Source organism: Mobula birostris, chromosome X (genome assembly GCF_030028105.1).
Source record: "Mobula birostris isolate sMobBir1 chromosome X, sMobBir1.hap1, whole genome shotgun sequence".
NCBI classification, from domain to species: domain Eukaryota; kingdom Metazoa; phylum Chordata; class Chondrichthyes; order Myliobatiformes; family Myliobatidae; genus Mobula; species Mobula birostris.
The window spans coordinates 48,148,589-48,290,329 of NC_092402.1; the positions used below are offsets into that span (position 1 = coordinate 48,148,589).

At 42.0% G+C, this 141,741-nt stretch overlaps 2 protein-coding genes across 3 annotated transcripts; one reads left to right on the forward strand and one right to left on the reverse strand.

The window, feature by feature from the left end:
• The first annotated feature begins 3,866 nt into the window (after positions 1-3,866).
• med1 (mediator complex subunit 1) lies at positions 3,867-121,331 on the forward strand. 2 transcript variants are annotated; one of them, XM_072249607.1, is made up of 21 exons: positions 3,867-4,655; positions 43,696-43,795; positions 44,186-44,323; positions 46,624-47,077; positions 66,995-67,231; positions 72,547-72,653; positions 73,845-73,923; positions 77,054-77,108; positions 77,216-77,348; positions 79,484-79,512; positions 82,303-82,374; positions 84,229-84,303; positions 86,954-87,027; positions 88,413-88,502; positions 93,830-93,941; positions 98,580-98,704; positions 100,165-100,286; positions 101,101-101,302; positions 109,787-109,882; positions 111,197-111,302; positions 112,301-121,331. In XM_072249607.1, exons 5-21 carry the CDS (start codon positions 67,114-67,116, stop codon positions 115,533-115,535), a joined length of 4,830 nt encoding a protein of 1,609 aa, XP_072105708.1. In that variant the 5' UTR covers positions 3,867-4,655; positions 43,696-43,795; positions 44,186-44,323; positions 46,624-47,077; positions 66,995-67,113; the 3' UTR covers positions 115,536-121,331. The 2 variants fall into 2 exon arrangements, with proteins under 2 accessions (XP_072105708.1, XP_072105709.1); XM_072249608.1 differs by lacking the exon at positions 46,624-47,077.
• LOC140191503 (gasdermin-E-like) lies at positions 15,259-45,298 on the reverse strand. The gene is made up of 9 exons (XM_072248956.1): positions 45,085-45,298; positions 43,632-43,824; positions 41,318-41,468; positions 39,045-39,153; positions 38,878-38,907; positions 33,701-33,849; positions 24,867-25,065; positions 16,371-16,444; positions 15,259-16,266 (listed from the first exon to the last, which is right to left on the reverse strand). The coding sequence occupies exons 1-9, from the start codon at positions 45,296-45,298 to the stop codon at positions 16,009-16,011; spliced, it is 1,377 nt and encodes a 458-aa protein (XP_072105057.1). The 3' UTR covers positions 15,259-16,008.
• Positions 121,332-141,741: the final 20,410 nt, after the last annotated feature.

Consider the following 141,741-nt stretch of genomic DNA (forward strand, 5'->3'; position numbering starts at 1 on the left):
TCCTCCACCCCTTTGTCTTTCAAATTACTGGTCTTTCAACTGAAGCTACAAGCATTCTTCAAATCCTTCCCCATCTTTCATTCTTCAGTCCTGACGAAGGGTTCTGGCCCGAAACGTCGACTCATCATTTCTAACTGATGCTGCCCGACCTGCTGAGTTCATCCAACGTACTGAAAGTGTTGCTTTGATCACAGCATCTGCAGATTATTTTGTGTTTAAAAAACCTATTTAAGACACTGCCTAGAATTTCCCTACTGCATAGCCCTCTATTTTTCTAAGCTCCGTGTACCTATCAAAGAGTCTCTTAAAAAACCCTATTGTATCGCCTCCACGGTATAATTCCAGTGCAGGAATTATAACGAGGTGGATTGAGGAATTTCAATGGGACAACAACATTACTCACAGGAATACACCTGTATTTGGAAGGTCCAACTGCTGACAAAGGTAATAATCTCTGGATTACTACCAGTGCCACGTGCTAGTCAGAGTAGAAATAGGAGGATATATCAGATGAATACATGGCTTGAAAAATAGTGCAAGGGGGAGGGATTCAAATTTCTGGGGCATTGGAACCAGTTCTGGAGGAGGTGGGACCGGTACAAACAGGACGGTCTGCACCTGGGCTAGACTGGAACCAATGTCCTAGGGGGAGCGTTTGCTACTGTTGTTCAGGAGGATTTAAACTAATGTGGCAGGGGGATGGGAACAAGTGCAGAGAGACAGAGGGGTGTAAAATGAGGGTAGAAGCAAAAAAGTAGTAAGGTGAAAAGTAAAACTGGCAGACAGGCAAATCCAGGGCAAAAATCAAAAAGGGCCAGTTTTCAACATAATTGTATAAGGGCTAAGAGTGTTGTAAAAGCAAGCCTGAAGGCTTTGTGTGTCAATGCAAGGAGCATTCATAACAAGGTGGATGAAGTGAATGTGCAGATAGTTATTAATGAATATGATATAGTTGGGATCACAGAGACATGGCTCCAGGGTGACCAAGGATGGGAGCTCAACATTCAGGGATATTCAATATTCAGGAGGGATAGACATGAAAGAAAAGGAGGTGGGGTAGCATTGCTGGCTAGAGAGGAGATTAACGCAATAGAAAGGAAGGACATTAGCTGGGAGGATATGGAATCGATATGGGTAGAGCTGCATAACACTAAGGGGCAGAAAACGCTGGTGGGAGTTGTGTACAGGCCACCTAACAGTAGTAGTGAGGTTGGGGATGGTATTAAACAGGAAATTAGAAATGTGTGCAATAAAGGAACAGCAGTTATAACGGGTGACTTCAATCTACATATAGATTGGGTGAACCAACTTGGTAAGGGTGCTGAGGAAGAGTTAACAATCTTGTCGTGCGAGGCTCCTTGGGTAAGAGTGACCATAATATGGTGGAATTCTTCATTAAGACGGAGAGTGACATAGTTAATTCAGAAACGAAGGTTCTGAACTTAAAGAGGGGTAACTTTGAAGGTATGAGACGTGAATTAGCTAAGATAGACTGGCAAATGATACTTAAGGAGCTGACAATGGATATGCAATGGCAAGCATTTAAAGATCGCATGGATGAACTACAATAATTGTTCATCCCAGTTTGGCAAAAGAATAAACCAGGGAAGGTAGTGCACCCATGGCTGGCAAGGGAAATTAGGGATAGTATCAATTCCAAAGAAGAAACATACAAATTAACCAGAAAAAGTGGCACACCTGAGGACGGGGAGAAATTCAGAGTCCAGCAGAGGAGGACAAATTAGGAAAGGGAAAAAAGATTATGAGAGAAAGCTGGCAGGGAACATAAAAACTGACTGTAAAAGCTTTTATAGATATGTGAAAAGAAAAAGCTTGGTTAAGACAAATGTAGGTCCCCTACAGACAGAAACAGGTGAATTGATCATGGGGAGCAAGGACATGGCAGACCAATTGAATAACTACTTTGGTTCTGTCTTCAGTAAGGAGTACATAAATAATCTTCTGGAAATAGTAGGGGACACTATTAGTAGGGAAGTGGTGTTAGGTAAATTGAAGGGATTAAAGGCAAATAAATCCCCAGGGCCAGAAGGTCTGCACCCAGAGTGCTTAAGGAAGTAGCCCAAGAAATAGTGGATGCATTAATGATAATTTTTCAAAACTCTTTAGATTCTGGATTAGTTCCTGAGGATTGGAGGGTGGCTAATGTAACCCCACTTTTTAAAAAAGGAGGGAGAGAGAAACCGGGGAATTATACACCAGTTAGCCTGACATCGGTGGTGGGGAAAATGCTAGAGTCAGTTATCAAAGATGTGAAAACAGCACATTTGGAAAGCAGTGAAATCATCGGACAAAGTCAGCATGGATTTGTGAAAGGAAAATCATGTCTGACGAATCTCATAGAATTTTTTGAGGATGTAACTAGTAGAGTGGTTAGGGGAGAACCAGTGGATGTGGTATATTTGGATTTTCAAAAGGCTTTTGACAAGGTCCCACACAGGAGATTAGTGTGCAAACTTAAAGCACACAGTATTGGGGGTAAGGTATTGATGTGTATGGAGAATTGGTTAGCAGACAGGAAGCAAAGAGTGGGAATAAACGGGACCTTTTCAGAATGGCAGGTGGTGACTAGTGGGGTACCCGCAAGGCTCAGTGCTGGGACCCCAGTTGTTTACAATATATATTAATGACTTGGATGAGGGAATTAAATGCAGCATCTCCAAGTTTGCGGATGACACGAAGCTGGGTGGCAGTGTTAGCTGTGAGGAGGATGCTAAGAGGATGCAGAGTGACTTGGATAGGTTGGGTGAGTGGGCAAATTCATGGCAGATGCAATTTAATGTGGATAAATGTGAAGTTATCCACTTTGGTGGCAAAAATAGGAAAACAGATTATTATCTGAATGGTGGCCGATTAGGAAAAGGGGAGGTGCAACGAGACCTGGGTGTCATTATACACCAGTCATTGAAAGTGGGCATGCAGGTACAGCAGGCGGTGAAAAAGCCGAATGGTATGCTGGCATTTATAGCCAGAGGATTCGAGTACAGGAGCAGGGAGGTACTACTGCAGTTGTACAAGGCCTTGGTGAGACCACACCTGGAGTATTGTGTGCAGTTTTGGTCCCCTTATCTGAGGAAAGACATCCTTGCCATAGAGGGAGTACAAAGAAGGTTCACCAGATTGAGTCCTGGGATGGCAGGACTTTTATATGAAGAAAGACTGGATGAACTGGGCTTGTACTCGTTGGAATTTAGAAGATTGAGGGGGGATCTGATTGAAACGTATAAGATCCTAAAGGGATTGGACAGGCTAGATGCAGGAAGATTGTTCCCGATGTTGGGGAAGTCCAGAACGAGGGGTCACAGTTTGAGGATAAAGGGGAAGCCTTTTAGGACCGAGATTAGGAAAAACTTCTTCACACAGAGAGTGGTGAATCTGTGGAATTCTCTGCCACAGGAAACAGTTGAGGCCAGTTCATTGGCTGTATTTAAGAGGGAGTTAGATATGGCCCTTGGGGCTACGGGGATCAGGGGGTATGGAGGGAAGGCTAGGGCGGGGTTCTGATTTGGATGATCAGCCATGATCATAATAAATGGCGGTGCAGGCTCAAAGGGCCGAATGGCCTACTCCTGCACCTATTTTCTATGTTTCTAATCACAACCATGTGCCAGCTGATGCTATGACTGGAAAGAGGAAGAAAACTACATTGTTCATTACAGCAGGGAATGTCCTTAACGGGGGATATGAATATTTTGTCTCTATGTGTGCACCCAGTGTCAGTACCAACCACAACATGGTCAGAGTTGAGGTCTCCTTTTTAAACTCTCCGCACGGTCCTGTTGACATCACACGCCTGCGCAGTCTCGCCCTTCTTGCACTCGTAGTTTTTTAAAAAAACTGCCTTCCTTCAGAATTCAGGTCCCATGACGCTCTGTAGTCCCGATGCAAACAAGCGAATTAATTAGGTGCTGCCTGGCACGTAAATGTCGGCTCAGATCAGATGCGACGCAGTCAGCAATTGCTCGTGATATCCTGATAGCGTGGCGGGGGCTCCACGAAAGAAGGCGAAAACATACAAATTCCATCCAGAATGGGAAGAGGAATTTCTACTTGCCTTGGTGAAAGACAAGTGTATATGTATGTTGTGCCACCAAACACAAGCACTGACTGAAAGAGGGAATCTGGAGCGGCACCGCAACACCAACCACCAGAAATTTAAAGACACCTACCCCCCCCCCCCCCCGCCAAAGAGCGCAATTCGTGCCTGGAAAATTGAGGAGCTGAAATCGGGGTTGAAGGCCCAGCAATCGTTTTTCACAAAACACGCTGCTCAAGATAAGTCTACTATTGAAGCATCATTTCGTGTAAGTCACCTTTTGGCTGAACACAAGAAGCCTTTTACGGATGGCGATTTATTCAAGGAAGTAATGGTCATTACCACAGAGACTGTTTTTAATGACTTTAAAAACAAAAACAGCATCACAACCGCAATACGTAATATACTGCTTGGTCCTGCAACAGTGACAAGGAGGGTAGAGTCACTGTCAGAGGACGTGAATATTTTTCACTACAGTTCGATGAATCCCTGGATGTAATGGAAACAGCTCAGCATGTTGTATTTGTCAGAATGGCTTTCTAGGATTGTACAACAAGGGAGGACTTCCTCACTCTTTTGCAATTAAAGGAAAGAACAAGAGGTGAGGATATTTACAATGAGTTTAAAAAATATGTCCGTGAAAATAACATCCCCATTCATAAACTGGTGGCAATTACTACTGATGGGGCTGAGCAATGCGTGATGTGCGTGTTGGTTTTATACCATTAAAAGTCAGTGCCTACATCGGATCAATTTATCTATGTGAAATTGCATTTTCACAGATGAAAATTATTAATTCTAAGTACAGGAGCTGACTTACTGACAGACACCTCACTAGGGTTGTCAGCTTTCTCACTCCCAGATAAGGGACAAAAGTAGCAGTCAAATCCCGGGACATTTGTGTTTACCCCGAGAAAGACTACCATGACCATGAAGCCTTGCGCGGGCACCTGTGTGCGCATGCGCGTACTTGCGGATTTCTTTTCTTTACCCCCACGAATCGGTTTTGGCTTAATTTTCATTATTTCTACTTTATATAGGCTGTGTAGTTATCATATCATTCCTGCTTTTACTATATGTTAGTGTTATTTTAGGTTTTATGTGTTATTTGGTATGATGATTTGGTAGGTTATTTTTTTGGGTCTGGGAACGTTCAAAAATTTTTTCCATATAAATTAATGGTAATTGCTTCTTCGGCGTAAAGCATTTCGGCACAAAAGGTTTCATAGGAACGTTCTACCTTAGTGGGGGGAATGCAGGACAGTTGACAACCCTACACCTCACAGACTGTCTCAGACTGGCTGTCTGTAGTTATGAGCCAAATTTCTGGGAACTAGCAGAAAGTATTCAGCCCCAGTCATCTCACTGAGTGCAACAGTCAATTTTTATTCATTTACTTTTCGTGTTGAAATAAAATTAAATAATGAAACTTAGAATTAAAGGTGTGAAGTGTTGTAATATTCTTAAAGAAAGACATCTATGGCCTGTTTGATATGCTAGTCACAGTGTTTTCTTGTTTGAATTAATTTGAAAGTTTGACAAAAGTATTTTGTGTAATTCAAATACAATTCGCCCAAATAAAAGGCCTCAAATTGGAAGTACAATCTGAGCTGTTTTTTCTCTAAACGATTTAGTAGGTAGATCTTGCCTTTCACTGAGGTTGAGGTAGGGGATCTTGGGCTTAAAAAGGTTGGTGACCACTAGCCTACCAGATGGGAGGAGAGTAAAAAGTCCATGGTTAGGGTGAGATGCATCCTCGATAATGCTTTTCGCCATGCCCAGGCAGCATTTATGGTAGATGTTCTCAATGGTGGACAATTGGGTGCCGATAATCTGCTGGGCAGTTTTCACCACATACTGGACTGCTTTGCGGTCCAATACGGGACAATTGCCATACCACACTGAGATGCAGTTGGTGAGTATGCTCTCAATGGTACAGCAGTAAAAGTCCGTCAGTATCCTGGGACAGAGGTGAGCTTTCTTGATGCTCCGCAGGAAATAAAGGCACTGTTGTGCCTTTTTGATCAGGATGGAGGAGTTCAGGGACCAGGTGAAATCCTCAGAAATGTGGCCACCAAGGAATTTGAAGCTTGATACATGCTCCACTACAACTCCATTGATGTAGATGGGGACGTGAGTGTGACTCCTAGCATGCCTGAAGTCTACAATGATTTCCTTGGTCTTCTGGGTTGTTAAGGGCCAGGTTGTTGTCGGCACACCACGCAGCCAGGTGCTGGACCTCGTCCCTGTAGGCCATCTCGTCATCCGCTCTGATCAGGCCAACCACCGTGGTGTTGTCTGCGAACTTGATTACGGAGTTAGAACCATGTACAGGAACACAGTCATAGGTGAAAAGGGAATACAGAAGAGGGCTCAGCACACAGCCTTGAGGCACGCCGGTGTTCAGGGTGAGAGTGGAGGAGGAGAGGTTGTCTCAGTTAACTGTTTGGGGTCTGTCAGTCAGAAAGTCCAAGGTCCAATTGCAGAGGGATGAGCTGATACCAAGCTGGCGAAGTTTGGCGATCAGCTTGGAGGGGATCACAGTATTGAATGCTGAACTAAAGTCAATGAACAGCATTCTGATGTAAGAGTTGGGGCTGTCCAGATGGGTCAGGGCAGAGTGAAGTGCCGTGGAGATGGCATCCTCTGTTGACCTGTTGGTGCGATAGGCAAATTGATGGGGGTCCAGGGTAGTGGGTAGACAGGATTTCAGATGTGATAGAACCAGTCTCTCAAAGCACTTTGCAATGATGGGTGTGAGTGCAACTGGACAGAAGTCATTCAGGCCCGTGGCAGTGGAATGCTTCGGCACTGACACGATGGTGGCGATCTTGAAGCTTGTGGGGACAACTGCCTGGGACAGGGACAGATTAAAAACGTCCGTGAAAACCCCGGCCAACTGCCCTGCACAGACTCTGAGCACACGGCCAGGTATTCGATCCAGACCAGCTGCCTTCCGTACATTCACCCTGCTCAGGGTGGCGCAAACATCGGAGGTGGAAAGTGAGAGAGGCAGTTCACCAGGCGGGAGATCTGCTTTGAGGGTGACCTCCTTGTTCTCTCGGTCAAAGTGAGCGTAGAAGTAATTGAGCTCATCAGGGAGGGAAGCAGAGGTGGAAGGGGGCACAGTACTAGGTGGTTTGAAGTCTGTAATGACCTGTATGCCATGCCACATGCACCACGGGTCCGAGGAGTTGAAATGCTCCTCGATTCTCTGTTTGTATATGTGTTTATCCTGAGAGGTTCCCCTCCTCAGGTTGGCCCTGGCTGAGCTGTAAGCCTCCCGGTCTCCAGACCTGAAGACTGAATCTCTGGCTTTGAGCAGGAGGTGAACTTCTCTGTTCATCCATGGTTTCTGATTGGGGAAAATTTTTATTTGTTTTTCTGATGTCACTCTATCTACACACTTGTTGATGTGCTCAGGGACAGAGTTGGTATATAAATCAACGTTAATCTGAGAGTCTGTGGTGGCACGGGCAGCAAACGCACTCCAGTCTGTGTGCCGGAATTGGTGCTGAAGAGCAGAGTCAGCACCCTCCAGCCAGATATTAATAGTCTTCATTGTGGGTTTCACATGTTTAATGACTGGGCTATACTGGGGAAGCAGGAACAATGAAAGAAATTCCTCCATTTTTCCAATCCCTTTTCCAACTCACAGTTGTTCTGATTGAGTACTTCAATTTCTTGTTGGAGTTCTTCACATTTACCCTGGGTTTCAACCATGTTTCTTGTATACGTAAAATCAAAGGATTTCCCTTAAGTTCTGATACATATTTCTTAAATTCTTGACCATTTGCGTTAAGACTCCTTGCATTCCCTTGTAATATATATATACTGCCATTAATTTCCCGTCTCCCCTGCCTGTGAACTGTTTGATCCTCCATTCAGCGTTTCTTTGACCGCTTCCCTTTTCAGCAAATGCTTTCACTGCCTCCGTGTAACTGATTCCTTGAGTTACTTTTACATATTGTATCTCAGCCACCTTCTTGCTATAAATGCACCCTCGATAAGCTGCGCTGTGTTCCTTGCCACAATTGCAGCATTTCAGCCTAGCTCCCGCTTCACATTTCCCATATTCATGTTCTCCAGCGCATCACCCACATCTTTGTTTTCCTCTGCAGACCGCCGCAATGTGCCCGAATTTCTGACATTTAAAGCATCTTAAAGGTGGTGGTATATATATTCTGACCTCATAACACATATACCCTAAATGAACTTTAATCGGCAATCTCTCTTCATCAAAGTTAATCATAACCAATAAACTATCACTTTTTTTTCCATTTCTTGTAACTTTCAAACGTTTGGCCTCAATAATTTTTGCTCCTTTTATGTTCTGTTTAATCTCATCAATAGCAACTTTTGTTGGTATCCCTGAAATAGCTCCTCTAGTCCACTTTCTGTTGTTGGGTATTGAGCATTGTATTTCTTTGCTGTCTATTTTATTTAATCTTATCACTTTGCCTTGCTGAGCACTATCCGACAAATCACTAATAGCAATCCATTTCATAAAATCTTTGCTGTTTTGACCTCACCTATAAGTTGGTTGATTATCTTCGTCAAACGAATCGGGTTCCAATCAGCAAAAGTCTTCGTTCAGTTTTATAATTGCTTTGATATCATCTTCTTTCCATTGTTTTGCTGTCCTGTTTTGATCATCCCCTGACTCCTCAGAGCTTGACATCTCATACCTCTGTTTTCTTTTCTTACTCTTTCCACTCCATTCCTCTTTCCTGCCAACCTCCATCTCTAACTCACTTCCACTATCCGGTTCACCTCCGACCAAAACTCTCCGCGCTGTCTTTCTCATCTTCATCACACACTTCCCCAAGTTAGAAACATAGAAAATAGGTGCGGGAGTAGGCTGTTCGGCCCTCGAGCCTGCAGCGCCATTCAGTATGATCATGGCTGATCATCCAACTCAGAACCCTGCACCTACCTTCTCTCTATAGCCCCTGATCCCTTTAGCCACAAGGGCCATATCTAACTCCCTCTTAAGTATAGCCAATGAACTGGCCTCAACTGTTTCCTGTGGCAGAGAATTCCACAGATTCACCACTCTCTGTGTGAAGAAGTTTTTCCTCATCTCGGTCCTAAAAGGCTTCCCCTTTATCCTTAAACTGTGACCCCTCGTTCTGGACTTCCCCAACATTGGGAACAATCTTCCTGCATCTAGCCTGTCCAATCCCTTTAGAATTTTATACGTTTCAATAAGATCCCCCCTCAATCTTCTAAATTCCAACGAGTATAAGCCTAGCCGATCCAGTCTTTCATCATATAAAAGTCCTGCCATCCCAGGAATCAATCTGGTGAACCTTCTTTGTACTCCTTCTATAGCAAGGATGTCTTTCCTCAGATTAGGGGACCGAAACTGCACAGAATACTCCAGGTGTGGTCTCACCAAGGCCTTGCACAACTGCAGTAGTACCTCCCTGCTCCTGTACTCGAATCCTCTTGCTATGAATGCCAGCATACCATTCACCTTTTTCACAGCCTGCTGTACCTTAATGACTGGTGTACAATGACTGGTGTATAATGACACCCAGGTCTTGTTGCAACTCTCCTTTTCCTAATTGGCCACCATTCAGATAATAATCTGTTTTCCTGTTCTTGCCACCAAAGTGGATAACCTCACATTTATCCACATTAAATTGCATCTGCCATGAATTTGCCCACTCAGCTAACCTATCCAAGTCACCCTGCATCCTCTTAGCATCCTCCTCACAGCTAACACTGCCGCCCAGCTTCGTGTCATCCGCAAACTTTGAGATGCTGCATTTAATTCCCTCGTCTAAGTCATTAATATATATTGTAAACAACCGGGGTCCCAGCACTGAGCCTTGCGGTACCCCACTAGTCACTGCCTGCCATTTTGAAAAGGTTCCATTAATTCCCACTCTTTGCTTCCTGTCTGCTAACCAATTCTCTATCCACATCAATACCGTACCCCCAATACCATGTGCTTTAAGTTTGCACACTAATCTCTTGTGTGGGACCTTGTCATAAGCCTTTTGAAAATCCAAATATACCACATCCACTGGTTCTCCCCTAACCACTCTACTAGTTACATCCTCAAAAAATTCTATGAGATTCGTCAGACATGATTTTCCTTTCACAAATCCATGCTGACTTTGTCCGATGATTTCACTGCTTTCCAAATGTGCTGTTTTCACATCTTTGATAACTGACTCTAGCATTTTCCCCACCACCGATGTCAGGCTAACTGGTGTATAATTCCCCGGTTTCTCTCTCCCTCCTTTTTTAAAAAGTGGGGTTACATTAGCCACCCTCCAATCCTCAGGAACTAATCCAGAATCTAAAGAGTTTTGAAAAATTATCATTAATGCATCCACTATTTCTTGGGCTACTTCCTTAAGCACTCTGGGTGCAGACCTTCTGGCCCTGGGGATTTATTTGCCTTTAATCCCTTCAATTTACCTAACACCACTTCCCTACTAACATGTCTTTCCATCAGTTCCTCCATCTTACTAGACCCTCGGTCCCCTACTATTTCCAGAAGATTATTTATGTACTCCTTACTGAAGACAGAACCAAAGTAGTTATTCAATTGGTCTGCCATGTCCTTGCTCCCCATGATCAATTCACCTGTTTCTGTCTGTAGGGGACCTACATTTGTCTTAACCAAGCTTTTTCTTTTCACATATCTATAAAAGCTTTTACAGTCAGTTTTTATGTTCCCTGCCAGCTTTCTCACATAATCTGTTTTCTCTTTCCTAATTTGTCCTCCTCTGCTGGACTCTGAATTTCTCCCCGTCCTCAGGTGTGCCACTTTTTCTGGTTAATTTGTATGTTTCTTCTTTGGAATTGATACTATCCCTAATTTCCCTTGCCAGCCATGGGTGCACTACCTTCCCTGGTTTATTCTTTTGCCAAACTGGGATGAACAATTATTGTAGTTCATCCATGCGATCTTTAAATGCTTGCCATTGCATATCCATTGTCAGCTCTTTAAGTATCATTTGCCAGTCTATCTTAGCTAATTCACGTCTCATACCTTCAAAGTTACCCCTCTTTAAGTTCAGAACCTTCGTTTCTGAATTAACTATGTCACTCTCCGTCTTAATGAAGAATTCCACCATATTATGGTCACTCTTACCCAAGGAGCCTCGCACGACAAGATTGTTAACTCTTCCTCAGCACCCTTACCAAGTTGGTTCACCCAATCTATATGTAGATTGAAGTCACCCGTTATAACTGCTGTTCCTTTATTGCACACATTTCTAATTTCCTGTTTAATACCATCCCCAACCTCACTACTACTGTTAGGTGGCCTGTACACAACTCCCACCAGCGTTTTCTGCCCCTTAGTGTTATGCAGCTCTACCCATATCGATTCCATATCCTCCCAGCTAATGTCCTTCCTTTCTATTGCGTTAATCTCCTCTCTAGCCAGCAATGCTACCCCACCTCCTTTTCTTTCATGTCTATCCCTCCTGAATATTGAATATCCCTGAATGTTGAGCTCCCATCCTTGGTCACCCTGGAGCCATGTCTCTGTGATCCCAACTATATCATATTCATTAATAACTATCTGCACATTCACTTCATCCACCTTGTTATGAATGCTCCTTGCATTGACACACAAAGCCTTCAGGCTTGCTTTTACAACACTCTTAGCCCTTATACAATTATGTTGAAAACTGGCCCTTTTTGATTTTTGCCCTGGATTTGCCTGTCTGCCAGTTTTACTTTTCACCTTACTACTTTTTTGCTTCTACCCTCATTTTACACCCCTCTGTCTCTCTGCACTTGTTCCCATCCCCCTGCCACATTAGTTTAAATCCTCCTGAACAACAGTAGCAAACGCTCCCCCTAGGACATTGGTTCCAGTCTAGCCCAGGTGCAGACCGTCCTGTTTGTACCGGTCCCACCTCCTCCAGAACTGGTTCCAATGCCCCAGAAATTTGAATCCCTCCCCCTTGCACTATTTTTCAAGCCATGTATTCATCTGATATATCCTCCTATTTCTACTCTGACTAGCACGTGGCACTGGTAGTAATCCAGAGATTATTACCTTTGTCAGCAGTTGGACCTTCCAAATACAGGTGTATTCCTGTGAGTAATGTTGTTGTCCCATTGAAATTCCTCAATCCACCTCGTTATAATTCCTGCACTGGAATTATACCGTGGAGGCGATACAATAGGGTTTTTTAAGAGACTCTTTGATAGGTACACGGAGCTTAGAAAAATAGAGGGCTATGCAGTAGGGAAATTCTAGGCAGTGTCTTAAATAGGTTTTTTAAACACAAAATAATCTGCAGATGCTGTGATCAAAGCAACACTTTCAGTACGTTGGATGAACTCAGCAGGTCGGGCAGCATCAGTTAGAAATGATGAGTCGACGTTTCGGGCCAGAACCCTTCGTCAGGACTGAAGAATGAAAGATGGGGAAGGATTTGAAGAATGCTTGTAGCTTCAGTTGAAAGACCAGTAATTTGAAAGACAAAGGGGTGGAGGAGGGGAAATATTGACATCATAGCCATTGAAAACAATGGGTGGTAGAAGAAGGAAGTGGAACCATGAGGGAGCTGGGGGAGGGGGAAGAGTGAAATAGAGATAGAGGAAGGGAGGGGGAGGGAATTACCGGAAGTTGGAGAATTCTATGTTCATACCAAGGAGCTGGAGACTACCTAGGTGGTATATGAGGTGTTACTCCTCCAACCTGAGTTTAGCCTCATCATGGCAGTAGAGGAGGCCACGTATGGACATATCTGAATGGGAGTGGGAAGCAGAGTTGAAGTGGGTGGCCACCGGGAGATCCTGTCTGTTGTGGCAGACGGAGTGGAGGTGCTCGACGAAGCAGTCCCCCAATTTGCATCAGGTTTCACCGATGTAGAGGAGGCTGCACCGGGAGCACCGGATGCAATAGATGACCCCAACAGACTCACAAGTGAAGTGTTGTCTCACCTGGAAGGACTGTTTGGGGCCCTGACTGGTGGCAAGAGATGAGGTGTAGGGACAGGTGTAGCACTTAAGCTTACAGGGGTAAGTACCGGGTGGGAGATCAGTGGGGATGGACGTGCGGATAAGGGAGTGGCGGAGGGACCGATCCCTGCGGAAAGCGGAGAGGGAAAGATGTGCTTAGTGGGTTACATGGTCGGCACAACATTGTGGGCTGAACGGTGCTGTAGATTTCTATGTTTTATGTAATACTGAAGCGTTATAAAGCATTAGTCAGACTGTGTTTGCAGTAGTGTGAGCAGTTTTGGGCCCCTTATCTAAGGAAGGATGTGCTGGCATTGGAGAGGGATCAGAGACAAGAATGATCACAGGAATGAAAGGGTTAACACATGAGGAGTGTTTGATGGCCCTGGGCCTGTACTCACTACGGCTAAGGAGGATGGGGGGGTGGGGGTGGTTTCTCATTGAGACCTATCAAATATTGAAAGGCCTAGATAGTGGACATGGAGAGGAAGTTTCGTAGAGGAAAGAGATTGTGAACTTCTGGAAGGTTCAGAATCCTTAATAGTTAATAATAATATTGTATTATGATATTGTAAATAGCATAATATTATATATTATTATATAATCAATATTATTTTAATTTGCAGTGTTTTCTTTTGCACATTGGTGTTTGTCAGTCTTTATTTACTTCTAGTTTCTTTGTAAAATTCTATTGTATTTCTTTTTTCCTGTAAATGCCTGCAAAAAAATGAATCTCAAGATAATAGATACAGACTTCAATAATAAATTGACTTTTGAACTTCAAACTTCCTTTCATCTCATCTGCTTCAATCACCTGTGCTCCTCTAAAACTTGCAAATTTCCTGAACTGAATTGACTTTATTTCTTACATCCTTCACATACATGAGTAAAAATCTTTATGTTACATCTCTATCCAAATGTGTAAGGTGCAATCATAGTAATATATAATAAATAGAACAGTCAATGTAACATAGAAATACACTCAGATCGGCGTGAGTTAATCAGTCTGACGCCCTGGTGGAAGAAGCTGTCCGGGAGCCTGTTGGTCCTGGCTTTTATGCTGTGGTACCATTTCCTAGATGGTAGCAGATGGAATAGATTGTGGTTGGGGTGACTCGGGTCCCCAGTGATCCTACGGGCCCTTTTTACACACCTGTCTTTGTAAATGTCCTGAATAGTGGGAAGTTCACATCTACAGATGCACTGGGCTGTCCGCACCACTCTCTGCAGAGTCCTGCGATTGAGGGAAGTACAGTCCCCATAGCGGGCAGTGATGCAGCCAGTCAGGATGCTCTCAATTGTGCCCAACACCACCAAAGTCCCGAAAGAGCCAGATTGATGGAGATTTTTTTGTAGTGCGATCACTTGACCTGAATGTGAGGGTTGTCTATTTGTGGGTCTTTAGGTGGCTGCAGCGGCTAACCTTGTCAGGAAATGTAGAGGAGGCTTGACCCAAAAGCAGAGCCATGAAGACTATTCAGCAGTAAATGGTACTTTACTAATAAACTGCAAAATAACAAGCCACAAGGGGCTACAAAACTGGAGAGAACAGATATTTAACATGACAAACAACAAGTTAACCAAAGGCTAGGAGCAACTGGATGAGGCTGGCTTGTTCAATGGTTGAACAAAGGGCTGTGGATGAGAGCTGGGTTTAAAGAGGCTGCAGGTGATGAGTTGGAAATGAGTGGCAGGCAACTCCTATTGGAGACAGGAAAGTGCCTGCCTGTGCAGGCCTGAGAGATCTGGGATCCACATCTTCTGGGATGTTTGGATGGATTCCCTCAAAGGAGAACGCCTGTGTGTGACTTTGTTTAACGTGGAGAGGCTGATGCACAGGAAGCTACCACGTGGTCCTTGACAGATCAGGGTCAGGGTCCAGTGGGATGGAATTCAAGACAAGTGGGGACCCTTCCCTGCTGCAGCTTTCCTCAGTCTTCATTGCCGTTGTGATGTGTCATCATCTTCTGCCAGCTCCACTGTTGAGGTCTTGGTTTGATTGCTGTTTATCTGGAACCTCCCTCTTGATCTTATCGCCACAACTGAACTTACCAGGAGCTAAAGACCAGATGGTGTCGCTCGAGGGATGGCAGGAACTCACAAGCCTCTCTGCCATGAAGATGATCCTAGGAGGAGAAAGCTTTATTGTTCTTCAAATACACAAAGAGAGACCTCAGGAGGAAGTTCCTGTTGAGGTCTGTAAAGGAATGACAAGCAGGTTTCGACCATTCGAATCAATAAGTGAGAAGAAACACTCCAAAGTTGCTACAGATATTTTATTAGAGTATAGTAAGTGAGAACAAAAAAAAGAACCACAGAGATAGATAAAACACTAAGTTTAAAACAATGTGTAAAACAGTTGATAAAAGAACAAGTCCCATACCCTTCTACCAAGTGATGCAAAGGATTAACAAAATAACAAGTCTAAAACAGAGTACAGAATAATTGATACAGTAGCAAATCTCATGCCCTTCTGCTCATCAAGGACTCCGATTAAATGTCCTTGGCACTCATCGCAATTCCAGTCCGAGAACAGAAGTCCGATGAGCTAGCGCATTGTTCATACTTACTCATGTATATAATCGAGAAAGCCTGTGTTTGTTTTCTAACCTCCACATACAGTCATCTACTATTCTAAAACAATTTCTTAATGATAGATAGGGAGGATTTTACATTTCCATTGACCTAGTCTCACTTGTTTCTGAAAATCTAGTCAGTCAAAACTATGCAAACTGAGAAAGGAAACAAGTTGTTATGTTCCTTAATAGTTTACTCTATATACTTCAAGGCCTCATTGACCTCATGAACCAAGACATAATGTCTTATTCATCTGTCTAACTTGCTCATTATAAGTACTGTGAGCAGAAAACTCCATTCCAAGTAAAAAAAAAATCTGTTTTTAACCCTCCCATTGCAAGGTCACAGAAAAATGAAAGGAAGAGGGTGCGTTCTCCAAAGGGAAAATGTCGGGAAAGGACCATGCAGATAGGTGTAAATCACATCACGATTGTTTAGGCAGATAAAATACAGAGAGCAAACAGAGCAGCAAAGAGGGGAAGTATGCTTTTCTGTCTACGGCCATCAATGGCTGAAACTGAAGAGCTTTCCCTATCCATTTGAAATCCATATCCATCCAAAATCTGCTGGGTTATTTCAAATTCCTCGTCCGTCAGCTGAGCTATCAGAGTCTTCTCCGGATCCTCCACAGCTTCCACCGGCAGGCATCCAAATCTAGGCTTCAGGTTCCTTTTGTCATCAATTATTCTGACCTGCAGAACCAATTAGGATCAAAGAGTTATAAAATTCTAACAGTCCAGGGAGCCTTTACCTGAAATTTTATTTCTTTACCTGCTGTATGGATTTTAATTCTTACCAGATCTCGTTGTTTGGATATAATCTTTGCCTCAACACAGTATGCCAACAGAATTAAAGTTTCAGGATCTATTTCTGAAAAGGAAGCAGAAATTAGAGGTGGCACGGTAGTGTGGTAATTAGCATAACGCTTTATAGCACCAGTGATCAGGGTTCAATTCCCACCACTGTCTGTAAGGGGTTTGTGAATTCCCTTGCGACTGCACAGGGCATCCATAAGAGATAGGAGCAGAATTAGACCATTCAGCCCATCGAGTCTGCTCCATCATTCCATCATGGCTGATTTATTATCCCTCTCAACACTCTTTTCCACCTTCTCCCTGCAACCTTTGACAGCCTGACTAATCAAATACATATCAACCTCCACTTTAAATATACCCATGACTTGGCCTCCACAGCCGTCTGTGACAATTAATAGTAGAAACTGTTACACCGAAAGCTCATGAGGTCATGAACGTTCAGCTACGAAAAATATTTATGTATGATTCAGAAACTGGAGTTATCCGTTTGTATTGTCGTGATACGAAAGCTGCTGGAGAATTTGCGAGTGGAAAGAACTGGGATGATATTTGGAAACTTGACTTTTTGAAGCATCATTTGGCAAGTAAATTGCCTTTGGACTGTGTACAAAAGCTCAGGCAACAGAACCCGTCATTACCCGTTACAGGAGTGCTACGCATGTTACGGTTGAGTGCAGATGAGCGAGAGCGAAAATGATCAAACCCAGACGAGATCAAAGTTGAGGTACAAGAATGGTCAGCTTTTGATTTCTCTGCAATTGCAGATTGTGACTTCACATTTGGCAATGAAGAAGTTAATGCCTTATGTCTAAAATATCATGAGTTTCTAGCTGAAAATATTGTAATAGTTAGACAGTTTAATGATTTCAAATTTTCCATGCAAGAAAAAATTAAATCCAAACTGATTTCAAACTTTGCTCAAATGCTGGCATTTGTACTTCAAAATGAACAGTTTTGCGACCTTGCACAGTTGATGGACATTGGGGGAAACTTTCTTGCGTCTAGTGTGGACTGTGAGCGAGGTTTTAGCCTAATGAATCAACTCAAAAACAAGCTGAGAAACCGTTTAGATGAATGTCATTTGGATATGTTAATGAGAATGAAAAGCTATCAATGGGGTGGAAGTTGTATTAGGCAAAATAGAGTTTACGAAAAATGGGTAAATGCCAAAGACAGGAGAGAAACAAAAATAACTGAGTGACTTAAATACGATAAAAATTAAATCTCTCCAAACCGATGGCATGAACATTGACTTCTCTAACCCGTTAATGCCCCTCCTCCCCTTCGTACCCCATCCCTTATTTATTTATTTACTTATTTATTATTATGTTTTTTTTCTTTCCCCTTTGTTTCTCTCTTTTTTTCTCCCTCTGTTCCTCTCACTATAACTCCTTGCCCATCCTCTGGGCTCCCCTCCCCCTTTCTTTCTCCCTAGGCCTCCCGTCCCATGATCCTCTCCCTTCTCCAGCCTCGTATCCCTTTTGCCAATCAACTTTCCAGCTCTTGGCTCCATCCCTCCCCCTCCTGTCTTCTCTTATCATTTCGGATCTCCCCCTCCCCCTCCCACTTTCAAATCTCTTACTATCCCTTCTTTCAGTTAGTCCTGACGAAGGGTCTCAGCCCGAGACGTCGACTGTACCTCTTCTTATAGATGCTGTCTGGCCTGCTGTGTTCACCAGCATTTTGTGTATGTGTGACTTAAATATGTAGTTTTTTTGTTCTTATTCTGTGCAGTTTTATGTCAAATATTTTGTAAACCTACATAAACTGTCCCATGTGTGCATTCAATGTGCACATACTTTTGTCACAGGAAAAAAATTTGCACAACATAAGATTTTTGCGCACACTGAAAACAAAAAATTAGAGGGAACATTGCCTGTGAAGCATTATTTGTCATCAGAACCCCTTTATCCCCACTCTTTGCCTCCTCCCAGTCAGCCAATCTTCTGTCCATGCTAGTACCTTTCCCGTAATACCATGGGCTCTTACCTTGTTAAGCAACATCATGTGTAGCACCTTGTCAAAGGCCTTCTGAAAATCCAAGTAAACAAGTATACAACATCCACTGACTCTCTTTTGTCTCTCCTGCCTGTTATTTCCTCAAAGGATTCCAACAGATTTGTCAGCAACTCCCTGGGTACAGTCAGGGTGACCCCCAAACACACATGCGAATAACTGTCCTTTGTTATTCAAAGAACAAGCCATGGGTGGCAAAGGACATCCTGATCACTAAAAAGAGGGCGTTTAGAGATGGAAATAGGGAGGAGCTGAGGGCAATACAGAGGGACCTGAAAGCCAGGATCAGGGAGGCTAAAGACAGGTACAGGAGGAAGCTTGAGTGGAAACTCCAGCAGATCAACATGAGAGAGGTCTGGAGGGGGATGAGGACCATCACTGGGTTCCGGCAAACTAGCAACAGAGGAGCTGAAGACAGTGTGGACAGGGCCAATGAACTTAACCTGTTCTTTAACAGATTTGACATTGTGGCCCCTGCCCATCCCCCACATGAGCCATCTGTTGTCGGCCCCCAACCAACACATATTCCACTCTCCCCTCCTACCCCTCCTCACAGTCCCCCACCCTGCTCTCATGACTATACACCTTCCCCACACGAAACCACCACGGTGGGCTTCACAGCTGAACAGGTGAGAAGACAGCTGAAATGTCTCAACCCAAGCAAGGCTGCAGGACCGGATGGTGTCAGTACCAGGGTGCTCAAAGCCTGTGCCCCTCAGCTATGTGGAGTACTTTGTCATGTATTCAACCTGAGCCTGAGGCTCCGGAGGGTTCCTGTGCTATGGAAAACATCCTGCCTCGTCCCTGTGCCGAAGACGCCGCGCCCCAGCGGCCTCAATGACTACAGACCGGTGGCATTGACCTCCCACATCATGAAGACCCTGGAGAGACTTGTTCTGGAGCTGCTCTGGCCTATGGTCAGGCCACACTTAGATCCCCTCCAGTTCGCCTACCAGCCCCGACTAGGAGTTGAGGATGCCATCATCTACCTGCTGAACCGTGTCTATGCCCACCTGGACAAGCCAGCGAGCACTGTGAGGGTCATGTTTTTTGACTTCTCCAGTGCGTTCAATGCCATCCGCCCTGCTCTGCTGGGGGAGAAGCTGACAGTGATGCAGGTGGATGCTTCCCTGGTGTCATGGATTCTTGATTACCTGACTGGCAGACCACAGTACGTGTGCTTGCAACACTGTGTGTCCGACAGAGTGATCAGCAGCACTGGGGCTCCACAGGGGACTGTCTTGTCTCCCTTTCTCTTCACCATTTACACCTTGGACTTCAACTACTGCACAGAGTCCTGTCATCTTCAGAAGTTTTCGGATGACTCTGCCATAGTTGGATGCATCAGCAAGGGAGATGAGGCTGAGTACGGGGCTACGGTAGGAAACTTTGTCACATGGTGTGAGCAGAATTATCTGCAGCTTAATGTGAAAAAGACTAAGGAGCTGGTGGTAGACCTGAGGAGAGCTAAGGTACCGGTGACCCCTGTTTCCATCCAGGGGGTCAGCGTGGACATGGTGGAGGATTACAAATACCTGGGGATACGAATTGACAATAAACTGGACTGGTCAAAGAACACTGAGGCTGTCTACAAGAAGGGTCAGAGCTGTCTCTATTTCCTGAGCAGACTGAGGTCCTTTAACACCTGCCGGACGATGCTGAGGATGTTCTACGAGTCTGTGGTGGCCAGTGCTGTCATGTTTGCTGTTGTGTGCTGGGGCAGCAGGCTGAGGGTAGCAGACACCAACAGGATCAACAAACTCATTCATAGGGCCAACAAAGTTGTGGGGATGGAACTGGACTCTCTGACGGTGGTGTCTGAAAAGAGGATGCTGTCCAAGTTGCATGCCATCTTGGTCAATGTCTCCCATCCACTACATAATATACTGGGTGGGCACAGGAGTACATTCAGCCAGAGACTCATTCCACCGAGATGCAACACAGAGCGTCATAGGAAGTCATTCCTGCCTGTGGCCATCAAACTTTACAACTCCTCCCTTGGAGGGTCAGACACCCTGAGCCGATAGGCTGGTCCTGGACTTATTTCATAATTTACTGGCATAATTTACATATTACTATTTAACTATTTATGGTTCTATTACTATTTATTATTTATGGTGCAACTGTAACAAAAACCAAAATCCCCCGGGATCAATAAAGTATGACTATGATTATAACTGTGTAACCCAAGCTAAAATGTAACAATAAGTGAACTTGTACATACCACACGAAAGCATTTAAGCACAAGAACAATAAATAGCACTGGTCATTAGGAATGCTGGGACAGGCTGTCAACAGTCCCACCCCCCCCCCCCCCCATCCGAGTGCACAATATGATCTCTCTTTATGGCTTTTCAGTTGCCTACTGCTGAGTTTTAAAGGTTCGCAATCCTCTAACTTCCCACTAATCTTTTGCTATATAATATGCCCTCTCTTTTCCTGTTTTCCTGTCTTTGACTTCCCTTGTCAGCCATGGTTGCCTCATCCTCCCTTTAGAATACCCTTTCTTCCTTGGGTTGCATCCTTCCTGTCCTTCCAAATTTCCCCCAGAAACTCCAGCCATTGCTGTTCTGCCATCATCCCTGCTTGTGTCTCCTTCCAATCAACTCCCTCTCAAACTGCATGGTGAATCCTATCATATTATGATCACCGTCTCTTAAAGGTTCCTTTACCATAAGCTCCTTAATCAAATCTGGTTCATTGCATAACACCGAATCCAGAGTTGCCTTTCCCCTGGTGGGTTCAACCACAAGCTGCTCTAAAAAGCCATTCATAGACATTCAACAAATTCACTCTCTGGGGATCCGGCACCAACCTGATTTTTGCAATCTACCTGCGTATTGAAATTCACCATGACTATCCTACCATTGTCCTCTTTACATGTCTCTTTTATTTCTTGTTGAAATTCATATCTCAAATCCTGGCTATTGTTCAGAGGCCTGTAAATAACTCTCATCAAGGTCTTTTTAATCTTGCAGTTTCTTAACTCAACTCACAAGGATTCTACATCTTCCAATCCTATGTCACCTCATTCTAATGATTTGATTTCAACTTTTACCAATCGAGCCATCCACTCCCTCTGCCTACCTGCCTGTCCTTTTGATACAATGTACATCCTTTGATCTTCAGCTCCCAGCTATAATCTTCTTTCAGCCACAACGCAGTGATGCCCACGACATCATACCTGCCAATCTCCAGCTGCAATACGAGGTCATCTACCTTATTCCATATACTGCGTGCATTGAAATATGACACCTTCAGTCCTGTATTCATCACTCTTTTCCATTTTGCCCCCATGTTACACTTTAACTCTTCTCGCGAACTGCAATTTTGCTCTATCATTTGCCTGTCCTTCCTCACAGTCTCACTACACATTGCATTGGCTTGTATACCAACTGCACCAGCCTTAGCCCTATCACTCTCATTCCCATTCCCTCTGCCAACTTTGTTTGAACCCTCCCCAACAGCAAACTTTCTCGCTAGGATATTGGTCCCCCTTCGGTTCAGGTGTAACCCATCCTTTCTGTACATGTCATACCTTCCCCAGAAGAGATCCCAAAGATCCAGAAATCTGAAACATTGCCCCGTGCACCACTTCCTCAGCCACTCTATCATCTGTACCATCATCCTATTCCTGTCCTGACTGGCACATGGTACTGGGAGTAATCCAGAGATCACTACCTTGGAAGTCCTGTTCTTCAGCCTCTTCTCTAATTCCCCATATTCACTGTGCAGGACCTCTTCCCCCTTTCTACCCATTTCAGTGGTGCCAATGTGCACCAGGAAATTTGGTTGTTCGCCCTCCCTCTTGAGAATCTTCTGCAGCTGCTCTGAGACATCCTGGACCCTAACACTTCAGAGACATCACACCATCCTGACTTCTCTTTCGTGGCACAGGGGAATAGCCACGGGGGAATCCTGTACTAACTGCTTACTCCCCTTACTTTTCCTGGTAGTTACCCACCTACTACCTGAAGCCTGCACTCTGGGTGTGAGCACCTCAGTAAAAGTCTCATCTGTGAGGCTCTCAGCCTCCCGGATGGTCCTGTGTACGTCCAGCTCCAGTTCCAGCTCCTAGACTTTGTTAGAGGGAGTTAGATATGGCCCTTGTGGCTAAAGGGATCAGGGGGTATGGAGGGAAGGCAGGTACAGGGTTCTGAGTTGGATGATCAGCCATGATCATACTGAATGGCGGTGCAGGCTTGAAGGGCCGAATGGCCTACTCCTGCACCTATTTTCTATGTTTCAATCCTGAGCTGAGGTTAGGTGTACTTCCAACAGATGTGGTCATTAGGGAAACCATTATGTACCCTGCAATCCCACATTTTACAGGAAGAGCATTCCACTTTCCTTCGGGTGCACTGGTTTGCTCCCACATTTCAAAGTTTTACAGGTTAGTTAGTTAATTGATCAAATGGGTGTAATTGGGTTTCAAATGCTCATTGGGGATGGAAGGGCCTGTCACTGTGTTGTACCTCTAAATTTAAAAAAAATTACAATTCAGACTGCCCTACAATGTGCTATCCCTCACCTCTCAAGGAGAATTCCTCAAATTCAGGCCATTCTACCAACACTTTTCTGCACTACAATGGCTTTCACTTAAAGTGTAGTGACCAACATCAGAGGCAACTCTCGAATTAAAATTGAGCTGGTACTTACAGAGATTTACCTTGAATTCCTTACACCAAAAATCACTCTTAACATTTCTACTTTCTGTGTCCAATATTAAAGCTCTGGATCCAATTTCCTTTTTAATCACTTACTCAGTATATCCCATTGGTAAACACACATACACAGTCTTCTGTCAATGGTCAGGAACAGGAAAAGGACTGAAATTCAAAGATTCACAACCATCCAGACAAAGACATTTCTTCTCATATGTCCTGAATGACTAATATTTTATCCGGAGACTGTGACCCTCATGCCAGGGAAAACAATGATCCGGCCAAGCCCCAGAAGAATTTTCTCTGTTTCAAAGAGATGCCCTCCCATTTCCATAAACTCCAGAGTACAGACTCTGTCTGCTTAATCCTATGAACACATCAAACGGATGATATCTTGTCCTGGGTCTGAACAACAGAGTGTTTATTATGCTCTGGCAATGAATCATGTTGCCATTCACTCCAGGTCAGGTGGAGGTCTCCTGGTACAATATGGAAATCCCTCTCTGACATTGCACACTGAGAGGTTTAGGTCTATAATCATGCTGTGACACAACACCACTGCACCACAAGACAAATGAAATAGTGGAGTCAGTAATCTGTCCTTAATTGGAATGGACATCCCATATTTATTCAGTCAATTTTCCAGTTTCCCTGCTATGTCCATTTCCCTGGCTTACTAACATTTGACAAGGGGATTCAAAGAGACAAGAGATTCTGCAGATGCTGGAAATCCAGAGCAACACACACAAATTGTTGGAGGAACTCAGCAGGTCAGGAATAAATAATTGACATTTCTGGCCAAGACCCTTCATCAGGAATTGGCCCCATTTAGGGATATGTATTCAAACACCAATAAGTGTCGACTGTTTTACCAGTCTATACGGAATGATTGTTTCTGCGATGCTGCACTCCCTCGCATCAGATATCAGATACTATGTACCCGTGATACTCCTGCAAGTCAGTTCTTCATTGCACCTGTACAAACGTTTGTACTTATGCATGCGACAATAAACTTGACTTTGGCATTTTTTTGGATACACCACAGGGTAAGAGGCCCTTCCAGGCCAATGAGCCTGTACAGCTCAGTTACACCCATGTGGCCTCTGGTTATGGTGCAAATCAATACAGAGGCAACCGTCAGCTATTTCACAGTGCAACCAGGTGCATTTACATAGCACCTTAATGTGACAGATCCCCCAAGATAATTTACAGGTTTGCTGTCAAAATGTATTGACATTTAGACAATGAGGAAATATTGGGACAAGTGAACATGTTCATGGAAGTGTTAAAGGACACAGAGAATATAGACACAGTAACAGGCCCTTCAGCTTATCTTGTCTATACTGCCCTGATCTGCTGCCTAGTTTAATCCAACTCTAACTGAACTGTATCCCTCCATAAGACCATGAGACATAGGAGCAGATTACACTATTAAGGTCCCCTTGATTCTCACTCATTGCCTCCTGCCAGTTGGCCAATCTTCTCTCCATGCTAGTATGTTTCCTGTAATACCATGGGCTCTTATTCTGCTAAGCAGCCTCATGTGCCGCACCATGTCAAAGACCTTCAAACCCCTCCCATTCAGTTACCTATGCAAACTTATCTTAGAAGTTACATTTGAACCCCCATCTACCACTTCCACTGGCATCACTTGTCTTCAGAGTCCTCGAGGGAGATCAGTGAGGTAGTGAGGGGGACAGGTTGAAGGAGGGACTTTCACAGATCAGTGCTGAGACTGCTGAAGGCAAGGGTTGATACTTTTTGCTGAGTGGGATTAAACTTGACCTCAAAACTTACCACTGAGTGACTGGATGAGAAAGCTTACTGCTTGGATGATACTGTTCTGATCCTGAGTTAAGGTGAGGGGCTGTCCAGGTGGATCAGCCTTCTTAATTCCCAACAGATTCAGCACCTTCTCCACACTGGCTCTGCTCCTTCCCTCCATCGCATCCAGCATTTGAAGATCAGGTTGCAGCCCTTCACGCATCTGGTCAAGCTGCAAACATGTGACAAGGTCAGGACAACAGAATAATTTCCAAGTCTTCTATTCATTACAGAAATGGAATTCATGCTAAGCAGTAGAACATTTTCCCTTTTCTGATCTACCCTCAGTGGCCATTTTATTAGGTACATCTGTACCTCAATGAAAATATCTAATCAGCCAATCATGTCACAGCAACTCAATGCATAAAAGCATGCAGACATGGTCAAGGTGTTGTTCAGACCAAACATCAGAATGGGGAAGAAATGTGATCTAAGTGACTTTGACCGTGGAATGATTGTTGGTGTCACACAGGGTAATTTGAGTGTCTCAGAGATTCTGCATACAAAACACATCGAACCTTGAAGTGGATGGGCTACAACAGCAGATGACCAGAAACGTACGCTCAGTGGCCGTTGTATTAGGTAGTGGAGCTATCTAATAAAGTAGCCACTGAGTGTACAATGCAGGGATCTAGTATATTCTTCTGAGCTGTTCAGTGGCTGAAAGTGAACACAAATTCCCATTCTGCATCAGTGAAGAATTCCACTCTCACCATAGCTGTTCTTGTTAATACACCTCCTCTCTGCTAACAGCAAGAAGTCTATGTGATATTAATTTGGCCTTGTCATTTGTATGTGAGACAATGTGACACAGTTATTACGCACAGACCTTGTGCTGAGCAATGGAACATTTTCCCTCTTCTGAGCTGTTAACAGCAAGGGGTCTTTGTGATATTAATTTGGCTTTAACTTTAAACAAACAACAAAAATTACCTCCTTTAATCTTGCTATAACACCGGGCCAGGTGGATGGAAGAGCAAACCTCCGCTGATGTTAGGGGCCTTCTTTTGAAATTGATTTAGAAGATGAAACACACCCAAAATGCCAGAGGAACTCAGCAGGCCAGGCAGCATCTATAGTTTCTCCAGCATTTTATGTTTCCAAAGATGCTGCCTGGCCTGCTGAGTTGCTCCAGCATTTTGCATGTTGCTTGGATGTCCAGCATCTGCTGGCCACTTTATTAGGTACATCTGCTTGTTAATTCAAATATCTAATCAGCCAATCATGTGGCCACAACTCAATGCATTAAAGTGGTTCAATTATCAAGAGGTTCAGTTGTTGTTCAGACCAAACATCAGAATGAGGAAGAAAATCGGTTGGCAGACAGGAAACAGAGAGTAGGGATGAACGGGTCCCTTTCAGAATGGCAGGCAGTGACTAGTGGGGTACCGCAAGGCTCAGTGCTGGGACCTCAGCTATTTACAATATACATTAATGATTTAGATGAAGGGATTAAAAGTAACTTTAGCAAGTTTGCAGATGACACAAAGCTGGATGGCAGTGTGAAATGTGAGGAGGATGTTATGAGAATGCAGGGTGAATTGGACAGGTTGGGTGAGTGGGCAGATGCAGTTTAATGTGGATAAATGTGAGGTTATCCACTTTGGTGGCAAGAACAGGAAGGCAGATTAGGAGAAGGGAAAGTACATTGAGATCTGAGTGTCCTTGTTCATCAGTCACTGAAGTAAGTTTGCAGGTACAGCAGACAGTGAAGAAAGCTAATGGCATGTTGGCCTTCATAGTAGTCATAGACATAGTCATACTTTATTGATCCTGGGGGAAATTGGTTTTTGTTCCAGTTGCACCATAAATAATAAATAGTAATAGAACCATAAATAGTTAAATAGTAATATGTAAATTATGCCAGTAAATTATGAAATAAGTCCAGGACCAGCCTATCGGCACAGGGTGTCTGACTCTCCAGGGGAGGAGTTGTAAAGTTTGATGACCACAGGCAGGAATGACTTCCTATGACGCTCTGTGTTGCATCTCGGTGGGATGAGTCTCTGGCTGAATGTACTCCTGCGCCCAACCAGTACATTATGTAGTGGATGGGAAACATTGACCAAGATGGCATGCAACTTAGACAGCATCCTCTTTTCAGACGCCACCATGAGAGAGTCCAGTTCCATCCCTACAACATCACTGGCCTTACGAATGAGTTTGTTGATTCTGTTGGTGTCTGCTACCCTCAGCCTGCTGCCCCAGCACACAACAGCAAACATGACAGCACTGGCCACCACAGACTCGTAGAACATCCTCAGCATCGTCCTGCAGATGTTAAAGGACCTCGGTCTCCTCAGGAAATAGAGACGACTCTGACCCTTCTTGTAGACAGCCTCAGTGTTCTTTGACCAGTCCAGTTTATTGTCAATTCGTATCCCCAGGTATTTGTAATCCTCCACCATGTCCACACTGACCCCCTGGTTGGAAACAGGGGTCACCGGTACCTTAGCTCTCCTCAGGTCTACCACCAGCTCCTTAGTCTTTTTCAGATTAAGCTGCAGATAATTCTGCTCACACCATGTGACAAAGTTTCCTTCATAACAAGGGGAGTTGAGTATAGGAGCAAAGACGTCTTTCTGCAGTTGTACAGGGCCTTGGTGAGACCACACCTGGAGTATTGTGTGCAGTTTTGGTCTCCAAATTTGAGGAAGAACACTCTTGCTATTGAGGGAGTGCAGCGTGGGTTCACGAGGTTAATTCCCAGGATGGCGAGACTGTCATATGTTGAAAGACTGGAGCAACTGGGTTTGTATACACTGGAACTTAGAAGGATGAGAGGGGATCTGATTGAAACGTATAAGATTATTAAGGGATTGGACACGCTAGAGGCAGGAAGCATGTTCCCGATGTTGGGGGAGTTCAGAACTAGAGGCCACGGTTTAAGAATAAGGGGTAGACCATTTAGAACGGAGTTGAGGAAAAACTTTTTCACCCAGAGAGTTGTGGATCTGTGGAATGCTCTGCCTCAGAAGGCAGTGGAGGCCAATTCTCTGGATGCTTTCAAGAAAGAGTTAGGTAGAGCTCTTAAAGATAGCAGAGTGAAGACATATGGGGAGAAGGCAGGAACAGGGTACTGATTGTGGATGATCAGCCATGATCACAGTGAATGGCGGTGCTGGCTCGAAGGGTCGAATGGCCTACTCCTGCACCTATTGTCTATGGTTCCAAGTAGCTGTTTGCATGCTACAGTGGCCACACCCCGGTACACCGCTTCAACAGATGGGCTAAACCAGGTGAGGGTAGCTGGTAACCTCATACCCTGGTGAGATAGGGACACACTTGTCTGAGTTTGCAAAAGTCAGCTCCAGTCGACTGGACAGATGAGATCTACAGTGAGATCCGACGGCCAGGAAGGCAGTCCTGCAACGCTCAGTGGGGAGCAAAGGGCAGGACAGGGCACAGGGCATGTCATGGTTATCCACTGCAACCAAGGAAGACCACAGTTTATGACGCTTGTTCGTCCCACTGGACCTGGACTTCTGAGTTCAAGAGAATGGAGCTGCCCAAGTGCAACGGCTTTTACACTTTAAAAACTCTCCCGCACAGGTTTCCTTCCATTGTCGGACACAATGGACAACCACCAATAAAGTGGCCACTGAGTGTACATCACAGTGCTCCTGGGGTCTCTCGACACCAAGGGGCAGCTGGAATTGCAGGATTATTCAAGACCAATGTCACTGAGTTCACAAGGTTAGAAGGAATATTATTGACCAATTTTGCTACTTCCATATTCCACATTATTTCCAAAGCAATGAAGAAGAATTCTTTGAATTCCGTATTAATGGAATTCATTGCCACAGACGGCAGTGGGGGCCAAACCATTGGGTATATTTAAAGTGGAGGTTGATAGATTCTTGATTAGTAAGGGTGCCCATGGTTATTGGGAGAAGGCAGGGAATGAGATGGAGAGGGACAATAAATCAGCCATGATGAAATGGGGGAGCAGACTTGATGGGCCGAATGGCCCAATTTTGCTCTATGTCTTATAGTCTTATGGTCTATTGGAGTACAATAGGGAGAGCAAGCTGTTGCCCATGCAGTAGGCCCCCCTCTCCATGCACCTGATGAATGCAAAGGAATGGAAGAACATAGAACATAGAACGTAGAATAGTACAGCACAGTACAGGCCCTTCGGCCCACAATGTTGTGCCGACCCTCAAACCCTGCCTCCCATATAAGCCCCCACCTTAAATTCCTCCATATACCTGTCTAGTAGTCTCTTAAACTTCACGAGTGTATCTGCCTCCACCACTGACTCAGGCAGTGCATTCCACGCACCAACCACTCTCTGAGTAAAAAACCTTCCGCTAATATCCCCCTTGAACTTTCCACCCCTTACCTTAAAGCCATGTCCTCTTGTATTGAGCAGTGGTGCCCTGGGGAAGAGGCGCTGGCTATCCACTCTATCTATTCCTCTTATTATCTTGTACACCTCTATCATGTCTCCTCTCATCCTCCTTCTCTCCAAAGAGTAAAGCCCTAGCTCCCTTAATCTCTGATCATAATGCATACTTTCTAAACCAGGCAGCATCCTGGTAAATCTCCTCTGCACCCTTTCCAATGCTTCCATATCCTTCCTATAGTGAGGTGACCAGAACTGGACACAATACTCCAAGTGTGGCCTAACCAGAGTTTTATAGAGCTGCATCATTACATCGCGACTCTTAAACTCCATCCCTCGACTTATGAAAGCTAACACCCCATAAGCTTTCTTAACTACCCTATCCACCTGTGAGGCAACTTTCAGGGATTTGTGGAAATGTACCCCGAGATCCCTCTGCTCCTCCACACTACCAAGTATCCTGCCATTTACTTTGTACTCTGCCTTGGAGTTTGTCCTTCCAAAGTGTACCACCTCACACTTCTCCGGGTTGAACTCCATCTGCCACTTCTCAGCCCACTTCTGCATCCTATCAATGTCTCTCTGCAATCTTCGACAATCCTCTACACTATGCACAACACCACCAACCTTTGTGTCGTCTGCAAACTTGCCAACCCACACACCTACCCCCACATCCAGGTCGTTAATAAAAATCACGAAAAGTAGAGGTCCCAGAACAGATCCTTGTGGGACACCACTAGTCACAATCCTCCAATCTGAATGTACTCCCTCCACCACCACCCTCTGCCTTCTGCAGGCAAGCCAATTCTGAATCCACCTGGCCAAACTTCCCTGGATCCCATGCCTTCTATCTTTGTGAATAAGCCTACCGTGTGGAACCTTGTCAAATGCCTTACTAAAATCCATATAGATCACATCCACTGCACTACCTTCATCTATATGCCTGGTCACCTCCTCAAAGAACTCTATCATGCTTGTTAGACATGATCTGCCCTTCACAAAGCCATGCTGACTGTCCCTGATCAGACCATGATTCTCTAAATGCCTAAAGATCCTATCTCTAAGAATCTTTTCCAACAGCTTTCCTACCACAGACGTAAGGCTCACTGGTCTATGATTACCCGGACTATCCCTACTACCTTTTTTGAACAAGGGAACAACATTCGCCTCCCTCCAATCTTCCGGTACCATTCCCGTGGACAACGAGGACATAAAGATCCTAGCCAGAGGCTCAGCAATCTCTTCTCTCTCCTCGTGGAGCAGTCTGGGGAATATTCCATCAGGCCCCGAGGACTTATCTGTCCGAATGTATTTTAATAACTCCAACACCTCCTCTCCCTTAATATCAGCGTGCTCCAGAACATCAACCTCACTCATATTGTCCTCACCATCATCAAGTTCCCTCTCATTGGTGAATACTGAAGAGAAGTATTCATTGAGAACCTCGCTCACTTCCACAGCCTCCAGGTACATCTTCCCACCTTTATCCCTAATCGGTCCTACCTTCACTCCTGTCATCCTTTTGTTCTTCACATAATTGAAGAATGCCTTGGGGTTTTCCTTTACCTTACTCGCCAAGGCCTTCTCATGCCCCCTTCTTGCTCTTCTCAGCCCCTTCTTAAGCTCCTTTCTTTCTTCCCTATATTCTTCAATAGACCCATCTGATCCTTGCTTCCTAAACCTCATGTATGCTGCCTTCTTCCTCCTGACTAGATTTTCCACCTCACTTGTCACCCATGGTTCCTTCACCCTACCATTCTTTATCTTCCTCACCGGGACAAATTTATCCCTAACATCCCACAAGAGATCTCTAAACATCGACCACATGTCCATAGTACATTTCCCTGCAAAAACATCATCCCAATTCACACCCGCAAGTTCTAGCCTTATAGCCTCATAATTTGCCTTTCCCCAATTAAAAATTTTCCTGTCCTCTTTGATTCTATCCTTTTCCATGATAATTATAAAGGCCAGGGAGTGGTGGTCACTGTCCCCCAGATGCTCACCCACTGAGAGATCTGAGACCTGACCTGGTTCATTACCTAGTACTAGATCTAGTATGGTATTCCCCCTGGTCGGCCTGTCCACATACTGTGACAGGAATCCGTCCTGGACACACTTAACAAACTCTGCTCCATCTAAACCTTTGGAACTAATCAGGTGCCAATCAATATCAGAGAAGTTAAAGTCACCCATGATAACAACCCTGTTATTTTTGCACCTTTCCAAAATCTGCCTCCCAATCTGCTCCTCTGTATCTCTGCTGCTACCAGGGGGCCTATAGAATATCCCCAGTAGAGTAACTGCTCCCTTCCTGTTCCTGACTTCCACCCATATTGACTCAAAAGCGGATCCTGCTACATTTCCCACCCTTTCTGTAGCTGTAATAGTATCCCTGACCAGTAATGCCACCCCTCCTCCCCTTTTTCCGTCCTCTCTATCCCTTTTAAAGCACTGAAATCCAGGAATATTGAGAATCCATTCCTGCCCTGGTGCCAGCCAAGTCTCTGTAATGGCCACTACATCATAATTCCATGTATGTATCCAAGCTCTCAGTTCATCACCTTTGTTCTTGATGCTTCTTGCATTGAGGTACACACATTTCAGCCCTTCTACCTTACTGTCTTTACACCATTTATTCTGCTTCTCTTGAAACCCTCTGAAACCCTCTCTGTATGTTAGATCTGGCTTTACTCCATGCACTTCTTTCACTGCTCTATCGCTCCGGGTCCCATTCCCCTTGCAAATTAGTTTAAACCCTCCCGAACCATGCTAGCAAACCTATCTGCAAGGATATTGCTCCCCCTCGAGTTCCGGTGCAACCCATCCAATCTGTACAGGTCCCACCTTCCCCTGAAGAGATCCCAATGATCTAAAAATCTAACACCCTGTTCCCTGCACCAACACCTCAGCCACACATTCAACTGCCATCTCCTCCAATCCTTACCATCTCTGTCACGTAGCACTGGCAGCAATCCTGAGAACATCACCCTTGAGGTCCTGTTCTTCAGCCTTCTGCCTAATTCCCGAAACTCACACTTCAGGACCTCATCCCTCTTCCTACCTATGTCGTTGGTCCCAACATGTATCACGACTTCTGGTTGCTTTCCCTCTCGTACCAGGATGTTGTGCACCCGGTCAGAGACATCCCGGACCCTGGCACCCGGGGGACAACAAACCATGCGGGTGTCCTTCTCGCGTCCACAAAATCTCCTGTCTGCTCCCCTGCCTATAGAGTTTCCAATGACGACAGCTCTCCTCTTCTCTGTCCCACCCTTCTGCACCACAGGGTCAGACTCAGTGCCGGAGGCCCTGCCACCGTGGCTCACACCTGGTTGGTCATCCCCGCCAACAGTATCCAGGACGGTAAACTTATTATTCAGGGGAATGATTACAGGGGTGCTCTGCACTACCTGTCTGCTCACCTTCGCTTTCCCCCCTCTGACTGTCACCCAACGACCTGCTTCCGACAGCCTAGGTGTGACTACCTCCCTGTAGCTCTCATCTATGACTGCCTCATTCTCCCTTATGAGTCGAAGAGACCAATACAGTTTGACACCAGCACAGTCATAGGAGTTACGAGTCAATGTGGAGCTCAACATAGGACTGCCAGCTCTGGATTTACCCCTGCAGCCTTCCCCATGCTTTGCTTTACTCCTATTTCTCCACTCCTTATATTTTTAAGAACCATTCAATAATGTTCCCTAGAAAATTATCTAGTATTGCAATGAATTCCAAGGTTTTGAAAGCCTAGCATAATGCAGAGCTAGGACAATAGTGCTGCAGTCCTACCCAGGATAAATTTCATGCAACTTCTTGTTTGAGATGAGATGCCAAAACACCGTGGCTGCCACCTTGGGCGCTATTTTAGAAATAACAATCTTAGGACTATTGAAACCAGAACTTCACTCCATCCCAAAGTTTCTTTCCCCTGGCAGTTAATCTGATCAACCATTCTAAATACCAACCCCCGCCCCCCCCCCACCGCATCAGTGCACAGTAAACACTTCAAATCTCTTTTTATAATGCTGTTTACATTGTAAATATATGCACATTTTACGCACATTTATGGACATTTTATTCCATATCTATACTTATAACTTTATTTGGTATATAATTATTTATCTTTATTTTTTACAATTGTCAAATATTGCTGTTTTGTGTTGCATGTCGCACTTTGACCAACACACCACAGCAAATTCCTAATACATGTAAATGTGTATGGTGAATAAAGTTGATCCTAATTCTTGATAGGTATAAAAATGCTTTGAGAAATAGTCTTTAAGTGTGGCCTCACTCACACTTGAGGATCTGTAGTGTCTTAAGAGCTTTTGGTATTGGTTTTAACGTCAAACAACAGTGCAAAGATTCAGTAAAGATTTAATACCACATCCTGCATAGTTTCCATGCACAAAGCCAAGATCCCTTGCAATGTAGAGAGAAGGTGCTTGGTACAAACCATTGCATCAAGAACTGGGAGATTTTCACTGCTGCCAAGAATATCGAGGACCATGTTGAGGAGCGACAGCCTCTGCTCTGCAGACAACTTTGTCAGCCCATCTACCGAAGAAGCAATTGTGAATTTCTCATCTGTAACTGACACTGCACCTGAGATGGAAAAGGCAGAATCTTTAATACAATTTTAAGCACTTTATTTTTTGCTAGTAATTTAATCCAAAATCTAATATTCAGAGCAAAAGGAAAGGTAAATAATGTTCTAAGATGTTTCATCAATCAGAGAATCATACAGCACTGAAACAAACCCGTTGGGTTCAGCCCATGTATGACAACTGTAATGATTATCTACACTAACTCTACTTGTCTACATTAGGACTGAATCTCTCAAAATTCAAGATTCAGGATTGTTTATTGTCATTCTTCAGTACACGAGTGTAAAGGAAAATGAAATGATTGTTACTCCTGATCTGATGCAGCATAAAAAAAACCACAATAAGCATTAAAACACAGAAAATAAAAATATAAAATCAATCCTGTAAAACACAATGTACAACTGCTGAGTGTAGATCTAGATACATGAGATTCTCTTCTATACGTACATGAGCTGATTGTATGAACTTCATGTGATGCTAGTTGCAGGAGTATCTGAACATAAGGTGACTCAGAAAGGAAATGATAAATTGGCTGTTGTAGATGTGGTAGTGGTGTTGGGGGCTGAGGTGCTGTGGGTTAGTGGTTGGAGCTATTGATCAGCCTGACAGCTTGGGGGCAGTAATGATTTTTGAGTCTGGTTGTCCTTGTGTGAATGCTACGTAGCCTCTTCCCTAATGGGAGTAGGCAAACAATCGAAGAGCGGCATGGATGGGATCCTTCATGATAATGCTGGACTTTTTCTGGTACCTTTCTGTATATAGATCCTTGATGGTGGGTAGGTTGCTGCCTGTCCCAATACCTTTGAAACTTGGTAGCAGTGTCTGACTCTTTCATTTGCTCTGTGGCTAGGCACAACTGAAATGCCATCTATAAATTTGCCGATGACACAACTATTGTTGGCGGAACTTCAGATGGTGATGAGGGGTATACAGGAATAAGACAGGTTAGCTGGTTGAGTGGTGTCGCAACAAGAAATTGTCAGTAAGACCAAGGAATTCCTTGTGGACTTCAGGAAGGGGAAGTTGAGGGAACACACATCAGTCCTCATTGAGGGATCAGAAGTGGAAAGGGTGAGCAGCTTCAAATTCCTGGGTGTCAACATATGTGAAGATCTATCTTGGGCCCAAAATATTGATGTAATTACAAAGAAGAAATGACAGCAGCTATATTTCGTTAGGAGTTTGAGGAGATTTTATAGGTCATGAAAGACTCTAGCAAATTTCTACAGATGTACCATGGACAGCATTCGAACTGGTTGCCTCACCGTCTGCTATGGAGGGGCCACTGCACAGGATCAGGAAAAGCTGTAGAGGTTGCAAACTCAGCCAGCTCCATCATGGGCACTGGCACCCCCTGTATCCAGGACATCTTCAAAAGGCAATACTTCAAAAACTTACACCACACATCTCCTTTGAACTTTCCCCCTCTCATCTTAAATAAATGCCTTCTAAAAGTTGACATTTCAACCCTGGGAAAAAGATACCAGCTGTCTACTATCAGTGTCTCTCATAATTTTATAAACATTTATCAAGTCTCCTCTCTGCCCCTACCACTCCAGTGAAAACAACTAAAGTTTGTTGAACCTATCCATGCCCTCTAATCCTGTAGACCTCTTCTGAACCCTCTCCACATCCTTCCTATAATGGAGTGACCAAAATTGATGCAGCAATACCAGGGTTTTATAAAGCTGCAAAATAACCTCCGGACTTTTAAACTCAATCCCTGACTAATAAAGGCAAACATGATATATGCCTCCTTTAACACTCTGTCAACTTTTGAGGCCATTCTCAGGGAGCTAAAGACTTGGACCCCAAAGATCCCACTATACATCAATGCTATTAAGGGTCCTGCCACTAACTGCTTACTTCCCTTTTATTTTTGATCTCCCAAAGTGCAAAACCTCACACTTGCCTGGACTAAACTCCATCTGCCATTTCTCCACCCATATTTACAACTGATCTATATCCCACTGTATCTTCTGACGATCTTCAGCACTATCCCCAACTATACCAATCTTTTAAAAGGTAAGACAAACACAACATCCAGTTGTAATTAGCACCACCCTGCTTCACTCCGCTGCAATATGCAGGACCTATCCCCAATCATCTAATCTAAATTTCTCCTAAATTAAGGGAACAGGATCACGTGGAGATTTTTGGGAGAACCAATAATCTGCTTTCCAGGATGCACAAACCATGGGAGCCCTGCGGTATCAATCTGACACAGTGAGAAGTTTTAGGTGTCACCAAACTTAAAGTGCGAAAGACGGACACTGAGTGAAATGTAGATACATTAGAGTCATACTGCATGGAAACCGGCCCTTTGGTCCAACTGATCCATGCTGACCAAGATTCCCATCGATGGAAGTCCCACCTGCCCTCCTTTGGCCCATATCTCTCTAAGCATCTCCTAACTGTGTACCTGTCCAAGTGTAATTTTTAACGTTGTTGATGTACCTGCCGTAACCACTTCCTCTGGCAGCTTATTCCAGTATGGAACAGCCTTGTGGATGAAAAATTTGCCTGCATGAACCCTGTTAAACCTCTTCCCTCTCACCTAAACTTGTGTGCATAGATCCTATTTATGCCCAATGTGATTTTAAACACCCCATTAATAAATGCATGTTTAAAGTGAATGAACATGAGAAAGTCTGCAGCTGCTGGAAATCCAAGCAACACACACAAAATGCTGGAGAAACTCAGCAAGCCAGGCAGCATCTACGGAAAAGAGCACAGTCAATGTTTCAGGCCGAGACCCTTTGACAGGACTGGAGAAAAAATAGATGAGGAGTAGAGTTAAAGGTGGGGGGAGGTGAGAGAGAAACATGAGGTGATAGGTGAACCCAGGAGGGGGGAGGGGGGATGTAAAGAGCTGGGAAGTTGATTGGTGAGAGAGACACAGGGCTGGAGAAGGGGGAATCTGATAGCAGAGGACAGAAGGCCATGGAAGAAAGAAAAGGGGGGGGGGGTGGAGAGCACCAGAGAGAGGCGATGGGCAAGCAAGGAGATAGGTGAGAGAAAGGGAAAAGGGAATGGGGAATGGTGAAGTGGGGGGAGAGAGGGATTCAAAGGTTACAGGGAGAAGGCAGGAAAATAAGGTTGAGAGGGAAATGGATGGAATGGCAGAGCAGACTCGATGGGCTGAATGGCCTAATTCTGCTCCTGTGTCTTATGGTCTTATAGTTTATACAAAATGACACATTTCACTGTATGCTTCGATGTACATGTGACAAATAATGCTATTCTTGAACTGTATCTTTCAATTCCTCCACCAAGATGTCTTTTTAGATTAAGTAACCTGATTCCCTACGTTGACCACCTAAAGTATGAGACACACTGATTGATTTTAGCTATCCGGGGAATCACGGGATATGGAGCTTTTGTAGGAAAGTGATGCTGAATGAAAGATCAGACATGATCTTATTTAATGTTTGAGAGAATATGAGGGGTGAATGGAAACAGAAATTGTTGGAAACACACAGCAGGTCAGGCAACATCTGTGCAAAGAGACTATAAGACATAGGAGCAGAACTAGGCCAGAATTAGGTTGTTTAAAATGAGAGAAAGTCAACATGATTTGAGAGGAACATATATATTTCAAAAACAAAGGAAAAGAACAAATGTAAAAAATGATTGGATTTCAGTCAGAGGGGTGAATCTATGGAACAGTTGTAGTGAGAATTTAAAAACATGCCTCACACTTAACAAGTTTAAAAAATTATTTAAAAATAATTTAATGAACAAATATAAAATACACGATTTAAAATGAATGGGAGTATTGTAAATAAATGATACTTGGAATTGGATTTTGTGTTAAAGGATTATGAAATGTTTTGATTTGATGTGACGATTGATGCCACATATGTAGTTGTATAAGTAAGAGGGGTAGGCGTAATAAACTGGAGTTTCAGCCTACACCCCTTCAGTCTGTTTTTAAAGAATATCTATGTTTTTGTTGTAATTTTGTCTTATGAAATCATTGTTATGAAATTATTGTTGAAAATGATGTTTTTTGTTATGTTTGTACTGACCGAAATAAAAATTTCATTCATTCATTCATTCAAAAATTAGGCCATTCAGCCCATTGTGTCTTTTCCGCCATTCAATCAAGGCTGATTTATTAACACTCTCAACCCCATTTTCCTGCCTTCTTCCCATAAACTTGGATGCCCTTTCCAATCAAGAACCTATCCACCTCCGTTTTAAATATACCCAATGACAGTCTCCACAGCTGTTTGTGGAGCAAAAACAGAGTTAACATTTCTCAGACAAGCAGGCTTGTTAGTTCTCAAATTCTTAATGCAAGTAGGCTTTTTCCATTGAGGTTGGGTGAGACAGGAACTAGAGGTCATGGGTTAAGGGTGAAAGGTGAAAACATTAAGGGGAACACGAGGGGGAATGTCTTCACTCAGAGCGTGGTGACAGTGTGGAACGAGCTGCCAGCGCAAGTGGCGGATGCGGGATCCATTTGAACATTTCGGAGAAATTCGGATAAGTACATCAATGGGAGGAGAATAGAAGGTTCTGGACCGGGTGTAGGTTGATGTGACCAGGCAGATTAATACATAGTTTGGCATGGACCAGATAGGCCAAAGGGGCGGTTTCTATGATTCTATCACTCTAAGACCCTTTTATCAAAACTCCTTCATCAAAAGGGGCTGAATGGCAAAATCTTATTTCTAGTGCTGGTGTTTAATGAAGGCAATAGTGAAAACTTCCCCTCTGTATAAAGAGTCGTGAAAGCTCTATTCTTTGTGATGATATAGAGAAGTTTCTTCATGCTGAATTCTTGAGCCAATTAATGTAGCAACATTCTCACAATTTGTGTTAATATTAACATTTTAAGAAGATGTTGAGGTATATTGTAACAGTGGGCAAGGATTACCCCTGTGCTTTAAGCCAAGGAACTTGGAGAGAACACTCAGTCTTTCCAACAGTCCCATTTGATTCCTTGGGGCCATGACAGTGTGTTTGGAGTAGAGATAGTTTCAAACTAAGACACAATAAGGAAAGTGAAACAACTTACAAGAACGCAACTCACAATGCCAACCAAATTCTGAAAAAAAACCAGAAAAATTGTGTCACATATTTGGACAGTTGGCGTGTTCTAAGTTATCATTGAAGAAAGTTAAACGGTTTATCAATCAGACTCACATTCAAGTAATCACTTTCTATTATTATCCTTTTACATACCTATGGTGTCATCTGAAGTAATCCTCAGTTTAGAGACCCTGTACGCAATTGTTGTTCCGGCTGGAAAAGTTATCTTCTGCTCTGAATATTTACTGAATCCAGTTTTAACCTAAGGCAACAAAGAAGACTACAATATTTAACTGTGAAAGTCAATCGTACAAAAGTTAATTTTGCAGGGAAGTCAGGAATTACATAGCTGGACTATAACCTAACTTCAGTAATGCAGAGTGATTAAGACAAATTTAATCAAAACTTAAATGGACCCTACAAACCACAGGGATAAAGGAGAAAAAAATAAACCATTGAATACTCTGCCACCACCAAGGTCATGTCACTAGGACAGTGAGCTGTTTACTGTTTCCTGCACTGTTGAGTGTTTGCTGTTTACCTGTATTCCATTATATGAATTATATTTATTAACTTATTTGTCATAATATTTTGTTTTATGTGCTGTGTATGTTATACGTTTTGTAGGTGCACCATGTTTCATTTGGTTTTATCTGTGTTCAGTCAGATGACAATAAATTTGAACTTGAACTTGAGAAAATTAAAAAGACAGTGTTACACCATGTTTCACAAATATAATGCCTGAGAGAAGCTGCAAAATTGGATCGGGGAAATCTTGGAAATGCACATTGGGTCAGGCAGCATCTGTGGAGAGAGAAACAAGGTCATGGTTGCGTATCAATAACCTTTCTTCAGAAAGGTTTTGATGGTAAAGCAAAAAAAAGAGTCGATAAACAATCGCCAATGCAACAGACTCTGAATGAATCAAATCTTTAAATTGTTTCTCAGACAAACCTAACTGCAAATGGTTAGAAAACAATAAAGAGACATTACCTCATCCTTACAAAGGGACAGAAAAAGGCCATTCGCTCCACTGGGTGAATGCCAGCTCCCAAGAGAGCAATCCCATTTGCCTCTTTATCCCTCTCCTGATTTCCCTGCACCCTTTTAACTTATTCTTTCAGATAGTTCCATCAAATCCTGATTGGTTCTTTTTCCACTAAGTGATTCAGAAGTCAAATGACCTGGATCTGCGCAACTATGAGACAGCATTGAATACTATGTCGCCAAGGATAAGTGCTGAGATATCTCAGAGAGCTCCAAGGTTCTCATGAGGTCTCGATGCAGAGCATAGCCAGGACATGACCTGGGTACCTCAGTCAGTAAGCTCAGGATTGCCGTATTTGCACGTGAGCCCCAAACATACCCACACTTATCCTGAGAAATATGAAAATGCCAGCAAAAGACAATCCCAGCTTCCGAGCAACACACACAAAATGCTGAAATTCGTTTTCTTTTAATGCCCTCCATGGGTTGGGATCAACCAAGGATGTAGCGTCCTAGCCGGCTACATGATACACAAGCCAGGGCAGTACAACCTGGTGAGCAAGCTGTTGCCATGCAGCAGGTTCCCCGTCTCCACACAGTTGACGAATGCAAAGGAACAGCAGAGACTTACAGTTTGGCACCATTGTCAGTGCAGGAATTGCCAGTCAGTGTTGATCTCAATGTAGGGCTGCCTCAGGGACTTCAGCTCCAGACTTTTCCTTGGAGTTTACTCCCGAAGCCTTCCCCATGAGTGGGTACAGCCGCAAGACAGTGGAGGTTTGAGATCAGAGCTTTCCTTCTCCTAGATGAGTTGCCAACTACAGCTGACGAGCCCCATCTGCCCGAAGCGACTAGTTTTAAGGGGTCAGTAACCCATGCCAGTAAACATATGAGATTCTGTAGGTGCTGGAAACCCAAACTAACACACACCAAACGCTGGTGGAACTTAGCAGGTCAGGCAATGTCTATGGAGAGGAATAAAGAGTCAATGCTTCAGGCTGAGACCCTTCATCAGGATTCGGGTCACGACCCAAAACATCGACTATTTATTCTTCTTCATTGATGCCACCTGACCTGCTGAGTTCTTTGATTTTGTGTGTGAATTCTTGAGCACACACACAAGTCGCTGGATTTCCCTATTTCTTTATGTATCGGTTGCTCAGGTTTTCCAGCATCTGCAGAATCTCTTGTGTCCAGGTTTCTAAGGATCTATTGGCTGACTTGGATCTTTATCACTGTTTCAGTGTTTCAAGATCCAAGATGTTTCTTCAGTACACAGGTGTAAAGGAGAATGAAATGATTGTTATTCCAGATCAGATGCCGCATAAAAAAACACAATAAGGATAAAAATCTGATATAAAAACAATAATTATAAATATAAAAACAAGGATAATGATAATGAAATTTTAAGGATTATGAAATGAATAAGTTTTACTCACCTTCAGAATATGAAAAAATGCACTTAGTCCTGATGCTATATGAGCTGTCCCATTTACAGTACATGTCTTTTCCGTCTCTATCACTTCTGACACTATATAAACATCATCCGACACATTTTGCTTCACAAAGCTGTGTTCTCTGTTCACCTTCCTGAAGAGATAAAACAAACAAAAATGGTACTTATTATTTATAAAAGACTGACTGAGGAAGGAGGAGGTGATGGTGAAATTAGACAACAGTTTATTCAAACTACCTTTCACCTTACTCATGAATCTTTTCAGAGTTTGTTTTCCTTCTCCAAGGTTCACCACCTGTTTGGTGCAGAGACGTGTAAGTTCCTGAAATCTCAAGAATGATGCTGTCTGGAGTTAGGTCATTTGGTGCTTAACTCCTGCTAGGGTCACCCACGTCGGTAAGGTCAGGGGCAGTGGGGGGGGGGGGTTCCAGACAAAGAGTGATCCAACCAAGACCTCAGCGGTGGAGCTGGCGGGAAATGGTGACACATCACAATGCCAGTGAAGCTGGAGGAAGGCTACAGCAGTGAAGGATGCCCAGTCACTGGACCCTGACCCCGATCTGTCAAGGACTGTGTGATGGCTATCTGTGCATCAGCCTCCCAATGTTAAACAAAGTCACACGCTAGCGTTCTCCGTTAAAGGAATCTCCAACTCCATCTCCATCAGAGTTTTTATCAAAAACAATAATAGGAATTACTCTGTGCAATAATCCAGTGTATTTTAATCTACTGCTGATATAGTTTTGTTGGAAATAAAAGTGTACCATTGGCAAGCCTATTGCATTCTCCATTGACCCACACACTAAATCCGCACTGACCTGCAGTTGATCACTGTGATTGATGCTACATGCAAGACCCTGTGTGATGCGGGACCGTGTGGTTATCAATCCCATATCACATACAAGAGGCTGAAGCAAGTCTCGCCTGGCAAATTTTTGAAAATTACGTGTACAGCCAGTTGGTCAGATATTTTGCCTCAGCCAATTGTCAAGTGTTTCTTATATTTGGAAACATTGAAAATTTATTAAAATACATAATCCAGTACTGTCATAGAGCACTGCAGCACGGAAGCAGGCCCTTCAGCCCTTCTAGTCCATACTGAACTATTATTTTACTTAGTTCCATTGAGCTGCACCGGGACCATAGGCCTCCATAACCCTCTCATTCATGTACCTATCCAAACTTTCCTTAAATGTTGAAATTGAACCCTAATGCACCACTTTCGTTGGCAGCTCGTTCCACACTCTGAGTGAAGAAGTCCCCCTCATATTCCCCTTAAACATTTCACCTTTCACCCTTAACCATGACCTCTAGTTCTAGTCTCACTCTGCTTGCACTTACCCTATCTATACCACTCATAATTTTATATACGCAATCAAATCTCCTCTCATATTCTAGGCTTCAGGGAATAAAGTCCTAGCCAATTCAACATTTCTCTATAATGCAGGTCTTCAAGTCCTGGCAATATCCTTGTAATTTTTTTCTGCATTCTTTCAATCCTATAAATATCGTTCCTGTAGGCAGGTGACCAGAAGTGCACATAATGCTCCAAATTACGCCTCGCCATCATCTTATACAACTTCAACATAGGTTAAAAGTTTGATAATTTTTTTAAAGCAGAGTTGAGTCTGAAAGGATATGCCATTGGTTTTCACACTGTAATACCAAGCGAAGTAGAACAAGCCGGCTAACTCCAGACCACAGTGAAAAATACACTTTGTCAGCTTACAGTCAGTGGCCACTTTATTGGGTAACTCCTATACCTAATAAAGTGGCCACTGCGTGCATATCTGTGGCCTTCTGCTGCTGTAGCCCATCCCCTTCAATGTATGACATGTTGTGCATCCAGAGATGCTCCTCTCCACACAACTGTTGTAACGTGTGTTACTCTTACCTTCCTGTCAGTTTGAACCAATCTGACCATTCTCCTCTGACCTCTCTTTAACATGGTGTTAAAGCCCATAGAACTGCCACTCATTGGATGTTCTTTTTACACCATTCTCTGTAAACTCTAGAGACTGTTGTGCGTGAAAATCCCATGAGATCAGCAGTTTCTGATGTACTCAATCCACCCCATCTGGCACCAATAATCACTCCATGGTCAAAGTCATTTAGATCACATTTCTTCCCCATTCTGAACAACGACTGAACCCCTGCATGCTTTTATGCGTTCAGTTGCTGCCACATGATTGGCTGTTTAGATATTTGCATTATCAAATAGGTATACCGGTGTATCTAATAAAGTAGTCACAATGTGTACCTTGGCTTATTAGCCTAACCTGGTGAGGTATGATTACCTGCTTCCAATAACATCCAGTAATTTACTTATATCTATTTTTCGTTTTCTCATTTCCATGACAGATATGGAATCCGAAGTATTTCCTGACACTCCTATTCCTGGCTCAGTATTACAGACTTTCACATCGGCCTCCCCGCTGACTGAGCTGCTCTGCTTCCCAAGGTAACTGGCAAGGCTCGAGCTGGTCAATCCTAGAGAAAGAAAATAAATCCATTATTAGCTTTTACAGGTTATTTACTGTTGTAACATCAGAGAACAAACTAGTGTTTATTAACGATAAACTAATAACAATGTCCGTTAACCACCAGGAATTTGCTGTCAGTGATAATGGAGACTTCCGAAGAGTGCATTGTTTTAATCTTCACAAACCTCCGTCCTTGGATAATTTATGGTATAAAATATTAAAATACATCTGTAGGCCCATCTCCTCGTAACATAACCTCAAAAACTGCTCAACTTTAATCCCATTTGTGTGCATAAATCTTTACTTTCAGTAAAATGTTGTTAAAAATAATTGATTTTTACATTGTAATTCATTGTCTTTTGCTGGAGAACTCTTCACCATAATTGACTGGCCAACCTTCACGAAGATAACAGAGTTCCTGATTCTCACAGTTCCTTACGGATGGTCTACACTGTAAAGTGTGTCACAGCGGACAAGACTAAAGCCACAGTGCCTTCTACAATTCGGTGAGAAGCTTTCTTTAACTGCCCATCACTTCCCTCTAGTTTTACTCCTCCTTCCCTTTCTTCCATGGTCTACTGTCCACTGTCTTCTTCCTCAGCCCTTTACTTCTTCCACCTATCCCCACCCAGCATCTTACTTTATCCCCACCCTGTCACCCACTGGCCTTCCCACGTGCCTGGCCTCAGTTATCACCTGATAGCTTGTACTCTTTCCTCTCCACCTTATTCTGACTTCTTCCTCCCTTCCTTTCCAGCGAAAAATGAAGGGGCTCGGCCTGAAACATCAACTGTTTATTCCCCGAATAGATGCCACATTGTGTTCCCCCAGCATCTTGTGTGTTTTGCTCTGGATTTCCAGCATCTGCAGGATCTACTGTGTTTTCAGTGGTGACTAAGCCCTTTCATTTTGAACTGGAAGGTCAGGTTGTTAATACATTCACTTGCACTTTCTCTTTGTTTTACTCTCTCTCTATTTTCTAAAATTGAAGACATTGGCTTTCACAATTTTCACATGTGGGCTTTTATAACAAACTGAAGTTTCTCGTACATTTGTACTGATTGCAGCTTTTTATTCTGACTAAATTTAATTACTTGTATTGAAATTCTTCTGTTGTCACAGTGTGACAAGGAAATGGCTGTTATTCTGGGTAATTGCCACTGAGCAAACATCTCCTTTTTACAACATTACTGCACATTTGTAACCACTTAAGATTACAATGTAGATTTGAATTCTCAGAAATTATTTTAAAAATGGCAGATATTACCAAAATCTAAATCTTGGCCATCTTTCAATATATCAGTCAGTGTGATTAATTTGGACTTATATTTGTCTCTCCCGGGAAAGAAGGGTTTCTTCGGCTTGCTGAGGAAATAAAGAGGCTTGAAGTGATCGGAAAAAAATGGGCTTTCCACAGGGATCAATGTCTTGCCACCAGGGTCCATCTCCTCCACAATTTTCTTGGTTGTGTCTCGAAACATGGTTCTAAAAATCAACAAACATTAAATGGAAAATTAATGATGGAAATACTTAGCAAGTTAGGAAGCAACTCTAAAGAGGGAAACAGCTAGTCAGTTATAAACAAGAGAAAATCTGCCGATGCTGGAAATCTTGAGCAACACGCACAAAATGCTGGGGGAATTCAGCAGGTCAGGCAGCATCTGTGGAAAGTTGGGAAGAGGGGAACCAGGCTCGCTGCAAGGTGATAGGTGTAGCCAGGTTGGTGGGAAAGGTCAAGGGATGGAGAAGAAAGAATCTGACTGGAGAGGAGAGTGGACCATAGGAGAAAGGGAAAGAGGAGGGGGCCCAGGTAGGTGAGAAGAAGTGAAAGATCAGAGTGGGGAATAGCGGGGCGGGGGGGGTAAATTTGTTCACCGGAAGGAGAGATCGATATTCATGTCATCAGGTTGGAGGCTACCCAGACAGAATATAAGGTGTTGTTCCTCCACCCTGAGGGTGGCCTCCTCTTGGCACAAGAGGAGGCTATAGATCAACATATCGGAACAGGAATGGGAATGGGAATTAAAATGATTGGCTGCTGGGAGGTTCTGCTTTTGGCGGATGGAGTGGAAGTGCTCGACAAAGTGGTCCCCCAATTTATGATGGATCTCACCAGTGTAGAGGAGGCTACATCGGAACACCGGACACAGTAGACAACATCAGCAGATTCACAGGTGAAGTGTTGCCTCACCTGGAAGGACTGTTTGGAGCCCATAGATGCTGCCTGACACACAAAGTTCCTCCAGCGTTTTATCTGTGTTGCTTTGAAACAGAGCATTGAATTGATCACTTTCCACAAACATGTTATAATCAAGAAGTGACTTGCGGAAGAAATCAACAGATCAAACAGCATTTGTGGGAGAACAGCAACTGCTGACATTTTGGTCAAAACCGTGCATCAGGCCCTGAACTGGAGAAACGTTTTGGCTTAAAGATCACATCATTTACACCAGATTCTGAATGTAGGAGCAATGAAAAGTAAGTCAATGTTCATTGAACTAGTCACTTGTGGAAAGTTACCGCAAATAGATGTTTAAAATGATACCACATAATTTTACTCTTAATGTAAAGAGCATAGTGCTAATGAAAGCAACTGAAAATTGCTCATTAAATTTGATTGCATTAGTCATAGTCATACTTTATTGATCCCGGGGGAAAGTGTCCACGGCGGGGGTGATTGATAAGTTCGTAGCCTAAGGTAGAAGGAGATGAGTTATTATCTTCAAACTTCCTGCATAATCACACAAAGAGTTGAACTGCAAGTGCATGTAACAAGAGCTGTATAACTCATCTCCTTCTACCTTAGGCCACGAACTTATCAATCACCCCTGCCGTGGACACTTTCTGGAGGTCGAAGATCCGTATGCTCCAAGACCACTGGACTAAAGCCTGATTTATACTTCTGTTTCAACTGGATGCCATGGATACGGCATCGCAGCAAACCCTACGCAGAGCCTACGCGGATCCCTACGCCATAGCCTGACATGCGCCTCTCCCAAAATGTAACTACGTGTTGTGGCAATGCAGAACGCAACAACTGTGATTGGTCCACTTGGTAGCATCGCATTTCATCCTACGCTGCAATAGCTTCCCATTGGGCGACTGAAGGGCAGGGAAGGAACTCTGGCTGCAATGATTTCCATAAAGCTTTACAGACCTCCGAAATTATGGAGGACACATTTCACTTTTATGAAGAAAGACGCTAGCTTCTTGTTTACCCTGAGAAAGACTACCATGACCATGAAGCCTTGTGCAGGCAGGTGAGTGCGCATGCGTGATGTGCGCGAATTGCAGAGCGGCGCAGACACACCAACGCACAAGTATAAATGCTCACAACCCGCGTAGGTCACTTGCGTAGGTTACCACGTCGAGTTAACGTAGAAGTGTTTAGTGTGTAAATGTAGGAGGGGACTATGGTGAAAAATAAATGTGCTAGGTTTTCTAAAATTGACTCCTTCTACCTCAGGCCACGAACTTATCAATCACACCTCGTATATGCTGAGTAGTTTTAATTCTATGTGGCATAGTCCTTTACTCAAGATTTAAGATTGATTCTTTCTTTATTAATCTTCTTATTGATTTAAAAAAAACATAGATACAATCAAATACAATCAAGAGGAGAACTAGTTCAAATACATATATCAGTAACCAAATCAAAATCATAGATATTGTTAAACTAGTATAAAATATATGATTAAAAAAAGAAAATAACAATTCTCCTCTTACCAGTTAAAAGGAGAAAGGAAAAAAAATTAGGTTTTAAATAGAGGGGGAAAAAAACCACTACACTATTAAAAAAAAAGTACAAACAAAACAAAACAAGGGACTGGGCAGTCCATTTTGAGGATACAACCAAAAAAAAAGAGAAAAACTTTCTGATCAAATCGAAATCCTCGAAAAAAAAACTTAAAAGAGTAATAAATCAAATTAAGTGAAAATATTGGATAAAAGGTCGCCATATTTTTTCAAATTTGAAGGATGTATCAAATGTCCAACTTCTTATTTTCTCTAAATTTAAACAGGACATAATGGAGGAGAGCCAGTAAAAGACCGTAGGTGGATTAGAATCCTTCCACTTCAATAAAATGGCTCTCCTAGCCAGTAAGGTCGAAAAGACTATCATATGTTGAGCAGAAACAGGAATATGTCCTGCTTCTGATTGGATAATCCCAAAAATTGCTGTAAACAAGTGAGGTTGGAGATCCAAATCCAAAACTCTTGTTAGTGTTTTAAAAACATCTCTCCAAAAGTTATCTAGCTTTATACAAGACCTATACATATGAGTTAAAGTGGCCAGCTCAGTATTACATCTGTCACAAATAGGATTAATATTGAGAAAATACACGCTAGTTTATCCTTTGACGTATAGGCCCGATGCCCTACCTTGAACTGTATCAAGGAATGACGGGCACAGATAGATGAGTTGTTAACCAAATGAAAAATTTTACTCCGTTGATTATCTGAAAATGATTCTTGAAGTTCCAATTCCCAAGCGCGTTTAATTTTATCGTTAGATATCGTTAGATTGGGAGAAGATGGTGGTGCGATGACAGCGCGCGCGGCCTCTCCGGTGATGATATCTGTTATCTGTCAAGTAGGGGACCGTGCACAATCCTGATTTGATGGAGACAGACGTGAGTGCACAGCGGAACATCTGGAAAACTTCTGAAATGTCTGCTTTGCTACCGCTGCTACTGTATGGTAACCGGAATCTCTGGAGCTGTAGGCCTTGAAATCCTCGGCTTTGTGTGTTTCAGCGGCCGGGGGAGAGGTCGAAGGTGCTCGGCAGAGGATGGCGCTCGGGAGGTTGTATCGGAGAGGCTGCTCGGAAGCTCGGAGTTTTCGGACAGATGGACTTAGGGTCAGCTGCTTCCAAGGTATCGGCAAGTTGACGGTGCCTGGAGGTTTATGGCAGGGAGTTTCTCCCTTTTGCCGCCGCTATCGGGGACTCGGGGACTTTGAGACTTTTTTTTTACTGTGCTTATGGACTGTTCTTCATCAAAATATGGTATTGCTTTGCACTGCTGTAACTATATAGTATAATTATGTGGTTTTGTCAATGTTAGTCTTTGGTCTGTCCTGTTTTCTGTGATATCACTCCGGAGAAACATTGTATCATTTCTTAATGCATGTATGCATTTCTAAATGACAATAAAAGAGGACTGAGTGTTCTAATAATCTAACCTAAACTCAATAACTGTTTATAGATTATAGCTAATAGCCCTTTTTGAAATGGTTTAAACTGAAAGAGAACATCTATCATATTAGGTGGATAAGCAGAAGTGTAATTTGGTAACAAACCACGTAAAAAATTCCTAATTTGACAATATCTTAAAAAGTGTACATTAGATAAATCATATTTATCCACTAACTGAGAAAAAGACATTAAACAGTCCCCTAAAAACAAATCTGAAAAATTTTAATCTGGTTTACCAAATTAAAAAGGCCTTATCCAAGATTGATGGTTTAAAAAAAATTAAGATAAATATTACTAGAAAGAATAAAATTATTAAACTCAAAAAATCTACGAAACTGGAATGAAATTCTTAATGTATGTTTAATAATGGGATTAAATTCTTGTCTGCTAATCTTAGAAAACAATAAGGGAAGAGGAGCTCCCAGCAAAGAGGCCAAAGAGAATCCTTTCACCGAGTTTACCTCTAGATCCAACCATGAAGGACATTCACGTATATTTAAATAGTGAATCCATAAAGTAATATATCGAATATTAATTGCCCAATAGTACATTCTAAAATCAGGCAAAACCATACCACCATCCTTTTTAAATTTCTGCAATAAGGGTTTACTCAATCTAGGTTTTTTATTGTTCCAAATGTAAGATGAAATTATAGAATCTATTCTGTCAAAGAACTTTTTAGGAACAAAAGAGGGAACTGCCTGAAATATATATAAAAATTAACAGTAAAACTATCGTCTTAATAGCATTAATTCGACCTATTAATGAAAATGAATAGGAGACCATTTAGAGAGCATTTGTTTGGTGTAGCCAATTAATGGAAAAAAATTATATGTGTATAGATCCTTAAGGTGTTAGAACCATGTACAGGAACACAGTCATAGGTGAAAAGGGAATACAGAAGAGGGCTCAGCACACAGCCTTGAGGCACGCCGGTGTTCAGGGTGAGAGTGGAGGAGGAGAGGTTGTCTCAGTTAACTGTTTGGGGTCTGTCAGTCAGAAAGTCCAAGTTCCAATTGCAGAGGGATGAACTGATACCAAGCTGGCAAAGTTTGGCGATCAGCTTGGAGGGGATCACAGTATTGAATGCCGAACTGAAGTCAATGAACAGCATTCTGATGTAGGAGTTGGGGCTGTCCAGGTGGGTCAGGGCAGAGTGAAGTGCCGTGGAGATGGCATCCTCTGTTGACCTGTTGGTGCGATAGGCAAATTGATGGGGTCCAGGGTAGTGGGCAGACAGGATTTCAGATGTGATAGAACCAGTCTCTCAAAGCACTTTGCAATGATGGGGGTGAGTGCAACTGGACAGAAGTCATTCAGGCCCGTGGCAGTGGAATGCTTCGGCACTGACACGATGGTGGCGATCTTGAAGCTGGGGGGGACAACTGCCTGGGCCAGGGACAGATTGAAAATGTCTGTGAAGACCCCGGCCAACTGCCCTGCATAGACTCTGAGCACACGGCCAGGTATTCGATCCAGACCAGCTGCCTTCCATACATTCACACTGCTCAGGGTGGCGCAAATATCGGAGGTGGAAAGTGAGAGAGGCGGTTCACCAGGTGGGAGATCTGCTTTGAGGGTGACCACCTTGTTCTCTCCGTCAAAGTGAGCATAGATGTAATTGAGCTCATCAGGGAGGGAAGCAGAGCTGGAAGGGGGCACAGTACTAGGTGGTTTGAAGTCTGTAATGATCTGTATGCCATGCCACAAGCGCCAGGGGTCTGAGGAGTTGAAATCCTCGATAAATCGCAACAGCAACTATTGATCAAGGATGGGTTAAAGGGGGAGATGTCACGTGATGACGTAGGATTGAGACGTGGAAATCCAGCTCTCCCGTAAAAAATCAGCAAAGAATCATTTAAATAAAGAAAAGTTAATAAATAGTTTTTGAAAACTACTAATAAACTACTCAAGATTATTTTAGGATATGCCTGGTAAACAGAAACAGAAGAAGACTACCGTTTTGATGACACCGCGAGATGGGACGAAAAAAGGGCCTACTACTGCGATGGAACCTCGGGCTCAGGTTGGATCTCCTTCCGAGGAGACACATTTTATCTCTGGCGTTGAAGAACGGGGGGCAATGGCGGCAGCAGCAGTCTCTGGGAAGAAGAGGCGAGAATTGCACATGCGTAAAAAAGTAGGCATGCGCAAATCAGTACAAGGTGAACTACAAGAACCGACTGCCACTGAAAGTGAGAGTGATCTGGAGTCAAAATCAGACTCCCCGGAGAATACAGATGAAGAAAAGGAGGAAGAAGAACAAGAAGAGATTAAAAGTAAAGGACATCGTGGAGACATAAGAGAGGCCTTAGTGCAAATAATGTTTGAATTTAAATAGTAATAAAAACAGATGTTAAAAACATGAAAACTATGTTTGATAAAGTTATGAAAAAACAAGAGAAAACAGATAAGAAAGTTGAAAAGTTGGAAGGAACAATGGAGGATACCAAGGATAGAGTGGAAAAGACAGAAAATGATATTGTTGCCTTGACAATGGGAAGAAATCAGTTGTGGGAAAAAGTGGATGTGCTGGAAAATTTTAGTAGACGAAATAATATTAAGATTGTTGGTCTTAAAGAAGGTATAGAGGGGGATAATCCAATAGAATTTTTTCAAAGATGGATCCCGGAAAATTTGCAAATGGAAGAGGGAAATCGGCCAATTGAAATTGAACGGGCACACAGAGCTCTAAGACCAAAACCACAACATGACCAAAATCCGCGATCAATTTTAATAAAATGTTTAAGATTTCAAGATAAAGAAAGCATTCTACAGGCGGCTGCCCAAGCTGCCAAGAATAGAAAGGGGCCATTGATGATAGAAGGGAACAGAACTTTTTTCTACCCTGACATAAGTTATGAACTTTTGAAGAGAAGGAAGGAATTCAACCGAGTGAAAAAAGCCCTATGGGAACATGGTTATCAATTTATACTGCACTATCCTGCAACGTTGAAGATTTTTTTGGCTGAAGGAGAAAGAAAATTTTTTAATGATTATCGGAAGGCGGAGGAGTTTGTGCGAGAATCTTTGAATATTCACCAGACACAAGAAGAAATCTAGGGGAGCAAGATGGATTAAAGATGAAGACTGGGACAGGGAATAGACTTGGTGGATTTTTAATGGCGGAAGAATATACAAATATATTCTTAATTATATGATAGAGGGGAAGAAATGTAAAAGTCTGAGGAATATTAGTTGGGAATATTGACATTAAAGTTTTTTTTATATATAATTTTATTTGTTACGGGGGAGCTGGTAGAAATACTGACCAATCATTATGGGATTCGTGTGTGCAATCGTGGCGACAGCCATGGCCCACAAAATGGAGGGGGATAATGTTGTGGTTTTTTTCACTCACAACATTAGTAGGGGGGTATTTTGTTATTTTTCTTTTTATATTTTATCTAACTTTTATTTCTTTCTTTTTGCCTGGATGACTGGGGGGGAGACACATAGCAACATGCTGAAGTTTAAAGAGATTCCCCAAGGAACTATGAGAGTTGAGAGGTTAAGTAATGTTATAGATTGGAGTAATTTTGTTAAGAATAATGACTAACTTACTGAATTTTTTGAGTTTTAATGTTAATGGGCTTAACAGACCAGTGAAAAGAAAAAGAATTTTAACACATATTAAGAAAATGAAGGTAGATATAGCCTTCTTGCAGGAAACACACTTAACAGAAACAGAACATCAGAAATTAAAGAGAGAATGGGTGGGAAGTGTTATTGCAGATTCATTTAATTCAAAAGCGAGGGGAGTTGCAATTTTGATCAATAAAACATTACCAATTAGAATACAAAATGTAATAACTGATTCTGCGGGGAGATATGTGATTATACACTGCCAACTTTTTTCGGAATTATGAACTGTCATGAATATTTATGCACCAAATGAAAATGATGCAAAATTTATACAAGAAGCCTTTTTGAATTTGGCTGATGCACATGATAAGATATTAATAGGTGGAGACTTTAACTTTTGTCTAGACCCAGTTTTAGATAGATCAAACAAGGCTGTTACAAAATCGAAAGTAGTAAAATTAACCATATCATTGATGAAAGATTTAAATTTGATTGATATATAGAGAAGAATTAACTCAAAAGAAAGAGACTATTCGTTCTATTCTCACAGACATAAAACATACTCAAGGATAGATTTTTTCTATTATCAATGAATATTAAAGACAGAGTGAAAAATATGGAATATAAAGCAAGAATGCTGTCAGATCATTCTCCTTTAATAATGACAATAATAATAATGGATAAGGAGGAAGCGATTTATAGATGGAGATTTAGTTCAATATTATTAAAACGTCAAGATTTCTGTGATTTTAGGAAAAAACAGATCCAATTTTTTTAATACAAACTCATATTCAGTTGATGATAAATTTGTATTATGGGTTGCGATGAAAGCATATTTGAGGGGTCAGATAATAAGTTACACTCCTAAAATTAAGAAGGAATATATGGTAGAACTAGACCAATTGGAAAAAGAGATTACAAAATTCGAAAAAAAATCTCAAAGACATATGACAGAAGAAAAACAAAGACAACTTGTCAATAAGAAGTTACAATATAATACGCTTCGGACATATCGAACGGAAAAAGCAATTATGAGAACTAAGCAAAGGTATTATGAGTTAGGTGAGAGAGCACACAAAATTCTTGCCTGGCAGTTGAAAACAGAGCAGGCTTCCAAAACGATAAATGCAATTAGAACAAGTGCAAATAAAATTACTTATAAACCTTTAGAAATTAATGAAACCTTCAAAAGTTTTTACTCTGAATTATATCAATCGGAATCACAAAATGATTTTAATGAGATAGAAAGATTTTTATCACAAATAACTCTTCCAAAATTGAATTTGGAAGAACAGAATGGATTAGATATGCCTTTTACATTAAAAGAGGTTGAAGAAGCTTTAGGATCACTTCAAAGTAATAAATCTCCAGGAGAGGATGGTTTTCTGCCTGAATTTTATTAAAAGTTTAAAGATTTATTAATTTCTCCTTTTATGGAGTTAATACGTCAAGCGGGAAGAACACATAACCTTCCAGAATCTTTTTCGACAGCGATTGTAATAGTATTGCCAAAAAAAGATAGAGATCCTTTAAAACCAATATCATATAGGCCTTTTACTTTGTTGAATATGGATTATAAAATAATAGCAAAAATTTTATCTAGTAAATTATCTAAATATTTACCAAAATTAATACATATGGATCAAACAGAATTTATTAAAAATAGACAATCGACAGATAATGTAACTCGGCTACTTATTCATTTGGCACAAAAGAAGGAGGAAATAAGTATGGTAGTAGCTTTGGATGTAGAAAAAGCATTTGATAGATTGGAATGGGATTTTTTATTTAAAGTATTAGAAAAACACAGGTTAGGAGTACCTTTTATAAACTGGATTAAAACTTTAAACACTAATCCTAACACTAAAGTAGTGACAAATCGTCAAATTTCAACACCATTCCAGTTAAAAAGGTCAACTAGACAAGGTTGTCCATTATCACCTGCTTTATTTATATTGGCAATAGAACAATTAGCAGAATTAATTAGAATTGATTCAGATATTGAGGGTTTTAGAGTTAATCAGGAGGAATATAAGATTAATTTATTTGCTGATGATGTTTTGATTTATTTAACAAACCCACTGCATTCGTTGCGTACACTATCTTCTAGATTGGAGGAATATGGGAAAGTATCAGGGTATAAAATAAATTGGGTTAAAAGTGAAATCTTACCTCTTACTAAAGGGGACTATAGTCAATGTCGTTTAGCAACTCAATTTAGATGGCCGGTAAATGGTATTAAGTAGTTAGGTATAAGAGTTGATAATGATATAAAGAATTTATATAAATTAAATTATTTATCACTATTGAAAAAAATTCAAGAAGATGTTGACAAATGGATGATACTACCAATAACATTAGCGGGTAGAGTCAATGCTGCAAAAATGAATATATTTCCTAGATTGCAGTATTTATTTCAAACACTACCAATACAACTGCCACAGAAATTTTTTCAGGAGTTAAATAAATGTGTGAGGAAATTTCTTTGGAAAGGTAAGATGTCAAGAATATCATTGGAAAAATTGACATGGAAATTTGACTTAGGAGGGTTACAACCTCCAAATTTTAATAATTATTATAAAGCAAATCAACTTAGATTTATTGCATTTTTTTTTTGATGAACGAAAACCGACATGGATTAGAATAGAATTAGATAAAATAGGAGAAAATACACCCAAAGATTTTATATATAAATGGGAATCTAAATGGAAATGGGAAAAAAAAGAATCTCCTATATTAAAACATTTGATTGATCTATGGAATAAGATAAATGTTGATGATGAAATAAAGAAATCTTTATTAGCAAGGAGACCTTTGTTCCAAAACAGACTTATTCCTTTTACAATGGATAATCAACTTTTATATAATTAGTACCAAAAAGGGATTAGATGTATAGGAGACTGTTATGAACGAGGTATATTGATGTCATTTGAACAATTAAAGAATAAATATAAAATATCAAATAACACTTTCTTTTGTTACATTCAATTAAGGGCTTATTTAAGAGATAAACTGGGTCAAACAATGCTATTGCCGAAACCTAATGAAATTGAAACTTTAATTCAAAAAGGAAAAATTTAAAAATTTACTTCTTTTATGTATAATCTGATTCAAAAACAGACACTTAAACAAGGAATCCATAAGTCAAGACAAAAATGGGAAACGGATTTGAATATTAATATTGATGAAACAAGCTGGTCAAGACTATGTCTTGACAGTATGACAAATACAGTAAATGTTCGACTCAGATTAGTACAATATGATTTTTACATCAATTATATAGTACACCGCAGAAAATGAATAGCTTAAATTCAAACTTATCTGATCAATGTTTTCGGTGTAACCAAGAAATTAGTACTTTTTTACATTCTACTTGGTCCTGTTCTAAAATTCAACCTTTTTGAATAAATTTAAGTGTTTTATTGGAACAAATTGCTGGAATTCAGCTTCCACATAACCCCATATTATTTTTATTAGGTAACATTGAAGGGATGAAACCGAAACTTAAATTGAATAAATACCAGAAAGAATTTATAAAAATTGCATTGGCAGTAGCCAAGAAGGCTATTGCAGTTACTTGGAAATCAGATTCGTATTTAAGTATGGATCATTGGAATAATGAAATTTTTAGCTGTATTCCAGTTGAAAAAAATACTTATAATTTAAGAAATAAATATGATATATTTTTGAATATTTGGCACCCTTATTTACAAAAGATAGGGTTGTATATATAGGTGCTCCGATGATAAAGATGTTGGTCCTTTGGGGAAAGAAACAAATACATATATTAAATTTATTTCGAATCCCATGGAGCATCTGGAGACCTTCCAATATCCAGGCAGTCTTTCTTTCTATTTTTTCTGGTTTTCGTTTTTCTTTTTCTTTCTTTTCTTTTAGGTAGGAGTATGTATCTGGGGGAAGGGTTAAGGGGAGGGGGGAGGGTAGATATTATTATTCCATGTAATCAAGTTTGAAAATTGAATTTAAAAATTATTTAAAAAAAGATGTGCTAAAGGATATTTCCAATCAATATCAAATTTATAAATAAGAGGTCAGTATGGACTCAACAGAACAACTCAAAAGCATTCACACAACAGGATGATGTATTTCCCAGTCACTCAGAACATGGCCAGAACATGAAACAGCTTCCTCTGTGCAAATTCCCATCTCTGCCTTCCCTTCGGTATAGAGTCCGTGATGTTCCGTATCTATTCTATTGCTAGTCAGCAACTAAATTAGAATTGTACCCTGAAACAGGAGACATAAGTCTGGGGTCACAAACCACATTCTCAATGACTCCTTTGGATTCAAAAATCACCTTTCCTTTTCCTGACTGCCTTTCCCAGTTAATCTTGTGCACTGCTCTCTCAATTACCTGGCTCTCAAGATCAGAGCTGAATTCATGAGATGAGTTCTCAGCATTGGGAATAGCAGAGATAATTGCTAAAAGCCCAACAAGCAAAAACCTCCAATCACCACCAGCTCTTACCCCTCTGCACCTCACAACCAGCATTTCCAACGACCCCCGCAACTTGCAACCAGGACTACCTCCTCACAGACCTACCTGCCACCAAAGATCGCAGTTGTCTGACGAACCTGTGGTAAACCATATTTATTGGGTTACCCGTCTGGACACACACCCCTGCTGACTGCCCCTGTGGCTCCTCCCACAGACCCCTGAATAAAGGCGGTTGTGCCATGGCTCCTCCTCTCAGTCCAGGGGCAGACACTCAGCATGCTGGAGGTCACATTTTACTGCGAATAAAAGCCTTTCAGTATTTACTCTACTTCCAGTCTTTTGGAGTAATGGATAGTGCAACAGAACCCTACACCAGGTAGGCAAGGAAGATCGACTTACAGGAATTTCAAAACTCTGGATGTTCAACCTTGTATTGAAATTAATTGAATTGAATTGATTTGCATTTATTGTTCTGTCCAAACCTGTCCGATACCAGAATTTAAATCCTTGCAAAATATAAGCTCAAACATGTATTAGTCCTTTGTTTAAAAAATTATATACGCATCAATCAGAATCAGAATCAGGTTTATTATCACTGACTTACGACTCAGTGGACCCCAACCTCCAGGTCACGGACCGATACCGATACAGGGGTACGGCTGTAGCCGAGATGCACCCAGCACATCTTTAAGAAAAAAGCCAAAATAAACAAGCTAATTAATTAGGTGCCGCCCAGCACGTAAATGTTGGCCCAGATCCACTGACATCATGAAATTTGTTTTGTGGCAGCAGTACAGTGCAATACATAAGGTATACAATAAATTATGATAAAATTATACTGTTTGATTTCCTTATATATATAAAAACAGAAATATGTATTGATAAAAGACAGCAAAAAATAGTGAGGTGGTGTTCATGGATTCATTGTTCATTCAGAAATCTGATCACAGAGGGCAAGAAAGTGTCCCTATAATGTTGAGTGTGTGCCTTCAAGCTTCTGTACCTCTTCCCTGATGGTAGTAATAAGAAGAGGGCATATCCTGGGCAATGATGGATGCCGCCTTCCTGAGGCATTGCCTTTTGAATCTACTTTTTGATCATATGTTTTTTTCTCCCCTGACTGCTATCCACAAAATTCAGTATCTGCTAAGTTGTCATAGTCCGGTCTGTGAAGTCCGTATTCCAGTTCACGGTCTGGTCCATTGACCCTTGCTCCAGGTTTTCCTGTCTACCCTGTTTCTGTCCTTGTTGAGCTAATTGAGTCAGCTGATGCTAGTTGGGGCTGGCTGCATAAATACCGCCAGAGACCAGGGCATGGCTGCTGGATTTTTCTTGTCCCCAATCCTTGTATCCCTTGCTCTGCCTTCTGTCTCCTCTCCCTTAACCCTCGCCTTGCCTTGCCTTACCTTACCTGCAGTCTTGTCCTGGAGCTGCCCTGTACCTAGCTCCCTTCCTGTCCCTTGCCTCCGCCCAGGTAAGCCAGGCCGTCTTGCTGTTACCTGGGGTTGGTTCTGTCCCTTCCAGTCCCTTGCCTCTGTTGGGTGGTTATCCGTGCCCTGCCCAGGTGATCTGCGCCATGCCCCGGAGGAGCCAAGTTTTATGTCTCCAGCCTCTAGCCTGTAGACTCCAGTCTCCTGCCTGCAGCCAAGCCTAGCCTCAAGTGTCCTGCCTCCAGCCTCCAGCCTCGTCTCACCTCAAGTCTCCTGCCTCCAGCCTCTTGCCTAGCCAAGCCAAGTCTCTAGCCTCTAGCTTCTAGCCTGAAGACAACAGTCTCGTCCTGCCTGCCAGCCAATCCTCATCTTTGCCTAGTTCTGGGTCCGAGCCAGAAGCAAGACCCAGGTACTGGGTCCTTGTCCAGTCTCTGGCTCGGAGTCCAAGCCTGGGCTCCTAGCTCTCTGGTCCAGTCCTGTTCCGGGTTCCCGGTTTTTGTGTCCATATCCTTGCCATCGCCCTGTATCCTAGTCCTGTCCCTAGTACTTCAGTGTCTGTGTCTTGCACTTGGGTCCGTTCCCAGCCATGCCCTTATGACATAAGTATTCCACTTTTTTTTTTTGATAGAGATGTACAAGATAATAAGAGGAATAGATAGAGTGGACAGCCAGCACCTCTTCCCCAGGGCACCACTGCTCAATACAAGAGGACATGGCTTTAAGGTAAGGGGTGGGAAGTTCAAGGGGGATATTAGAGGAAGGTTTTTTACTCAGAGAGTGGTTGGTGCGTGGAATGCACTGCCTGAGTCAGTGGTGGAGGCAGATACACTAGTGAAGCTTAAGAGACTACTAGACAGATATATGGAGGAATCTAAGATGGGGGCTTATATGGGAGGCAGGGTTTGAGCGTTGGCACAACATTGTGGGCCAAAGGGCCTGTGCTGTACTGTTCTATGTTCTATACAGTAAGGATGTCTCTGCTGCATTCTGGCCAACGATTGTGCCTCACAAAGACATTTCATCAGCTCACCATTTTACAGTACTACTGTTTGCCCGAGTCTGTAGATGTTAGATGTTTTATAAGTTATTCAGATTTATTTAACACGTGTATATCAAAACATACAGTGAAATGTGTCATTTGCGTTAACAACCAACACACCCTTGGGATGTACTGGGGCAGCCCGCAAGTGTCGCCACACATTCCAGGGCCAACATAGCATGCCCACAGTGTTCAGAACATCAATATGACAAGAAAACAAAACAAAACAACAGCAAAACATATCCTTCCCTCCCACACACACAAGGGCAGGCCTCCAGCCTCTAGTGTCCAGGCTTTGGTCACTGGGCTTTCATTTCCAAACTATTGATCAACGCTTGGGCTTCAATCTTCGGTATTGACTCCCCCCCCCCCCCCAAAGACTAGCTAGCGATGGGACCCCAAATCTCAGGATCGAACTCCAGGCAAGGCAAATGACCGGCCCACATGCCTCCTCGTGCAGAGGTCTGGACCATGGATGTCCTTTGACACCTGTCCATATTATTAGACTTTAAATGCGGAACAGGAAGCACAGACTGGAGGCCTCATCACTAACTGCCCCACATCCCTGTCCCTAAGCCCCAATCTGACCTCTAACTTCCCACATCACTCTCCCTAAAACCTGTAAGGTACTTTTGGATAATCAGAGGCTCTCCAAAGTACAATATAAATAGAAGTCCTTCATATCATAGGACAGTAAAGAAACATGTCCATGGTACCCATATAAACTCTTTTTGCTCCACAGATGCTGGCAGTTTATTTCTTGCTCCAGATTTTAGCATCTGCAGTCTCTTGTTTCTCTTTATAATGAGGCTGCCTTCAAATAGTCAGTCAGACTTTTAAACATTAGAGTGGGGTGGTGAATTGTTATTTCTTGTCGTTTAACTTTTCTATGTTTGCTTGTTCTGTATTTTTATATAATCACCTACAAACATGTAATCGTTGAGTGAATATTTCAGTGAATAGTAGTTCAATCACTCAAGTCGCGTATGATGTTCTCCTAAGGGATTGTCTATTGGTGGGTCCTCAGGAGGTTGCAGAGCCCAATCTGGGATCCACAAAAATGGAGAACGCCTGTGCGCAACTTTGTTTAACGCATGGACGCTGATGCATAGACAGCCAGCACGCGGTCCTCAACAGATCGGGGTCAGGGTCCCGTGGCCCGGAGTGAAAGACGACTGGGGATCTGTCACTGCTGCAGTCTTCCTCTGCCTTCACTGCTGTTATGATGTGCCATCTTCTACCAGCTCCTCTGTTGAGGTCTTGGCTGGATCGCTCTTTGTCTGAAACCTCTCCTTTGGCATCACTGCCATGGGTGACCCTACCAGGAGCTAAGCATCAAATGAGGAGCTGAGCTACAGACATCATCATTCTCAGAAACTCACTAGCCTCTCCATCATGACAAGGTGACCATTAATTACACTACAGTTGCTTTCATATTTTTCTAGAAGCTTTGTAGTTTTCTGTAGTAGGTGCCATATCACTTGAATCTGGCTATTTTATAAGTTAAGTGTGATCACTGATTTTGAGAATGAGAGGACTACGACTTTTTTTCTTTGTCTTTCTTTTGTTCTCTCAGCTCTCTTGTTCATTTTCCATTCTTGTGTCAATTAATGACCTGGCTAGTGGTGTAATGGCATCAGCGTCGGACTTCGGGACGAAAGGCCCCGAGTTCGAATCCAGCCGGCTCCCCTGCACGCTTTCCGTCCGTGCTGGGTTACGAGCTGGTGATCTCTTTGGAAACTCACCCGGCAGAAGACAATGGCAAACCACTGCTGTAACTTACCTCGTACGCGGTTCCCCACTACGTCAGAGAGGTGTGGGGGAAATCGTCCGCTAACCGGAGAAACTCCCGATGCAACGTACCTTTCCTTTCCTATCAGTTAATAAAACAGTCATAAGCAATAGGAGTTATGCCTCATTTTTGACTGCCAAAGAATCTTTGGATCACAAAGGAATCCGTATCCAACAGGGAAAATGAGGAAACCGCTTTTTATCCGGGTAGTAACTGGGGTGTGGAACTTGCTCTCTGAATGGGGTAACTGAGGCAGAATCTCCCACCATAATTAAACAGTGCTTAAGTGTGAACCTGAACAACAATAACCTGCAGAACCACAGGATGGCAGAAATAGCCTGGGGAGTTCTTCAGAGAAAAAGAGGCAAGCGTCTTTATTGAAATTCATCCTGAGCAGCTGGATAACAGAGGGCAGCTCACAGGGAAATCACATCATTTACCAAGTGTTTAATGGATCCCGGGCCCATGTTACTTGTAAATGAGAATCATTGATTAGTACAACATAGAAACATGCCCTTCAGCCCAGTATGTCTATGCTGACTATCATGTCTATCTATATTAGATTAGATTATGAGGACACGCAGTCCTCTTTTATTGTCATTTAGTAATGCATGCATTAAGAAATGATACAATGTTCCTCCAGAATGATATCACAGAAACACAAGACAAACCAAGACTGGAAAACTGACAAAAACCACATAATTATAACATATAGTTACAACAGTGCAAAGCAATACCGTAATTTGATAAAGAACAGACCATGGGCACGGTAAAAAAAAGACTCAGTCTCTCGAAAGTCCCATTATCTCACGCAGACGGTAGAAGGAAGAAACTCTCCCTGCCATGAGCTTCCAGCACCGCAAACTTGCCGATGCAGCACCCAGGAAGCACCCAACCACAGCCGACTCTTGAGTCCGTCCGAAAACTTCGAGCCTCCGATACCAAGCACCATCTCTGCCGAGCGCTTCGACCCTGGCCCCGGCAATAGGCAAAGCCGAGGATTTGTGGCCTTCCCCTCCGGAGATCCTCGCTCGCACAGCAGCAGCGGCAGCAAACTGGGCATTTCAGAAGTTTCTCTAGATGTTCCTCCGTGCTTCTCACATCTGTCTCCATCAAATCAGGATTGTGCACGACCCCCACTTAACAAATACAATATCATTTCGGAGCGGCCGCGTGTGCTGCGTCGCGCCGCCATCTTCTCCTCCCCTCACTTGCCTGAATTGTCTCACTACCCTTCTATGCCCTGCTCATTCTGGATCTGTCCGGATACTTCTTAAGTGTTGTTACTGTTCCTGCTTCCACCACCGCCTCTGGCAGCTCATTCCAGGTAGTAACTACTCTGTGTGTGAAAAGGTTGCCCCCAGATCCTGTTTAAACTTCGTTCCTCTTACCTTAAACATGTTCCTCTAGTTCTGGACAACCGTGCTATGGGAAACAGAGACTGGCTATCTACACTAACTGTCTTCTTCTTAAGCCCATCACCCACATTGGGGTACGGGCTGCCGAAAGCAGCTCACCTGAGTCCTCTGTCCCGGGCCAGTCTTTCAAGTTGTCCCCAGGTGTAGCCCATCGAAGATCCTTCCTCTCCCAGGGATGAGGTGCTTGGAGCTTGTGCTGGTGTTTCTGTAGCGTTGGGTATTTACTGGATGGGGTTGCTAGCCCTAAGCCCAACCTCCTCTTTTTGCAGCTGGAATTGGGACCATCCATGACGGAGTTATGCTAACTATGACTCTCTTAGTTTGACAAACCACTATCACGTTACCTGAAACACAAGAAACTCTGGAAACCCAAAGCACCACACACAAAATGCTGGAGGAACTCTGTAGGTCAGGCAGCATCTATGGAAATGATTAAATAGTTGATGTTTCGGGCCGAGACCCTTCTTCAGCACTGTTATCTCTCATCAGGACTTCAGGATCATGTTATCTCTCAGGATCATGTTATCTCTCAGCCTCCTTCGGTCCATGGAAACTTGTCTTAGCATGTCCAATTTGTCCTGATAACTCCAGTCAAGGGTAACATACCTGTAAATATTTTCTGCACCCTCTCTAGCTTAATCATATGTTTGCTATAGGGTGGCGGGGTGGTGAAACATCTCTACCAAAGGAGGTGTAAGGTGCTCCTTCCCTCCACTAGCCTGCAGGTCACCCTTGGGCGAGATGTAGCTCCCAGATCACGGTCACGTGAAGCCACGGGAACAGGTGGTGAGCTCGTATGAGCAGCCGGTGCAGATCACGAGTCCTGGTTATGCGATCACTGACGCCAGGCAGACAATCTCTGAAGAGAATCGATAACGGTTGGGGTCGCCCGTCTGGAAAGACCAAGGTCGCCCACATCATACAACACGGCACATAATGAACGAACGAACTACATAGCAGGATTGAGGGACTTGTGTTCTAGTGGACATGCATGTGTTTAGACTTGGATACAAACTTGTCCAGATTAAACTCCATCTTATATTTTTTTCTGCATATTTCCAATTGATCCACATTCACAACTTTTCCCACTATCCACAACTTCACCAATTTTCCTGCATGTGAATAGGTACCTGGTCAGAAAACTTTAGAGGATATGGGCCAAATTTGGGCAAATGGGATTCGCATAGATAGAGATATTGCCCAATATGACCATAAGATAGTCATAGTCATACTTTATTGATCCCGAGGGAAATTGGTTTTCGTTACAGTTGCACCATAAATAATAAATAGTAATAGAAATAGCAATAGTCATGGAAATAATAAATAGTAATAGAATAGTAATAGAAAATAGCAATAAATAGTTAAATAGTAATGTAAATTATGCCAGTAAATTATGAAATAAGTCCAGGACCAGCCTATTGGCTCAGGGTGTCTGACCCTCCAAGGGAGGAGTTGTAAAGTTTGATGGCCACAGGCAGGAATGACTTCCTATGATGCTCTGTGTTGCATCTCGGTGGAATGAGTCTCTGGCTGAATGTACTCCTGTGTCCACCCAGTACATTATGTAGTGGATGGGAGACATTGTCCAAGATGGCATGCAACTTGGACAGCATCTTCTTTTCAGACACCACCGTCAGAGAGTCCAGAGCCCACAACATCACTGGCCTTACGAATGAGTTTGTTGATTCTGTTGGTGTCTGCTACCCTCAGCCTGCTGCCCCAGCACACAACAGCAAACATGATAGCACTGGCCACCACAGACTCGTAGAACATCCTCAGCATCGTCCGGCAGATGTTAAAGGACCTCAGTCTCCTCAGGAAATAGAGACGGCTCTGACCCTTCTTGTAGACAGCCTCAGTGTTCTTAGACCAGTCCAGTTTATTGTCAATTCGTCTCCCCAGGTATTTGTAATGCTCCACCATATTAGCAGAATTAGGCCATTTATCCCATTGAGTTTGTTCTGCCATTCCATCATGGGCAGACTTATTGTCCTCCTCAACCACATTCTCCTGCCTTTGCCCCGTAACCTTTGAAGCCCTGATTAATCAAGAACCTATCCACCTCCGCTTTAAATATACTCAATGACTTGGCCTCCACAGCCGTCAATTAATTTCACAGATTCATTACTCTCTCGCTAAAGAAATTCCTCCTCATCTGTGTTCTAAAGGGATATCCTTGTATTCTGAGGCTGTGCCCTCTGGTCCGAGACTCCCCCACTATAGGGGACAGCCTCTCCACCACCACTTTATCTAAGCCTTTGAATATCCAATAGGTTTCAATGAGATAACCTGTTATTATTCTAAATTCCAGCTAGTACAGGCCCGGAGCCATTGAAACCTCTTCATATATTAACCCTTTCATTCCTGGAATCATTCTCGCTAACAACTTCTGGATCCTTTCCAATGCCAACAATTCTTTTCTGAGATAATGGGCCCAAAACTGCTCACAATTCACCAAGTGCCATCTGACCAATGCCTTATAAAGACTTAACATCACCCTGGGTTGCAGTCCATCTGATGCAGGTAACTTATCTGCCTTCAGAGTTTCAGCTGCAAGCACTTTCTCCTTGGCAATAGCAATTACACTCACTTCTGCTCCCTGACACCCTCAAATCTCTGGCACACTGTTTGTGTCTTCCACAGTGAATATTGACGCAAAGTACTTATTAAGTTTCTCCACCATATCTTTTAGTTCCCCCGTTGCTACCTCTCTAGCAGAATGGATGATGAGAGCTGAAGGGCTGAAGAGCTGATTTTAGGAAGGGTGTGATGAGGGAACACAAACTCATAGAGGGATCAGAAGTGAAGAGAGTGAGTAATTTCAAATTCCTGGGTGCCAATATAACTAAGAACCTAAACTGGAAGCAACATATCAATGCAGCTATAAAGAAGGGAAGACAAGGGCTATACTTCATTAGGAGTTTGAGATTTGGTTTGTCAAATAAAACTCTCAAAACCTACAAATGAACAGTAGGGAGCATTCTGATCTGCTGCATCACCGTCTGGTATAGGGAGCGGGGGTCTACTGCACAAGATCAAAATAAGTTGGAGAAATTTGTAAAATTAGTCAGCTCTATCATGGGTACCAGCCTCCATAGTATGCAAGACATCTTCAAGGAGCAGTACCTTAGGAAGGTGGCGTCCATCATTAAGGATCCCCATCACCCAGGGCATACCCTTTCACACCGTTACCATCAGGAAGGAGATACAGAAGCCTGAAGACACACACTCAGTGATTCAAGAACAGCTTCCTCCCCTCTGCCATCCGATTCCTAAATGGACATTGAACCCATGAACACTACCTCATCACTTTTTAAGCAAACAGCATTATGAAGAAACGCACGCACCCCTCATACGAACTCTTCTCCCTCCTGCCATCTGGCAAAAGGCACTGAAGCATTCGGGCTCTCACGACCAGACTATGTAACAGTTTCTTCCCCCAAGTCATCAGACTCCTCAATACCCAGAGCCTGGACTGACACCAACCTACTGCCCTCTACTGTGCCTACTGTCTTGTTTATTATTTATTGTAATGCCTGCACTGTTTTGTGCACTTTATGCAGTCCTGGGTAGGTCTGTAGTCTACTGTAGTTTTGTGTTGTTTTTTACGTAATTCAGTATAGTTTTTGTATTGTTTCATGTAGCACCATGGTCCTGAAAAACATTGCCTCGTTTTTACTGTGTACTGTACCAGCAGTTATGGTCAAAATGACAATAAAAAGTGACTTGACTTGATTTGTTATTTTGTACTACTTATTTCAACTTAAAATATTTAATGGGCAGATATATACTTAATGTACCTCAGATTTTTTTTCTTTCGAAATAAATATGATGTATTTTATTGTACTGCTGCCATAAAGTTAACAAATTTCACGACATATGCCGGTGATATTAAATCTGATTCTGATTCCATGCTGTTTCACTCAATGAAAAATCAATGAATAGTCCAGTTGTCGATCGGCAAGATTTCATGGTGTTATTTGGAAAAGTGTTTCATTACATATTTATCCTTTAAACAAATTATCTGCCACCAATTTAGCTGCTGTGTTTCTTGTATAGCAACAGAAACGACACCTTGGAAAAACTTGCGATATACTACATTTGTGACATTGATATACAATTTCCAATTGTTTATTAAGCTCCTGCAGCCCGCAGAACAGTTTTTTCAATCAGAAGGACATATATTGCAAAGGACACAGGCCAGTCTATGTCATATACTTGAAAAAACATTTCCTTGGTTTAACAAACTGTCTGCAGCTTCAGCCCCTTTTAGCACCTTTTACACCCCCGAGGATCGCCAACAGTCCTATGCCGAATTATTAGTGCGCCGGAGGTGAGGTCATAATCTGCGCCGAGCGAAGGGAGGGAAGGCGAAAATGGCGGCGATACAGGGGTTTCCCGTCTCGATGCCTTTTGGTTACGGCGGCGCCACGGAGTCCCCGGTCGGCGCACAGCAGTCGGGGGCCGTTGAGCGAAGCAAGGATGAGGCGACAGGTGAGTGCGGGGTGGGGGTCTGGGAGTACACTCGGGTTCGGAGGTCGGCGTCACATCACAATTCTCATTCCTCTTCTTCTCCATCCACGACGCCGCCTCCTCTCCCTCTCTCTTCTGTTGCCCCCCCGTCTCTTCTTTCACCCCCCTCGTCCCCAGACCCCTTCCTCTAATTCCCGCCCCACCCCCAACCTCCCTGGCCCCCTTCCCTTCACCGCCTGGTCGAAAGTGAGCACGGCAGCAGCATCTCTCTCCAATCAGCTTAAGTGAAAATGGATTGTTCGCATAAAACCAATGTAGTAATTGTTGGAGGAACTCGGGACCTGATGCAGGGTTTCAACTTGAAACATCAGCAGCTCCTTTTCCTCCACAGACGCTTCTCGGCCGCTGTGTTTCTCCAACGGGTTATTTGTTTCCCCTGATTCTAGCATCTGCACTCAGTTGGTCTCCAGCGATTGTTGGAGGTGGCCAAGTTGATCTTTGTAATCTCCTCCAGGTCAGCAGTCCTTGTATGAGGATACACAGTCCTTATGAGGAAATTTTATTTGAAGTTTCAACAATTGGTTTAATAAAATCAAATATCCTTTGATATTTTTAAACTTAATATCGCTAGCTTAGAACTGTTTAAATCTTTCTTAAAATTGTGTAGCTAATGTACTGTGTTTATGATTAATCATTGCATTTCATATTGGCCATGATCCTTCAGATTTTGTGATTGATGAATCCTATATTGTCTAATACAAATCTGTTAGGCTTGTATTAGGACAAAGTAAGAAACAAACTGAAACTGTTCCTTATTCTTCCCTTTTGAGAGCTTAAGTTTCTTCAAAGTAAGTTCCGCTTCATGTGGGAAACAAGTTGGACGCCACAGTAGTTTAGCGGTTAGCTATTACATCCCGATGTGTTGGAGTTTGGAGTTCAATACCAGTGTCCTTGTAAGGAGTTTGTATGTTCTCCCTGTGGAATGTGTGGGCTTCCTCTGGATTTCTGCTCATAGTTCAAAGACGTACCAGTTGGTAGGTTAATTAGCCATTGTAAATTGTCCTGTGATTAGGTTAGGGTTAAATCAGGGGTTGCTGGGCAGTGTGGCTCAGAAGGGCCTGTTCCGTGCTATATCTCTAAATAAATCAAATGCCATGTGTGCAGGTACACAGAACATAGTTAAACCATTGCTTGTACCTTGTTTTAGTCATAGCAGCAGAGATCTGACCTAAGAATTAGTCTTAACATAGAACATAGAATAGTACAGCACAGTACAGGCCCTTCGGCCCACAATGTTGTGCCGACCCTCAAACCCTGCCTCCCATATAAGCCCCCACCTTAAACTCCTCCATATACCTGTCTAGTAGTCTCTTAACCTTCACTCGTGTATCTGCGTCCACCACTGACTCAGGCAGTGCATTCCACGCACCAACCACTCTCTGAGTAAAAAAACTTTCCTCTAATATCTCCCTTGAACTTCCCACCCCTTACCTTAAAGCCATGTCCTCTTGTATTGAGCAGTGGTGCCCTGGGGAAGAGGCGCTGGCTAGCCACCCTATCTATTCCTCTTATTATCTTGTACACCTCTATCATGTCTCCTCTCATCCTCCTTCTCTCCAAAGAGTAAAGCCCTAGCTCCCTTAATCTCTGATCATAATCCATGCTCTCTAAACCAGACAGCATCCTGGTAAATCTCCTCTGTACCCTTTCCAATGCTTCCACATCCTTCCTAGAACTGGACACAGTACTCCAAGTGTGGCTGCTCCTGTTAATACTGCAAAAGAACAGACATTTCTTTAGTATTTATAATCCCAACACAGAATCAAAATACTGGAGGAACTCAGTGGGTCTAGCAGCATCTCTGGAGGAAAAAGGTGACGATCTGGGTTACACCTTGCACTGATACTTGCAACAGTTAGTGATGCTTGCAGGTTGTCTCCAGCATGCCATCAGATGTGTTGGTTGTTAACACAAACAATGCATTTCACTCTGTTTCGATGTACGCGTGATGATAAATTTGAATACTGAATCCTTCCAGTGTTTTATTTTGTTGTAGATTCCAACTTCAGTTTCTTGTCTTGTATCTTACTAAGGCTCAATGATGATATGTTTGCTGTTTTCAAAAATTTAATGATTTCAAGACTTGAGTGTATCATTCTTGTGCAGTTTTGAGGAACTGTTACGGTCTCAGAGGTATAGACTTTCATTATGGTGTTAAACAAGAGGAGACCCAGGGGAAAGTGATAGGCAGATGAGAAGAGGTAAGAATCCAGAGTGAGGAATAGAAGAGGGGAGGGAAAGGGAAACATTTTTTACTGGAAGGAGAAATTAATATTCATGCCATCAGATTGGAGGCTACCCAGATGGAATATAAGGTGTTGCTCCAACACCCTGGGGGTGGTCTCATCATGGCACAAGAGAAGGTCATGGACTGTCACGTTGGTATAAGAATGGGAATTGGAAAGTTCTGCTTTTGATGGGGGTGCTCGATGGAATGGTCTGCCAATTTATGACGGGTCTCACCAATGTAGAGGAAGTACTGGACACAATAGACCCCAGTAGATTAGCAGGTAAAGCAAGGATAAGTTCCAGGAGAGACGAATAGACAAGAGACTCATGAAGGGAGCAATCCCTGCAGAAAGCGGAGTGGGACGGAGGTAAAGATATGTTTAGTGGTAGGGTCCCTTTGGAGATGGCCAAAGTTGCGGAGAATAATGTGTTGGATGCGGAGATTCATGGGGTAGTAGGTGAGGACAAGAGGAACTCTATCCCTGTTGAGGTGACTTTGGAATTTGAAAGTTTAACTTAATACTATAGCACTTCATGGGGTCTGCAGCTAATGTTCAGGGCGCCAAGGGCTATTCCCCTCTGCCAGTCTGGTGCCTCTGATGCATTTGTCCTGGGAGCCATGTTACAAATAAAGTTAATCTTTTGGTAGCGTCTAGATTTTATTTTCAAAATGTCATTGTGTTCTGAGAGCACATTGTGTCAAGTTTAACTTTACTGAATGAAGTCAGAGAGGGTGTTGTCCCTTTTAGAATTTGCTTTTTATGGTGTGATGCTGTGCTGTTTTACAGCAGATGAAAATCTCGATTTTTCAGTCAAGCATAAATTGTGCAGTGTAGGATCACACAGTAGACAAGGAGCAACACTGAATTAGCTAAAGACTACACTGAGTGTATGATCAATATCATCTGATCCTAGTTCATGATTACATGCATTCTTTTCAAGTTGCAGTAGACAATGTAAGTTCTAATTTCAATGTGTCATTGTGTAACTGTTTCACAGCTCTTTTGAGCTGGTGAGCTGACTTATGGGTTTGATAATTCTCTAAGGGAAAAATGGGCAGTTTAAGCCCATATACTGTGCCATTTGGAAGAAGGAGGGGTGATCGTACAGAAGCAAAAGCTTTCTAGAGGGTTTGACAGAGTAAATGGTGCAAGCTGTTTTCCCTTGTTGAAGATTAAAAATAAGTTGGATAGCTTCAGAATAAAGGGTTGGAAATGAGGTTCAGAATCAGCCATTGTTTTGAATGGCTTCTCCCACAAAGCCAATGTGTAATCCAATTTGCTACCTCATCTTGAATGCCAAGTGACTGAACCTTATCCAACCTCCCATGCGGGACCTTGTCAAAGGCCTTATTTGTAAAAGGGGGAAGTTTAACAATAGGGAAATATTGTTGCAAAAAAGTTTTTTTCCTCTTTGAAGCAAAGGAGGATGAGAGGTGATTTAATGGATGTGTGCAAGATAAGAGGCATTAATATGAGTGGGCAGCCAGCACCTTTTTCCCAGGGTGAAAATCAGGGCGTAATTTTAAGGTGACTGTAGGAAAGTATAGTGGGGATGTTGGGTATTCCCCCCCCCCCCCCACAGAATAGTGGATGTGTGAATGTGCTGCCAGAGTGGAGATAGAGCCAAATACATTTGGAGCATTCAAGAATCTCAGGCAAGTGGATGAAAGAAAAATGGAGGCTTATGCAGGAGGGAATTATTCAATTGATCTTGGAGCAGGGTAAAAGATCAGCAGAACATTGTGGACCAAGGGCCTATATTGTGCTGTACTGTTCTATGTTCTAAATGTACAATTTGGTCCCTTTATTTAAATAAAGGTATAGTGACATTGAGAAGAGATTTGACTAGGCTAATTCCTGGAATGAGAAGGTGGTCTCGTTATGTGGCTGCAGAAATTACATCATATATTGTTTGAAGTTTAGAAGAATGAAGGATGATATTGAAACTTAATCCTGACGGAAACATTATGTGCATTTTGTGTGTGTGTTGCACAGGAAAAAGTCACTGTTTCCATTAGTGGGAGAATGTCAATGACACTTGTGGTAGTCATTTAAAATTGCTGGATGGTGGGGTGGAGATGCGTCTCTAAAGAAGATGCATAGCGCTTCTTCCCTCTGGTAGCCTGCAGGTCACGCTTGGACAAGGTGTAGCACCTGCTTAGCCCCCCCACCATCCAATCAGAGTCACATGAAGCCATGGGAGCAGGTGGTGGATGGTCGAATGAGCAGCTGGTGCATATCACAAGTCCTGGTTATGCAACCACTAATGTCAGGCAGACAACCTATGAAGAGTATTGATAATGGCAGGGGTCACCCATTTTGTAAAGTTACTGCCCAGAAGAAGGCAATGACAAACCACTTCTGTAGAAAAAATTGCCAAGAACAATCATCATGGAAAGACCATGATTGCCCACATCATAACAAACAAACAGTTTAAAACCGAGCTACATCGGAGCTCCTTCTCATTGAAGGTGACAGATGTGTGACATTTCTACCTCAGTGTTGCGGAGGCCAGATCAACTGGGGTATTTAAAGAGGAGAGCAATCTGGGTTTGATTTCCACTGCTGTCAGTAAAGAGTTTGTACATTCTTGCTGTTACTATGTGGGTTTCCTCCGAGCACGCTGGTTTCCTCCCACGTTCCAAAGTGGTATGGGCTAGTAGGTTAATTGGTCACATGGGTGTGGTTGGGCAGCAAGGGCTCATTGGGCCAGAAGGGTCTGTTACTGAACTGTATTTGAATAAATAAGAAATAAATTGAAGGCTACATGGAACTGGCACAGAAGATGAAATGAGGCCTGGGACTAATCCACCACAATCATATTGAACAATAGGGTAGACTTGAGGGACTGAGTTGCCTGATCTCCAATTTTGTGTTCTAATGAGGCTTTCTGCTCTTAATGTTTTACTGCAGTTCAAATTAACAATTATAGAACTTAGTTTTTCCAAACTTATTTCACAGCTGCAGAGACCATTGTGAAGCACACCATTCAAAACAGCCATCCTAATAAATGTGAAACTTGTTTTCTTTCCGTTTGTTTCACAGAAGCCGAGAAATTGAGTAAAATGAACTCATTGCTGGAAAAGCTGCATGCGAAGTATGGTCAGACAAGACCCTGGTCTGAGACAGCAAAACTCGTGCGTCAAGCTATGGTAAAGTTATAGAGCAGATTTAACAAGAAGCAATGTGATGATTTGATGCTTAGATCAAGGTTTGCATATCAGTCTGAAGCTGTGTGGACTGGCATATCTCATTATTACTATCAACTATGGGATCAGACCTGATTTGGTGAGGAGTGCAGAAAGGAATGTCCGGATCAGCATCAGATATAACCAAGTATAAGGTGTTAGTCCAATGCATTGGAGTACAGGAACGTAGAACAGGAAAGCTTCTCTAGCCTACGATGTTGTGCTGACCTTTTAACCTAATTTAAGATCAGTCTAACCCTTCCTTCCCACATAGCCCCCATTCTTTTTGTTATCCGTGTGCCTATCAAAGAGTCTCTTAAATGTCCCTAATGTATCTGCCCCTACCACCACCCCTGTCAGATCATTGCATGCACCTACTCTGTGTGTATGTGTTTATATTAAAAAAACATACTTTCTTCTAGACACCTTTAAAATTTTAGCATTGCCACTCTGGGGAAAAAGGTGTTGACTCTTCATTCTATCTATGTCTTTTATACATATCTATCAAGTCACCCCTCATCCTCTTTCGCTCCAAAGAGAAAAACCCGAGCTCACTCAACCTATCCTCATGAGACATGCTGTCTAATCCAGGCAGCATCCTGGTAAATCTCCTCTGAACCCTCTATAAAGCTTCTGCGTCCTTCCTATGCTGAGGGGACGAGAACTGAACTTAGTACTCCAAGTGTGGTTTAACCAGAGTTTTATAGAGCTGCAACATTACTTTGAGGCTCTTAAACTCAATCACCTGACTAATGAAGACCAACACTTGATATGCCTTCTCTGTTACTGCTCAGCCACAAAACTGGCATGCAATAGAGGGGCCAAAAATCTCAACCAGTGAATCAAACCTAAGTTCTGCAGTCCTACCATAGTAAATTCTAAATGGTGATGGACGGTTAATCAACTAATCGGAAGTGAAGTCTTTAAGAACATTTCCATGCTCGACAATAGTGACACCCAGCATACAAGTGCCAAGGCTGATCCATTCACAACTGTATTGAGCCATTGATCCATTGAAATAAATTATGAATCAAATCTTGGTGGTGGGTATTTTGATATATTTTGTGTAGTGTTGGTAAAATGGTAGTTGACCATTGATTCACATTAACCAATAAGGGTGTCACATTCTAGCTACTATATTGTCCTGTTATATAGGAGAAACGAAGTATAATGAACACAGGAGGCCACCAGCATCTTATTGCCTGTTTGGAGACCCTGCAGAAAGCACTTAAAGGTTAGTGAAACTTTTTTTTTTGGCCTGACACTGGCATCTACAAATGTGCAGGATTTATTTTCCTTAAGGTTGTGATAATCTGTGTGTGATCTCTGCAGATCAATTCTGCCCTTTCACAAATCGTGTATATAGTCTATCTGAATTGTTACCTCCATGTATCTGAGAAAAGTTTGCAAATAGTTTTAATGATTTCAAAGCTCAAAGTAAATTTATCAAAAGTATGTATATGTTACCATATGCGTTGATTGATTTTCTTGCAGGCATTACAGGGGTAGAAAAGAAATTCAGTAGAATTGATGAAAAACTATACATAAAGACTGTCAAATAACCAATGTACAAAAAATGACAAACTGTGTAAATAAAATAATGCTGTGAACATGAGTTGTGAAGAATCCTTGAAAGTGAGTCAGTAGGTTGTAGAATCAGTTCAGAGTAATAATGAATGAATTTATCCATGCTGGCTCAGAAACAAGGTGGTTGTAAGATAACTGTTCCTGAACCTGATGGTGTGGGACTGAGTGACTTGCATGGAATTTCAGAATACCAGTGTTTCCAATATGTGAAATCTGGACTAAAACTGGAGAATGAAAATCCTCTATTATCATTCAGTATTTTTCAAATTGTCAACAGTGGAATTATTTGTTTCCACAATTGGAAGAAAGCTGGTGAAAGCGTACACAAAAACATACCATATGCCTAATGTATGTGTGCACACGTGACTTTGGCAGTAAATTGGCTATTTGCTGTTGGACAAATAATGGAAATAAAAGTGTGATAGTTTCTGCCGCATCATCTGCCTATTACTCTCCACTCTGTCTCACACGCTAAGCTATGAGAATGAGAATGGTTTTAAATCCTGTGATGATTTGTATTAAGTTATGGTTTCCGGTACGGAAGTGGGCCCGTCAGCCCAACTCGTCAACTGTGTTGGCTAGTGAGCTGGTCCCATCTGCCCACATTTGGCTCATAGCCATCTAAACCTCTCCTATCCATGTACTTATTCAGATGGCTTTTTAATGCTGCTAATGTGCCTGCTTCAATCACTTTATGTCAGCTGATTACAAATAACCTCAGCAAACTGTTCTGAAAATGATCTATTGTTTGCCATGTAAAGATAGAAGAGCTGGTCTGTGATCATGTATTACCCTGGGCGGTCATTGCTGAAGTAATGTTTTCGTACAGTTCCTGCCCTTTAGCCTCCTGTACTAATTAAATCTACAACAAAAGTTAGATTAGTGCATAAACATATATCTCACATTCTCTTTCATGAGCTGCCTGAGTTTGGGGAGAGATTGGGCAGACTAGAATTTTATACCTTGGAGTGTAATAGTTAAGGAATGACCTCAGACATATATAAAATCATGGGGGGGGGTTGTGGGTGAGGATAGGTAGGGTGAATGTGGGTAATCTTTTTCCAAGGGAAATCAAAAACTAGAAAACATTGATTTAAGGTGAGAGGGGAAAGATTTAAAAAGGGGTTTGAGGGGCAATTTCTTCACACAAGGTAATCTGTATATAGAAGGAGCTGTCAGAGGAAGTGGTTGGCAGGTAAAATAATATCTTTTAAAAAAAACAGTAGGGTGGGTACATAGATAAGCAAGTTTAAGGGGAAATGTGGGAGTAAATTAAATGGCTGTCTAGGTCAACATGGATGAGCTGGCCAAAGGGCCTGTATCCATGCTGTATTAGTCTTCTAATCTATAAGACATTGAAAAGAAGACAGAACAACCCTGCCTGATTTATCTCTTGTGCAGCTCGGGGGTTATTGCAATCAATTGTAGTGACCCTCTTCTCTAAGCATGGTTGAAATCTGCTAAATACACAAACCAGCATTCAATCCTGAAGTTTTCCAGCCTTTCACTCAATGCTACACTGCCTGCAAGGTCATTTTGACAGGAATTTTATCTTTTTTTTTTGCATAACTTGGCACACTGGTACAGTTGGTCAAGCCACTGGCTAACAGCGTCAGAGACTCTGGCTCAGCCCTGACATTATGTAGAGGCAGCATGTTTTCCCTGTGATTGTATGGGTTTGATACTCTTATTTCTTCCCACAGTCCCAGATGTGTGTTGGTAGGTTAATTAGCTACTGTAAATTGCTCTTGGCACCATATAATCTGGGGTGTTGTTGAGAATGTGGGAAGAAGAATAAAAATTGGGATTAATGTAGGATTGGATTAAAGAAGTGGTTGATGATCGGCACAGAACTCCATGTGCTGTGTTTCCATGCTGTATGTCTTTGACTGACTCTCTGGCATATGCGACCTTGCATAACCTTAAATGCTCGCTCTTAAAAATACAACAGGCATTCATTGATATTTATGTACAGCCATTTGTTCTCATGTGCATATATACTGGGCAGCTCCAGTTTTATTTTAGGTCCGTGATCTTTACTACAGGAAAATCTTTGAATCTGTGTATCTGCGTTTATCAGTTCCAGACCCTTGGCACTGAACTCAGCAGCTAGCTGCCAAATCCAAAATTTATCGAAAACTTTATAACCATAACAGCAAACTTCTCATCAAGAGCCTTTTCTAAACAAAATGGGTCGCTAACATTCTTAACTGACCTTTACTGGCAATCTATTTTCAGTGGATGCAGTTTAAGAGCCACGTATATAAATTCACTCCACAGCTTGTTCTCTCCTCCCACTGCAAGATTCCCAGTCCTGTCAACCTTACTGCTTCCCTCAAACTCTGGAATTCTGTTCATTCTCCTGCTGCTCCCTCTACCTCATTGGTAGCAGAGCCTTTGAACACTTTGTCTTTTTCTCTGGAGCCGCCTCCTTAATCCGTGAAGCTCTTTTGGAAAGCCTTCTCTAAACTGATTTCTTCACTTAAGTAGATCTACAGGCATAGTCTTGGTTTATGTAACACCTTAGTTCTTCTGTGTTGTTCTGATAAGCATGGTGGGCATGCGATGTGTGGCGACACTTGCGGGCTGTCCACAGTACATCCTTGGGTGTGTTGGTTGCTAACGCAAATGACACATTTTACTCTGTTTCAATGTGCACGTAATAAATCTAAAACTAATCTCAATCTCATTTTACTTTAAAGCCCAACTATAAATTATTTTTTATACCTCAAATAGTCCTTAAATCTTCTTACTGATGCTAACTCACTGCTTTTCAGTAATGTCTTTGCCTGCAATGACGGACCGTCTAGAGTCGATTGCCAGACAAAACAGGTAAGGGCTAAATTCATATAATTTGGGTACTGTTTTTCAGCTTTTGAAAAATAAAACCGATTATTTCTATGAGTTGTAATTCTAAGCCAGCCTTTTTTCTCAACTAGCCTTTGTTCACACCTGAGTCCTTCAGGCACTGAATGCTACATCACGTCAGACATGTTCTATGTAGAGGTGCTGCTGGATCCAACAGGACAAGTCTGTGATGTCAAGGTGGCACACCATGGAGAAAATCCTGTGGTAGGACTTTTGTATGATGCTATTGAAGATTAATGGCTAATTCACTGTTACTAATAATCTTAATCCCTGTTAGAATACTCTTTTTAAAACAGATCAGTTTGTGGTTGCTCAGGAAATAAATAACTAAAGGTATCATTTTAAGAAGCATGGTGAAGTACGCCTTATTTTCAGAAGGATGTAGAGGCTGCAGAGGAGGTTTACTCAGATGCTGCCTGAATTGGAGAGCATCTCTAATGAGGATAGGTTGGGTGAGCCAGGGCTTTTCTCTTTGGAATGAAAGAGGATGAGAGGTGACTTTATAAAGGCATCCGTTAGTCTTGCGAGACCATGGATCTGCACCTGGAAAGTCTTCACTCTCCAGGGCGCAGGCCTGGGCAAGGTTGTAGGAAGACCAGCAGTTGCCCACGCAGCAAGTCTCCCCTCTCCACGACACCAATGTTGTCCAAGAGAAGGGCATTAGGACCCATACAGCTTGGCACCAGTGTCGTCGCTGAGCAATGTGTGATTAATTGCCTTGCTCAAGGACACAACACATTCCTTTGGCTGGGGCTCGAACTCATGACCTTCAGGTAGCTAGTTCAATGCCTTAACCACTTGGCCACGTGCCCACAATGCTGACTTTATAGATTTGCATAAGAAGACGAGGCGTAGGTAGAGTGGACAGTTCTTTATACAGAGAGTGATAGGTGTGTGGAATGCACTGTTAGAAGTAGTGGTAGAGACAGATCTTTATGGAAATTTAAGATAGGCACGTGAATTAAAGAAAATAGCGGGCTATGTGGGAGGGAAGGGTTAGATTGATCTTAGAGTAAGTTAAAAGGTTGGCACAATGTCGTGGGTCAAAGAGCCTGTACTGTGCTGTAATGTTCTATGTTCTAAGAATTTTAATTGATTATGGTCGTGGATGTACTACCAAATTTTAAATAAATTTTTAGCATGAAAAATGTTAGAGGGCAGAAGAATTGGACTCTGTGTTATTAATTCAGAATTGCTGCAGACATGGGCTATGGTATGCTTCTCCAAGTCTGATTGAACAGAAGATGAAAAATGGCAATTGCTATTGAAATCTAGGCAACTTCCCCCGCCAGGAAAATAAGGAAAAAAATAATGGAGATGACATCGTGTAGATATCTGCTTCCCCTGAAAGTGTCATTATCCTCTCCGTGAGAACAACATTGATCCTTGTGTATGTATCACAGTCACAACATACCTTCTGGCCAATGTAGCACTTCCATAATGTGGTGGCATTTGTAATCAGGTGATATATGGCAGCCAATTTGTACACATCAGGAAGAAAAATGCAAGGTTCATTAATCTGTTTTTGATACTGGTGGTTGAGGGATGTTGGGTTCGGCAGTTTTGGTCATCACACAATAGAATTGTGCTGAAGGGGATGCAGGAGATATTGTCTGGATTGGAGCTTTTTAGTTATAAGGATATATGTGGGCTATGTTTGTTTTCCCTGGAGTGGAGGAGGCTGAAGGATGACTTGATAGTAGTATGTAACATTGTGAGGATTGACAGACAGTAAGAATCTTCTTTTAAATGGTGAGACTGTCTTAAGAGGAGGACAAATTTAAGAGATTTAGTCCGAATCTGAGGGGGGGGGGATTCTTTCCACAAAAGGTGGAATCTGGAATGGGCTGTTTGAGGAGGCAGTGGAGGCAGATACTCTCATAACCTTTCGGAAGCATTTAGGCAACACATGATTCACCAAGGCACAGATGTCTATGGACCTAATTTAGGCAAATAGTATCGATGAGTGTAACAATCAGTGCAGACGCAGTGGATCTATGAGCCTGTTCCTTTGCTGTATGATTCGATGACTGTGGATAGCAAGTGTATTAAACGACCCTTCACTTCCACAGAATCTTTTATAATCACCTCAAGCAATACCTCCAAGCAGTATAGTATCCCTCACAGATGCACTGTAAAATACCGTAAGAGTGGCACTGCAGGACCACAGCTAAAATATTTTCTCAAAACTAAAATCTTTTTAGTACCACAGCCAGCCACAAGTTACTAATGACAACATGATGTATTTAACTGTATTGTGTAATACATTGTTTTAAAAGAATAAAAATGATTGAAAAGATATTACTCGGAAATGACTGATCGTGTTCTGTTTTCCACAGAGCTGCCAGGAGCTGGTGCAGTATCTGAGGTATGCCATTTTTAACAAGGCGCAAAACAAATGTAGCATTCAGACCTTGTGAGTAATTTTAATCTTGGTGCAGGGTCAAAGCCAGTCTGCTGGTAACTACGTGAAATTAGTTAATGTCAGTGAGGGGCTGCTTTAAGCAATGCCAATTCTGCTGAGAAACCAGATTAAGTAACAAGACTCTAATGTTCTGTTGTATGATCTGTGGTTAGTTCTTCAGCTGTTGCAAAGTTTGTATTGAAAATGGAGATGAAAATAGCAGAACTAGCATGTGGTTCCGCTGCTTTTTCCCCAGAGACAATAACCTTCTGTGACTAGCAGGAAGATGGTTTAGACCCAGCACCGCCTCTGATTGGTGAATGACAGCCGCTGGTCAAGACTTCCCCATCTGATTTGCTTTCGAGATTTAAGATTGTTTAATGTCATTTCCAGTACATAAGTGGAAAGGAGACCAAAATGATTGTTACTCTGGATCCGATGCAGCACACAAAAAGCACAAGAAGATAAAGAACACAATAATAAAAAAAATCAGAATAAATATAAATGATAGCTTATGTACATGAAGTGACGCTAAGTACAGAAGTGTCTGTATGTAAGTGACTCTGACAGGAACTGATAAAGTGGTTGGGGGGGTGTTTAGTGGGTGGAGGTGTTGATCAACGTTACTGCTTTGGGGAGTTAACTGTTTTTGAGTCTGGTGGTCCAAGTGTGGTTGCTACATAGTCTCCTCACTAATGAGTGTGGGGCAAGCAGTCCATGATTAGGGTGGGTGGGACCCTTCTTGATTTTGCTGGCCTTTTTTCTGACATCTTTCTATATGTATATCTGTGATGGCAGGTGTGCTGGTGATGCTTATGGTAGTTTTGACTACCATATACCCTGTGGCCTGCATCTTGGTAACATTGGACAGCAATTTTTTTCAAAAGTGTTGCTTCCTCAGAAATTTGTGTGGTTATGATAGACTGCTTGAAGCTGAACACAAATATAATTTCAGATTACTTGTATCACGTAGGAATTTGGAGAAACAAGAAATTAACTTTTATTGAATATAATGCATTTCATTTGCATAACAGTGACGCTTTGCAAGAGTTCAACTAAGCTAAAAATGTTTTGTTGATGATTTTCATTTGTACTCGGTGTCTAAGGCTTCTCGCTTAAATGTCCAACAATAATCAGCCAGCATTGATGGATTCCAGTTGCCCTGATACCGTTTCACCATGACCGCAATGTCCTGGTGAAACCTCTTACTGTGCTTGTCACTGATAGCGCCAAGATTTGCAAGAAATAAGTCTAAATGGGAATGTAGAAAATGAATCTTTAGTGACATGTTGCACCTCATGGTTTTGTCTGCTTGAAGCATGTTGTCAACCAGCTGCATGTAGTTTGGTGCTCTGAGGTTGCCAAGGAAATTTTCAACAATGTCCTTGAACGTCCATGCGATTTTCTCTGGCCCCACTAGAAGTTCTTCGAATTGCCTGACATTGATGATCTGGTTTATTTGTGGGCCAACAAAAATGCCTTCCATAATCTTGGCATCAGTACTCTGGGAACCGTCTGTCTGAAATATCGAAATCCTTCATGGAAATTTTTGTGCCTGGTGACAGCAGATCCCATCGTTGCAGTCTTGAACCCAGTAATTCTGCTTTTGCCTTTGACAAACCCAAGTCTCTGACCAGGTCATTTAACTCAGATTGAGTTATCAGATGAGGCTCACTTGATGTAAAGGGTTCAAAATCTGTATCACTGTCTGTCATTTTCCATTCCTGGCTCGTGCATCATGACATCTTCGTCTACCTCTGCTTGACTCCATGTCTCCAGTGACTTTGGTACTGGAAGATTATCAACATGTGGCATGGGTCTCATGGCTGAAGGGAGATTGGGGTATTCAGTGGATTTCTTGTTTTTAGCAGAGGAACCATGGTCACACTGGTCAGACAGAAGAAGCAGTCTGTCATATCATCGGGACAGTGAACGACATTGACTTCCAAGTACCTTTGAGCCAAGGTCTAAGATCAACAGCGCATGTTGCACAACAAATGTGAGGAGCCCATGCTTTGGACCCCAATTTTACACCCAAATTAGAGCTCATAGGGTTTCTTAATATGAGGAGTCATGCTCCGTCTTTGAGATTTAAGCGTATACTCGCCACAAATATAACAAAGTATTGCGGCTGTTGCAACACTTGGCGAGACATTTTGCTGTCACAACTACTCTTGAAAATACAGTTACTTTATTATAATGAGTACATACAATATGCTATGAGCGTAGAGCAAGCGCATCAACATGATCGCAAACTGATATCCAAGTAAATGCAATGCACAGAGCAGTGTGTGTGTGTGATGCTTTTATAGCCTTTCTAAAACCTGTCCTGCCATGCAGCAACCACCCTGGCTGAGCCTGCCCAGGAATGCCTGGACAAGATAGAAAACTTTTCAGCTTGCATTGTGGGCAACATTTTAATTAACTTGAATTATGAGTTGAAATAATAAATATAGGTGATTTCAAAAAAAGGTGTGTAATGGGGAGATTTCATGGCGATTTTCATGATTAGCAGCCTAAAATCCATAAGATACACCCAAAAGTATTCAGGAAGCAAAATGTTTGTTGTCCAGTGTAATTTATAAGTCATCTGGATCAGAACAGGTGGATTGGAAATTCAGTCCTAATTCTATCACTCATTACCATCGTTCATTTCTGGAATAATCGCCAATAATTTATAGAATGAAAAATAAGCAGGATTTATATTCATGCCTTGTTTGATTTTTGCATTGTATTTTCTTGGTTCTGTTACAGAGAGAAGAATTTCTTGGAGTTCTCAAAACACCTTAAGGGCCTTGTCAACTTATATAAACTCCCTGGAGACAAGTAAGAACCTAAATAACAATTTCATTTGACATATAGGTGATGTTATTGCTGCTTGCTTACAAATGGATTGTAGGCACTTTTAAAACTTGTATTTATGAAGCCAGTCAAAATATTCACAAGGATGGCAGAAGGAAAACAAGGATTATACAATCTTTCCAAGTTCAGATTGCAATAGACCACCACACTGTCATAAAGCTTTTAATTGTCTGCTTTGTAGGTATCATGTGTTTTCTTACCATGTCAGATCCAAGTGATTTACTTCCAAGAAAGCTGATGAATTTATCTTGAAAAGATGATATGGGCGTGGTATCATCCAACTATTTCTGGAACTTGTTCAGTATTCAAAACTTGATCTAGCGATTATCCATAGCATAAATTCCATTGAGTGTCTGATAAGTATGTGCAATTATCTTGTACTTCAATCCTAAATAGCATTGCATGTATATTTTCTAAATTACAATATCAAAACCATCTTGAATAATATTTTACCATCCATAGTCTAGTCAAGATTCATTCAGGACACTCTGACCTAAATTTTTAACTTATAATACATTAATATTTCACCTTATTTCACCCCTTTCCCCCACCCTTGGTTATCCGTATGTTTAACTGCATTTTAATGTTCGCGTGTGTGAGTGTGTTGAGTCTACCATCTCTGATAAAATTAAGTGATATTGAGCTTGGAACTGCTGAAACGATGTATCATAATGACTGCACTACTTATGCTGTGGTTTTCTCTTTAATATCATCAATGTTTCTGAATTTTGTTTTTTATTTTTGAGTAAAGAATCAATGTATTTACTGAAGTGCATTTTGAGTCATGGTTGTAACCCAACCAGTAGTAAATACAACTATTGACAGGCTATTAACTTGAGTTTGGAGTGGAAATACAAATTTTCTTGAATGTGATTTGTGTTTGAGAGTTCAGAAGTAATCTGAGGATTGAGTTTAGAAGAAGCAAAAGTTAAGAGTATTTCTATGGAATCTAAAATTAGTTGTGTAGTTTAAGCTCACCTATAGAGAGGAGATGTGCGTGATGTAAGCTTAACCATCAGTGTAACATGGAGATAAAGTCCAATGAAAGGAAAACCACAGAACAGTTCAGATAGTTACAGAGGAAAAGCGAAATAGAACATAATTATTTTGTAAAAATATTTCACTGCCATGAGAAAGTATGCAGATGCTGGAAATCCAAAGCAACACACAAACACTGGAGGAAGTCAGCAGGCCAGGCAGTATCTATGGAAGAGGATAAAAAGTTCCAGCCTAGACCCTTCAGGATTGAGAAGGAAGGGAGAAGATGCCAGAATAAAAATGTGGGGGAGGTGAAAGAGGCTTGCTGAAAGATGATGGGTGAAGCCAGGTGGGTGGGAAAGGTCAAGGGCTGGAGAAGAAAGAATCTGATAGGAGAGGATAGTGGACCATAGGAGAAAGGTGGGTAGAGGAGAGGACCCAGGGGGAAGTAATAGGCAAGTGAGAAGAAGTAAAAAAAAATCAGAGTGGGGAACAGTGGAAAGAGAGGATGGGAAATTTGTGTACCGGAAGGGGAAACTGATATTCGTGCCACCAGGTTGGAGAGTACCCAGATGGAATATAAGGTATTGCTCCTCCACCCTAAGGGTGGCCTCATCTTGGCATAAAAGCAAGCCTCGGATGGACACGTCAGAATGGGAATTGAAATTAAAATGTTTGGCCATCGGGAAGTCCCATTTTCACTTGCTTCCCTGAGCAAGTATTTTTGGATCCATCCAACACAGATCACGAAGATCACCACTGTTTTGACTCCGTGGAAAGGGGTGTCTGTGAATAATGGGAATGTGTTTAATAGGGGAATCTGTATGTTTACTTCTACAGTAAGCTGAAAACTAAGATGTATTTGGCTCTGCAGTCCCTAGAACTCGACCTTTCAAAGATGGCGCATATGTTCAGGTAAATATTACATTCTTTGATTTGATGCAACTTTTGAGATTTTGTTAATGTGTAAAATGTACAAGGAGTTAACACAAGATGGGGCAGCACAGTTTATAACATTTTGTGCCACTGTCTGTCTCCCTGTGACCTAGTGGGTTTCCTCTGGGTGCTCCGGTTTCCTCCCCCATTTCAAAGTCATACAGGTTAGGGTTTGTAAGTTGTGAGCTTATATTGGTGCTAGAAGCACGGTGATACTTGCAGGCTCCCCTGAGCAGAGTCCTTGGATTGTGTTGATCGTTGACACAAATGGTGCATTTCACTGTATGTTTCAATGTATGTGTGACATTAAAGCTAACCTTTAAAATCTCCATATGAAAATAACTCTAATGTATGTACACTTTTCATTGGGTGAGGGGAAACACTTGGTTTTAAACACATTCATATCTTGAATGCTCCAGAAAGGAAAGGTAGATGAAATTTGGGTATCTATTTCCTTTGTGTACCTGAGTAGTCTACTGATAGATTGCTCATTTGTATTTTGAGAACTGAGATAAATTTGGCATCCATGTAGATATCATTCATATAAAAATTGTGAACTCTTGCTGCAGATTCGTATGCTGCTTTAAGTGTTAGCTGTCTCATTTAGTGACATTTGTGCATCTATATTGGAAAGCACTCCCACTCCAGGCTGACATTCCAGTCTGTCACTGAGAAAGTGCTGTGTGGTTAGAATGGTCTTTCCACCAATCCATTAACTCAAACCCCTTCCTCTCCCATAGCTCATTTTAAAAAAAAAAAAAATTCCTGAGAGATTACTTTGGAGACACAGGCCCTACAGCCCATCTAGTCAATGCTGAACTGGTTCATTGCCAATGTCATGAACAATATTTATCTTTTGAAGCAACTTAAACTAATTAGTCATTCTCATTGTCATTTATGGGAACTTGTTGTGCAGAAGTTAGCTGTTTCAATTACAGCATGGTAGCAATAATTACCCCTCAAAGGAATTCATTACTTGTAAAGTATTTTGGGAATGAAATTTTGTCTTTAAACACATTCATATTCTGAATGCTCCAGAAAAGAGCATTTGGGAGCTGTCAGAACAGATGGGATGAATTTGAAAGCTGCAGGCATCTGTGTGGGAACGGGACATTTCTTTTTCTCTTTTTCCCCACCCGCAACCCAGAACGTCAATGATCGAGTCTGGTTTGGGCTGAGCAGAGCTGGGAGCACTGAGCCTTCAGTGAGGCCAACTGGTGGTCACTCTTCCTGCATCTGCTCACTCTCTGTCATAGCTATTTCTGTGTTCTCTGAGCTTTTGATCATTCCTGACTTTTGAACAGTTCAGGTTACAAACAGTTCCCAGGAATGCAACCCTATTATAACCTCTATTATATTCTGTTGACAGCCTGCACAGTGCTACATATGTCCAAGTTGTCAGAGCTCAGGTCTCTCTGGGCTGCCGTGGCAACCAAACCCAAATGAAAGGCATTCTCTTACTGAGTCGCAGGAAAGGAATTGAATACCTGGATATATTTTTATCTTCCCATTTTCTTCTGCATAATGTTCCTGCTGAGATTTATTAACTAACCAAGGATTGTGAATGTAAGCTGGTACTGAGAGCCACTTAAGCTATCTAAGTTGCTGCTGGAGTTTTAGGTGCTTTTAGTTAGGTTTCTCCCTTCTGAATTTGTTGACCTCTGTAATATTCCTGTGTAAATTTCAAACTTCTCACTCTTCATTGACAAATAATACTGAATAATGCGGCATTTATCTGATTGATGACCAAGGCCACTGCCTTTGGTTTCTGCTGTATCCTCAGCTCCATGACTAGCATTCCCAACCCAGGAACTGAAAACCCTCCACCAGAGAATTTACACGCTTGTGATTGTTGAGGAGCTGTACTTTCATTTAAGGATCTGCTCTATCACTAAAACCGGCTAACTTGACCTTGCTACTGCTTCACTTTATCTTCTACATGCTTCTTCAATGCCTTTATTTCTTCTGAATGCGTTAATTCTTATTTTTTGCTGGGAAAGTAACTATCTTCTTCATGTGCTGCCGATACTCTGCTGCCCACATTTTTGCTCATGTCTTATTCACTCATTGCACCTGTACTTGTTCGCCTTCACTAGCAGCTGTTCTAACAATGTTCCCATGGACTTGTTCCTACTTGCCTTCCTCTCCCCTGTCCTTCTCCACCACTGTGTCTGTGGTACTATCCCACCCTACAGACCCTACATATACATGAAACCAGAATATATATAATTAATTCGTTTTTACAAATTTTTGTTTTTCAGTTGCCTTGTATGCACACTTAGGAGCTTTCTCATATCTCCACCTTACCTCTTGTAAGAAGTAGCTTAAAGCCCATCTTTTTAAACAAACCTGTGTATACTTGCTCTATCAACTGTCTGGAACGTCAGATTTTATCAATTTGCTAAAATACTACCACCTATTATCTTGGGATGTTTCATTCTGGTAAGAAGGTTGTAAAAGATTTAATTATCAGTATTCAGATGGATGACTTTCTGGTCCAAGTACCCATCGATTAATGCCAACATATTTTTGACTGTGGAGGAAAAACAGTTTGTGAAAGGTTTAGAAATTTACTTTACAACTTTTTTTCTACATTTTTTAATCCATCCATAATTTTAATTTATTTCAGATTAGCCACCAATGCAAGTAACCTTGATACAATACTCCAAGGAAGTGTTGGCTATCTTACACCAAGAAGTGGCGGTATGTTCTTTGTCAATACAGTGGATTCCAGTTAATTGGGACACATCGGGACCAGTACATTTTGGCCCAATTCAGCGGCTGCCCCAGTTAGCTGAAGTTTCGTGGAAAGACAAACTACCATTTAGCTGAGTAACAAATTGTGTATTTAAATGAAATACAGAACCTGTTAGAGCTCTACCAATACAGTACTATCAAACTGTGTATTAGTTCCTAATAGTTATCAGTGGTGGAATTTCATCCAGTGTACACTGCTGTGTTCTTTTGATTGACAGTAAATGAACAAAATCAGCGCAGGTACCTATTGCAAATAATGGACTGCCTTTGTACAATGCTTTTGATGATTGCATCTTCCAAAACTTCATTTTCATTGTAACATTCAATTTCTTCAAATTCTTCATAGTTCCTAATTTGCTGAAGTAGTGAAATCGTTTCATTTTCACTCCTGACAGTTTCTGGCATTTGTAAGCCTGAGTGCTTGAAACTGCAGTGAGCAAAACCATCCTGAATTATCTTACTGCTTATTTCTTACCAACTACCAGTGACAAAACACATGCAACTGACACTATTTAAAAACTGTTTACTCTTAGCACGGCATAGTGTCTAATGGACACATAAGCACACGTGACTGATGCTAGTTAGAAACTGACAACAATCTCCTGTCCCAATTAAGCAGCGTAGTGTCCCAAATAAACGGCTACCCTAATTAACTGATGGCCCAATTAATTGGAATCCACTATTTGCTATTTTTGAGTAAGGGGCTTGGGGAGGAAAGTGGTGTTAAGTATATTTTGTGTCTAGTCTCTGAAATATAATGGGCTTTCATATCTTTGGAAAGATAACTTTGAGATTATTTAACAATATTTTGAATTTTAGTTCAATCTCATCATTGCAGGCCAATCCGGTAGCTCTGCTATTCCCTTTAGAGTGGAGCTCTGTCCGTCACCTTTGCAGGCAGTGCTGTAATTGACAGGATTAAAGTTATGTATGGAATTTGTATCTCATAACTATTCTCCATTATCTTGCTGGAGAAATGTCTTGTTTTTAACATAAACTATAGATATTGCCTTGACTTGGACTCATAAGAGATCAATGGTGGCCACAAACTTTTTGCCCTTCTCACTTCTCACCTTTGTAAGCTGGTGATTCATGTTACTTTTGCTGCAGCAGTTCTGCAATTTCTCATACAAGACCCTATTCTTTGCCCTAACTTCACCAGAGAAAGTTTCAGAACAGCTCTTCTTTGGAACAGATGAAACCAACCCCACAAAATATTAACCATTTTCATGATTAGCTGACTAATTTCTGTATTTCAAATGCTTTTAATTTTGTAAGCCAGTTTGTTTATCAATGGATTTTGACTGAAAATATCTTGGCTGATTTTACAGGACACTTAATGAATCTGAAGTATTATGTCTCTCCATACGACCTGTTTGAAGAGGGAACTGGTAAACTTACGAACCTGAATGAAAATAATGGTACAGTTCCAGGATCCTTTTCATGTTGGTGAAAATTAAATGGGTGGGGATGGGATGACTTTATGTCCAGGACAGCAAGTTGCTCTTGGATAGAATTTTCTATGTAAACATGATGCTCTAGTCCAGGAGTGGAAAACGCAAAATGTCTTGCACAAAAATGTTGGCACGCAGCGTGCAGTGCTGCCCCTCGATTCTTTAAACCCCACCCATAATAAAAAGATACACATTGGTTATCTTTACTGCTAGATGAAGCAGCGAATGATTTTTTTTTAACAACCTGAGGGCAGTGAGAGGTTTTTTTATATAAAGGAAATTTCTCATGCCAGCTAGACAGTCACAAAAACTTAAGATGTTGGATGATACATTTTGAAATCCTCGCATTCCTGTACACAGTAGTAATTGGCTATTAAGTGGTTACAATATTATTTAGAATTTGTTATTTTTCAGATGTCTTTTTAAAAGATTAATATTAAGTTTTGAACAGATTTCCTAAAATGCTTCATTTGTTCCAATCTGTCTCTGTTATACCTTTATTAATAGTAAAACAATGAATTTATGTAAATAGGCAACAAGGCTCATCCCTTTTTCACTTTTTTAAAAAAAACTCTACAATTATTGTTACTAATTCATTAATTATGCTAATCTCTGCTCAAAATTACCATGACACAAGAGAATTTTTTAGATTATCATCAATTTGGCCATAGGGTCTCAAAAAGTTACATCACTCCTGCTGTAGTCTTTCTCTGATATGTATATATTGAGGGGCATTAGGTTTCTGTGAGGCTAGAGTATTAAAAGTGGTTCTGCACTATAATTTAATTCTGAATCAAAATAATCAGCTGCCAATTGTACTTGCTGTTTTGAATGTGCATTATTTGAATTTTTTCACTCTTGTGTCCAAGTAGAAACCAAGCATTCTCCCCTTGATTGTATGGATTTCCTCCCACAGGGGCAACACTGTAACATAGCAGTTAGTGTAACGCTATTAGCAGCAACCCAGGTTCATTTCCTGCTGCTGTCTGTAAGGAGCTTGTAAGTTTTCCCTGTGACCATATGGGTTTCCTCTGGTTTTCTCCCAAATTCCAAAGATGTATGAGTTAGTAGGTTAATTGGACAGCAGGGGCTCATTGGGCCAGAAGGGCCTGTTACCATGTTGTATCTATAAATAAGTTAATAAACATCTCAAAGGTGTATGAGTGAGCTAACTGACTGTGTTAAATTACCCCATTATGTACGTGACTATCACATAGGATCAAAGAGGAAATTCATGGGTCTGCGAGAGAGAGAGAGAAAGGTTCGCAGGATTACTGGGAAATACAGCAGAACTGATGGGACTTGCTCTTCTGGAACCTTCCAGGCCATTTTCTGTGTTTATAGGCAAGTAAGGAATAGGCTGTTCAGCCCCTCTAGCCTCAAACCCAATTGGCTATTCAGTCAAATTTTGCTATCAGGTAACATATTTCCACACCACCTACTTCTGCCCACTTAATATTTTAGGTTGTTCAAATTAAATCTTACCCTGATTTAAAAAAAATACCAGTAGTCTTAACATTGTCTACTGTTCATTGATTCCCTTCAAAAGCCTTCCATTGTATCCCAACAATTCCCCTTTGATCAAATGTACTCCAAACCTAAATTTCAATGAGTATGTCTGTATGAACACTCAGTTTAAAACTTGAAGTTCAAAGTAATTTTACTATCAAAGTATGTGTTACCATGTAAATACAAAGAGAAACAAATCAATAAAAAAACACAAAGATGGACAAATAATCAATGTGCAAAAGACAACAAATGGTGCAAATACAAAAAAAGAAAAAAACAAATTACGTTCCAGTAAATCTGTGTTGCACCTGTTCCAAAATGCATTGCTTTTCTTTCCCCTCAAAAGTTAAGATTGTTCTCAAATTGTAATGAGCCATTGAAACCAGGGCTGAAGAGGCATTTATGAATTGACAATATCCTGCAAAAAGCTGACATTAAAGAAGTCACAAACGAGAGAAGATCTGCAGATGCTGGAAATCCAAGCAACATACACAAGATGCTGGAGGAACCCAGCAGGCCAGGCAGCATCGATGGAAAATAGTACAGTTTACGTTTCGGGTCAAGACACTTCACCAGGACTGAAGGAAAAGAGATGCGAAGATTTAAAAGATGGGGGGAGGGGAGAAAGAAACAGTGTGATAGGTGAAATTAGGAGGTGGGGGAGGGTGAAGAAAACAGCTGGGAAGTTGATTGGTGAAAGGGCTACAGGGCTGGAGAAGGGGGAATCTAACAGCAGAGGACAGAATGCCATGGAAGAAAGAAAAGGGGGGAAGGAACACCAGTGGGAGGTGATGGGCTGGCAAGGAGATAAGATGAGAGAGGGTAAAGGAGATGGGGAATGGTGAAGGAGAGGAGAGTTTGACGTTGGTAATGCCCCATGCCCTCTCTTCGCCATTCCCCATCCCCTTTACCCTCTCTCACCTTATCTCCTTGCCAGCCCATCACCTCTCTCTGGTGCTACTCCCCCTTTTTCTTTCTTCCATGGCCTTCTGTCCTCTCCTGTCAGACTCCTCACTTCTCCAGTCCTGTGTCTCTTTCACCAATCAACTTCCCGGCTCTTTACTCCACCCCTCTCCCTTCCGTGTTCACCTATCACCTTGAGTTTCTCCCTCCCCTCCCCCCACCTTTTAGATCTACTGTTCATTTTTTTTCCCTCCAGTCCTGCTGAAGGGTCTAAGCCTAAAACATCGACTGTAGTCTTTTCTATAGATGCTTCCCAGCCTGCTGAATTCCTCCGGCATTTTGTGTGTTACATTAAATAAGTATTATGTTTGAAAGGGAATAACAGATACCTGGGCTACAAACACAAGATTCTGGAGATGCTGGAAATCCAAAGGAATCCATGCATAATTCTGGAGGAATTCGAGGTCAAGCAGCATCTATGGAGGTGAATAAACAGTCAACATTTGGGGCCAAGGCCCTTCAGGATCTGATGACAGGTTTCGACTCGTAAAATCAACTGTTTATTCCCCTCCATAGATTCTGTCTGACTTGCTTAGTTTCTCCAGTATTTTCTGTGTGTTAGCCTGGGTTTATAAAGGAGCTTTCTGACTAGTGAAGCAATTTTGTAATGTAGGAACCATAGCAGCCAATTTGTAATGCTGCCTGATCCACTGAGTTCCTCCAGCATTTTGTGTATAGTACTCTGGATTTCCAGCATCTGGAGAATCTCATGTTTATAAACCCAGGTCTCTAATTCCCTTTTTCAACACATTGCTTATTTAATGTTAGCTTCTCGCAGTACATTGCACTTCATGAATGCTCTTCTACCCTGCTATCCAGAGCTAGTGATGGGAAAAGGTCATGTAAATTAGTAGTATTGGTTGAATGATAAATATTGGCCATAACACACAGAGTTACTTCACTATTTTCCTCAAAGAATTGCCTTTGGGGGTCTCTCTGCCCACTGGAAAGAACTGGCAAGACTTTAGTTATTCTTACATCTAAAGGAAGCACCTCAAACAGTGCTGCACTCTTTCAACACAATATCAGTGTCAGCCAGGAGGTTTCTCCTCAGATTTCCACAATCTGATTGAATTTACTAATTCGGGCCAAATGGTGAGATTGCTGGTTGGCACAGGACTTACATTTACAGAAGAATTAAATGGTAAACTTGCAGGATCTGGTTGTGCTAACCACTCTAATAAAAAATACTTCTGTTTTAATTTTATTTTTGTTGCTGTTGTCTTAAATCTCCTGGCATGGAAACCTTCACTTTCCAGGCCATGCCATTTTAACATTCATACTTCAGTTTTTATATTCATACCATATTTCTTCCTTGCTTTGGACATTGTGGTTCCATGTTTATGGCAATTCATTCACTTTATTAAATGTCTTATTTACAGCTGCTGGCATGAAAGTTTGGAGTCCTTTAATCCCAAAAAATGATGTTTAATTGGCTGCTACCCCATGGCCAAGCTGAATGTGTAGTTGAGCTCTGCTTACCCATTTGCCCAGTTCAGCCTGCCTCTCAGTATCAGTGATACAGCTTGCATCAATTAGTTTTGTCCTCTAGTTCATCTATCCCATGCTGCTTCTGACTCGTACACCACTACTTGCAGTGAAGTAAAATGGCGATGACATTTTTATTATCTATAAAGAGCATGTGACTTTTCTTCAACAAGGCACAAATAGTTGGATTCTGTCAGTTAGCTGGGCTCTTGCCAGATCTGTCTCCTTTGGAATGCAGCTGCACATATTCACCACATTTAATAAACTATCTCTGTTCTTTCCTTGCATGCTAGATCCTTGAGCTTGTAACAACTTAAGGCAGCCTAATAGAGGACTTTAATGTCTTTAGTTCTTGTACTCTGGTGGGTGGTATTCTTGAACTCCATACAAACTCAGTTAGATTGAGAACTAACTGTTATTTGCTAAGCACAGAAAATTCTGAAGGAACTCAGCAGGTCAGGCAGCATCTATCAATGTTTCAGACTGAAAACTGATAAGTCCTGATGAAGTATCTCGGCCTGAAATGTCAGCTGTTTATTCTCCTCTATGGATGATGCTTGACCTGCTGAGTTCCTCCAGAATTTTGTTTGAGTTGCTCTGGATTTCCAGCATCTACAAAATTAATTGTGTGTGTGTGTGTTTTTTTTGCTAAATCCTTTGATTATAAGCTACTTTATAAGTTTAGTAAAATATTTCACCTGATGCAGGGTCAACAATTCCATTCCACCCCCCTCTCTCTCCCCTTCTCTCTCTCTCTCTCTCACACACACACACACACACACACACACACACACACACACACACACACACACACACACACACTGTTTGACCTGCTGAGTTCCATCATTACATTATCTGAATATCTCAATCCCTGACGTGCTCCCAACCAGCACATTGAATGTAGTAATTACAATATTAACCCATATATTAAATAAAAACATGGATCAAGCACAAGAGCATCTGCAGATCCTGTAAATCCAGAGCAACCCACACAAAGTGCTGGAGGAATTCAGCAGGTCAGGCAGCATCAATGGAAAGGAATAAACAGTTGACGTTTTGGGCCGAGGCCCTTCATTAGGACTGGAAGTTAAATGATTAGAATTTCATCATAGTTGCACGATAAGAATTTCAGAAAACTTGTGCAAAGCTCTTTTTTTATGCATATTTGATAATTTAGTTGATGTTCATAGACTCCAAATTTAGAAGGTCTGTAACATAAACAGAATTTTGTTTGCTAATTTTGGTAATGAGCAATACTATCAGGAATTTGACACCTCTGTTTATTTTCTCATTCTGTTGATTTTTATTTGTGGCCTATTGTTCTCCCTGTATAGTTCCACGATCCTTGGGCATGAATGTGTTTGTGACGATTGAGGGCCTCACAGGGATGTGCAAACTGCCTATCGCTCCCCTGATCACAGGCTCCCATCCCACAGACAACAAAGGGTAAGAAAACACTGCTGGTATATGGGGCTTATGGGATGGAAAGTAAACCATTCTTAAACATACCAGTTATTGTTCAACCACGTACTCCCATGGTATGGTTTTGTTGTGAATGGCAATGATCCCAATGCAGATTGATAATTAGCATTAACATCATTAACGTGACGGTGCATGGAAAGTGTAAATATGTCTTAAATAGCATTCAAATTCCAATCTTACTGCCAGTGGAGAGTTTTGCTCTACCTGACTCTGGAGTCAGACTTGGCCTTTGGTTTTTGACCAAAGTCAGGTTCATTATTATAGGCACAAGTATGTGTCTGCACAGGTGCAATGTAAAAGACCCAACATCCACAAGACAAACACAGTAAATATAAGTTATACAATTACACAAGAAAGAACGCAATTGGAACAAAAAAGCTAAGTTAATTGTAGTTCAAATAGGTCCTGCTGTTGCTATGCTGAGATGATTAGAGTTGTGCAGGATGGTTCAAAACCTGAATAAGGCCATAAGATATAGGAGCAAAATTAGACAGTTTGGCCCATCGATTCTAGTCCACCATTCAGTCATGCTTGATTTACAGTGCTTATAAAAAGTGAGCACCCCCTTGGAAGTTTTCATGTTTTACAACATTGAATCACAGTGTATTTAATTTGGCTTTTTTGACACTGATCAACAGAAAAAGACTCTTTCATGTCAAAGCGAAAACAAATTTCTACAATTTGGTCTAAATTTATTGCAATTATTAAACACAATAATTGATTGTACAAGTATTCATGCCCATCAAGTCAGTATTTAGTAGATGCACCTTTGGCAGCAATTACAGCCTTGAGTCTGTGTGGATAGGTCTCTATCAGCTTTACACATCTGGACACTACAATTTTTCCCCATTCGTCTTTACAGAACTGCTCAGGCTCTCTCAGATTTCATGGGGCTTGTGAGTGAACTGCCCTTTTCAAGTCCAGCCACAGATTCTCAATTGGTTTGAGGTCTGGACTCTGACTTGGCCACTCCAGGACACTAACTTTGTTGTTCTTAAGCCATTCCTGTGTAGCTTTGGCTTTATGCTTGGGATCATTGTCTTGCTGAAAAACAAATCTTCTCCGAAGTCGCGGTTCTCGTGCAGAGGTTTTTCTCCAAGATTTCCCTGTATGTTGCTGCATTCATTTTACCCTCTACCTTCACAAGCCTTCCAGAGCCTGCGGCAGTGAAGCATCCCCACAGCCTGATGCAGCCAGTACCATGCTACATGGTAGGGATGGTGTGTTTTTGATGATGTGCAGTGTTTCACTTATGCCAAAAATAGCGTTTAGTCTGGTGGCCAACAATCTCAATTTTGGTTTCATCAGACCATAGAACCTTCTTCCAGCTGACTTCAGAGTCCCTCACATGCCTTCTGGCAAACTCTAGCCGAGATTTTGTGTGAGTTTTTTTCGACAGTGATTTCCTCTTTGCCACTCTCCCATTAATGCTGCGACTGGTGAAGCACCCAGGCAACAGTTGTTGTATGCGGAGTGTCTCCCATCTCAGCCACTGAAGCTTGTAACTCCTCCAGCGTTGTCACAGATCTTTTGATGGTGTCCCTCTCTAGTCCCCTTGCACGATCACTCAGTTTTTGAGGATGGCCTGCTCTGGACAGATTTATAACTGTGTCATATTCTTTCCATTTCTTGATGATTGACTTAACTGTACTTCAAGGGATATTCAGTGACTTGAGAATGTTCTTGTATCCATCTCCTGATTTCTGCTTTTCAGTAACCTTTTCGCAGAGTTGCTTGGAGTCTTCTTTTGTCTTCATGGTGTAGTTTTTGCCAGGATACTGACTCACCGGCAGTTGGACCTTCCATACAGGAGTATTTTTACTACAATCAATTGAAACACCTTGACTCTACATGGTGATCTCCATTTAACTAATTATGTGACTTCTAAAACCTATTGCCTGCACCAGTGATGACTTGGTGTGTCATATTAAATGGGTGAATACTTATGCAATCAATTATTTTGTGTTTTACATTTGTAATTAATTTAGATCACTTTGTAGAGATATTTTCACTTTGCCATGAAAGTATCTTTTTTCTGTTGATCAGTGTCAAAAAAGCAAATTATACCCACTGTGATTCAATGTTGTAAAACAATAAAACATGAAAACTTCCAAGGGGGGTTGAATACTTTTTATAGGCACTGTATTTTCCCTCTCGACCCTGTTTTCCTTCCTCTCCCCATAACCTTTGACAACCTTATTGATCAAGAGCCTATTGACCTCTGCTTTAAATATACCCAGTGACTTGGCCTCCCCTGTGGCAATGAGTTTCACAGGTTCACCACCCTCTGGCTATAGAGGTCCCCCCTTATTTCTGGTTGAAAGGAAGCAGCTGTTCTTAACCTCACTGTGTGGGACTTCAGTTTTCTGTACCTCCAAAGCTTTCATTTTGACCACAGTCTAGATAACATGCATAAGCTCCTCCAACACACTAGCTCTCAGCTTGAATGATACAACCACTCTCAATTCACACATAAGACAACCTCCGTTAAGGGCAAGTTCATCCTGGTGCTGGTAAAAATGGGGGAAACTGGAACTTCTGCACATTCCAACCATTTTGGGTGGCCACGTACACTCGGGACAATGTGAAGTCTTTTCTGATTTCCCTTTGGATCATCTGTGCCATAATAAGGAGACTTTCGATTTGCATTAGGGAGAATATGTCAAGTGGAGTGTCCTCTTTTGTAAAGTTTTCAGGTATTTCCTTTTCCAAGGGTAAATAGGATAATCCATCAGCATTTCCAGATTAGTCAGTTTATTGAATTTGATTTTTTAACTGTATCCTCCAAGAAACAGAGCCCATCTCTGCATTTGTGCTGCTGCTGTTAGTGGAGCACCCTTCTGTGGATTGAAGATGGACACTAGTGGTTGATGATCAATAATGAGGGTAAACTCTCTCCCATACAAGTACTGGTTGAAATGCTCTACACCCCAAACCAGACTCAAGGCCTCCCTGTCAATCTATGCGTAATTTTTTCTCTGCAGTGGTAATGGAATGTGATGTAAAGGCTATGTGGTGTTCACTTCCATCACTCATAACGTGTGACATGATTGCACTATACCATAAGGTGAGGCGTCACAGGCAAGCTTCACTGGGTGACGTGGATCGCAATGTGTGATCTGATGTCACTATTTCTTATGCCTTTTGAAAAGCCACCTCACACTGCTTTTGTCTGTTGCCATTTCTTCCTGATCTGTAATAATGAGTTCAAGGAGCAGAGCACAGTAGACAGGTTTGGCAGAAACTTGCTATAGTAATAGACAAATCCTAAAGAGGACCACGACTGTCACATCCTTTGGCTTTAGGGCATCCACAACCACTGGCCTGTGCTTTTCAATAACTTTTTTGCGGAGTTGCTTGGAGTGTCCTTTTGTCTTCATGGTGTGGTTTTTGCCAGCATACTGACTCACCAGCAGTTGGATCTTCTGGATACAGGTGTACTTTTACTACAATCAATTGAAACACCTTGACTGCGCACAGGTCTCCAAAATCAGATCTCTATTTAACTAATTATGTGACTTCTAATACCAATTGGCTGCACCAGTGATGATTTGGTGTGTCATGTTCAAGGGGGAATCAATTATTTTGTGCTTTATATTTATAATAAATTTAGATCTGTTTTCACTTTGACACAAAAGAGTTTTTCTGTTGATCAGTGTCAAAAAAGCCAAATTACATCCACTGTTGATTCAATGTTGTAAAAATAATAAAACATGAAAACTTTCGGGGGGGGGGGATATTTTTTATAGGCACTGTGCATATAACCCGTAATGAATCAAAGCATGCTTAATCAAAAAGTATATTTACAATATTTCCCAAAAATACACAACAGTGGGAGATTTTAGGATCAGAGGGCACAGGCTCAGAATAGAAGGGCATCGCTTCAGAATAGAGATGAAGAGGAATTCCTTTAGCAAAGGGGTGGTGAATCTGTGGAATTCATTGCCATAGTAGACTGTGGAAGCGAAGTCATTGGGTATCTTTAAATCAGAAGCTAATGGGTTCATGATTAGCAATGACATTAAAAGTTATGGGGCAAAGGCAGAAGAATGGGGTTGAGAGGAATAATTAGCCATGATGAAATGGCAGAGTAGGCTCAATGGGCTGAGTGGCCTCTTTCTGTTTCTACTTATAGGTTCCTATGGTCTTAAAAGATACTTTGAGATATAAATTTTGTTTTCAGATGCTAGTGAGAGGCCTGCTTCCTTAAATGTCAGATACCACCAATCTTAACTGCTTGGGTAGTCAGTTTGACTCTTATTTGAAAGTCAGTTTCTCTAACAGTTGAATCCCTGACATGTGAGTCTATGTTGTGTGTTCAAATGGAAAAATGGGCTTCCACCTGCAATCTTCTAGCCACCAAATGAATTAAAATTCATTGTTTTGGCAGCTATAGGTGTGTGGGAATAACTTGCGTCTAATAATTAGGGATTTCGTACGGCAGATATGTTAGCTTTCACATTTTGCCTTAAACATGTTGATGGGTTTAATAAGCTTTTGACAGTATTAGAGCATGCAAACTCTGAAGTGCTGTAGGTGCCTTTGATTCCATGTTTGGCTGACTGGTATCTGTACAGTAATCCAAACTTCTCTCTCTTTCAGCACACCTTCCTTCTCTTCTGTGACTAATGCCAACAGTGTGGATCTGCCAGCCTGCTTCTTCCTAAAGTTTCCACAGCCAATTCCTGTGTCAGCTTTTTGCATTCAGAAACTTCAGAACTATTTAGGTTAGTTTGTTGCAGAAGAAAAACTACTGAGGGGTATGATAAATATGAAAGGGGCTACATTCAATTTGCCCTAGTTACACCGGCTGGTGTTCCAGTATGCCAGAATTTCAAGCCTGGTTTGATGAAAATTGTACATCGGGTCAATCTACTGTTTCTCAGGGTTTGCTCTATTTAGATGATTCATAGAATATCCAGTATCTTCCATACTTCAATAATGACCTTAATTTGTATAGCGCACTGGTTGGGCTATACCGCTAATAATCTAGAGGCTGACTCTAACGATCACTAAATGCTGGAACTCAAAGTCAGGTAGCATTGATGGAGCAGAGTGAACAGTTGATGTTTCAGGCTGAGACCTTTCATCTGACTGGAAAGGAAGGGGAAAGAAGCAAGAATAAGAAGGTGGGGGCAGGGACAGAGTACAAGTTGACAGGTGAGACCAGGTGAGGGGAAAGATGAGTGCGTGAGGGAAGGGAGGACAATCCAGAAACCTGAGTTTAAATCCCACCACAGTTGTAAATCAGTTAATAATTTGGAATTTGCAACAATAAGGCATGGTGACCACACGAAAATAAATGCAAGAATGTTGTGAAACAAAAACCCAGGAGTTAACAAGGTTACCCAGCACAACCAAAATCAGGTGTGGGAACTAATTGGCAGGTTCTGCACAAGAGCTTGCCAGATGGTTTGCTGATCTGACTTTGGCTGTGCTAAGTCAGCTGATTCTGGTTTAGACAAAACAACTGAATTCAATATGTTGAGATTAGGGTGAATTTAAAAAGAGCCAGTAAGAATTTACTTTGGGGACCTGTTCAAAGGCAGAAAGTAGTAGTTGTTTGAGGACAGAATCAGGCTTGCCTTCTGTTGTTCTGTAGGGTTCTTTTCACGTACTACCAACTTTTGCATTTTTCCCCCAAGTAACTTCCTGTGGTCACCTCCAGGCTTGTGTATGGACAACAGTTCAAGCATTAAACTGGAGCAATTCTACTGCAGAAGATGAACCTTTCAGAGTATAAGAATGAATCTTTGGAGGGCAAGCTGAATCTTAAAATCAACTTTGATACCCTTATCCAAATTCAAATATTTCAGTTAACATGACAGTCTGTGTTAGGAACCACTTTAAATTCAATTTCAGAAATTTACTTCAGGCTGAAAGTATCATGCTAAACAAGTGCCATCTAGTAGTGAAGATTAGTACTACAGAAGAAAGAACAGTATTTATTTCTATTGCAACCTATTGAAAATATTGGACCATTATGACAAACTTAAGCACGAGTAAAATTGAAAGGAATGGGTAATTATGAATTTCATTATACTTTTTAGATTGGGAATCACCCCAGAAATTACTCCCAATATACCTAATATATAATTTTTAACAGTAATGTTCTGTGTTTTTTTCCACTATATTTGGCATTGTGGGATCTTCACTATTTTTCTGCTGTATTTTTTTTCTTGGACAGGTGTCACTCTCTTTGATCCTCCTACCACTTTAGTTCCACTTTATGAATTAATCACCCAATTTGTACTTTCGGGGAAGGATGATGGTTCTTCAACTTTGAAACACAACATGCGCTTTTATGCTGTGAGTTGTAACGTTAATATTCTGATTTAGAGACCTGTCTCTTACTTTGAAACATTATTGATTTATTAACTAATATGTATTTGCTTACTGATTTAACTGATTGCAGCAGTAGACATTGTGAGCAGCTTTGGGTCTCATATCGTGGGAAGAATGTACCGGCATTGAAAAGGGTCCAGAGGAGGTTCAAAAGAATGATCCTGGGAATGAAAGGGTTAAAATGAGTGTTTGATGGCTTTGATCCTGGACTCACTGGAGTTTAGAAGAATGAAGGTGGATCTCGTTGAAACCTTCTACTTTGTCTTATAGTCTGTGGTCAGTGGACAGTGCAAATGTTGGTCAGTGATGTACTGTATCTTTGAAGGACAGCACTGGATTTGGCTGTGATTTCCTCTGTAATTGTTGTCATTAACCAAAAGGGCTTTTGTATGTCTTTGTAAGCGTGATCTGTCTGGATAGCATTCATCTCTGCCCATGTAACTATAATAAACCAATAAGAAGTTTTAGAGGGCTTTGAATTCCATGAAACAGTTTGATAGTTTAGTGCAGTTTTGGGTGCTGTTTCAATTCGTGTTTAGGTACTGTGTGCTACTTGAGCAGTCTCAGGTGGCAGACATGCAGTAGCAGCTCTCACTTGTGCTTACCTTGAGTAGAATTAAGGGAAGGAGGGAGAAATGAAGACAGCTCTGCACTTTGACACATACCCTCCTCGGATAAAATCACTGATAAATGCATGCTGCTAATTGTGTCAAATCATCATTGCTTCACCATTGAGATTTTATGTACAGCATAAAAAACATTGTTGTTGTTGTTCTAGTCTTTGCCAGGCCAACAACATTGCTATTTTCTGAACAAAGACGCCCCAATCCACAATGGGAGGTGTTTACAAGGTGCGATGCTTCAGAAAATTCCTTTCAGGCACCCAGCTCAAGTGCCTCGGATCTTGGAACTTATCCGGCACCAAGTGGCATACAACACTCTTATTGGAAGCTGTGTGAAAAGGACCGTGCTGAAGGAAGGTAATGGCAACTCTTTTATGTTTGCAGTAACCTGTTGCTCTGAGTTCAGGGGGTGGAACCTGGCTATCCACTTTAATGTGACGGAAACCAACTATTTGACATATTGGGTCAGCTGTACCTTCTGATAGTGTCTGGGTCGGATCTTACCTTTCGATGCCATTCAGGGTCAGCATTTTATTCAAGTCTGAACAATTTGCTTCGTATCACTGCCTGTATTCAATGGAGTTTGGAAGAATGGGGGATCTTATTGAAACCTATCGCATAACGAAAGGCATAGATAGACTGGATGTAGAGAGGATGTTTTGTATAGTGGGAGAGTCTAAGACCAGAGAGCACTGCCTCGGATTAGAAGCACATCACTTTAGAACAGAGATGAGAAGGAATTTCTTTAGTCAAATGGTGGTTAATCTGTGGAATTAATTGCCACAGTTGGCTATGGAGACCAATTCTTTGGGTATATTTAAACAGAGGTTGATAGGTTCTTGATTTTTGCAGGCGTCAAAGATTATCCTAAATCCTAGAATGTTAATGTGCCTTCAGGTTCTTGTACCTTCTCTCTGATGATAGTAATAGGAACAGAGCATGTCCTGCGCAGTGGCCCCTCCATACCAGATGGTGATGCAACCCGATAATGTTGAAATCTGTTGAAATTTGCTTGTTTTTGGTGATGTACCAAATCTCCTCAAGCTTCTAATGAAATATAGCCATTGGTGTGCCACCTTTGTAATTGCATCAATATGTTGGGCCCAGGATAGATCTTCAAAGATGCTGACACCCAGGAACTGTTCGCCCTTTTCCACTGCTGGCCCCATGATGAGGACTGGATTGTGTTCTCCCGACTTAAAAGGTGGTGGTTCTGTCTGAGAGGAAGTGTGAAATATTTGCTATTGCACCTAATCTGTTTGTAAGAGATAGAAATAGAAGATGAAGAATTAGAACAGAGGGAAAAAGGTGGGGGGGTCGGGGGAGGGGGGAAGAACGGTGCTGGAACTGAATATGAAACACAACATCTGATATAAAAGAGAAAACTGGAAGAAAGCTCAGCAAGTCTAGCAGTGTCTGTGGAGAAAGAAGAATAGACTTAACATTACAAGTTAATACCTTTCATTGGCTCTCATACAAACAGGAAAGGATGGCATTGAAGATCATGAAATCAATATTAGGTTCTCAAGCCTATGATATTCCTAACTGGAAAATGTGGTTTATAAAATACAAAGGGGCAGAGATGGTCAGTCCTTTTCCCAGCATAGTTGGATCTGAAACTAAAGGGTGTAGGTTTAAGATGCAAGGTGAAAGAATTAGACCATAAGATGTAGTAGCAGAATTGGGCTATTTGGCTTATCGAGTCTGTTCCACCATTTGATCGTGGTTGATTTATTATCCCTCTCAACCCCATTCTCCTGCCTTCTCCCCATAACCTTTGACGCCCTGACTAATCAAGAACCTATCAACCTCTGTTTTAAATATACCCAATGACTTAGCTTCCAAAGTCATCTAAGGCAGTGAATTCCACAGATTCACCACCATCTTGCTAAAGAAATTCCTTCTCTCCTTTTTGTTCAGATACAAGGGAGGGAAGGTTTAGAGGGATACAGGCCAAACTCAGGCAAATGGGACTAGCTCAGGTAGGCACCTTGGTCTGCATGGGTGATTCGGACCAAAGGGCCTAGACAAATCGGACTAATAGTGGTATAGAAAGGCAACTGAAAGCCCAGGAACACTTGCAGACTGAACAAAAGTGTTCTGCAGAACAGTCACCTTATCTCCATTTGGCTGCTCCATAATAGAGCAGACCATACAGTGAATGCCGTATGCAGTAAACTGAACTGCACCTGTCAGTCACTTCATCTGAAAGGGATATTCATGTCATTGGCTGCTGAAAAGTGAAGTGGTAAAAGGGTAGGGGGTTGCATCTCCTATGGCTGCATCAAAGTGTACTGTGGAAAGGGTGGAATTAACAGGTAGTTATAGAAGGAACAGTTTGGAGTACTGAAAGCTTGGGGAGAAGGGGATGATCTGTTAAATGTAGAAGTTGTGTGGTGGAAGAGGAGGACAGGAAATCTTTGCTATGGATAGGAGGAGGAGGAGTGAGTGCAAAAGTGCAGGAAGTGGAACATTCGTGGCTGAGAGATATGTAGATAAACAGAAAACCTCTTAGAGGCACGGTGAGGGAAGTTATTGTCAGAAGCTCCAAATGAGACAAAATGGGAGAGTGGAATGTAATCTTTACAAGAAGCAGATGGGAGGAGGTTATAGTTATAACAGCTCTGCATCTTTACAGTGACCCCAGTATGTGCAAGGAAACAGCAATGATGAGTGAACATGAGCAAGGAGCTCCATTATTTTTTTTTTGGTCACAGCTGCTCACGCCATGCTTCTAGTTGGAAGTCGCTTTAATTCTCCATCCCAGCAAAGTCTCTCTGATCTTGCTAAGCTCAAGGCACGTTATAGCCCTCAGGTCTCATTGTTGCATTTAACAATTTCAGATAATCAACCTTTTGATGCAGGGTTGTTAACTTGTAACCTTTATTCCAATTTTCACTCTCCTGATCTACCATTTTATTTCAGATTTCCAGCCACTGCACTGTTTTATGGCACTCAATTCCAGCTTTTTGTCTCTGCTGTCAGTCATATCCTGCTTACAGCAACTCCAGACAGATTAGCTGTGATTAAAACTTTTCTTCATGCTCTCTTAGCCAACACCACCACATTTATTCATTCAGTCTGTCTTAGTCTCTCCCCTCTCACTGTTCTCTCTGCCCTCCTCCAATGTAAAATGATTCCTGTCTGGCCTGCTGAGTTCCTCCAGCATTTTGTCTGTTTGAATCCTCTGAAATAACAAGGAACAAAGAGATTGAGACTCACTGATTCTTGAGACTTCGGCGAAAACATGTCCCACTAAGAAGAGTGCTAATTCTGATGAAAATGAATGACATTTTCTTAAAATAATCAGGGTTGATCATCTGAGGGTCTTTTGCACAAATGCAACATTTTTTCATATGTTCTTAATTTTATAAATTATATGATAGCCCAGTACCCACAAAATCAGTTGTCCTCAGGCAAGAGATTATCATTTCAATTTGATAAAGTGTGAAAAAATAATTTAAAATTATTAATATATATGCCAGATGAAAGAGTAGAGTGAAAAACCTCAAGCTAAAAGCAGTGAACTTTCAATAATAGTTACTTATTTTGTGGTTGCTTAAAATGTGTCCCAAGTTTTTGTCAGCACTGTCAGATATTTATAAAAAAAAAATTCATTAAAAAATCAGGCAACCACATGGTCAACTGTATGCCTGAGGACTCTCTTTCCACCCTCCACATCTGCTAAATGCAACAAGGTCAAACAAGCTCCTGTAAGTTTGCTAGTTTTTCAATAATTTTTACATATTGATGTTGCTACTGTCACAACCATGACATGTCAACACTGTCTCTCGTACAGAAAGAATTATTTTAAATTATGACATAAATTTCTGCATTTTAAGTAGAGGCCAGAGGCAGCTAGCAATTAGGGAAAACAAGATGGCTCCTGTATACAACTCATGCATGTCATGTAAAAAAAAAAGTGTGTTTTTGTCACTACAGTCAGACGTTAACATCCTCGGGTTTTCTGTCTGGCGGTGGTGACACATAGTTTGACGGTGTTGACAAAAACATCCAAATCATCCTCAGTGGAGGCTTGAATATAATTTATGATCACAATAAATAGTAATATGGCTTGTAGTTTAAATTAAATTCATAGCAATTTTGCACAATTTCATAGTGATTCCATTAAATTCTGACCTTTTATGTATTTTAGGAAGTTATGGCTAGGCAGCAGCTATCAGTGGAGGAGCGAAGGAGAAGAAACAGGAAATACCAAAAAAAGCAGAGAGAGAAATTATATAGTGAGCCAGAGTTAAAGGAGGAATACCTGAGAAAGGAAAAGCAAATTGAAGAAGAGAGTAGAGGATGGGAAGATAAAAACTACCAGTGATTTGAATGAAAGGAAAAAGAGGAGTAAGAGAAAGGCATGGAAATGTAGACAGCAAGAGTCAAGAGAGCGTAAGAGAAAGGGCCCAGATCGCCCAGAAACTCCCCCAGATAGTCCATTGAATCAGACTATACAGGAGCCAGCTTACAGTAGGCAGTCTATAGTAGGGAAAAGGGAAAGAAAGAAAACAAGAGCAAGATACTTGAGAGAGATGAAACCTTTGAAAAATAAACTTCAAGAGATAATAAAAGATAGGAACAAACTGAAAAGGCATTGGTGACTAGAGCAAACTAGAAATAAAAAGACACAATCATCAAAAAACAGCAGATGCTACAGGGAAGCAAACTCAAAAACCCCTCCATCAAGAAAACCCTGCTCTTCCACAACTGTCTCATTCAAGAATTTAATCAAAACAAAAATAATTTACAGTCTGCTCAAACATCAAAGAACTTGACTCTGTTAGGCAGGGTTCTAAAGAAATATCGCCTGATACACCAGACAAAGCAGTTCGGGCTGACATACAACACACTGCGAAAGAGCAGGACTACTGACAAAAAACCCTCTTACATTCAAACAATAACCCCGATGGTTCAGGATTTCTACCATAATGCTGCACAAATGATGACTGACAAACAGGACACAATAACATGGAAGAAAATAAAGCATCAGAGAATGATTCTGACTGACACAATATTCAATCTTCACGGGGAATTCATCAAAAAGGAACCAGCTGTAGAACTCAGTTATTCGTCCTTCTGTGCTTTACGTCCATTCTATGTCACAGCACCAAAACCATCAGATTGAAAGACATGCCAGTACCATGAAAATGCAAAGCTGATGTTTGATGTCCTAACAGCATATGGTATTGACAAGTCTAGCAAATTGGAGGATAGTTTTGAACTTGTGTGTTGTTCTCAGACAAGCGAGGCATGTCTCTGTGCTCCTGCACCCGATGTCTCCACAAGCACACACTTCCCACCCCACAGCAAGAGTTGACCGATGTTGAGTGGCAGCGATGGGAACGAGTTCAGGACCAAACAGCAGATGGAATTCACTGCAATACAAGATATGTGAAGCGCAATGGCACACTGGCAGAGCTCATCAAACTGTATGAAGACAAACTAAAGGGTGAAACAACAACACGTGTGTGCTTGGTTCAGAACCAGTCCAGGGAATACAGGAGCTTGATACAGAACTGCAATGAAAGCACTGTAATTGACGTGGACTTTTCTGAGGCTTGGAAATATAGTTCTGAGGTACAGTCATGCCATCTTGGTCAGAACCTCCCACAGCTCAATCTGCGCAGTGGCATGTACACACAAAAGTAGAGAAAGCAGGATTTTGTATAATATCAGAATCCAAACGACAGGATGCTTCTGCCATTTGGACTCACTTGGAACAAGTCCTCAGAGATATTTGTTTAAAATTTCCAAAAGTTGATACCATTCAATTTTGGTCAGATGGCCCCAGCAGCAGTACAAAAACAAGAACTTCTCTCTCCTCTGCAATGTCCCTCCAACACTGGGTTTCCAGAGAACAACCTGGAACAACTTTGCCGCGTCACATGGCATTGGGGGAACTGTGAAAAGGACTGCAGACAGCCTTGTACTACGGAGGAATTACATTGTGGATGGTAAGATCTTCCATGAAATGGTTGGGAGCCTTTGCAGTACTCAGCTCTATTATAATTGCTGAAGGTGACATGCAGACATATGATGCAGTCCTTTCTCAACCACTATAACCTGTACCAACAACAGGGAAAATCCATCAGGTTATACCTTACGGAAACAGCATCCATTGCAGATAATTGTCATGTTTCTGTAGTGAACCACAGATGTGCCAGTGTTTCAGCCCAACAGCATTTCAGTTGTCTGAAAATATACATGCCAGGGTACAGGCTGAGGAGAATGATGGCCCGACCACAATGGGAAAGAACAGAGGGCCTTCGGCAATGCTGATGGAGGAAATGGAGCAGGAACCCCAGAGTTGTCCTGATGGGACTACGACAGATATATCTGCTGGTGTCATTAATTGTGGAGATTGGCTTGCTGTCATTTATGACCAAAACTGGTGGTTAGCAAAGGCTGTCCCTGTGGATGCTCATAATCAAGATGTTCAAGTGGAGTTCTTGCATCCGCGTGGGCCCAACACGCGTTTCCATCCAATCAGGTGGAAAGGATATGTGCTTCGTACCAGTCGAAAATATTCTGGTCAAACTGATGGAGCCATCATCACCAGGTCATGCAAGCAGGGCGAGGGAGATCTGCCACCTGTCTGCTGAAGTCATGGACTTCATAGAGGAGAAACATATTAATTGTCTACTTCCTGATAAAGCTGACGGAAGGTTTTTTGAAGATTTAAGCCCCAAAATGAATGGAATTTTTTTTTAAGTTCCTGGTGTGTTTTCTGATGTTTATGCTTAAACATTGCAGTTGTACTGTATTTTGCTGTTTACTGTTAATATTTACAGAAGGATAACATGTACATGAGATTGTTATTTGTTCTACCAAATTGTTAAGTAAAGTTGTTAAGCAAGGAGCATTGACTTGAGAGGTGAAAACGTTGGAATTGTTTGTTGTAATTGGGCCACTGCCACCACTGTCAGATGGAACTTCCTTTGTTTTAAATTAATATGCTTACAATCTGCTCCTCCAAAACAGTTTATTAAATTAAAGTAATTGTCTCTTTAAAATTAAAAACGTGTTTTTATGTCCAAAATTGTTATTTTGTATACTTAATGCTAATGATAAAAGTTGCATGATGTAAGAGTTTTTAAAGGAGTACACGTGAAATAGTATAAAAAATGAACAAAAGTGAATACAGGTTGCCCCCGTCATCCGGAGGTAGAGCGTTCCTATGAAACGGTTCGTAAGCCGGAATGTCGTAAAGCGAAGAAGCAATTACCATTTATTTATATGGGAACATTTTGTGAGCATTCGCAGACCCAAAAATAACCTACCAAATCATGCCAAATAACACACAAAACCTAAAGTAACAGTCCATATAGTAAAAGCAGGAATGATATGATAAATACACAGCTTATATAAAGTAGAAATACTTTTCCACAGTCATTGCGTGATGAACTGTTCTCCGTAGCAAAAATCTCACGCAAGCACCGTCAGCAAAACCCGGCGCAAGTGATCTCCAGTAACCTTTAAGCTATGAAGCTGCTAAATCATACCAAATAACATGTAAAGATACACAGCCGATATAAAGTAGAAATATGTATGTACAGTGTAGTATCACTTACTGGAATTGGGACAGTGTTGAACACACTGATGATGGTGTGTTAGGCTGAGTCGGAGGTTGGGGTAGTGCAGTGGCCCCCACCCTCCGGGTAGCGACCCAATACATTGCCACAAAGCATGCAGGGGTCCAGCGGTAGCCGGGAGGCACACAGCACATCTTTAAGAAAAAAGCCAAAATAAACAAGCTAATTAATTAGGTGCTGCCCAGCACGTAATTAATTAGCATGTTTATTTCAGCCTTTTAGCGCGCGCTGATTTTTTCGTAACAGTGAAAACACCTGTTAGCGAAAACAGGGTACTAATGTAAGTCTTTCGTAACAGTGAGGTTTCGTAAAGCGACCGTTCGTAAAGCGGGGGACACCTGTATACAACATTTAACAGCATATATGTGTACCTATGGTGTAGACACAATGATTTAAAAGCTCTAAATCTATATAAGACTAAATAAATAGGAATAGTTAGCTTTTTATTGTGTCTGACTGTGTTGACAAAAACTAAGTAATGATAGGAAGAACATATTTTATGAAAAAATTACAAAATCAGGAGGTTGCACAGAAATATTGCTTGATTACTGAGACTTTGTTCTATAAACATACAAGTTTAGATTTCTTAACATTTAAATATTTTTCTTTTCAAAATTAAAACCTGTTTTATCCAAGTTCTCAAGAATCAGTGACCTGTCTTGATGCAAAATATTTAAAAGAGTGAGTGCTGACTGAAGGACTACTAAATGACCAGAGAGATTCTGGCTTTGTACATATTTGGCAGGAAATGAGGCATGAGGGGGGTATGGTAGTGCAGTATATTGAAAGGATATGATGATATAGTTTAAAAGGTAGAATTATAGAGTGAAAGGATTGAAAAGTTAGTTTTGTCCTGGAACTTTGAAAAAGTTGTTTTCTTACCAAAAATGATGCTTTCAATCTTTGAGATCAATAGCATTGCTACTTGCCCTGCAAGGGTGCCCCAATGTAAAAATCACTGACTTTTAAAATGTGTTAGTTTATGAATATGCAGAGCAATTTTGAAGCTCCACATAAGTTGCTAGACTGAGTTTCTCCAGCATCTTGTGTGTTGCTCCAGATTCCGGCATCTACAATCTCTTGCAGCTCCAAGACTGAAGTGCCAGTCATTAACAAAATGAGGAAACTGGGATATTATCAAATTTGAATCGAGTTTCCATCTTATCTACCTAAATAGCATTCTGAATGTTCTTTTCGCTGCAGTGTTCTTATCATTGCAATGTGAATCATGTGTTTGCAGATCTGCCTGGCCGTTTGCAGTTTGAAGTGTGCCCGCTGACTGACACCAGCTTCAGCCTCTCCTTCCAGCACCCAGTCAATGACTCCCTTGTGTGTGGTATGCTACTGAGTATTTCTGCCTATGTAGTCTTGATTACTGAAAGCTGTGTAACTACAGACACAACAATAAATAGTCTGGTGTTGTGACAGGAATGCCTTTTTGTTCTCCAAGTATTTCCCCTCTGACTTGTGCTGTAAAGGTATAGAAGCCACACAGCTGTTAACCGATACCTACGCCAAGTGGCTGTTGTCCTCTGTGATACTCGGTGAGGCGTGGCACCACTGTGACCAGCCATGGTTGCTGAGCCATGGAGCCTGCATCTGCCATCAAACATCCATTTACAGAGATCCTATGCTCCCTGCTCATTTCCTTCAGTGCCCAGAGATTCTACCACTCTCCTACATGTTAGGTGCAATTGAACTACCAACCTGCACGTGTCTAGGGTGTAGGAGGAAACAAGGGCATTTACTGGGAATCCACATTGTCACGGGGAAACCATGCAAATACCAGAGGCATACCGGAGGTCAGGATTAAACCTGGATCACTATTGCTGTGAAGGAGCGGCTCTGTTAGATGACTCAGTATGCCTTCTGCAGTGAAATCTGTTAGCTCGGCCACTTAGCCTAGGATCCTCCCATCCACTTCATGTCTGGCAACATATTCAACATGTGGACAAGCCGAGGGAATTGTAGACTGGAGCTATATTTTTTAAAAAGGCCACTCAACTTAAATTGCCTGTGCTGCTTCCAAAGCAGAACTGTTCAACTCGTCTCACTCCCCTGATCTTTCCTCTTAGCCCTGTAAGTTTTCATCAAAGTACTTTTTGAACTTCTATAACCATTTGGGCTACATTATTAGTGTTGGTTTTCTGCATTTAGAAAGTAATTCTCCCCATCTCCCTGTTTCTTCACGCTGTTGTTGTTAGAGAAGAGATGCCCTGATTGCATCGGAGAACCTGTTATTCTGCTCTACCATTGAGCTTCTCGATCTCTAGGTACATTACATCTATGATCAACTCTTGATTGTTCAGAAATCCTGATGGTGATGTTTCCTTCACTCCCTTTAAACTCATCATGTTAACTGGAATATCTATTGTCCTACAGTGTCACAACTTTTTTAAAAAACTAATCAATTAAAATTGTGTTGGGGTTGTAATAGTACTAGTCCAGCAAATCTGCCAATATGGCACCACCAGAGTCTTCAGGGTGTGGATTACCAGAGTTTAAATATTTCCAAGCTTCATTTTCAGTTGTTCTGCTGCTGAGAAACCACCTTTTTTTTAAAAAAAGTGTCACCACTTGTGGTCATGATCTTCGGGGGTAGCTTCTATTCTCCTTTTTAATTTTTTTTCACTGCTGTTTATTTTACCAGTTGTGATGGATGTACTGGACTCCAGGCAAGTAAGCTGTAAGCTGTATAAAGGACTTTCTGATGCCCTCATCTGCACTGATGACTTCATTACCAGAGTGGTGCAGAGGTAAGTATTTTCTCTGAACCTGGCTCGCCCTAGTGAAACATGTGGCAGAAGATCAGGAGTGGGGGGGTGGGATGGAATGAGGGGGGTGGTGTTATGAGTGAGGACATTCACCAAGTAATTCAAAACCCATTTTGAGGGAGCATTCTGGCATTAATTTCAATGTTGGAGCTAACATTCTCTGGCTGTCTAATGGGAGGAGGTTTGTTGATTTAAGACAGACACAGACCTGAGAATCTCTAGCTTGATGGAGTTCAGAGGATGACTTAAACACAGTATTCTGTTCCTAATCAACTATGCTAACTTGATCGCAACTAAGATAGCAATGTAATACAGCTGCTATCAGACCACTGCAACTGCAGAACATGAAAGCTCCAATCCGGATATCTAGATAGAGCCTTTTTTATACTTTAGAATAGGAATAACTTGGGCAGTGGAAATAAAAGAATTATTTGACATGTATTGGGATACCTTTCTTCACTGAAGGTTTTAATAGTTCATAGTTACTTGGTATTGTACAGAATCAGAATCAGGTTTAATATTACTGGCCTGTCATGAAATTTGTTTTGTGACATAATTACAGTGCAATGCATATAAATACTGTAAATTACAATAAGAAATGTATGTAAATATTAAATAGGTAATGTAAAAATAGTGAGGTGGTGTTTGTAGGCTGGGTCACTCTCTGTTCAGAAATCTGGTGCAGAGGAAAAGGCTGTCTCTAAAGCTTGTATATCGTATAGCACGAAACATGCCCTTCTGCCCATGTTGTCCATGCTGACCAAGATGCCCAACTAAGCTAGTTCTATTTGGCCCACATCCTTTTAAACCTGTCCTTTATGATGTTGTTAACGGAAGGGGGGGTTTGCAGTTTTCTGTGTGCAGTCATAGAATTTTCTTGATAAAGAAGTTCTTTATTGAATTCTTCTTTGGTGCGGCCTGACAGTTTGATAAATTCCTGGTGGGTGTGAGTGATTCCTCTGGCCCCCTGTGTTTTTCAGGTGTATGTCCATCCCGGTGACAATGCGAGCCATCCGCCGCAAGGCTGAGACCATCCAAGCAGACACGCCAGCTTTGCCGCTCATTGCCGAGACGGTGGAGGATATGCTGAAGCGGAACCCGCCTCCCCCCAGCAGTCCGGGCTACAGCACACAGCTGGGTAACAACCCACCGAGCGGCACCACCACGCCAACCAGCACCTTTCCCGGGCCTATCTCCACCATCTTCAACTTACAGGGCATGAAGGAGAGGCACGAATCTGGACACGGGGACGACTCCTTTAAGGTCAACCAGAACCCGATCCTGACGAGTTTACTACAGATCACGGGGAGTGTAGGCTCTTCCATCGGTTCGAGCCCTACCCCGCCCGGCCACACGCCCCCACCAGTTTCTTCCCCTGCAAGTAATACCAAGAACCACCCCATGCTGATGAATCTGCTCAAGGACAACCCAAGCCAGGATTTCTCCACGCTGTATGGCAGCAGCCCCCTGGAGAGGCAGAACTCTTCCTCCAGCTCACCTAGAATTGATGTAGCTTCGGGCAGCACAAAGCAGAAGAAGAAGAGGACACGGTCGCAGACAGATAAACCCAAGCAACCTCAGACTGAGGAGGACTTTCAGAGAGAGCTCATCTCCATGGACTTCGATGCCCCTAACAGTGTCTTTGATGTGAACCTGGCTGGAGATACTTTGGACACCCCACATATTACCCCTGCCCCCAGTCAGTGTAACACTCCTCCTACAACATACCCTCCAACTGTGGTGCATTCCCAGCAATCAGGCACACAGAGAATGGTACGCCTCTCCAGCACAGACAGTATTGGAGCTGATGTTACAGAGATTCTGTCAGACATAGCGGAGCAAACTACTAAGCTGGCTGCCTCTGTGGACGACTGTCAGTCTGTTGGGACCCCTGTCCGTGATTCTCTGAGCTCAACCCATTCTGCGGTGAATAGTACGTTTGATGCGGATGTTTTCCAGGCTGGAAGCAATGAGAATGCGTACACTGACCCTGCAGATTTAATAGCAGACGCCACTGCCACTCCAAATAGTGACTCATCAAACCAGTTTTTTCCTGATGGAGTAGATTTTTTATTGGAAAATCAAGGTGGGAACAATTTTGTGAGCAGTTATTTTGACGAGAACAGCCAAAGTGGTGATATGGATGAGATGAAAAGTTTCCCCTCACAGGGGTCTGCCTCAATGAATGTGCAGGCAATGAGTAGTGACACAGGAGAACGTTCCAAAGGGAGCAGCCACACTGACATGGTGGATTTTAGTATGTTTACAAACAGCAATAAATCATTAGGATCATCGGAGGGGATAGAACACTCACACTCGGGGAATCAGAGCCCTTTACTGAGCACGGTGGAGGTTGCGAAAATGGACAAGTCTCAGAAACAGCGGTCCAGCAAGGAAGGAAATGGCGGAGGGAGCAGCAGTTTGTCTGGAATGGCCATTGACAGTAAACCCGGGAAGCGTACTCGGACTCCGTCAAGTGATGGGAAGAGCAAAGAAAAGCCTCCAAAGCGCAAGAAAACAGACTCTGAAAGCAAGTCTCCATCTCACAGCGTGTCGGGTCGTCCCTTCACACCCCCTGCCAGCACCTCTGGCTCCAAGTCCCCTGGGAGCTCCGGGCGATCGCAGACTCCACCCAGTGTGGCCACTCCCCCCATCCCCAAAATTACAATTCAGATTCGCAAGGAGATTGTCGGCAAGTCATCTTCGCACAGTCAGTTTGGGTCTGGCCCCTCATCCAGCAGTAAAAGTCACCACTCCCATTCTTCCAATTCCTCTTCAAGCAAATTGAAAAGCAGCAAGTCCGAGAGCTCTTGCAGCTCAAAAATGAGCAGCAGTAGCCTGTATCCAGGGCAAAGCAGTACCAGTTCTAGTCAGTCCAAGAGCTCCTCGCAGTCCATGGGAAAGCCCAGCTCTTCTCCAGTCACCAAGCATGGTTTGACCAGCAGTGGCAGCTTGTCCAGTAACAGCAGTAGCAAAATGAAGCCGCAGGTCAAGTCATCCTCATCCCTGGCCAATCCATCTGGAGGGAAGCCCAACGTGTCTCCCTCACACTCAAGACCTTCGGGAAACTCAGAGAAACTCTCGTCTCCCTTGAAGCCCATTCCGGGGACTCCGCCAACAAAGGCGAAGTCTCCAGTCAGCTCTGGCTCAGGGAGCTCTCACATGTCAGGGTCTGGTTCTAGCTCGAGCATGAAGCAGTCCTCTGGTATGGCATCGTCCAGTTCCCTGAGCCAGAAACCTCCAACCTCATCTTCCTCCTCATCATCCTCATCCTCCTCATCCTCATCATCTTCTGCTTCCTCGATGTCTTCATCTCAAAATGCTCACGGAAATTTAATCAAAGGAAAGTCTCCCAGTCGGACCAAGAAGCCGTCTCTGACAGCAGTGATCGATAAACTGAAACATGGTGTGGGTGGTGTTGGTGGTTCCAGTTCCGAAGATGGTACAGATGGTCAAATGGCAGCATCAGCGATGTCGTCCACTCATAACATCCCATCCAAACACAACATGTCACCAGTGGATTACCAGGGAAAACGTGAGAAAAGTGACAAAGAAAGCAAATCCAAGGTCTCTGTCTCAGGGGGTTCTGGTGATAGTGGGAAGAAATCCTCAGACTCTAAGAATGGCGGAGGAACAGGTGTGGCAAAAATCATCATTAGTAAACATGATGGTGGTTCACCAAGCATCAAGGCCAAGGTGACCTTGCAGAAACCGAATGATGGCAGTGGTGACAGCTTGAGGCCACAGATAACTGGAGCAAAGAACTATGGCTCACCCTTGTTCAGTGGTTCAACACCAAAACACGAACGCTGTTCCCCGAGTTACAGCAAGTCCCCTGCCTACACCCCTCAAGGTGGCGATAGTGGCAGTGAGTCGGGGTCGTCCTTTGCAGAGAAGTCCCACCAGAATAGTCCCAGCTCGGATGATGATGTCCGGCCGCTCCCCGAATATAGTTTGGAGAAGCATAAAAAGCACAAAAAGGAGAAGAAGAAAGGGAAGGACAAGGATCGGGACCGGGACCGAGACAGAGAGAAGAAAAAATCTCACTCTAGCATTAAGCCAGAAAATTGGTCAAAGTCTCCTATATCAACTGACCAATCCTTGTCCATGGCAGGGAGCACATCCATGAACTCTGAAAGGTCATCCCGCCCCAGTCCAGCATTTTTGATTGGTGATGATGATGACCTGATGAATGTGGCCCTGATTGGTAACTGAAATGAAACACATTGTTGATAAACCAAAATAGTCAATCAACAGTACTATGATTGTATTTTGCTTCCAACTACGAGGTTCTTGGCTTTGTCCCATTTGGTAGGTGCCTCGGTCACACAAAAATAATGTTCTAAGTTAACCATTATTTTTAATGTCAGCATCCAGTTATCAACGGTGTATATGAAATTTTCTGTACAATTTTGAGTTGGTAGTCTATGACAAGATTTACATGAACATCCTCTTGTCTTCCTTTACAGAAGAAGGTTGGATCAAATCTAAGTTAAAAGGGGGTCCTTTGCGCAAGGTTTTCTTTGAATTTCTTAGCAGAGCCTAGAATATTCCAAATCTGGGTCTATCATGACTGTGTTTGCTTGCCACATTTACAGGTCATTTTATTAACCTAAAGCTATTTTAAAATCAAAAGAGGTTGTTCTTTTGTGTGTTAAAGCCTTCCGTATTTTTCTTAAAGTCAAAATGGCCTGTGTGCTTAATTTTCTGGGACTCCCCATAAAGATAGATTTTATTTAACTATTTGCTAGGCCCAGATTCTTTTACATAAAACCTAATGTGCTTTTAGATGCTATTTTTAACTATTTATTAATCTCTTAATTTCAGAATTCAATTCATTTTAACAGCTTCTAAAGCTTTGTTAATCCATTTTGAAAACAAAATTTGTACATTGCTTTAAATGTCCCAGTTGTACTACAGTGCTGTTTTCTTTGATTATTTTTGTGAAAAGCAAGAATGCATTTGTATAATTAATTGTATTGACCTTTTAAAGTTGATAGTTCTGCTTGTTTGGAGAATGTCTCTATCACTTTTCTATAGCCTCTGCCTCAACTGTAAGTTTGAGAATGTGATTTGCAATTCCACTACCCCTCAGTGTTATGCTATGAGATGGATGGTGGAGTTTGCATTTAAACCATATGTTTAACCTAAAGGTAATGTTGCTCTACAAATGTCCAAATTGTTCTCTTTGATGCTTATTTTATTTTCCATAATTTTGTGTCCTCAGTGTGACCATTGAATCCACAAATGTGAAGGTTTTCCCATTTTGCATTAATAACTGCTGAATTATGCTTAATAGGCTTAATAGAGACCTAGTAGACACCTAAAGAACCCTGATCTTTAAGATTTTTTTTTAACCTTCCAAAAGTTAAAGGAACTTGATACCCAAGTTGAAAAGCTTATCACTGGGAAGCGAGATTATATTCTGTTTTAGGTGAGGGTTCTCACCCACTGGGAGAGTCAGATGGCCAGTGTACTAATGTGTTGATTGGCAATATCAGTTCAAGACCATATATTCGAGCCATGGATCCACATTGCTGAGTGGTTCATAATTAGTAATAGTAAGTACATGAGCTGTTACTGTATCCAGTAGTAATTAAGAACCACTGAGCAAAAATTTTGTGAAACTCTACTTGGCAAATGCATTTATTGATTTCCTCGCCCAGACTTGATCATGATACAAGATTCATATGAAAAGACCCCCCCCCCCCCCCCAATTATCTGAATCATTGTATAGATCAGAACCATTTTATAATTATGGTATATCCCATTTTAATGCTCATATTTCCAATGTTTTTACTTTGCTAGAGTAGCCTACTTGGTGCCTTGAGGTCATTCTCCCATTTAGACCACAAGACATAGGAGCAGAATTAGGCCATTTGGCCCATCGAGTCTGCTCTGCCATTTCATCATGGCTGATCCATTTCCCTCTGAGCCCCAATCTCCTGCCTTCTCCCTGTATCCTTTCACACCCTGACTAATCAGAATCTATCAACCTCTGCCCTAAACACACCCAATGACTTGGCCTCCACAGCCACCTGTGGCAATGAATTCCACAGATTCACCACCCACTGGCTAAAGAAAGTCCTCTTCATCTCCATTCTAAATGGACATTCCTCAATTGAGGTTGCATTCTCCCATCCTAGACTCCCCCACCATTAAAAACATGCACTCCATTTAGGCCTTCCAACATTCAATAGGTTTCAATGTGATTTCCCCCCTCATTCTTCTGAATTGCAGCGAGTAAAGATCCAGAGCCTTATTTTGCTAAGCAGCCTCATGTGTGGCACCTTGTCAAGAGACTTCTGAAAATCCAGTTCACAGCATCCACTGATTCTCCTTTGTCTATTCTGCTTGTTATTTCTTCAAAGAATTTTAACAGATTTGTCCGGCAAGGTTTGCCCTTAAGGAAACCGTGCTGACTTTGGCCTATTTATCATGTTCCTCCGAATGTCCCAAAACCACATCCTTAACAATTGACCCCAACATCTACCAACCACTGAGGTCAGGCTAACTGGCCTGTAAATTTTCTTTCTTCTGCCTCCCTCCTTTCTTGAAGAGTGGAGTGAGATTGTATTTCTTAAAGTCAAAATGGCCTGTGTGCTTAATTTTCTGGGACTCCTCATAAAGATAGATTTTATTTAACTATTTGATTTATCTAACTCTTTGCTTCAAAAAATCCGTCATACATTGAAGACCAGTTATATAAATTCTATCACAATGGAAATTAGTGTTGGGGTATTTAACTTAAAGTCAGCCAACAGTTTTCATCTGGGCACGAAGTGCAAGTTATCTCCATTATTTTAAGGTAGCTTGTTGTGGTACTAATGTCAAGTGAACTCTGAGTGTTTCTTTGCTTCCCTTTTTGACCTTGGTGTGACTAAAGCTCAAATGTACACTTATTATACAGAGCCATACAAGGGGCAGCTAATTGGCCCACATAGGTCAAAAGCTGTTGAGCCTAATAACACCCTCCAGCTCTCAATCCATAGGCTTCGATAATTGTGCATTAAGTGCACACTCAGCTGCTTTTTAAATGTGTTGAGTGTTTCTGCTTTCAGGCAGAGCTCCATGCCTCCCCCATTCTCGGGGTGTTTTTTTTTCCACCAGCAACACTATAATTTTTATGTCATTTACTTTAACCCCATGCCCCCTTGTCTTGCCCTCACATTTCTGTTTTCCCTACCACAGCCTGTAATATTTTATTTTTATTTTATATTAGCAATACAGTGCATAGTAGGCCCTTCAAGCCACCCCAGCCCAGCAAGCCCCAACTAACCCTAACCTAATTACAGGATCACTTATAGTGACCAATTCACCTAGCCAGTAGCTCTTTGGACTGTGGGAGGAAGCCAAAGCACCTGGAGAAAAGCCACATGTTCCACAGCGAGGATGTACATACACCTTACAGGACGCTGTTGGAATTGAACTCAAGAACGCCCGGAGCCGTAATAGTGCCACACTAACTGCTCCACTGCCATGGTATCCAAAACTACCTTGACCATCAGCTTGCTTAGCAGAGACAAAGAATCCACCCCATATTTCCCCCAGCTGTAGATTTTGAGACAAGAAGTACCTTGGAAAACACTTCCTTTGAGTGTGAGAATTAGAATATACCTGTCTAAATAAGGTGTGGATCTTTTGTTATGAAGAAATAATAGTAGTGGGAATTCAACTGGCTGTCATTGGGAAGTTTTTTTAATTCAAGGTGACCAACCTTACTAAAACAGGCAGGGGTACAATGGCTCATTGTTAAATCAGTCAAATTTGAAGGAACCTATATTGGCAGTATTAAGAAACCAAAAATTAATGGTAACTGAGGTGTGTTTCAAGCATTTGAATTAGGTACTGTTATTAATTACAGCTTATATTGAATCATAAACTTTTAAAATACGAAAGTTTCCATGGGTATTGTTTTTGTTATTCTATAAGTCAAAACAGTTTTCCCATTGATTTGTGTAAAAGTCTCAGTCTTGGAAATGGTGCAATACACAATGTTGGAGAAACTGAGTGAGTCAAGCAACATCTATGGAGGAAAATGGGCAATTGCTGTTTTGAATCCAGACTTTTTAATCAGTACTAAAAAAAATTGATTGTCCATTCCCTACCATAGATGCTGTTTGGCTTGCTGAGTTCTTCCAGCGTTTTGTGTATTGCTTCAGATTTCCAGCATTTGCAGTCTTTATTGTGTCTCTGTCTTAGAAGTGATGTCCATTTGAAATCATGATGTACTTCAGAATTAAATTGTGAAATGATTAGTTCCTGTTGAGGAGCTCTGAAATGCAGCTGAGTGGAAACGCCATGAAGATACTGCAGATTTCTCAACTGTTATGTTTTTATGATAAATTGTAAAAGCAGAACTTTACAGGAACTCTACGGTGGCCTATTATGTGTACCCTGGTGATTTTCTTTGCCACCTGCAATCTGTTCTCTTCCTCTCTTCCAGCACCCATCAGAAACTAACAGAATTCCTTTTTAGATTTGTATATTTTTAAAGGTCTCTATTTCAATCTTTAAAATCCTGCAAAACTTATTTAACAAGAACAATTACATGAATCCTTTTTGTTATTTCAAACTGATACAACTGGCTTAATAAAAATGGAACATGGTCGAAATCCACAAATGGTCGGTAGTTGAGAGGATAGTGATTTGGAGTTGAACAAATTCCTTGAGGTAACTCCACCAGAAACTTTTAAAGTAACACACAAAATGCTGGAGGAACTTAGGTCTGGCAGCATCTATAGAAAGGAATTAATAGTCAACCAACTTTCAAACCATCAGTTTCTTTTAACTGCTTCCTGGGTGATTGGCAGTGTGTTCTCTTCAGCAGTTTATAGGTATAAAAATTAAGATTTGCTTAAAATTACAATCATTTCTTTTTATTTATGAATATCAAGTATTGAAACCAGCCTACCATTCAAGGGGTAGGAGAAGATCATGAAGTGTTGAAGAAAATATTAGTAATTTTATTGTGTATTAAATGTTCTGTTAATGTCTCAAATATTAGTTATGTCTCTTCAGATAAAACGGTCCCCATTTCAGGTAAAATTTTTAAAAAATCAAAAATATATTTGTGGTTGAAAGATTAACTTAACTGGATATATTGATGTATATATGTCCCTAGTGGTAGTCTGTGTGCCTGCCAAATTGGCACAAGATAATGCTGCCATGAATCTAGAGGATTAAGGTTATATCTTGCATAAAGCTGAACATCATAAATTAGAATCACAGGCTTTTTTTCTAACCTGTGCTAAGTTTAAATGGTCTGACCATGTCCATTAGGCTAGAGGGAGAGGCCTTCGGGTGCAGTTTATCATCACTGTACAGTGTTCCTGGCCTAAACCCGGTTGAGAAGGGATATTATTGGTATTTGGGCAGATGGCCAAGCACAAGCTGTTGTGGTACTCATCATGTTCAGAGACCCAAATGTGGTCTGGGCCCAAATGAAAGATGCCTACTTCAAGGGCATTTTAGAAGTCATCCCAATAATCATTGGTAACTCCAGAGAAAACTAGGGTCAGAAATTAACTTTGGAACTTCATTCTAAAATTTCTGTTCCACTCTCCTGATCAGGGAACTATTTTGAAATGTCCAGAGGATGTTTGAGATGATTGGTTGCCTGTGTATATAAACAAAAGTCAAAATATTTGATTTTGTTTCAAATTATTTCCACAAACATTGTTTTTTTCAATAAACTATTTTTATACGTATTTTGGCATAAAACCTTGACATTTCTCTATACAGTGATCTTGCAGTGTGTGGGCTAAGGACCCAGTGTTTTCCAAAGCAGATGTAACTAAAAGAAAATGGTTGACTGTCTTGTGCTTTGTGAAGTGATCTTTGCTTTAATATACTCTTTAGCATGTAAATGAGTTGTGAATTTCCTCTTATTACCCAGGTTTGATTTGTGCCATACTTTTTTGCAAAATGTAAATTCCCATCATTTTCACAATAGAGAATGTTACTTTGTAATGTTATTATCCACACTTGCAAATAAACAATTCAGCAGGACGATGTCTCTGTGTGTTCGAATTTCCCATTTGCAGTGATCTCTGGATTCTCTGATGGGGTGTAATTTTGGTTTATAACTAGTTTCAGCTACATAGATTTAATATAATTTGTGGATAAACTGGATAGAGAAGGGCTGTATTTACCTAGTTTCCTAATAATACACCTCCAGCCTCATGAGTATTCAAAACCATCAGAATTCGGATTATTATCACTAACATGTACATGAAATTTGGTTTGCTGCAGCAGTACAGTGGACTGCATAAAATGTACTGTAAATTATTATGAAGATGGAGAAATATATTTTAAAGTTGAATTTGAATTGACATAATTACATCCTTCATATACACGAGGAGTAAAAATCTTTACGTTATGTCTCGACTAAATGAGCAGGGGAAATTTATAGTAATTTATAACAAATAGTATGTACAAAAGAGTAGTGTTCATAGGTCTATTGTCTGTTGGGAAATCTGATGGTAATAATGAGAAGAGGGTATGTCCTGGGTGGTGGGGATCCTTACTGATGGAGCTGGCCGAGTTTACAACTCTGCAGCTTTTTCAGATCCTACACAGTGGCGCCTCCAAACCAGACTCTGTTTGAAGCAGCTGGAATGCTTTCCATGGATGAATAGTTAGCCACTACTGATACTTAATTGCAAAAAATGTCATTACACTTGGTGTAAACTAATCTGAATCTGATATAGTGTAATGTCTCTGCTTGCCTTTCCCATGTTAAGAAACAATGGCAATCCATTTTCTTTCGAAACACTACCTTGACCTTGATTTTTATTTAAAGGGTAGAGTTTATTGTCTTATACACAGGTACAATGAAAAACTTACATCAGCATTGCAATCACGTAGCATCAGATGCACAACATTCACAATAACAAACTTCCTAGTCTGAGTTTTTTGTCTGGTGGTCCTAGAGTCTTTAATCAAAGACTTGGGGATGTGGTGAGGTTGACTTCCAACGATGCACTGGGTGAGATCTCTCTTGGAGATTGCTGAAACTAATGATCTATGTTCCCCGTTGGCTGGAACTCTGCATCCTGAAGCCAATTCAGAGTTTGTCCTTCAGTTTCAGAATATTAAGATGGAAACCTTGCCAATGTACATAGAGTTGGTCATTGATTTATGAACTTGTGTCCATCCTCCTGCCCCTGTTCCTTTCTTTGACTCTCAAATCATAAATCAGCAATAATTGTTAGCAATTAGCGTAACGCTTAACAGTGCCAATGATCCAGTTTCAATTCCTAGTTATCTGTAAGGAGTTTGTACATTCTCCCGATGACTCTGTGGGTTTCCTCTGCATGCTCCAAAGACATGTGTGTTAATAAGTTCTCTGCATGCTGTTGATGCCAGAAGCATGTCAACACTTACAGGTTGACCCCAGCATTTCCTCGGACCATGTTGGTTGTTGACACAATGCATTTCACTATGTTTTGATGTGCATGTGATAAATAAAGCTAACCTTAACTCAGTAAAATACTACTTGATTCTTGTGGAATTGTGCCCCATTTTAACTCCCGTTTACACAGGAAGATGATCATTTGGGTTTTCTCTTACAACCCAAATGTGTGCAGGTTGGTAGGTTAACCGGCCACTAAATTGTTCCAAGTGGTTGGTGAGTGGTCAGATTGGGAGTTGGTGGGGAAAATGGGGAGAATAAAATGAGATTACCATAGGATCAGAATAAATGGGTGGTTGATGGTTGGCATGAATTCAGTGGGTGTGTTTTTGTGCTCTAGGATTCTTCATATTGAGCATGATAGGTATATGGAATGGACTGCCAGAGGAAGTTATCAAGGTGGTGGGTGCAATTGCAGTGTTTCAAGTTCAAGTTTACTGTCGTCTCCGCAAATATAAAATCAAACGGAAAAATGTTCCTCCAGACCCCTATGCAGCCACAAAACGTGTGCCTATTCTTTTGCACAATACTATAGTAATTTTGTATTGTTACCGCAAAAAAGAAAACAGATTTCACAACATATGTGAATGATGATAAACCAGATTCTGATACGAGTCTCTATTGTGGACTGAGAGTGGGAAGGGGGTAGGGAGAGGGGAATCATGTTTGGGAAGAGGGGAGGAAGCACTCTGTAATGATTAATAGACCAATTGTTTGGAATCAAATTGCTTTGCTTGGTGTCTGAGGGTTAAATGTCTGCACCCATGGGCCCCCCACCCTTGGCACTCCTCTGCCACCTGTCCCATACCCCTCCCGTGGTGCACCACCTTCACTATTCCCAACATCCTTTGCTCCCGCCAGATTTATAAACACTCTCCAATCCACGTTGACAAATACAGTACTGTGCAAAAGTCACAGACACCCTAGCTATACACAGTACTTATAAGAAGTATTCACCCTGTTGGAAATTTTCATGTTTTATTGTTTTACAACATTGAATCAGTTGATTAAACCAGTTATGATTTGGTCTGTTATATTAAAGGGGAGGGGTGAATACTTATGCAATCAACTATTTTGTATTTTATATTTATAATTCATTTAGATCACTTTGTAGGGACCTGTTTTCACTTTGACACAAGACACTTTCTGTTGATCAGTGCCAAACTTCTGGGTGTGGTGGGGGGGGAATACTTTTTATAAGCCTTGTATATGTGTCCAAGAATTTTGCATAGTACTGTATAGCGCACACAGCACATAAAACAAGACATACCAAGCATTTATAAGATAATTCAAAATGCATACAGTACATAGCACAGGTTAACAGTAAACAGCTAGCTGTACTAGTGATGAGACCTCTGATAGCAGAGTATTCATTGGTCTCACAGCTTGAGGGAAGAAGCCACTAACCAGTCTAGCAGTCCTAGTCCTGATGCTCCTGTCTTTCCGGACAGTAGTGGGTCAGAGAGATGGGTGGTAGGTGTCCTCAACAATGCTTCATCACAACGCTCTTGGTAAATATAAATATAGGGGAGGGAGACCCAGCGATCCTCTTGTCAGTTGTTTGCTATCCTCTGTCGGGTCTTCAGGTCCAATTCCTTGCAGCACAATGATGCAGCCAGTCAGGATGGTGCTCCTGTAGAAAGTTGTTACAATAAGGGTGAGGAGCCTCAATCTCCTCAAGGTGTAGACACTGCAGTGCTGCCTTGATTAACGAGGTGGTGTTGTGGGTCCAGGTTAGATCGTCTGTTACTTGCAGAGCAAGGAACTGTGTGCTCTTCACTCTCTCCACAGCAGAGCCATTGATGTGCAATGGGAAAGTCCGGTGTCATTTCTTTTGTCTTGTCCATGTTGAGACTCGGGTGTTTGTTCTCGTACCATTTGTCAAGCCTCTCTACCTTCTCTCTCCACTTGACAAGCCACTCTACCTCAATTCCTCCTTGTTGCTGATGAGGCCAACCACTGTAGTATCATCAGCGAACTTGATGTAGTTTGAGCTGAATCTGGCAGTGCATTCGTGAGTCAGCAGCGGGCTGAGCACACAGCCCTGGGGAGCCCCAGTAATCCACACGATGTTGCTGCCAACTCAGACTGACTGGGGGCTTTCCATCAAGGAGTCAAAGATCCAGTTACAGGGAGGGGTGTTGAATCCCAGTGAGGACAGTTTACCCACCAGCACCTGAGGGATGATCATGTTAAACACCAAGCTGAAGTCGATGAACAACATCCTGGCGTATGAGGCACTGTTTTCCAGGTATGACAGGACAGAGAGAAGAGCTAATGCAATGGCAGCATCAGTGGAACAGTTTGAGGGTCCAATTTAGCTGGAAGGTGGGATTTTATACTGTCCATTACTGGCTGCTCAAAGCACTTCATGATCTTTGAAAACACAAACAAGACAAAATCTGAAGATCCTGGAAATCCAAGCAACGCACACAAAATGCTGGAGGAATTCAGCAGGCCAGGCAGCGTCTGTGGAAAAGAGTAAGCAGTCAACAGTTCAGGCCGAGACCCTTCGGCAGGACCGATGATTGTTGAAAAGACATTTAGGGACATGGGACTAGCTCTGATGGCCGTCTTGGTCAGCTTTGATAAGTTGGGCCAAAAGACAGGTCTCCATCTTCTATGACTAAGAAGCTCCTCTTGTGTGTATGTTCAAAGGTTCAAAGGTATTTAATGTCAGAGAAATGTATACAATATACATCCTGAAATGTTTTTTCTTCGCAAACATCCACGAAAACAGAGAAGTGCCCCAAAGAATGAATGACAGTTAAACGTGAGAACCCCAAAGTCCCTCCCAGCTCCCTCCCGCACGTAAGCGACAGCGAGCAATAATTCCCCCTCCCCCCCAGCAAAAAAAAGGGCACCTGCTACTGAGCACAAGCGTGAGCTAGGCGATAGCAAAGACAGACTTGCAGTGACCCCAGACTATCGCATTTCACCGGAATTCAACAACCCACAGGCTCTCTCTCTCCCTGGCAAGGGAGAGGGAGGTGTCCCTCACTTTCACAGCGAGCGGGAGACATAACAAACTCTCTGGTTTACAATGTTAAAAAGTCTGTTTTGTCACTTCTTACGAGCTTTGTGCCTGAAGATCGCAAAGATCTCGGGTCTTTGGGCCCACAGCGAAAGATTTTCCGGCCTCCCTGACGACACTTGAGTCTCCTGCTGTGATACCAACCCACCACCCGTCTCCAGAGCCCTGAGATCTTAGGCCTCCAAATATGAGCCGGACTCTCTGGCCGAACCCTTGGCATACCGAACAACAACGGCCAATCCATAAACCCCAAGAACGGGTCCCATTCCCGCAAAGAACCAAAGTCTGCGTGTAACTCCAGGTCAGGGTCTTCAAAAGAACCCTGAAAGGGAAAAATAAGAATATTAAAGATGGAAACAGATTTTGTCTATGTCAAACAGATTTTGAAATTATAACATGAAAGAACTGTAAATGTTCTGAATTTTTTGGTTACTAATTCAAAATATTCTCTAGTACTAATTCCTATTCAAATCTACCTTTTAACATAGGAATTGCTAGAAAATAAAACTACCCAATGACTGGCCTTTTAATATATCTCCTGGTAATAATTGGTCAATTTCTGATTTGAGATAGTGACACTAAGTATGTCACACATTATACTTTGGATATTTTGTAGAGTTCAAGGCTTGAATACTCTGTTGGTATTATAGTTTATTCATTACAATGTACCAAACGAGGCCTTATCTGCCTGTTCCAATACCTGGAAACAAAATGTTTATTCACAGAAAACTGACGAGTATTGGTGTCTTGGCTAACATTTACAGTACTTTGCAAAGAGAAACATCAAATCAGTTGAGTGTTCAAGACAAAACAATAGAAATGCACATACATTCCTCATTAAACAGGTCACCCTGTAAACAGTGAGGACAGTCAACACAAAGAACATTACTATGGCATTTTTCTCATGCTTCTGATGAGCTGTTGAGGAAAAAAATAGGCCTGAAAGTATTTCTGGAACTGCAATGCACTGTAAGCAAATGGTAAGTGATTTGTCTAATAGCACATTGAGAAATGTGGTCAATCCAATACAAGTGGATAAGACTGATTAATGTGTATCTTGAGTCCACTACCCTTTTATTAACCAGAATACATCCTTGTAGCTATTAGAATAAAGATAGTTCACAAGAATAGAAGTAACTAATAAATATTTGCTGTGTCTGAAGGTTGGTGTTTAATGCCAGTTTTGGTCGGATCTGATGATCTAATTGAACCAATTCAATAATTGCATTTATGCAAGTACTGTCCATAACCCAAGTGAAGTCTACAATAGTGACAGCCCTCGACCTGGAGCATAAAACAGTACAGCACAGGCCCTTCAGCCCACCATGTCTGCGCCTGCCATTATGCCAGTCGAACTAATTCCAACTGCCTTCACATGGTCTGTTTCCCAATATTCTCTGCTTGTTCATCTTTGTTAAAATGCTGCTTAAATGTTGGTTAAGTGATAGTTCAACACTTAACCTCGAAGTACATTCCAGGTACTAAACACCATAACAAAACTTTGCCTGGAAAATCTCCTTGAAATATATGCCCTCTAGTATTTGATACTTCCACCCTGAGAAAATAGCAGTAACCATTTGGGATGGCATAGTATCGTAATGCTATTGTAGCACTGGCAACTGGGTTCAATTCCTGCTGCTGTCTGTAAGAAGTCTGTATGTTCTCCCTGTGGCGGCCTGGATTTCCTCCCACATTCCAAAGACATGCGGGTAAGTTGGTGACTTGGATGTAATTGAATGCTGTGGGTTCATTGGGACGGAAGGGCCTGTTACTGTGCTGTATCTCCCTTTTATTTATTTATTTATTTAAAATAAATGAAATAAGAATCTCCCCTATCTGTACCTCACATAATTGTATATACCTTTACCTCCACCTCGAACACTTCCAGCAAAAACAACCCAATTTTGTTCATTGAATGTATTCCAACCCAGGCAACACCCTGGTGAACATCTACTGAGCCCACTCCAAGGTCTCCACATTCACCCTATAGCTCAGTACAAATATGGCCAAACCAAATCTCCAACGGATTCAGCATCACCTCCAAAGTTTTATGTTCGGTGCTGTAACTGATGAAGACAAGTATACTGTATGGCGCCTTTACCGCCGATGCATGCGTTGCTACTTTCAGGGAACTTGTACATCAGTTTGAACCACGTACATCATATTGATGCATAGAAGGAGTGGATAGCCAGAGACTTTTTTCCCCCAGGGCAAAAATGGCTAAATCCAGGGGGCAGAATTTTTGCCATTGGAGGAAAGTACAGGATCAGAGGTAAGATTTTTTTTTTGCACAGAGTGGGTGTGTGGAACACCCTGCCTGGGGTGGTGATAAGAGGCAGATAAATTAGGGGCATTTAAGAAACTCTTAGAAAGGCACATGGATGTTAGGAATTTGGCGGGCTATATAGGAGGGAAGGATTGATCGTAGAGTAATTTGAAAGGTCAGCATAACATCGTGGGCTGAAGGACCTATACTGTTCTATGATCAATGTTCCTAAGGATGGTCATTAACTCTTGGCTTACTCTAGATCTTGGGATATTAATAAAGTAATTTTTTTTCTCCTGGAGGCGAACATGTTTAAGATTGAATTTAGCTGTTTATGAAAAATGACATAGTATATGAGGCCTATCTTTTCCCCCTATTGTGAAAATTGAAAGCAGGGAAAGAATTGCTTTGCTGGTCAGGGCATTGGGTATAATCATGAAGAGATTGTGCCGCAGCTGTTCAAAACTTTGGTTAAGCCGCACATTGGAGTATTATGGGCAATTCTGATTTCAGGAAGGATGTAAAGGCAGCAGAAGTGCCAGGATTAGAGGCCATAAAATACAAGAAGTGCTTGGACAAACTTGGGTTTCCTTACCCTAAAGCGTCAGAGGCTGAGGGTAGATAAGGTCATCTGTTCATTATGTGACATGTCATATGATGTAGGCAATCATGGTCTTTCCATGACCATGATTGTCCTTGGCAATTTTTCTTTTCTCCGGAAGTGGTTCACCATTGCCTTCTTCTGGGTGGTGTCTTTACAAGACGGGTGACCCTGCCATTATGAATATTCTCCAGAGATTATCTGCCTGGCATCAATGGTTGCATAACCAGGATTTGTGATATGCACAAGCTGTATTCATACGACCATCCATCACCTGCTCCCGTGGCTTCATATGACCCTGATCAGGGGCGGGGGGGGGGCGCTAAGGAGGTGCTACACCCTGCCCAAGGGTGACCTGCAGGCTAGCAGAGGGAAGGAGTGCCTTACACCTCCTTTGGTAGAGATGTATCTCCACCCCACTACCCAAGATCACATAGCAGTTTATAAAACTGCAAGACATGGATAAGGTAGACAATCTTATTGTTCTCCTCGGGGTAGGACTATCCACTGCTAGAGGACAAGCATTTAAGGTCAGAGGGGTAAAGTTTAAGGGAGTCACCACTTGATATGAAGGCTCCCATGCACAGTATCAAAAAAAAGCTCCACCAGGGTTGTAGACTCAGCCATCTTCATTACGGCAATAGACTCCCAACCAGCGAGGACATCTTCAAAATGCAGAGCCGCAGGAAGCAAACTCAACGTTTTAGGAACAGGTTCCTGAATGGTCCATGAATGTTACCTCATTGCTCTGCTCTCTTTTTGCACTAATACATATAATTCTCAACAAAAAATAGGGTAATATTTCTATTTTAGATATTAATGATAATTGAAGGAAATGGACAGCTTTGAGTGTGATTTCTCTTCTTAGGAGAGAAAATTAATTGGGAGAATTTCTCTTCCATGTTTGAAGCACCGGTCATAACTAATATTGGATGTTAGCAGCAGGACAGGCAACATGTGTGGAAGGAGAAGGAAGGTTCACTTGGCCTTTCTAGTTTGCTCTTTGTTAAGTGTCCTGCTCTTATTCCAGCCGCGTGGAATGTGCGTGAGCATTAGCAATGAACAGGGGACCCCTGCGTCACCAGGATTGTATTCCTAGAAAATGGTCTGTATTCTGATTTTCTCTAACTTGCAGATGACCTGGCTTCATAGGTTGGCAAAAATAAATTGTTTTATTTTTAATCCCATGTCTATTCTATGAGAATGAATTCTATTCTGTATCTTAAACGGGTGATTTGAAAATTCCGTAAGGGCAAATTTCTCTTATTTAAATGGCTGTAACAGGGGTTGCCTGTATGTTTATTTTTTGTTTGTAATCCGTAGATATCACCCTATATGTGCAATTATTTGGCATGTATCAATTTGCAAGCAATAAGCTAGAAACAAAGAGGATGTGGCTTTCTGCAATAAACTGGCAGTACCAGTTGTTCAAAGGCTACTTACGGTCAGTAGTCAGGGTGATTGCACTCCCGGTTACAGCATTGGAAAGCACTGGTAGAAGCTTCTAGGATTCTACTTTCTGAGAAGGCAGAAGAGAACTGATCTTTGCACATCAATACTCATGCTGTTCTACAGGTGTGCAGTAGAGAGCATCCCAACATGCTGCATCACTGCATAGTACGGAAACTGCACTGCAGCGGGCAGGAAAGCCCTACAACAGCTAGCTAAGATGCCCAATGCATCACTGGCACCAGCCTACCTGCCATTAAAGACATGCATACAAAAAAAAAAGCTGGGAAAAGGCCCGCGAAATCATGAAGGACTGCTCATCCCACTCCCATCAGGGAAGAGGTTACGTAGCATCCACACCAGGACCGTTATGTTCAAAAACAATTACTTCCCCCAAGCCAACAGGCACTGAGAGCGGTAAGCATAAAGGAGGGGGGCTTGCGGTTCTGGTAAACAACAGATGGTGCAGTCCTGGGCATATTACGATCAAGGAACGTGTCTGTAGCCCGGATATTGAACTTTTTGCTGTTGGACTCCGGCCATATTATTTGCCAAGGGAAATCTCGCATGCAATTGTGGTTGTTGTGTACATCCCTCCCTCTGCCAACCCGACGTTGGCGTGTAACATCATTTACACCGTCATAGCCAGATTACTAACCCAGCACCCGAGTGCCCTCATTACCATCTCGGGTGACTTCAACCATGTTACCATGGCTAGAACACTGCCAACTTCACACGGTATGTGAGCTGTACAAGCAGAGGGGAGAGGACTCTGGATTTGATGTACGCTAACGTTAAGGATGCATACAGCTCCTCTCCCCTCCCCCCACTGGGAAGGTCAGATCACAACCAGGTGCATCTAAAACCCTGCCAAGTGCCTCTGGTGAAAAGTAAACCTGCAACCTCGAGGACAGTGAGGAAATAGTCGGAGGCTTATGAGGCGCACCAGGGTTGTTTTGAGGTGACAGACTGGCAGGCACTCTGTGAGCCACATGGGGAGGATATTGATGGGCTCACAGAGTGCATCACTGATTACATCAACTTCTGTGTGGACTGCAATGTTCCAACAAGAACTGTCCTTTGTTATTCAAATAACAAGCCATGGGTGACAAAGGACATTAAGGACATCCTGAACGCTAAAAAGAGGGCGTTCAGAGATGGAAATAGGGAGGAGCTGAGGGCAATACAGAGGGACCTGAAAGCCAGGATCAGGGAGGCTAAAGACAGGTACAGGAGGAAGCTTGAGTGGAAACTCCAGCAGAACAACATGAGAGAGGTCTGGAGGGGGATGAGGACCATCACTGGGTTCCGGCAAACTAGCAACAGAGGAGCGTGAGGCAGTGTGGACAGGGCCATTGAACTTAACCTGTTCTTTAACAGATTTGACATTGTGGCCCCTGCCCATCCCCCACATGAGTCATCTGTTGTCGGCCCCCAACCAACACATATTCCACTCTCCCCAGCTACCCCTCCTCACAGTCCCCCACCCTGCTCTCATGACTATACCCCTTCCCCACACGAAACCACCACGGTGGGCTTCACAGCTGAACAGGTGAGAAGACAGCTGAAATGTCTCAACCCAAGCAAGGCCGCAGGACCGGATGGTGTCAGTACCAGGGTGCTCAAAGCCTGTGCTCCTCAGCTATGTGGAGTACTTCGCCATGTATTCAACCTGATCCTGAGGCTCCGGAGGGTTCCTGTGCTGCAGAAGACATCCTGCCTCGTCCCTGTGCCGAAGACACCGCGCCCCAGCGGCCTCAATGACTACAGACCGGTGGCATTGACCTCCCACATCATGAAGACCCTGGAGAGACTTGTTCTGGAGCTGCTCCGGCCTATGGTCAGGCCACACTTAGATCCCCTCCAGTTCGCCTACCAGCCCCAACTAGGAGTTGAGGATGCCATCGTCTACCTGCTGAACCGTGTCTACGCCCACCTGGACAAGCCAGCGAGCACTGTGAGGGTCATGTTTTTTAACTTCTCCAGTGCGTTCAACACCATCCGCCCTGCTCTGCTGGGGGAGAAGCTGACAACGATGCAGGTGGATGCTTCGCTGGTATCATGGATTCTTGATTACCTGACTGGCAGACCACAGTACGTGTGCTTGCAACACTGTGTGTCCGACAGAGTGATCAGCAGCACTGGGGCTCCACAGGGGACTGTCTTGTCTCCCTTTCTCTTCACCATTTACACCTCGGACTTCAACTACTGCACAGAGTCTTGTCCTCTTCAGAAGTTTTCGGATGACTCTGCCATAGTTGGATGCATCAGCAAGGGAGATGAGGCTGAGTACAGGGCTACGGTAGGAAACTTTGTCACATGGTGTGAGCAGAATTATCTGCAGCTTAATGTGAAAAAGACTAAGGAGCTGGTGGTAGACCTGAGGAGAGCTAAGGTACCGGTGACCCCTGTTTCCATCCAGGGGGTCAGTGTGGACATGGTGGAGGATTACAAATACCTGGGGATACGAATTGACAATAAACTGGACTGGTCAAAGAACACTGAGGCTGTCTACAAGAAGGGTCAGAGCCGTCTCTATTTCCTGAGAAGACTGAGGTCCTTTAACATCTGCCGGACGATGCTGAGGATGTTCTACGAGTCTGTGGTGGCCAGTGCTATCATGCTTGCTGTTGTGTGCTGGGGCAGCAGGCTGAGGGTAGCAGACACCAACAGGATCAACAAACTCATTCGTAAGGCCAGTGATGTTGTGGGGATGGAACTGGACTCTCTGATGGTGGTGTCTGAAAAGAGGATGCTGTCCAAGTTGCATGCCATCTTGGACAATGTCTCCCATCCACTACATAATGTACTGGGTGGGCACAGGAGTACATTCAGCCAGAGACTCATTCCACCGAGATGCAACACAGAGCGTCATAGGAAGTCATTCCTGCCTGTAGCCATCAAACTTTACAACTCCTCCCTTGGAGCGTCAGACACCCTGAGCCAATAGGCTGGTCCTGGACTTATTTCCTGGCATAATTTACATATTACTATTTAATTATTTATGGTTTTATTACTTTTTATTATTTATGGTGCAACTGTAACGAAAACCAATTTCCCCCGGGATCAATAAAGTATGACTATGACTATGACTATCAACACCACCACGTATTAACTCACCCCATCACCACTACATGCACATCACCTAGTGTCCCTCTGTGTACATACAATCAGCCCATGTATATAACAATTATTGTACACCAATTACTTTTGTATGTATTGCATTCTTTATGATGTATCAGATCCAGAGTAACATTAATTTTGTTCTCCTTTACACTCATGTACTGAAGGATGACAATTAACAATCTTGAATCGTTCAGGAGGAGCTAATTGAATAAGTAGCCATGCTTCGTTGGAGTGCTTGAGTTTTGATGAATTTGTTGAACACTCTACATCACCATCACCATCATCGTCATCAGGTGCCGTGCCCAGTTTGAGCTTTGACTGCCATGGCCCACACACTCCTGTTTCAGGTCAAGTGGATCAATTCATTGGTATTCATTTCCAGTTCTCTGGCTGCTGTCTCCATCTTCATTTATCTTTGTCTTCCTCTTGCTTTCTTCCCTTCAATCTTTCCCATAATTACCGTGCATTCTAACTCCTCTCTCCTAATCACATGTCCAATGAAGTTACATTGCTTTTTCATGATCTCATACATTATTTCTCTTTTTGTGTTTGCTCTGTTCATGACAACCTCGTTAGATATTCATTTCATCCATGATATTCTTTGCATCCTCCTCAAAAACCACATCTCTGCTGCTTCAATTTGTTTCCTCGTGTTACTAGATATTGTCCAATATTCTGAGCCAGATAACATAACTGGATAAATGTAACATTTCAGTACTCTGAGGCAGGTTGTCATGCCTAGTTTAGTATTGGTCAGTATACTCTTCATTTTCGTAAAGGTGTCTTTTGCCATCCCTATTCTTCTTTTGATGTCCATGTCGCACCTGCCATCTGATGTCACCCAGCTTCCTAAGCAGCAAAAGTTCTCTACTTGTTTTATGTCTTTCCCATTTATTCTCAGCCTACAGATAGGATTCTCCTTCTTTTTGGATATCACCATACATTCTATCTTTTTGCAATTGATAGATAGACCCATTTTTGCACTTTCTTCAACAATTATAGCAATTAAGTTTTGTAGTTCTTCCTCCATACTTGCAATTAACACAGTGTCATCTGCATATATGAAATTATTAATGTTTTCACCACCAACTTTGATTCCCAAGATGTCTCTTATTTTTTGTAATATTGTTTCACCGTACACATTAAATAAATCAGGGGAGAAAACACACCCTTGTCTAACACCTCTCTCGATTTTTGTAAACTGACTCACTTCTTCATCTATTCTTACAGTGGCAGTTTGTTCCCAGTACAGATTTCTGATTAGGCGGAGGTCTTTCGAATCTAAAGGCATCTGTTAGTCTTGCGAGACCATAGATCTGCGCCTGGAAAGTCTTCACTCTCCAGGGTGCAGGCCTGGGCAAGGTTGTATGGAAGACCAGCAGTTGCCCATGCTGCAAGTCTCCCCTCTCCACGACACCGATGTTGTCCAAGGGAAGGGCATTAGGACCCATACAGCTTGGCACCAGTGTCGTCGCAGAGCAATGTGTGATTAAGTGCCTTGCTCAAGGACACAACACGTTCCTTCAGCTGGGACTCGAACTCACGACCTTCGGGTAGCTAGTCCAATGCCTTAACCACTTGACCACGTGCTTTCGAATCTAGATCTAGAGTTTTCTGTAATATTTCAAATAGCTTATTGTGCTTCACTTTATCAATGTTTTTGTGTAGTTGATAAAACAAACAAATCTTTTTGCACTTGAATAGCTCATTCTGATAGTATCCTTAACATCAATATTGCATTTCTTGTACCTTTGTTTTTCACAAAACCACATCGTTCTTTACCTATTTCAGCTTGTATCTTACTTTTAGCTCTTGTCATCAAAGTTCTTGGAAGTATCTTGGTGATATGACTCATTAAACTTATGGTCCTATGTAATTCACATTCTATTGCTCCAGGTTTCTTAGGAAGAGTGATAGATACTGATTTTTTCATCTCTTCTGGTATTAGTCCAATCTCATAAATGTCATTGATTAAATCAGTAAATTTTTCAATTCCATAATCTTCAAGGCTGATAATTTGTTCTATTATTAATTCATCTGGACCTGCTGCCTTTCCTTTCTTCATCTTATTTATTGCATTACGAACTTCAGATTTTAAAATACTTGGACCTTCAATGTTTTTCTTAATTTCTGGTTTTTCACCTCGATCGGCTTCAAATAATTCCTCAATATACTCAGTCCATCTGTTCATAATCTCATTTTTTTCATGATAATGGTACTGTCCTTTGCTTTCAAACATCCACCTGAAGAACAGAGGAGCTTTTTACCAGTGATATTCTTGATTTGTTGATGTAACCTTTTTGGATCAGTAATAGGGATTCCTTCTATTTGTTCACATTCCTGGAGTCCCCCTCCTCCAGCTCTTTATCTCTTTCACCTATCAGCTTCCCATCGCTTTACTTCACCCCACCCCCCCTCTCCCTGTTTCACCTATCACCTTGTGCTTCTTCCTCCCCTCACCTTTTTGCTCTAACTTCTCATCTTTGTTGCCAGTCTAGATGAAAGGTCTCAGCCTGAAACGTCAACTGTACTCTTTTCCATCGATGCTGCCTGACCTGCTGAGTTCCTCCAGCATTTTGTGTGTGTTACTTGGAGTTCCAGCATCTGTAGAGTTTCTCTTGCTTGACCTTTAATTACCAGCTTAATTCGCTCACCACATGTCATTGGTTTAGGTTAATTAATTCAGCACATCACGTGCTAAAGGGGCCTGTTTCTGTGCTGGCTGCTTCTGAATTACATGGCGGTAGTACTGTGGTTCTTTAATCCAGAACACTCTACACCACAGTCAAACAAAAAAGCTAGATATTAGACAGTTGAACTAATCTGCATTTTCTATCAGTGCAACTACAAAGTAATTTATATGCAGCAATTGACTGTTTATGCAATACAAATAAAAAGTTTGCAAATTCTTGCTTAAAGAAGAACCAATATTACACACAAAATAACATACCGATGCTAAGTACATCCTAAGATGCAGTGGGACACATCATCAGTAAGGTAACCTGGGGTCATCAAGTGTTTTGGGTCTTTCAATATCAGACTCTCTCATCCAAGCCAATCCTAATACTGCAATTAAAATGCACAAGTCTGTAAAGTAGAAATAATTCCCATACCGACACTTGTTAAACACATTGTTCCTGGGATGAATATTTCTTCAGCTCTTCAACAGAGTTTAATGTTTGGCTCCTTGATGATTCTCTTTAAGAATCTCTGGAGCCAGAGAGACCATTTCTAAAGGGTGTCGATTAGCAGTGGTAGCAGTGAACTAGATCTTCATAAGCCTACATCTCAACTAATCTTGCTAAAATTGCAAACAGAGCATTTCCTGTTTAATGACAAGATATTGTGATAAGCACAGCAGAGTGCTCTGATGTGACCCCCTTGAACAGCCTAGTCTGCCCTTTGTTCCTCTGTATATGCCAGCTCACAGAACAATGCTAATTTTCCCCGTAATATGGTTCCCCCTCTATTTCCATAAGCTCCCCAAAAAATATACCACTCACTTGTACTCCCCTCTCCTGCAGTGGCCAGTTGGCCTACCAACCTGTGGTGTGGGAGGGAACCAAAATACCCAGGAGAACCCACATAGCAGCGGGGAGCAATACCTGTTCAGCCCCAGGGGTCTGGATTGAAGAACCACAATATAATTCAGAAGCAGCCAGCACAGAAACAGGCCCCTTTAGCACATGATGTGCTGAATTAATTAACCTAAACCAATGACATGTGCTGAGCGAATTAAGCTGGTAATTAAAGGTCAAGCAAGAGAAAATCTACAGATGCTGGAACTTCAAGTAACACACACAAAATGCTGGAGGAACTCAGCAGGTCAGGCAGTATCTATGGAAAAGAGTAAACAGTTGACGTTTCAGGCCGAGACCTTTCATCAGGACTGGAAACAAAGATGAGAAGTTGGAGCAAGAAGGTGAGGGGAGGAAGAAGCACAAGGTAATAGGTGAAACAGGGAGAGGGGGGTGGGTGAAGTAAAGAGATGGGAAGCTGATAGGTGAAAGAGATAAAGAGCTGGAGGAGGGGGACTTCGGGTAACTGCCCGCCCCACTTCATCATTCCCATTCCCCTTTCTCTCTCTCTCTCCTGGCTTCACCTATCACCTACCACCTCGTACTGTTTCCTCCCTCACCCCAGCTTCTTACTCAAACTTCTCATCTTTTTTTCCAGCCCTGATGAAGGCTCTCGGCCTGAAACGTTGACTGTTTATTCATTTCCATAGATACTGCCTGACCTGCTGAGTTCCTCCAGCATTTGGTGTGTGTTAATGAAATGCCAAACTAAACTAATCCCTTCTGCCTGAACAATGCCCATATCAAAGGTTTCAAAGGTACATTCAATGTCAGAGAAATGTACACAAGGTACATCCTGAAATGTTTTTTCTACGCAACCATCCATGAAAACAAAGGAGTGCCCCCAAAGAATGAATGACAGTTGAATGTTAGAACCCCAAAGTGTACCCCAGCTCCCCCTCCCTCCTGCACATAAGCCGCAGCAAGCAACAACCTCCCCTCCCCCCAGAGGCAAAAAAAAAGCATTGGCACCCGCCACCAAGCACTCAAGCGTGCAGCAAAGCAACAGCAAAGACACAGACTTGCAGTACCCCAAAGACTACTAGTTCACTCGGTATTCGACATACCACAGGCTCACACACTCTCTCTCCCTAATAAGGGAGAAAGAGATGTCTCCATTTCACAGCGAGAGGGGAGACATAACAAACAACTCACTGGTTTACAATGTTAAAGGTCTGTTGCGTCACTTTTTCTGAGCTCTGCGCCCAAAGATCTCGGGTCTCTGGGCACACAGCCAGAGATCTTCCGTCTCCCACGACACACTGATTTCCTGCTGAGACACCAACCTTCGATCCACCTGTCTCCAGAGCCAGTTAGATCCCGGACCTCCGAAGGTGAGCTAAGCTTGTTGGCCGCACCCTTGGCATATCAAATAATGGCCAGTCATGAAACCCCTAGAGCGGGTCCCATTCCCACAAAGAACCAAAGTCAACGTGTAACTGCAGGTCAGGGTCTTCAAAAAAACCCTGAAAGGGAAATATAGAGATATTAAAGATGGAAATAGAGCTGTTTCCGAAGATGTAAGCAAAGGAGTCGCTGGTGCCATTTCTCCTCCTAAGCTCCTCCTCCCATTTTCTTCCTATCCAAGGTCCTCTGGAACACCTCTACCATATTTGCCTCCATTACCAGTGCATTCCATGACCCACCAATCTGTTAAAACAAAGCTTCCCTCGCATATCTCATTTGTCACAAATTTGTCCAACCTCTCCTTATACCTGCTCTCTAATCCAGGCAGCATCCTGGTAAACCTTTTCTGCACCTTCTCCAAAGCCTGCACATCCTTCCTATAATGCAATACTCCAGATGCAGCCTATCCAGAGTTTTCTAAAGCTGCAATATAATTTTCCAACTCTTGGACTTGATGCCTCGACTAATAAAGGCAAACTTGCCACCCTATCGACTTGTACTGTCACTTTCAGGGAGCTATGGACTTGGACCTCTAGATCTCTGAGTGCCAGCTCTGTGCAAACTAGGGCTTGGTCTTGGACACCCTAGTATCTATAGTTCTGTACACTGTTGCGATTATTCAATGAGCCATTGCAAGACTGACACTGACAGCTAGAACTACTCTTCCAGTCAAGATAGCGCCTGCATACAACGCTCCTTCAGTCAACATCTCCTGGATAGATCATGAAACCATATATTTCACTTCCTTTATGTCTTCTACATTTGTTTTTCATCTTGAATGTGTTTCTGGAACTGCAGTTTGTAGTTTGGAGATTGTTTGGGTGTTTCAGTGCTCTGCCGTCTCTGAAGGGGTTCCGGGAACCCCATTGCTCGCTGACTGAAGTGGCGAGGGAGATTTTATCACTGGGGGATCGCTTTGCTGCTGGAGAGGGGAGACTGCTATTTTATCACTGATGAGATTGCTCTGCTATGGAGAAGGGAGACTGCCTTTTTATCGCTCGGCTATGGACAGAGGAGACTGCCTTTTTATTGCTGGTGAGATTGCCCTGCCACGGAGAGGGAGAATGTTGCCCAGATTTTCTGCATTTTGGATGGGGACTTGGACTGTGGACTTTTTTCAGTCTTATGGTTATTTTATATTCTATGCTTTTCACCTGATCGTTCTCTTTTTTGTGTGTGGGAGAGGGAGATTTGGGGATCAATGTGCCTGTTCCATTTTTGTTTATTTTTTGTGCGGTGAGGTAGGATTTGGGGGTCGATAATCATACTGATAATCTTTTCTTTCCCGGTTTTGTGGCTAGCTGGAGAAGAATTTCAGAGTTGTATACCTTAATAATAAATAAACCTTCGAACCTTTGAATAAGAAGGTGAAGGGAGGGGAAGAAGTACAAGCTAGAAGGTAATAGGTGAAATTAGGTAAGGAGAAAAGTGGGTGGAAAGGGGAGAGTGTTTAAGTGAGAAGCTGGATGATGATAGGTGGAAGAGGTAAAGGGCTGAAGAAGAAGGAATCTGATAGAGAGGACAGTGGGCCATGGGAGAAAGGGAAGGAGGAGGGAGATCAGAGGGGGGTGATGGGCAGCTGAGGAGAAGAGAAGGGGTAAGAGGGGAACCAGAATGGAGAATGGATAATGAGAGAAGGGGAAGGGGAGAAATTACCAGAAGTTAGAGAAAATGATGTTCGTGCTGTCAGGTTGAAGATATTTGAATTTCCTTGATGACTACTTTCCACCAACTGATTCACAGCATTGAGACTTGTACCCGATGCACATTTGCCAATTTTTTTTCATATGAAAGCTGAACATATGGGCTTATCTGTACCATTTCCTGTAATCTTGCAGCTGTTTCGTGCTTGCCTCTTTTTACTTAATAAAACAGAGAGATACAATCTTGTCTGGTGTGAAGGCTTTGCTCCACTTCTCTCTTAAACCCACTCAGAAACAAATATAAAATTGGTATCTAGCCTTAAATAACAATGTTATTTTTAAAGCTTTAATCGCCAAAATAATTAAATTGTGTTTCTCGCACAAAATGCTGAAGAAACTCAGCAAGTCAGGCAGTATCTACATAGATGTTGCCTGACTTGCTGAGTTCCTCCAGGATTTTGTGTGTGTTGCTCAAGATTTTCAGCATCTGCAGAGTCTCTTGGGTTTATAATCTGTGCTTCTAATAACTTCTGTGGTTCTTTGAGTGATTGAGGAAGCAGAGGATCTTTCCCACTTTTTGTGAAACATTTTATTTTTTGAGATTTTGTGATGAAAAATATGACAAACCAAGCCTTAAACAACAAAGGAAGGGGAATATCTGACTGCTTCTGTCCACACAAGACAAGTTTTAATAATGATTTAATAGATCCATTAAGTTATACTGCACAGAAACAGGCCCTTTGGCCCACCATGTCCATGACAACCATTTTGCCTCTCAACACTCATCCTGTTGGCCCACATTAGGGCTGCCTTTGCAAATACCTCTTAAGTGGAGTCATTGTAGCTGATTCCATTACTGCGTCTGGCATGTATGTAAATGGGGGCTAGATAGATGTCTTGAACTTGTATACTCTGAATGACAGCTGACTCCATGATCAAGTCTGGTCTGGGCCTTCAACCTGCCTTCATTTAGTTGGTATTGAACTGGTTTGACATCTTACTCAAGAAATCTCTTCACTTTGATTGCAATGATTGGAGATTTTGGGCTTCAAGTCCATTGAAACCATTTTCTGTTAACTATAGGTACTTCAAATATTTGAAATGGAAATACTAGGATTAACCTAATCTTTACTATTTAAATGATTTGAGTTGATCATGGTGCAATAATGAAATTAAATACAATATAGCATTAAATTGAAGACCTATCAGCTTCTTCAGGTTCATAAGACATAGCAATGGAATTAGGCCATTCAGCCCATCAAGTATGCTCTGACATTACATCCTGGCCAATTTATTCACTCTCTCAAACCCATTCTCCTGCTTTCTCCTGGTAATCTTTGACGTCCCTACTAATCAAGAACCTATCAACCTCTGCTTTAAATATACCAAATGACTTGGCCTCCATAGCCTTCTGTGGTAATGAATGTCTTAAGGAATTCCTTCTCATTTTTGTTTGGCATAAAAGATTTTACAACACTGCAAAGAAGCAGAGGAGTTCTCTCTGGTGTCATTGGCCTTTGCTGTTTGCAGTGAGTAAATTCCAATAAAGAAAATTGGCTGTAATGTTTCCAAAATTAGAAATGAGATCATACTTCAGGAGAACTAAATTAGCTTTAAAGCACTTTGATTTGTCTCAAAGATACAATAATAAAGTAAAGCTTTTAAAACTGGAACAGATATAAAATGCTACACAGGGAAAGTAAGTGGATGTTGTGAGTATTCTTATAAGAAATATTGAAAGTAAAAAGGTTTTAACAGACTATAGGCCCAATCTTCAGTCGTTACAATCAGAGTATAGAGATTTCTTGAATAAATAGTCAGAATGCTTTTGAGTCCTAGAACACTAGAGCACAGAAACAGGCCCTTTGGCCCATTCTGTGCCAAGCTACAATGCTGCCTCA

Excerpts from the sequence above, each read along its gene's own strand:
- med1 (XM_072249607.1), top strand. The coding sequence starts at position 67,114 with ATGGCGGCGATACAGGGGTTTCCCGTCTCGATGCCTTTTGGTTACGGC. Across the intron at positions 79,513-82,302 it reads GAGCTGGTGCAGTATCTGAG|AGAGAAGAATTTCTTGGAGT; the intron begins GTATGCCATTTT and ends GTTCTGTTACAG. Across the intron at positions 100,287-101,100 it reads ACAACATGCGCTTTTATGCT|TCTTTGCCAGGCCAACAACA; the intron begins GTGAGTTGTAAC and ends TTGTTGTTCTAG.
- LOC140191503 (XM_072248956.1), bottom strand. The coding sequence starts at position 45,298 with ATGTTTCGAGACACAACCAAGAAAATTGTGGAGGAGATGGACCCTGGT. Across the intron at positions 41,469-43,631 it reads CTGGATGTTATTGGAAGCAG|GAAGGTGAACAGAGAACACA; the intron begins GTAATCATACCT and ends TTATCTCTTCAG. Across the intron at positions 39,154-41,317 it reads CATTTTTTCATATTCTGAAG|GTTAAAACTGGATTCAGTAA; the intron begins GTGAGTAAAACT and ends TTGTTGCCTTAG.